At 35.4% G+C, this 144,179-nt stretch overlaps 5 protein-coding genes across 14 annotated transcripts in view; 4 read left to right on the top strand and 1 right to left on the bottom strand.

Moving 5' to 3' along the window:
• Positions 1–13,594: 13,594 nt before the first annotated feature.
• On the bottom strand, positions 13,595–24,161 carry myb (v-myb avian myeloblastosis viral oncogene homolog). Of its 3 annotated transcripts, none has more exons than XM_051097164.1 (16): positions 23,995–24,161; positions 22,061–22,178; positions 21,594–21,665; positions 20,848–20,940; positions 20,198–20,418; positions 19,888–20,113; positions 19,708–19,776; positions 18,688–18,792; positions 18,204–18,395; positions 17,936–18,103; positions 17,059–17,183; positions 16,800–16,911; positions 15,536–15,658; positions 15,215–15,298; positions 15,026–15,130; positions 13,595–14,689 (listed from the first exon to the last, which is right to left on the bottom strand). In XM_051097164.1, exons 1-16 carry the CDS (start codon positions 24,015–24,017, stop codon positions 14,579–14,581), a joined length of 1,947 nt encoding a protein of 648 aa, XP_050953121.1. In that variant the 5' UTR covers positions 24,018–24,161; the 3' UTR covers positions 13,595–14,578. The 3 variants fall into 3 exon arrangements, with proteins under 3 accessions (XP_050953121.1, XP_050953120.1, XP_050953122.1); XM_051097163.1 differs by having other exon boundaries at positions 13,595–14,692; XM_051097165.1 differs by lacking the exon at positions 17,936–18,103 and having other exon boundaries at positions 13,595–14,692; positions 23,995–24,159.
• Positions 24,162–30,877: 6,716 nt separating this feature from the next.
• Positions 30,878–61,733, top strand: hbs1l (HBS1-like translational GTPase). 2 transcript variants are annotated; one of them, XM_051095909.1, is made up of 18 exons: positions 30,878–31,040; positions 31,577–31,642; positions 32,398–32,538; positions 33,855–34,064; positions 48,569–48,677; positions 51,104–51,330; positions 51,680–51,845; positions 51,931–52,048; positions 54,187–54,333; positions 54,478–54,552; positions 56,219–56,336; positions 57,515–57,583; positions 57,780–57,884; positions 59,757–59,847; positions 59,998–60,106; positions 60,692–60,792; positions 61,403–61,547; positions 61,676–61,733. In XM_051095909.1, exons 1-18 carry the CDS (start codon positions 30,998–31,000, stop codon positions 61,685–61,687), a joined length of 2,052 nt encoding a protein of 683 aa, XP_050951866.1. In that variant the 5' UTR covers positions 30,878–30,997; the 3' UTR covers positions 61,688–61,733. The 2 variants fall into 2 exon arrangements, with proteins under 2 accessions (XP_050951866.1, XP_050951867.1); XM_051095910.1 differs by lacking the exons at positions 48,569–48,677; positions 51,104–51,330; positions 51,680–51,845; ... (9 more) ...; positions 61,403–61,547; positions 61,676–61,733 and adding an exon at positions 35,110–37,390.
• A 5,585-nt stretch (positions 61,734–67,318) lies between these two features.
• On the top strand, positions 67,319–74,761 carry aldh8a1 (aldehyde dehydrogenase 8 family, member A1). Its single transcript, XM_051095911.1, has 7 exons — positions 67,319–67,575; positions 68,192–68,339; positions 69,468–69,623; positions 69,718–69,867; positions 70,415–70,671; positions 73,224–73,385; positions 73,539–74,761. The coding sequence occupies exons 1-7, from the start codon at positions 67,438–67,440 to the stop codon at positions 73,989–73,991; spliced, it is 1,464 nt and encodes a 487-aa protein (XP_050951868.1). The 5' UTR covers positions 67,319–67,437; the 3' UTR covers positions 73,992–74,761.
• A 32,084-nt stretch (positions 74,762–106,845) lies between these two features.
• On the top strand, positions 106,846–139,225 carry sgk1 (serum/glucocorticoid regulated kinase 1). Of its 5 annotated transcripts, XM_051096089.1 has the most exons (14): positions 106,846–107,115; positions 107,251–107,372; positions 113,699–113,938; positions 126,611–126,808; positions 127,593–127,653; positions 134,613–134,688; positions 135,004–135,079; positions 135,195–135,383; positions 135,486–135,617; positions 136,048–136,284; positions 136,362–136,457; positions 136,577–136,732; positions 137,836–137,925; positions 138,034–139,225. In XM_051096089.1, the coding sequence occupies exons 2-14, from the start codon at positions 107,295–107,297 to the stop codon at positions 138,199–138,201; spliced, it is 1,797 nt and encodes a 598-aa protein (XP_050952046.1). In that variant the 5' UTR covers positions 106,846–107,115; positions 107,251–107,294; the 3' UTR covers positions 138,202–139,225. The 5 variants fall into 5 exon arrangements, with proteins under 5 accessions (XP_050952046.1, XP_050952049.1, XP_050952051.1 ...); XM_051096092.1 differs by lacking the exons at positions 106,846–107,115; positions 107,251–107,372; positions 113,699–113,938; positions 126,611–126,808; positions 127,593–127,653 and adding an exon at positions 131,989–132,145; XM_051096094.1 differs by lacking the exons at positions 106,846–107,115; positions 107,251–107,372; positions 113,699–113,938; positions 126,611–126,808; positions 127,593–127,653 and adding an exon at positions 132,233–132,441.
• Positions 139,226–143,994: 4,769 nt separating this feature from the next.
• slc2a12 (solute carrier family 2 member 12) overlaps positions 143,995–144,179 on the top strand; it is a 15,817-nt gene continuing 15,632 nt past the window's right edge. Inside the window, exon 1 of one of the 3 annotated variants that reach the window (XM_051097097.1) lies at positions 143,995–144,058. The gene's annotated coding sequence lies outside the window, so the exon portion shown is untranslated. The other 2 variants (XM_051097098.1, XM_051097093.1) reach the window with 2 other exon arrangements.

The raw sequence follows: 144,179 nt of genomic DNA on the forward strand, positions 1-144,179 counted from the left end.
TGTTCCTTTAAGACATCAACCTCAGTATTGCAGTTATTACTTTCCAAGTAGAAAAACTATGCATGCATTTTTCAAACTCTTAATTTGAAGAAACTGAAAACTGAATTTTACAAAAGCATATAATTTTATATGTGACATCACATAAAAACTACCAAGATGGCAGTGTTGATGTCTGATGTCAGTGTTACCTGCGGCTCTTTAAAATAAATAAATAAATTAGAAGAATAGTTGACGGGAATTAATGTAAAAGTGAATTGATTTGCTGTTTAGTAAGGTAATTTGTAAGATTTTGAAATATTCTATAATATAAATTAATTTTGAGCTAAGTTTTAGCTCAAAATACCCCACAGATCATTTATTATATCATTTAAAAAAAATGCCTGTTTTGAGTGGAAGCAGAAACATGCAATTTTCATGCATGTCTCTTTAAATGCAAATGAGCTGCTGCTCCCCTCCCCCTTTTCCAGAATAGGACTGTGCCTTTACCTGCACCTCAGATACTCTGCTAAAAACACTGTGTGATTTTATCATGTCAATCGAAATTGTGCCTTTTAAGCAATATTAGTTTGTACTTCTGATACATTGTTCTTTTCTGAGCACGCACATTTGAAGCACACACACAGAAAGCGGCTGTTACACGGCATGTGAGTGCTAAACTAAGTTCTCTTATTGTCTTATTGCACTTAAACGGTCAAATACACACAAGTTTATGTTAAAAACACACAGGAGTTACAAAAGCAGTCAGTTGTGTCTGTGAAGCTGTGTAAACAGCTGGGAAAGAAATCGCATGTTTGTATTAGCGTAATATACAGTAAATAAATCATTAAATCCACTGCTCTCTCGTCTCCGCTGAGGCTGGGACTCTATATAGTGTTCTGTGCTCGTCTGTGCAGCCAAAGACAGAACGGTTAACATGCTTTGTGCTGTCGCTTGCGAAAACTAAATGACGGTGTCATAGGTGGAAACGTACAGATTAAGGGACAGTAGTTATTTCACATGCTTGCAGAAAAAGGCTTACCAAAACAAAGTTACTGGGTTGTCCTTTTTCACGTTTTCTGGGTTGGTAGATGCACTAGGGACCTGATTATAGCACTGAAACATAGAAAAAGTCAGATTTTCATGACATGTCACGTTTTAAATTACTTTACGTACATAATTATGTCTTTAGAAAGTAACAGGATTGACACTTACCTTTTATTTGCACATTATAAGCCTTGTGCTTGAGAACGACGTTTAAAGATTACCCTTTAAAAGATGCTGATTATGGAATAGTAAAATGAAAAAATATATATTATGTAATATATATACCATAAAACAAAGATACAGGATTTCTGTTGATGTGTGTAGAAAAATGTCTGTATTATCACATAGTAAAATTTGGCATCTGTCGGCTGTTGATTATTTAATTTAAACATATCTGGGGGACACAATGCCACCTGTTTTGTAGAATGACCTGAATAATTTATGAGTTACGTATTTAAACTGTTGGTCTCAAATTACAGTACTTCTGACATGACCACATTGGTTTCCAAACTGTGACAATATTGAACTATACTTTTAGGCCTAGAATGTTCTAATTCACTAATTCACACAATGACTGTTTGACTGCAAGAAGCATCATTTTAGCCACTTCCAGTGATTTTATTAAAAAATGTCTTTCATTATCTTTGTTTCCTTGTTGTTCTTGCATCACTTTTGCCCTGTGTTGTAGCTTTTCTCTTTGACCTACTTCTCATCTACGCTGCACTGTTTTTTTGTGTGTGTGTGTACAGTTAATATTGTTTTTTGGTGATTATCAGTCACTGGCACGCTGCTCTATATAGGTTTCTGCACTCTCACAAACGAACGGTCAAACGAACGCGCGCCAACACGGGGCCAAATCTGAGGACAGAGACAGTTTCTTCAGCTAATCACCCTCAGTGCAGCACTCCCTCGCTCGGCCCTCCTCCCTTTCTCCTCTTTCTTTTGCTTTTTTGTCTCTCGCCTCTTTATCTGATCAATCTGTGTATGTTTCTCTGAGTTTGAGAGTGTGTGTGTCTAAATTCACGTGTTTGCTTGCCAGCGGATCGTTTTGGGCAGGGGTCTGGTCCTGCGTTCTCTCCTCTATCGCTAATAAACCATCTGTCACCCTCAGTGTGTTTGTGTGTGTTTGACTTGGTTTTGGTTTGCACTTGTTTACACTCATCAGCACATGCTTTCTCTTTATCTCACAGTGTTGCCTCATCATTTCAACCTTTACCTTAACAGACAGACATTCACAGCATTTCCTTCATCTTCCATCTTCCTCACATTTCCGCTGTTCTCGTTATTCTGTCAAAGAGATCAAATGTGTCTTTAAAATTTCATTAAAGCGTTTAAATGTTTGAGTCTGTGTACATTGTTTTGAGCTGCACTGATGTGCACTGATGTGTATATAAAAGAATATACACTGTTGAAAAGTTTTTAAGTTCAAAAGGTTTTATTTTGAAAGAAATGAATGAATTAATACCTCAATAAAGCAAAGATGCATTAAATTGATCAAAAGTGACAGTAAAGACATTTATGATGTTACAAAAGATTTCAGTTGTCTAAAATATCACATAAATGTCATTCTTTAGAACTTTCACTTCAACAATTAATCTTGAAAAAAAAAGTGTCACGGTTTCCACAAAAATATTAAGCAGCACAGCCGTGATAATAGCAATGTCTCTTGAGCTGCTAATCAGCATATTAGAATGACTTCTGAATAATCATGTGACACTGAAGACGTGATGATGCTGAAAATTCAGCTTTACATTTTAAAACATTTTCAAATAGAATACAGTTACTTTAAATATTATTATCAAGAGCCTGGATTATAATGTGCATTTGATTTGTGTGTTATACTTGTAATTAAGGCTGATTTCTGTCTTATTTAAGACAGAAAATTGGTAAGGCTGATTTGCATGCTAAACATACTTTGGATACTAATTTGTATCGTATTATTCATTCAAATGAATGTACTTTGAAAAGCGCCAACTATGATTATTACTAAAAGGATAGTCCACCTAAAAATGAAAATTCTGTGATCATTTGCTCATTCCCATGTTGTTTCTAACCTGTATGACCTTGTTTCTTCTTTACAACAAAAAAAATTTGCATACAGTGTTGGTCCCTGTTTTCCATACAAATATGAATGTGAACCGGAGCATTTAAGCTTCAGAAGTACCTTAAAAGTATAGTTGTTCCTAAAGTTTGTGTATTATGTTATGTGTCTTCTGAAGCTATATGTTAGATTTGTGTTAGAAACAGACATTAGATGTAAGTTTTATTCATGCTTTCATCAAGGAAGTTTATTATTTGTGACCCTGGACCACAAAACTAGTCATTTTTGGAAATTATTTAGATTTATACATATGAAAACAGAATAAATAAGCTTTTCATTGAAGGTTTGTCCAATATTTGTCTGAGATACAACTATTTGAAAATCAGGAATCTGAGGGTGCAAAAAACCAAACAAAATATTGAGAAAATTACCTTTAAAGTTGTCCAAATTAAGTTGTTAGCAATGCATATTACTAATCAAAAATTAGGTTTTGATTTATTTACTGTAGGAAATTTACAAAATATTTTCATGGAACATGATCTTTACTTAATATCCTTATGATTTTTGGCATAAAACAAAAATCTATCATTTTGACCCATACAGTGTATTTTTGGCTAATGCTACAAATATACCTGTGCTATGACTAGTTTTGTGGTCCAGGGTCACATTTGAGAAATGCTGCCAGCAGATCTGTGATTCAGTGTGTTTGAAATTGAGAACCAGATGAACAAATTATTCAGATGTTTTTTGTGAACTGGATTAACAAATTAATTGAAAGGGTCTGATACAAAATAATGTTTTGTTCATGTTTGATTGCTTCTTTCATGAACTTAATGTAAGGTGGATGTCAAGATTTTCAGTAACTGCTCCAATATGTTCATTGCACAAAGAAATTTACACTTTTGAATAAACTGCTCTTTAATGTTGCCCTTTAAAAGCTATTTAATGCTTTTGTTAATCTTAAAGGGATAGTTCGTCAAAAAATTTAAATTCTGTCATTAATTCCTCACCTTCATGTTGTTCCAAACCCGTAAGACCTTTGTTCATCTTCAGAACACAAATTAAGATATTTTTAATGAAATCCAAGTGCTTTTTGCCCCTCCATAGACAGAAATTAAACTGACATGTTCAAGGCCCAGAAAGGTAGTAAAGACATCGTTAAAATAGTCCATGTGACATAAGTGATTCAACCATAATTTATGAAGCTACAAGAACTTTTTTACAACTTTTTGTGTGCAAAGTGAACAAAAATAATGACTTTATTTAACAGTTTCTTCTTTTCCGTGTCAGTCTTCGACGCAAGTTCACAAGAGAACCAAAACGTATGCAACATAGAACCTGGATGCGCTGCGCCTTGTTTAGTAGCAGAACAAGCACACTGTACATAAAACATTTTTATGTCTTCATTTTTTGCCCAGCCTTACTTATTCGAACCAGAATATACAGACGATGAACTAAGAGAGATGGATGTTCTACTCATGCGTTCTGGTATTGTCATGAACACGCAGCGAAAGAGACGAAATTGTTAAATAAAGTCTTTATTTTAGTTTTCTTTGGGCACAAAGTATTCTTGGAGCTTCATAAAATTAAGGTCACATGGACTATTTTAACAATGTCCTTGCAACCTTTTTAGGCCTTGAACATGGTAGTTGTGTTGCTGTCTATGCAGAGTCAGAAAGCTCTCAGATTTCATCAAAAATATCTTAATTTGTGTTCTGAAGATGAGTGAAGGTCTTACAGGTTTGGAATAACGTGAGAGTGAGTAATTAATGACAGAATTTTCATTTAATAGAACATTAATTTAGCATGTACGTATAAATATAAACAAATGTGTTGTTTATTAATATAGTTAGAAACTCTTGATGGTATGTTTGGAAATATAGTAAATTAAGTTATGGTTATGAAGTGAGCTAAATCTATATGACAATAAATGGCCTATAATTGATTTTTTGAATATGTAATCATAAAAACGTATTTGAAAATGTAAAAAAAAAAAAAACCTTGAGGAAGGTTCTGCACGAATGATACTTTTTCGTGGGTTTTAAATGCACTGACTGCTTTATTTTTTGCACATTAAATAATAATATCATGAGTGTAATCCATATTGGATACGCACTAAATTAATTTCAAGTTTTACACTCATTGGAAGAATTTATTTATGACTGAAAAGTGTGCATATATATATATATATGTGTGTGTGTGTGTGTGTGTGTGTGGGTGGGTGTGTGCGTGTGTTTTTACACACAGACACAACTTCAAAGATATTCAAATATTCTCATATTTAACAGTCAGTAATTGTTGAGATTATCTCCGTGATCTATTATAAGAATGTTTTTGCCTTTTCCCCACATAAAACTGCCGTTTGTACATCAAATGCGGTGCTTGTACATGAGAATTGTGGTTTGGAAGATGTTATTGGAAAATTTAAATAACAGACAAACATGTTTTATCTGCGCCTCCCCCTGTTTTTTTTTTTGTTTTTTTTTTCCTGGATAATCTTTTTTCATAACTGCAGCATCATAAATGGACAGTAATGTGGAATTTTTTTCATGCTTTTAATTAATGTTCGGGGTTGCAAATTTTGTGATAGTCTACTAGGTCTTTCACACAAACACATGCACACACACACACATACATAGACTTATCATGGTGTCTCAGAGACATTGTACCTGCCAGTGGAACGGGGAGTGGCTACTAGGCCTGACCACAGAGGAAATCAGCCTATTGTAATCTTCCCAGTGGGTACATGTGCATGTGTGTGTGTGTGTGCTCGTGTGTATGGGTGGGTAAAGTGAGCCAGAGAATGAGAGAGAGAGCGAGAGTGAAAAAATAAGGAAAATGGTGCTGCTGCAACATCCGGCTAATAATTTATTGTGACAGGTCGAACGAACTGAATTTATGTGCCAATCTACTTGCGACACAGAGATGCCTTGTTGAACACAGAGAGGAAAAGGAGCTCTGACTCAACCCAAGAGATATGAAAAAATGCCAGAGTTATTCTTGCCATTTCATGTCAGCTCATACCCTATAGACTCACATACAAATTGATTCAAATTGGAGACATAAAAGAATGCAAGTTTCTAATTGCTTTGCGCAAAGTCTGTGGTTTTGTATGTGAGTCGCACTGAAGGTGGAGTTTGCATTGAGGGGCCTGCGCATGTTTGTGTCTGCTTTGATTGTGTCATCATGTAAACTAACCATTGACAGGTAAATTGGTCAGAGCTGACTTTAACCGCAGTGACCATGCTAAAATATAAACTCACAAACCGCCTTGATGACACTACGGCTTTTACCCTGGTTAAAATCAACACTGGGGTCATTAGCAGTGATAATTGAGTAATATCTGTGATGGAGCTGTTATGGATTTTCTTAAAGATACAATTGTGGTATAATATCAGTTCTGATGTATTCAGTGATTTTAAGGTGGTCAACATTTTAATGTAATTTTTGTAGGATATATTGAGGTTCAATCACACAAGTTCTTAGCATAGCTAGGAAGAAGTCAACTCTTGTTTTAACGAAAAACTACATTTTTTGTCATATAATGTGTAAATATATTTAAAGGGTTAGTTCACCCCCAAAACAAATTCTGTCATTGATTACTCACCTTCATGTGGTTCCAAACCCGTAAGACGGGTTTACACAAATTAAGATATTTTTGACGAAATTCAAGATGAATTCAAATTCTGACCCTCCATAGACAGCAAGGATACTACACGTTAAAGGCCCAGAAAGTTAACAAGAATATCGACACAATCAGTGGTTCAATCGTAATTTTATAAAGCTATGAGAGTGCTTTTTGTGCACAAAGAAAAAAAATAACACCATTTTGGAGAGTATCATGATGTATGCGCACACTTTCCTTGCATGTAAACAACACATGCCGCTGTCGTAAAACGTTTCGAGAAAGGCACGCATGCGTCGTGATACTCTGCAAACTGATGGAGAGGAGAAGAATTGTTGAATAAAGTCATTATTTTAGTTTTTTTCTTGGTACCTTTCTGGGTCTTGAACATAGTTGTACCCTTGCTGTCTATGGAGAGTCAGAAAGCTCTTGGATTTCATCAAAAATATCTTAGTTTCCGAAGATGAACGGAGGTCTTACAGGTTTGGAACAACATGAGGGAGAGGAATTAATGACAGAATTAAAATTTTTGGGTGAATTAACCCTGTAAATGATCACTATTGTACAGTTTATGTCAATGCTATGGTTTCATCCTCAGGATAACATGCAGTTTGTTGTTGTTATTATCAGTGTTGGGGGTAACGCATTACAAGTAACATGAGTTACGTAATATTATAAATTTTTCCAAGTAACTAGTAAAGTAACACATTACTTTTTAATTGACAAGAAAATATATAATATACTTTTTTCAAATAAGTAACACCAGTTACTTTTCCCCAATTTATTGATTAAAAGCTCTCCTGTCCCCATGCTGAGAGAAATCGGGAGTAAGATATTAGTTCTGGAATAAATGTGAACATGCATTAGTTCATCTCACTCATAAAAAACAGATTCAGTATTCCTCAAAATGAATAAAAACTGAAATTCAACTCAGAATATGATGCAAACCTGCAATAATTAAATATGTTTAATAATACAAATATCCTTTATGCATTTAATTCCATTTATTAACCAATGTCTTTGCTGCCAACCTTTGATGATCTAATTCAACCATACTAATAAGCAAAAATTACTCAAGGTAATCTAATATTTGTTTTCCTTTTTTTATTGCTGAAGAGATGACATTTTTTTCTTCTGCGGTCTACTGTACAGACATGAATTTACTTTTGTCAAAGCCTGAGGCTTTTGGTGTGAAAAGGCTTTTACATTTGCCAAAAATATAACTTTTTATATTAAAAACAAACAAGCAAGCCTTGCCCAGATGTAAAAAGTAAAGCAAAAGTAAAGTAACGCATTACTTTCCATAATAAGTAACAAAGTAACGTAATTAGTTACTTTTTTAGGGAGTAACTCAATATTGTAATGCATTACTTTTAAAAGTAACTTTCCCCAACACTGGCAATCGTTAAGTTTTGTTACCATTTGTTTGGTGTCAGTAGAAAATACACTTTAATTATATATTTATTCTTTTAGAATCAGGTTTAAATAGTTTTTAAAAGCTTGTGGTTGGTAATATTTGTAATGTTTTTTAAAATAGGCTCTTATGTCACCAAAGCTGTATTTATTTTATAAAAAATACAGTATAACTTTTTTTTCTTTTTTTATTGTATTTTTCTGGATAGGACAGTAGAGATATGACAGGAAGCGAGTGGGACAGAGAGAGATGGGGGTGGGATCGGGAAAGGTCCACGAGGGTGGATTTGAACTCGGGACATCCGAAATTTTAAATGTAATTTATTCCCGTGATGGAAAGCAGAATTTTTTTGTGTCACATGATCCTTCAGGAATTATTCTAATATGCTGATTATGCTCATGTAACATTTCTTATTATTGTCAATGTTGAAAACATTTGTGCTATTTAATATTTGTTCGGAAACCATGACACATTTTTTCAGGATTCTTTGATAATTAGGAGTAGGAAGTTTAAAAAAAAATCTTTAAAACAGAAATCTTTCGTCGGCGCCAATAGCCTCGCGGTTTGTGCGCTGACATACAGTGCAGTTGCGATCACGGCGACCCGAGTTCAAATCCCGGCTTGTGGTCCTTTGCCAATCCCACTCCCCTCCCTCTTCACCCAATGCTTTCCTGTCTTATCTACACTGTCCTGTCCAAATAATAAAGGCATAAAAAAGCCCAAGAATAAATCTTTAAAAAAAAAAAAAACAGAAATCTTTCATGCGTTTTTGAATAAATGTCTTTACTTCACTTTTGATTAATTTAAAGGGACAGTTCACCCAGAAATGAAAATTCTGTCATTAATTACTCACCCTTATGTCATTCCAAATTAAGACTTTAGTTTATATTTAGAGCACAAATTAAGATATTTTTGAAATCTGAGAGCTTTCTGACCCTCTTGTGAATGCACATTGAAGACTGACATGGAAGAGAATAAATAGTGTAATGAAGTTGTTATTTTTGTTTTCTTTTAAAAAAAAAGTATTCTCGTAGCTTTACAAAATTAAGGTTGAACTGATGTCACATGGACTATTTTATCAGTGTCCTTACTAGGGATGCAACAATACATTTAGTCCACGGTTCAATACGTACCTCGGTTTTTAACCACGGTTTTCGGTTCGGTTCGGTTCTGATAACTTGCCACATCAGTGGGGTTTTTTTTGCAAAAAATTAACAACAAAATACTGTAAACATCTGTACACTGAAAAAAGCATAGATTATTATATGTCTGCTTAAATTTTTTTTTGAGAGAGGTATTAGTTTTTCGATTTTTACGCAAAAGGATGGGTTTCATTCATACTGGACGCCAGAGGGCGCCCTCGTGCAGAAAATACTGGACGCCAGAGGGCGCCCTCGTGCAGAAAATCCACATATGCCTCAAAGAAGTAGCACTGATTACGGTCCGTTCCAGCCAACCAATCTCTAACAAAGGCATCGCTATCGCTGTAACTGAATAAAAACAAGATATAACGTTAAACGTTTTGAATGATGAAATGTAAGGACAATAAACACTCGTCTGCAATAATATATGGTTTATCTGTGTTCTTCAAGCCATCTTGTGTATTTTCATACTGATTAAGTATATCTTTAAGCCAATGCTAATCAACGTACATAGAATATGAGTATAGAATATATTGTCTGCCTCATTCTGTGACACAAAGTCACACAGATCACATAAGGAAGTTATTTTAAACACTCGACTGATGTTTTGAATTTAAAAATAGGTTATAATGTTTTTTATACTTTTTTATATTTTTATAACTCTTTTGTTGAACAACAGGTTTAGAAAGGCTTATCATTGCATGTCATTAGAATGGAAGATGCTCTGCGTGTTTTGCTTTTTCAAATATAAGACCCTGGACCACAAAACCAGTCATAAGCGTAAATTTCTCAAAATTGAGATTTATACATCATCTGAAAGCTGAGTAAATAAGCTTTCCGTTGATGTGTGTTTTGTTAGGAAAGACAATATTTGACCGAGATACAAATATTTGAAAATCTGGAATCTGATAGTTCAAAAAAATCTAAATACTGAGAAAATTGTCCAAATGAAGTTCTTCGCAATGCATGTTACTAATCAAAAATTAAGTTTTGATATATTATGGTGAGAAATTTACAAAATATCTTCATGGAATGATTTTTGGCATAAAAGAAAAATCGATAAATTTGACCCATTCAATGTATTTTTGGCTATTGCTACAAATATACCCATGCAACATAAGACTGGTTTTGTGGTCCAGGGTCACATATAAGTGGCGAGGCATTTCCTCATCTCAGCACTTGAAATGACAAGGCACACAGCAAATTCCGAGAGAAATAAAACAACAAAATTATTTAAATGCAAAACCAAAAAAATGCAATTCACAAGCGCATATTGAACTGTGGATGTCATACTGAATGGTTCAATATTGTTTTGAGAACTGTGACATCCCTAGTTCTTACTATCTTTCTGGGCCTTGAACGTGCATTGCTGTCTATGCAAAGTCAGATAGCTCTCAGATTTCATCAAAAATATCTTAATTTGTGTTCTGAGGATAAACGAAGGTCCTACAGGTTTGAAATGACATGAGGGTGAGGAAAAAATGACAGAATTGTCTTTTTGGCTGAACTATCCCTTTTATGCATCCCTGCTCATTTAAAGAATTAGTTTTACCTTCGAACAGCATATATAAAATATTTCAAAATTTCATATAATTGAAAAATGATATGATACTTTTGTGGTTATACTAAGTTATAAAATGCTGTTGAAACACTTCATGCACAATATAAACAAAACTCCTCACACGAATATATACTTTTTACATTAAAACCCCAAACAACATCAAAAAAATGTTAGTTATAGGGGTCAGATCCACCCTTCCATCCCCCCTGTAATTCACACCCTTAGCTCTGATTGGACGGCTACAGAGACATACGTGATGTCATTATTGAGCTCGGAAACGTTCCACACGCCGTGTTTCCAACACAAAGGTCACGCTCATAGGGTGTGTGTGTGTGTGTGTGTATGAGTGGAAGGAACTCTTTGCACCTGTGTTTTTGTTTTTTTGGTGTCACTTTGGGGTGGTGATACTCCCCCCACCAGCACCACCACAGCATCATCATCTTTCTTTCTTTCTTTTTCTTTCTTTCTTTTCTTTCTTTTTCTCTCTCTCGCTCTCTCTCTCTCAGACAGAGAGCAGGTGTGTGGGGTTTTGGGGGGCTGTGCTCCTGTTCTGAAAGTCTGCTCATGTCTCTTCATTGACAGGCCTTTCCGTTCCTGTAACCCACAGCACTCGCACACACACAAACACACACATTTAGTGAACAGATGCTTGCACAAAGAACATCAGCTGACACTGAACTCTTTTTAGACAATAATTTTCTGTTTCTCCTCCCTTTCGGGCATCCTCTTTAGCTAAAGAACTAGGTGCTGTGTAATTCATATTTGATCACCGTCGTCCCTTTTCTGCTTTCTATTTTGAACACACATATCTTCCTTACAGTACATTAACGTTATGTGTGGTTGTGAAAGTTGTGATATTATTCTAGTGTACTGAACCATGAATAGCTCCCCAGCTCTTCTCTAGCGCTGTATCAGTGTATATTTGGCACCTCTGGTGTGTTTTTGGGTTACACGTGGGTGTGGGGAGGCCAGCGAGCAGGTGGTCAGGATGATGTGAGAGCTGGGCAGCTGTAAATTTAGGCCCTGGCCTGATCCGGGCCTCCGCTTTCAACAGCCACACAGGAAAAGCAATATCCTCAAGAGACTCGAGCAGAGTTTCTACACCACAAACATGCACATATACTTGTTCAAATGCTAGTATGCTACCCAAAATGTTCATTTTTTTACTTTATTTTCTCACCCGCACCAACACACACACACACACACAGTGGGGGAGCATCTGTTAGGGCTTGAGTTGGAAAGTGTTTCCATCAGTGTGAAGCCCTGGGGGACTGACAGCTCTCTACAAAACACCTCGCTTAAAGATCTCAAATGTACCCTCAAAAACAGTCAACACACCCATATGAACAAATAGAATGTGTATCTAATGTGTGTGTGATGGTGTGTGTTGGCATTCAGGGAAAGCATTCCTAAGATAGCCTGAGAGAATACAGTTGGTGGCATTTGCATATTCGCCTACTACAGACCATGATAAAGAGTTAATGGGTCATTGCAGATTCTCTCCATTCATATTCAGGCTTTTATCATTTCTTTCCTATGCGACGAGTCACACAGCCATTTGAATACTATAAAATTGTAGTTATCTCACGGCAGCAAGTGTTTGAGTAAATACTGAGTACCGCACTTGGCGAGATGGTTCAGTGGTCTATGGAAAATGGCTGCCTTTATTTATGTGGTGTGTGGTGTTTGGTTCTTCACAAGAGAATTGAGGTCAAAATTATCCGCTATATTTACAGTGGCCTCAAAAAGTAATTAGATACGCGCTGGCTTAAGTAGGCCACACTTAAAAATGTATGTATATATATATATATATATATATATATATATATATGTGCGTGCGTGTGTGTGTGTGTGTATATACATAATAAAAGTATAATTATAATAATAATAATTTTTATTTTTACATAAAAGTATTAATTTTTTAGATAAATGCTGTTCTTCTGAACATTCTATTCATTAAAGAAACCTGAAGAAATTCTACTCAGCTGTTTTCAACATAATAATAATAATAATAATAAATGTTTTTTTGAGCAGCAAATCAGAATATTAGAATGATTTCTGAAGGATCATGTGACTGGAGTAATGATGCTAAAACGTCAGATTTGAAATCAGAAATAAATTACATTTTATAATATATTCAAATAGAAAAGTTATTTTAAATAGTAAAAATATTTCAAAATGTTACCGTTTTTACTGATCAAATAAATGCAGGCTTGGTCAGCATATGGGACTTCTTTTAAAAAACATTTAAAAATCTTACTGTTCAAAAACTTTTGACTGGTTGTGTATGCTTGTAATTTGTATTTATTTTATTATTTTTTTGCAGACTTCCTCCACTAAAAAGTCTTCAAATACATTTCAGAGCCACTGTATACCATTTTATCAAAATAAATTGCTTAAATAATAAAATCAATTGCTATTCTAGGGTTATATGATATGGCATCAAATGCAGACAGTAGTCATCTGTGCATCTTTTCAAACACAATGGTTTTAGCAAAGTTTTCAAAGTGGAAAAGAAACCATTAAACCAGAGATATTTTTTCCAAAACACACTTTATTTACAAGGCAGTTATAAAAGTTGTATAAAAAACGTATGAAAAGTTCATAATCAGTGTAAAAAAAAGTGTTTGTACTTGAAGCTAATACAAAAAGGCAGCAAATAACAAAAACGTTATTGCTAAATGCTTTTGATTGGACACTGCAATCTTAGTATCAGAGGCTGATTGTAATATCAAAAACAAGCCGACTAGGTATAAAAGCAACAATCATTTCAGTGTTTCAAAAACTAGAAATACCAATGTAAATCTGATTACAAATTGACATACAAAAGTGTTTATGAAAACATGATCAAGAAATGTTTCGTCGTCTCAAAGGCAAATCTGTGAGCATTTAAACCCTTGATTTGAAAACGCTTGGTAAACCTTGTTTAGCGAATACAAAAACTGGAAAACAACAAACACTTTTTTGTTCTGTTGAAATCTCTGCATAGTTGATCTAGAACCTGAAATAGTGCTAATACAGCGAAAGACTGACGTTTGTGGTTTCGATCTCGAACGCTTTTGAAATGGCAACACTACTAGACCTTTGTACACTAGATATATCACACATGAATTTTCAAACTTGGCAAAGTCGTTTTTAGGCATCGGGCATGGTTTGTTATGGCCAGAAATACATAGCAGTGGCATTAGGCATTTGGTTGAAATACAGACGAGTTCTGCAAGGGCAGTTCTGACGCAGTTCGGACACCCACCGATACGGAGTACAAATCTTGTCTAGTTTCGGATGTATGATTCTGATAATGCTAGGAGGACACACACTCCTTACAATTAACACACATTTAGCGATTAAGAAGTGAGCAATACTGGGGTCAAACACTGGCAAAGGCGCCCACCGTAGTTAATTATTATTCTTAATACAAAATAATAATAAATTACTGCAAATTGTTCCTTATATTAAAATCCATAAAATTAAAACCCACATAGAGAATTCATTTCCCATATATAATACAAAATATATAATACAATATTATTAAATCGAAATTAAAAAAGGTAGAAAAGCTCAACGTGAAAAAATGTCTTTGGTTGCTTGAATCAAACGACGGCACAGCTTAAACATTGGCGACTAACATCGACTGTGCAGTCTACAAAATGGCTTTTAGCCTCTCCCAAATAATGTACCACAAGTGTAGGAGTGTTCCTCTTTTACTTCTTTTCAGAATGATTGTCTTCTTTCACTCTTCTTCCCTTTCTATATTTGTCTCGCTCTCATTCAACTACATAACCAGTGCTCGCGAAGAATAATTGCTGAGGTATTTGTGCGCAGCTTCGGAGGGCATCGTCTGCTCTTCCGTCTTCCCACAAAGCACCTGTTCCCATGTGCTCAACTGCTGAGAGAGAGAGAAAAGAAGAGAGGAAGTAAAGATGGAGAGAAGAAGTAGAAAACGTCAAAGATGAAGGTGATTGGTCAGGTTTTGCATAGCCTGCACTTCTGTGTCCAATAAATCATAACTTCACAACTTTATGGTACAATTCAGCACCTGGAGTCATAAAGTCGATATGTGCTACTACAAAATAAGCTATAAAGTTTCACCAACCAGCAACCACACATAATATATACATAGTTAGCCAAAACATTTAATTCATTATCATCAAACATTTACATTTGGATGCTTTGTGTTGGTCAAAAGTTACATATAAGGGCATCATGATAGATATGCTACCTGCAGAGGGCTTCCGACGGGTCTGCGGGGCAGCTGGGCGGCTTTGTGTCCATCCTCAGTTTTCTCTGCGTTCGGAAGCATCAGCACAGAGCTAGTCAACAGATCCTGTAGATCCCAAAGAAAACAGTCGTCAAATATAAACATACTGAGAAACGACATTTACCGTTTATGTATACAAACAATACTCACAGGCATGTCGTGGGCGGAGCCACTGGAAGGAAACAACTGGGTGTGGAGATCTTGCCCCTCCCACTGCAGACAAGCTGACTCCACCTATAGATCCGAATCCATAATAATTATTATTAACTACTTCTAAATACTCCATGTGTGAATATAATATCTAATGTATGATTCACACGCACGCTCCTACACAGACGAGTTTGACTGCGTACTGATATTACTAACAAATTCAAATAGCAACGTACAGACAAGGAGCTTTTACATTTCAGTGATTTGAATATCACGTTGAGACGTATTCAAATGAAGGGGCCCGCGCTAGCCCGAACTGACCTCCTGTTTGATCTTCTTTAGGGGGGGCTGGTCCAGGTGCACGCCCCCAACGCTGATCTCACACTCCTGAGGCTCCTGTTTGATAGTACCAACCACTCCAGAGTCCAGGGGAGGACTGTGGGCCTGAAACCAGAATAGAGTGTTGAATAAAATATTACAAACTAGCATTGCACAATATGCAGTAATTGTATCGGTTACTGGACGACATATTAAAAAATAAAAAGTTTTATTTAACTTATTGGATAATATTGGATATAAATTATATATGTGACCCTGGACCACAAAATCAGTCTTAGGTCGCACGGGTGTATTTGTAGCAATAGCCAGAAATACTATTGGTCAAAATGATCGATTTTTCTTTTATGCCAAAAATCATGTTCCATGAAAATATTTTGTAAATTTCCTACCATAAATATATCAAGATTTAATTTTTAATTAGTCATCTGGACAACTTTAAAGGCGATTTTCTCAATATTTTTTTTTTTTGCACCCTCAGATTACAGATTTTCAAATAGTTGTATCTGCTAAATATTATCCTATCCTAACAAATCATACACCAATGTAAAGCGTATTTATTCAGGTTTCAGATTATGTAAATCTAAAAAATTATCCCTTATGACTGGTTTTGTGGTCCAGGTCACATATATCATAAAATGTACTTAATATAAATAAGAAAATAAATAAATTTTAGCAAATCTAAAAAATAAACATTTTTGTGCTGTACAATAATGTTGTGATGTTGAAACTGATATATAAAATTTAAAATGGTTAATTTTAGTTTTTAGTATTTTATTTTTAATTTTACATTAAATAGTATGGAATACTATTATTATACTAGTATTTTAAATCAGCCATAGCATTAAATATAATAAAAATATAATAAATATATATATATAATAATACAAATATATAGATAAATATATAAATAATATAAAAATACACTATATTTTATTTTATTATATTTTATTAAATACATAATTTATGAGTTTGCCTAATATATGTGTGTGTACTGTGTGTAATTATTATGTATATATAAATACAAACACATTAATGTATATATTTAAGAAATATTTACAAGTATATGTATTTATTATAATTTTTAATATATTTTATATTATATATAAATGAAAATGAATTTGCATTAAATTGTGTGTATTTATATATACATAATAATTACACCCACATTTATTAGGCAAACTCAGACTTTTATTTTGTATGCGATTAATCACGACAGCCCTATTATTTATGTAATTTAGTTACTTACCCTCTTTAATGGTCCGTATTTGGTGTCTTGCATTGTCAGTGTGGATTTGAATGGAGTGGGTGTGCGAGGAGAGCACTCCATGATGGAACGCCTCAGGTTTGGGGTCCTGAACCTGAAACGAACGCATACATGTACGTGAGTATCTCATTAGGATCACATTAATTTCATTAAGTCTTAATCATTTAATATAACTTGTGATTTTGTTTCATATGTGTATGGGAAACAGACAGATGCAGAGAATACTGGATTGGACACTTACAGCTCATTTTCCTTCTGAGGCCGAAGAGCAAGGTCCTGCTGCAGTGCTTTCTGGGAGCAGACAGGCGAGGGCGTGACAGGTAAGTTTTGACTGTCTGAATCTGGGCTCACTGATGCATTAAAGAACTGCAACAGAGGAAAACAAGACAATCAGATTTTGAACTGAAAACCACATACTCAATATTCAGAGGTGTAGGAGGACATCTAAATGGGGTCAAAATCAGCATAAATTTAATTTCAAAAACAGTTTCACATGTGAGTAACAATGCTGTCTCTAGGTGAAAAGCATTAAGATAGCATGATGTTATGACACTGTATGATCAGAGCAACACTGCAAATATTTGCTAAGCATAAAACTATGAAGTGCAACATAAATGTCAGAGGAAATTAAAAAGTGATTGCATGCATAAAAATGCACATCAGTAACAGTGTTCATTAAAAATTTCTTTCAATTTCCTCCTGGGTAGTGAAGAAAACAACAACATTCGTGCATATCATGCACAATCTTAAACTGAAACCAAACAATTATGAAGTGTTTGGCATCATTCTGAAACTAATTTACTAATAGCAACCAATCATAAGACAAACAAAATCAATGGTGCCACTGATTAAATACTCATTATGAAGAGATAAAATGAGTTAGGGCGTCATAAAAGTGTAGCACTAAGAGCTCATCTAATATCTTTTCCTCAGCATACACTTTATGACCTTAAAAACACTCACAGGCCCTATAAATGTTTGTTATGTTTGGTGATGTGACATTTAGATGAATCCTACGCACTAATGCAGACTGATTTGTATTAGTGTGAGATTGATTTATGTTCCTCAGAGTTATTGGGTGAATGATTAATTATGGGAATCGAGCGGTTTCAGGCTACCTGTGAGGGAGAAAAAGGCAGATGTCTGCTGGCTGAATGTTTGGGTGTAGAGCAAAGAAATGTAAGGCCACTGCTGTCATCGCTGTGGGTGGCCAAACCCTGATTGGATTGAGCCTCCATTTTACGAAACCTCCTATCGGAGTGTATGTTAGCCCAGATAGACGGGGCCTGAGGAGACGAGATCACGTGAGGACAGCGAGGTTGACAGGTAGCTAAACGCTGGCTATCAGCTAACCATTCCTTTTAGGATACTTTCACGGTCTCTTACCGAATCAATAGCTTCCATGAACTCTGGTAAAGCGGAGCTGGCGTCATTGTTTGGGCTGTTTGTGTTGCCATGGGCGCTTTCTTCTGGAAGGCATCCCTGTTCTAGGGATGGAGCCGGGACGGAAACCACCACACCGACCGAGCTGTCCGTCAAAGAGCCTCGGTTCCATCCACCGTAGCCGCTCATGGAGATCTGTGAAAAAGATTCAAAGGAGCTCTGTGGGTACAGGACAGAAATGAAGCAAAATAAAGAGAGGGATGCATGCAGGAAGAACTGTCAGAAAGAAAGGGAACTTGTCGAGTTGAATGATGTGAAGTGTTGGGAGGGGGTTCGGAGTTGCACAAGGAGTTAAACAGAGCTTGTGGTGTGATAAGGCACAATTGCATCATTTAGCCAAGCAGTTAGAATGTGAAATAGACCCCCAGATGCTTCCTCCAATTAATCACACACACACACAAACTCATACACACACACACACACTTACTGGTAGTGCCTGCTGTCCCTTCAGCTCATTTTCTGTTGACATCAAGAGCATCTCAATTTCCTTCACCCTCTTTTCTTTCTCGGGGTCCTCTTCGCTGTAGTGTCTCTATATCACAAATGATGGTACAAAGTGAGCAAAACTATAATAAAATCTATAATAAAATCTATACCTCGATTTTATTTTGCCATAGTTGTGATATTGAACTGAATGCGATCAGATCAAAAAATAATATAAAAACAATATGTCGTATTGTTCACCGGATTCACAGAAAAACAATTATACTGCACCAGTGTGGTTAGATTTACAAAGAAATTAGATGATTCTTTTTATGATTTAGTCAAAAAACCCTCTCTCTCTATATATATAAATATATAATAGTGCTGTCAAACGATAAATCGCAATTAATCGCATCCAGAATAAAAGTTCTTGTTTATATAATATATGTGTGTGTACTGTGTATATTTATTATGTATATATAAACACACACGCATGTATATATTTAACAAAAATGCTATATTTGTTTTTTTTTTATTTATTTATATTTATTTTGGATTCGATTAATCACGATTAATCGTTTGACAGGACTACTATAGATATATAATTACTGCTGTCAAACGATTAATCGGGATTAATCACATCCAGAATAAAGGTTTTTGTTTTCATAATATATATGCGTGTACTGTGTATATTTATTATGTATATGTAAACACACATGCATGTATATATTTAACAAAAATGCTGTATATATATATGTTTTTTTTTTAATATTTATTTTATTTTGGACGTGATTAATCGTGATTAATAGTTTGGCAGGACTAAATATATATATGGCTGCTGAAAAAAAAAACGAAACAAAACAAAACCAAAAAGAAAAATATATATATATATATAGATTTTTTTTTTTTTTTTATTATTATTATTATTTTTTCCCAGCAGCCATTAGGGCTTCTTTGATACATTTTTGGGGGATTTTTTGATGAATATAAGGGTTGTCATTTGTGTCATTTGCTTTTCCGTTACCTGGATAGCAGCAGTGCCATGTTGAGGAATGTTCATGATGTTCAACTGAACAGCAAGTGGAAATGGCACCTGTACACAAGAAAAAAAAGGGTATCGAAACACTGTTTTATAACTTTAACTCTATGGCTAGCAATACCATTATTTCAATAGTAAACATTTGTGCGATAAGGTTACTCGTACCCGTTGTGAGTCAGACAGTAGTGAGTAGTACGGATACTGATTGCTCATAGAAGAGGCAGGCATGGATGTATTGGTCGGTGTCTGATTGTAGTTCAGAAGGTGAGATTTAGCGAAGTTGTTGTTTAGCGGAGTGGGGCTGACTTTAGCGGCATGCTGCAGGTAGCCTTCCTGCTCAACTTTCCGCCGCATAGTGGAGTTCCAGTGGTTCTTTATGGCATTGTCGGTTCTGATGAATTTAAGAATGTAATATTAGATTGACGTTATCACATATGAATACATATAGTGTAGCCTCCAAGTAATGTTTCTTTACCTTCCCGGAAGTAGCTTGGCAATCTCAGCCCATCGGTTTCCAAGTTTCTCATGCGCCTGGTAGATGATCTGATCTTCCTCCTCAGTCCAGGAGGTCTTCTTCACCTCAGGGTTCAAGTGATTGTGCCAGCGCTCTCTACATTGCTTCCCAATTCGCCCTTTCAAGTGCTTCGCAATGACAGACCAACGTTTGGGGCCGTATTTCTGAACCAACTCGATCACCTGAAACATAGAGATAAAGAGTTAGAGGTCAGAAGTGCGGGAAAAGAAAAAGGAGGTTAGAATTGAAAGAGGGGTGTTAAACAGCCCAGCACAAACCCAGAGAGAAAGGGAACTAACATTGCATAAGTGTTTTAGGATTGCACACAGATACAGATAGTGGTATTATTCTGAATATCTGCAGAATACACCTGCTAATGACTTCTGCTGGGTCATAAAAACGACGATAAATAGAGAAACACCTGGTCCTGCCAGTTAATCATTACAACACAACACTCACTTAATGGATCTTTATTTTCCCCCTTAACTTTCTCCTGGTTGTATGCGGATTAGTTGGTTTTGTAACTGCAATCCTGTGGCTGTGTTTTGGTTATCTGAGGTAACATATTGGTTGTGGTATGAATATTGTGTGTCAAACTGTAGATGTCTTACCCGTTGGTCTTCTTCTTTAGTCCATGGTCCCTTGATAAGTTCAGGGTTGAGGACTTTCTGCCAGCGATGCTGGCATTGAACATCTGTGCGATTCTGTGACACACACACACACACAATTACAGTTAGCTAACAGAGAATGGAAACTAATTTTGGGTTGTCAATGCGGTGTGGATTTTGAATTAAAGTAAATTGTTGTGTTTAATACAATTTTAGTGTTATGCACGTGAGATCCCAGGTGTTTCGGAAACCCCACAGAGTGAATCAGAAATGAAACAACTTTAGTTTCTAATTCTTGTTCATGTTTTAAGATTGACGCTAAGAAATCTATATCTAAAAGTAGTGTCTGTGTGCATGTGTACTGTGTGTTTTTGTGCCTGAGAATTTGTATGTGAACATATGTTTCTACCTGAGTGCACATTTGTGTGTGTGTGTGTGTGTGTGTGTGTGTTTGTACATCCGTGTGTGCATGCAGGTGCACAGTGGATTCTGAAACCCTGCCATATCTCCCCCCCACTTGACTCTGTTCCAAACTAGGCCAACCAATGAGGAATACCCAATTATGCAAAATTCTCCAAAACGTGCACACACTTCGACAGTACCTGATCCTTTGGCTATTCACATGCAAATGCACATATATAAAACACCACACCTAACATAACCTAACTTAACCCCCTAAAGCCTAAATACACAAGCCACATATGTGGATGCACACTTAAACAATCATAGACACAAACACACACACTCACAGGCAGAAAGCTGGCAATGACTTTCCAGTCTTCAGAGCCATGATGCTCTACCAGCCTCTTCAACTTCTCATCCTGAAAAAAAACAATGCCGTAGCGTTGAATACATAATAAAATGCATTGGTAAACAATACATGACAAATAAGGGGTTATCGTCTAAAATAAATGCAAATACAGTAGGTAAATTTGTTAATACACAGGATACAACATCAAAGAAAAGTAACTAAAACATTATTACAAAAATGTCAAGAAAGTCCAAGAATTAGGCAAAAATTTAAAACTTGGTAGGTGCAAGACCCACCTTATATAATAGTTGTGCTAAAAATAGATATATAATATAATGTTTTAAGATATTTTTTATTTTGTTTTCTTTTAATGCATGTTTAATATATATAATTAATTTGTGAGTATTCATTTGTAACAATAATATTTTTTTAAGTATGACCAGAGGGTTAAATTTAAACAAATACCTCCTCACGGGTCCAGCGTGTCTTGCCGAGGTGGCGTTTTCCTGTCTTGGCATGAGGACCATCGTAGTCATGATCGTAAATCTCCACATCATCATCATCCTCGTCGCTACTGTAAACACTGGAGGGGAGAAAATTATAGATTGTGAGATAAAGAGAGCAGAGTAGTAAGGGGGTGGGGATAAATAGTGAAACAGCAAAAGCAAACACAAAGGATGAGGAAAAAAGCAATAAGGGAGTGGGGGACAGTAGCAGATCCTCATGAACATGTTAGATACATGTTGCTGACATATGTGAAAAAAACAACAAAAAAAAAAAAACACCCTTTCACCCCCATACGTCTATCACGCGTTATAGAAAAATTAAGCGATAACACAGTCAACACAAAACTAGAGTTGATGAACCAGTACAGCCGGCAGGTTAGGGTGCAGGGGGGACACGCTCAGAGAAACCTGTTCTGATGTTTTTGGTTTCCACAGAAACAAGCGAGCGTGTGCGTGGACTGGCACTGTTTCGTGATAGAAATCGTGTTCAGACCTGCACAGGTTCTGTCAAAACCATCTCACCTGGCCGGCTCTCGACCAATCAGGATGGAGCACAGGCAGACATGGAGAACAATGTTCTCCTGGCTTTTGTGCCACAGGTGTATGCGTGTTTATGTACTTTTAAACCTCACGTTTATTCTTAAAGGCAGCGCTTAAAACTAAAGATTAAGGTTATTGCTCACCGCCTCGACTATAAGTATTTAACTGGAAATGTAAAAGTCAAAACGCACCTAGTTCACTGAAATAAAACAAACATGTAGTCAAATAGATACAGTTTCATTTTAGCGAGCACTGAGGGTTGACTAACTGTAACGTTACGTGTGAATTTAAATATTTGTCAAAATAGTCCAACTGTGGCTTAGAGGATTTTTTTAACATCAGTATGAGTTTGTCATGATCTAACGCCTCATTTTGTAACCTACTGTCTGTGTTTATTATAAAAGCACATGCTTATGAAGTGCATGATAGCTCTACAGTATGAAACACAAACTTAAAGAGAGTGTGCATGCAAAAAATGAGCATTTCTTAAAATAGAAATATTACGCAGGATGACAGCCGTTGTCACCATTCACTTTCATTGTATGAAAAAAGGATGCAGTAAAAGTAAAGAGTGACCGAGCTGTCAGATTTTCCCTAAATCTTCTTTTTTCGTCCGACGCTAAAACGAAAGTCCTTTCAGTTTGAAACAACATGAGGCTGACTAAATGATGACATGTCTGTTAATTTTTGTGTGAACTATCCCTTTAAGACTATAATACTTGTTATTCCAAATCCGACAACTGTAAGGCGGATTTAGAAAACTCAGTCAATATAATCCATCCGGCTTACTTATAATCTTAAAAATTAATCCACACGTTATAACGCTGAACTACTTCCATGAAAAAACTCGTGAACAGTTAAAAAAAACTAACACGCGAACATGCCGAGATGTTTCTGCAGTCGCCCGCTATTTTTTTCAAGCACACTAAGTTACGTCGCCGCTTACATTGTAACTCCCGTCCATTGTTTCTGAATCATAACGAGTGTGTATTTTATGGGGAAGTACCGAATCTCACAGTAACCTGTCCAGCACGGTGAGTGACTGAAAATTTAAATGAACGCGAGTGCGAGACCACCGCGCTGGAGAGAGCGGGGAGCGCACATGCCATCCACCTGTTCACAGCTCCGCGGCTCAACTATTGCGCGGAGAGATGGGTGCGTTTGTCAAAATGCAACTAAATACAAGCGCTGCACTTCTAAGCATGCATTTAGTATATGTAATGAAGCCAGCACGAGATGTCTAGTCCTGTGTCTAAATGCCCGCATGTGGCTGTGGAGCGCAGACTCGTAATAAAAAGGAAATACATGCGCTCATCAAAGTTCTCATCAAAATGCGTAACTCTTAAAACTCACCTGTGTCTGTGCCGCCTCGCCATCCCGCTGTTCAAGAGTGATTCAAGTGATGATGAGTGCGCTTGGCTCAAGTGTTCTGAAGTGGAGTGCTGTCAGCTCCTCTTCGAGGAGGAAGTGCCGATATTAAGCTCTCTACGGAGTGTGCGATATTGTAAACAGATCCATCAGACAAAGCTAGGGCTGTCTCTCCCTCCCGCTAAATTTGGCGCCTCGGGTTGTGCGCATGCGCACATCCGCTCTACTATTCAGATATCAGAGCGCCTTTTGAGGGAGAGGTCCGCGCTAATCGTTCACTGTTGTTCTTTTGGAACAATTATATTGTGTTTTTCGAGGTAAAAACACGGGGAGGGGTGGCAGCGGGCTTCTTCGAGGACAATGTGGACTCGGAGTGGGAGTGAAAGTTTGGCAAACAGGGGGAAACAGAGCGTGAGGGGTCCGGGCATCCTCTGCGGTACTGAGGCTGTGCTGTAGCGAGTGATGGAATCGCAAAGAAATTTCGCGATTCCTTTGGTTCGCGAATCCTGTTTGATTTTCTTGAATATGAAACACTGTGGAAAATCATGTTGATTAAAAATAAATTTCTTATTTTATTTGACGAATGATAAGATCGTTTGCGAGTGTATCATACATACATTTAACACAATTCTTTCAAAACGTGTTCCATGCAAACCTAAATATTTACCAGACATTTTAGAAACACCGTGAATGCAAATCTGTCAATGATGGTAACTGTATTTCAAATAAAAATACTGAAAAACCTGATCACATTTTATTAAAACAACAACCAGCCATTAACTTTGATTAATTTGATTTAATTGACTGATGAAACTGATTGACTTAAGTCTCAGGAGCCTTTACGATGCTTTATATTTCTAGAGGGATACGAGGATAACTGATTCAGCGTTTTTGAATCACTAAAAAGATTCGACTCTTAAGAGTCATTTATTTAAGAATTCGACTGCAGAAAACATTCAGAGAACATTTAAGTAATGACAGAGTAGTACATGTTTTAGAACCATCACAACGTGTTTAGTAATGTATTTTTTAGTAATGTACTTAGTAATGACTGTTTTATTAATGTATTTTATGACAGAGTAATTTAGCATTCTAGTAAAGATGAATGAATAAATGTTTCAGAACCATCACATCATTCGATTGCGGTACTTTTTAAAGTTGCCAATCTTAAGATGCAGGTGTTCAGTTATGGAAAGCCAATTACTCCATTACCCAGAAACGAACTTAATAGGGGCTCCGTATGTTTTTGATTCACTAAAACGAACCGAGTCATAAAAGTCATAAATGTTTCGAAATGTGAATTCTGCAGTAATATCAGTGCAGTAAACACTGAGAGAATAATGACAGAGTATTTTAGTAAAGATGACCGAATAGGCTACATGTTTAGGAACCATCACATCATTTGATTGAGGTACTTTTTTAAAGTTCCCAATCCTAAAATGCAGGTGTTCAGTAATGGAAAGTCAATTACCTAGTTACCCAGAAACGAACTTCATAGCGGCGCGGTATGATTTTGATTCACTAAAACGAACCGAGTCATACGAGTCGGTTCACAATTGGACCGAACCGTCTCCGAATGTTGCAGAAAACACTGAGAGAATGTTTAAGAAATATATTGTAGTAACAGAGTAGTTTAGATGAACGAATAGCTTATATGTTTTAAAACCATCACATCATTTGATTGCGGTACTTTTAAAAGTTCCCAAATTCGAAATGTGGATTCTGCAGTAATATAAGTGCAGAAAACTCTGAGAGAATATTTTAGTAATGAAAGAGTATTTTAGAAAAATGAACGAATACATGTTTTGGAACCATCACATCATTCGATTTAAGTACTTTTTAAAGTTCCAGATCCTAAAATGCAGGTGTTCAGTTATGGAAAACCAATTACCCAATTACCCAGAAACGAACTTCATAGGGCGCCTTATGTTTTTGATTCACTAAAACGAACCGACTCATAAGATTCGGTTCAGAATGGGACCGTCTCCGTATGTTTCGAAATGTGGATTCAGTAATATTAGTGAGAAAACACTGAGAGAATATTTTGGTAATGTATTTTAGTAATGACAGAGTATTTTAGTATGAATAGTTTCAGAACCATCACATCATTCGATTGCGGTACTTTTTAAAGTATCCTATGATGCAGGTGTTCTGGAAAGCCAGTTACTCAGAAAACATAATGATGTTTTATTCGTTCGAAATGCGATGTTCTGTTGTTTCCTTTGAATGAAACAGATTTTTTCCACTTCTCTCGCCTTCCTCGGCTTAGAACAGTTTCGCTTTTCCTTTTCCAGAAATGTACCACCTCTGGGTTGTAAATAATTTCATTTGTGTCAGGTTACACAATACATATGGCACATTTTGTTACTGAAAGTCACGGTCAGGTTATTTGTCTGGATGGAAAAGTAGCGCAGCTTGTTTAAGTTCTCCGACATGTCCAACCTGTTGCCATGTGATAGTCTGCGTAATTGCATAATCATCGAGGAGGTAACCAGCAAACTCACTCTGTCACACACTCTTGAGGGCTGTGGTCTGTATATTTTGTTTTACAGGTCGTCTGTTCATTGCGCTCACTTGGTTGACATATTGTGACCGTCGCTTATCATATCGGTCAGCGCGAACCATTGTTTCTGACCACTGACGCTCACGTGCTCAGCAGAGCTCGTAGCTCGTGAACGCGCCCCTGTTGTGTCTGCGCGCCTGCCGAGTGCGCTCATCCATCCATTCCATTGCAGAACAAGGAGGGGTTATTGCGGGGGTGCTTTATTAAAAGAGAAAACACTTACACAGGCGCCATTTTATTTTAATAGTCTACTTCCCTATGAGGTAACAGGCGATTTATGACAAGATTACACAACGTATCCCAAACTAAAATGTGTCACTATTTGATGTGGTGGCATACAGTAATAGCCACACATAAAATGTATGGATTGCATTCCTTAGATAACCTAATATCAAGTTCAGAGAATCTAAAACTACATTCAATTTTCAGAAAACTAAATTCCAAAAACTGAGTATTATTAAGAGTTCAAGCCAGCGATTTCCACGTAAAACTGATCGTGCAGACCGGAGGAAACTTGGAGGGATGGTAGTAAAGTTACTCACACCGCCTACAACGTGACCTAGGCTCGCCCGGCTACAATCGGCCTGACGGGGGCGCTACAGCGATCAAAATGCGTTCACACTAGCAGCGACTTCTGTCCTGGCGACAAGGTTGCTAGTGGGCGTTCTTACTGCTGGTTGCCTTGACAGCAAATCAGGTTTCTTGCCGCTAAATTCAAACATTCTGGACACGCCCATCAGGCGTAAAGCCCCGTTCAAGCCCGTTCACACTACAAGCGACAGGCAGCGACAAAGCGACACGATCCCATTCATTTCAGTGGAGAGCTACAGCTACAGCGACGTTGGCGACCGAATGGGGCGTGTCCAGCGATGCGACAAAGTTCGAAATCCCTCAACTTTATGCAAATGATGAGCGACTTTCGGGAGCGACAGCCAATAGGAAAGAAGACGGTAGAGCTCACATGATCGTTCTCCTCTCAGCCATAGATAAACATACGCAATGGAAAAATATAGGCTATGCTTCTCATTCGTTTTTGTTTGTATGTACAGATTTAATTTATATTTATATTATATTTAGTGTTTTGCCTCCAAAATGTTTGTATTTAGCAGAAAGAAACCTGATTCGCTGTCAAAGCAACCAGTAGTGAGAACGCCCACTAGCAACCTCGTCGCAAGCCACTGAAGTTGCTGCTAGTGTGAACGCAGCATCAGCTTGAGTTCTTACATAAGTGTGCCAAGTTTGGCAAAGATATTTCATTGTGTTAAGAAGTTACAGGGATTTTCTAAAAGTGGCCTGCCCCCTTCGAACGTTTTGCCGTCCCTTTGTTACGGGGAGTCAAAAGTTAAACTTTTTAAAAATATTTGATATTCACTCTCCAGAGAATATTTCTGCACTGGTTTGGTTCTGATCGGACAAAAAATCTAGGACTAGTTCGCAAAAGTAGGTTTTGCAAAATGCGAAATACCCGGAAATCGAACCGGTGTGCGTTTTGTCCGGAATGAACCAAGGATTCCATCAACATAAGACATTCGAGCCTACGACTAATGCTGCGTTCACACTAGCTTTGTTGGTGCCTGTCGCTTGTAGTGTGAACGGGGCTTTCGGCGCAGGCTCAAATGTCTTATGTTGTTGGAATCCTTGGCTCATGCCGGACAAAACGCACACCGATTCGATCGTGAGCAAAATTTTCGGGTATTTCGCATTTTGCAAAACCTACTTTTGCGAACTAGTCCTAGATTTTTCGTCTGATCAGAACCAAACCAGTGCAGAAACATTCTCTAGAGAGTGAATATCAATAATTATCCAACTTAACTTTTGACTCCCCGTGACAAAGGGACGGCAAAACGTTTGAAGGGGGCAGGCCACTTTTAGTAAAATCCCTGTAACTTCTTAACACAATGAAATATCTTTGCCAAACTTGGCACACTTATGTAAGAACTCAAGCTGAGGTCAAAGGAAAAAAATCACATAGATTGGCCACTTCTATAAGAGGGAAAAAAATCATAAAATGGCTATAACTAGGCAACCATTTGGCCTATCAACATAAAAGGTGTCACAAGTGTCTATGGGGACATTTGCATATCTCAAAAAATTGTCAGAAGGGGCCTGTCCACATATACCTAAAAGCCATGAAAACTCAAAATTTCACAAAACCCACTGAGCACATGCGACAGGTGATTCTAAACAAGGATGCAAAGTTTCAGGGAGATCGGACCACAGCTGGCACTATAACAGTCATAAATGTTACAAAAACATCATATTTCACCTAGATTTGACAAAAATGCTTTTTTAATAATTGATTTAGGTGGTTATAGGTTTGCTAAATAATATATAATGTTTTTTTCCTTATGTGCTTAAATTTCTAAAGCACTTAAGCCCCGGTAATCGCTGCTTGCTCATTTGTAAGGTCCTATGACATCATGAGGTTTCTGAGTTAATTGCAACAACTAACTGGATGATTCATCACTCTCTCTAACCCTTTTGCCCCCCACTCAAATGCATGTCTGAGGTATGTCTAGAAACATCAAATGCACAAGGAGAATCACTTAATGTAAGTGCATCTGCATGATGATGCTAAAGTGCACAGTTTTCCATTGCAGCATGTTTGTGACCTCAGAATAAATGTGAGTCAATCTGGAAACAGACACCACATACAGACTACAGACTTAATGATGTGTGAGACTGACCTGCGTTTAAGGCCTAAATAAAAAGATAAATGTTATTTCTGTCCCCCTACTTTCCTCCACCATGGCACCCAGCCACCGACACAACCTGTGGGTAACACTTTTTAGGAGGATGCAGTGAATGAAACATCCCCCACTACACACACACCACACCGGAGGTGAATCATGGGTCAATCAAATGTTTATGTCCTGTTTTGTTTTCTACTAGTTGCTAGTTTATTCAGTCAACAATAGCAGGAAAACACAAAGTAACTATGCATATATGTCATGCATTGAATCTTTTTTTACAATGCACCCAAATGACAATTGACAACTAGTTAATGTTTTTGCAAACTGGTGGCTGATTCATATGAATTTGTGCACATTCATATTTTCCTTTCAATTTGTTTATGCTCCACTGATGGTCAAGTTTAGGGGTGGTTCATGTTTATTTTTTATTTTTATACAACTCTCATGGCAGTTCGTATCTAGTTTACATTTTCCCGAATTTATAGCTAATTTATATGACTTCACACATCTCATTCCTACATTTTCGTATAACGATTAGATTTAGGGGTGGACCTCCATGCTTACTTTTTTCCCATAAAAAATTACATTGTACAAATTAATATGAAATCACCACCCCACGAAAAAGTTGAGATTGGGCTGCTTTTTTTGCACATGGAAAGAACCCCTCCCACCCATCTCTACGCAACCCACTCTGTAGACTTGATATATCTGGGTCACTCTAAGAAAGCATGAAGCATCTGTATATCTGCAGTGCTGAGTTTGTTTTTAAGCTAAATTTAGACATGCACTCAAAGTTTTAAATGTCATGCAGATGTGAATGAAACCTGTTTAGGACAAACAGTATGAGATTAGTGACTGTGGTTAAATCTCTCTCATTATGTCTCTGTACCAGTACTTGCTGTACAGAACAACTAATTCATACATTATAAGTATTCCTGACTTGTAAGACATTCGATGTAATCAAATTAATTTACTGTTGGCCAGAACTAGACAATACATACAGGGAACTGAGCTGATTTTCCTCACCAGTTTTAGGGTCATTGTAAAGTACTAAAACTGAAAGATCAAGATCCTAAAAAATCTGATACAGCAGAGAGGAGGAGGAAGATTGAAGGTGATTTCCAGGAGTAGGTTTTGCAGCTGCTGAGTCTTGTGTTCTAAGGACAGATAAACCTTACAGGGGATTTTTCTCCTCTTGGGCAGCTGTATGGAGGTCAAAAGATCAATTAAGCACATGACAATATGACAATAAGTGAAACATATACACATTGTACCTACCTATATTTGGAAAACCCATTGTAAGTGGTTCCCCAACTGTCAAAATTCATCTCATCATAAATTTATTTTGACAGGCTACACAATGTCACACGTGTCAGTGTTTTAATTCATGCTTGACTTATAAAGGCTAAATAATTCACACTGTAGAACAAAAAGTTAACTTTGTCTCTATATTTTCTGATACACAAAATTAAAATGTACAAAATTTACCATGTTAACTATAATATCCGCTTAAATCCTAGTTTTTAATCTCGAATCTCCTTTTAGAAGCTTTCACATTTCTATTTACTTTTACAGACCGCGTATTTTCTCACTGCGCATGCGCGTCTGTCCTGTTTCTGATGGCCGTAAACATGGCGGCGGTGGAGTGAGTCGCATGCCTAAACTTTACACTGACAATTGATTTCTTGCCTCGCGTACTTTGTTTACGTGAAAGAACGCCGTCGAACTAAAAATGTCCCGTCACAGGAATGTCCGAGGTTATAACTACGACGAAGGTATATTGAGGAAATATGATATTTAACCGCTTGTATGTAAAGAGGCCTGTATGATTGCTAGTTAGCTGGTTTATTTATGCAGTGTTCACTGCTGCAGATTATGACAGACTGCTGTCGTGTCACTATTTCAGATGGTAACAGCTGTACTGGGAACCTGACAACAAGTTCTGTGATTTTAAACTTAAATAGTATTATCTAGTAGTAGTAAACACAGCCAACACTTACATTACATCTTGCTTTTGTATCGTTTTATATTTTGGTGAGCACAAATCAGTTTTTTAGCTTATATAAGTCAAACTAACATGTGGCTTATTTTTCTTGTCAGTATTCATACGTTTACTCTATTTTAACCCTGTATTTGTGCCTTTTGACAGTCTGTTTTGTTTATAACTCTTGTTGCATTGCTTCAGGTGGAGAGGCTGACTAAGCAAAGCTTTTTTGGCCCCATCAATGCTTTTCCGTTTGTTGATGCAGCAGGGTTGCTTTAACTAACTAGGAATATAACAGAATTGTCTCTCGTTCTTTCTTGTTCATAGACTTTGAGGATGATGACATGTACGGGCAGTCGGTGGAAGATGACTACTGCATATCTCCTGCCACTGGTTTGTGTTTAGTATTAAATAAATGTATAAATCCGGTGTTATGAGGATGTCAGTCATTTAGATCAGTCATAAACCCCAATTTTAAAACATTCCTAATGTAATATATATTTTTGGATTGAAGATTGTTTATTTAATTATCACCTGCATGACCCTGTACCACAGAACCAGTTGTAAGTAGCACGGGTATATTTGTAGCAATAGCCAACAATACATTCTATGGGTCAAAATGATCCTTTATGCTAAAAATCTTTTGGGTATTAAGTAAAGATTATGTTCCATGAAAATATTTGTACATTTTTTACTGTAGCTATATCTTAATTTTTGATGAGTAATATGCATTAAGAACTTTTTTTTTTTTGCAACTTCAGATTCTAGATTTTCAAATAGTTGTATCTCGGCCAAGTATTGTCCTAACAAACAATACATCAATGGAAAGCTTATTTATTTAGCTTTCAGATGATGTATAAATCTTAATGTCAAAAAACTGACCCTTATGACTGGTTTTGTGGTCCACGGTCACTTCATTTTGGCCATATTTGCTTGATTACATTGATAAAAAGATTTGGTTTGAACCCAGTAACCTATGAATTTCACTGGCTTGTATGACACATTGCAGTGCCTTTTATCAAAAAATTTGTCTAAAAAACCCCCCAAAAATCCCATATTCATTTACATATTGAATAAATAACTGTGTATAGTAATGATGTTAAGTTTTGTCTGTTAAGGAGATGTTTGTGGATTCATGTTTTTCGTAGCCGCACAGTTTATCTACTCGCGTCAAGACTCAAGGCAAGCTCGACATGTAGAGACCCTGGAAGAGGCAGAATATGAGGAGGAGGAAGAAGAGATGCCAACCTCTCCCACCATCACAAGTACACTAGACCCACTACAGCAAGGTACACTCTGACTTTATGGGTTAAGATGGTCACTTAGTTGGCTAGCTGGCTAGTAAGTCTGTGTAGGGTTTTTTTTTTTTTTTTAGCTTTAATACTTTTAATAGTAAATCCTTAAAGGGCTTAAATATACAGATGTAACTTCTCAAAGAGGATTTTAGAGGGCAGCCTAGAAGTCTGTGGCTACTGTAGACTTTCAGAATGATGTTTATGTAAAGTTTATAGCCATCAAGATAATATTTTGTACAGTGTACTGTGTTCCTGTTATTTTATTTAATTTGTTAATCTCTTTTTTGTTGCTGTAAGATTTATGTTCTTCTTTTATGCCCTGTTTTATTTTGTTTTTGGTGGAAAAAAGGCAAAATAGTTATCAGTTTCCCTGTTAAACTCAATGGATTGGTAAGACTAAATCAACTTAACCAGCTTCCATAAGACAGGTTAATCAACTAGTTGTTCAGACAACCCTAAAACTAACAGATTTTTTTAAGCATATGTACACTGCCATCCATGGTTGGTACAATTTTAAAAATATTTTTGAAAGAAGGCTTTTAATGCTCACAAAGGCTGCATTTATTTTAATAAAAAGTACAGTAAAACAGTAAAATAGTTAAATATTGTTACAATTTAATTTCTGTGATGGCAAAACTTAATTTTCAGCAGACATGACTCCAGTCTTCAATGTCACATAATCCTCAAAAATCATTCTAATATGCTGATTTGGTGCTCAAGAAACATTCCTTATTATCAATGTTATTAAAAACCGTTGTGGTACATTTTTGAAATTTTTTTGATGAATAAAAAGTTTAAAAGAACAGCGTCTTATCTTACTGACCCCAAAAACCTTTGAATGGTAGTGTAGTTTTTATAAAGTAAACTGTGACATACTATACCCAAAAAATTCTTCATACAATGGACTACCAGTAAAATTGGTAAAAATGTGGGACCAAAAATTATGAAGACACTTTGACCTGACCATGTTTTGCTGAAGTGTTTTTCCTTTAGTTGCAAATTCCACCTTTTTACACCACAGACTGAACAAAATTAAGCATCGTTTGGACATGACCTAAATTGGTATTATCTAATTGTTTACTTAAATTTAACAGCTGACAGCTATTCAACCTAATTCATTATATACCTTTCTATCAAAGTTATCTGACATTATCAAGATGAATTTGTTCTGACACAGACTCTGAGTTCTTATCATATTTTATTACCATTTTCTAAACTATAGCAAATAAACCGTGATAATCTATTGGGAATATTTTGTGTATGTTTTTATCAGTTCTTATTTTCCTGTTTGTTCGTTTGTTTGTGAACAGGTCGCTTGTATTCCTGTTTGGATCAGATGAGAGCTGTGCTTGGAGATTCAATTCCAGACTCCACACTGACTCAGGCAGCTCTGAAATATGACTGTGACCCTCACAGAGCTCTTGATTTTATCCTAACTGAGGAGAACACCAATACACACACCCCTCCAGCCAGAACTAACCCACATCCCGAGCCTATCACCACAGCTGCACCACAGAAAGGTACACACACACACACACGCCCTTCCACCCAAAACCAATACACATCACCAAAAAAAAAACCCTACACACCCTTATAGCCATTAGTTACCCAGAATACATCAATGTTACTTCCACTTAAAAATGTGTCCTATTAAGTATTTCAATCTAAAATGAAAATGAAAACCACTCCAACAAGACCACAGATGGAAATAAAAAAACACCCAACAAAGTGGGCATGAGGTCTCAGGGGAAAGTGCTAAATTCCAGGGTTTTTCCAAAACTGGGGAGAACCTAAAATCTTGGAGGCTATAAATAAATAATAATGCATTAATTTTGTATTTTTTTTTTTTACATAATCAATCCTTTTTACTAGTAACTATTAAAGTAATGCATTACTTTTCAATTTACAATGAAATACCTGAGTTACTTTTTCAAATATATTCAAATAAAATTTTGTGTTTTTACATAAGGGCCTTTACAGTTGCCAAAAATATAACTTTGGGTTTTCTGTTAATAAAAATAAATAAGCAGGCCCTGCTCAGGTGACAAAAAGTAATCCAAAAGTAATGTAATGCATTACTTTCCACTAAAATTAACTAAGTAATACAGTATCGTTTTAATGAAGTAACGCAATATTGTAATGCATTGCTTTTAAAAATAACTTTCCCCAACACTGTCTGTAACTAAAGTTCAGTGTTGGTTATGATATGATATTTATATGTTTATAAATACTATTATACTGTTTTATATATATATATATATATATATATACACACATAAATACTAATAAAAAGATCACTAAGAAGACTAATACAAATATTTATTTATAGAGTACTTTCTTCTTTAACTTATAATTATAAAAAATAAAAATGTAACACAAATTTTTCTCTGTGCTTCAACTGATGTTTTTTTTAGCTTTTAATCGTTGATGTGCTTAATTTTACATTGTATAATGTATTGCCTTTTTCTTGCTTTCTCTGTGGTCTCGGCTAACCAATGAAATTTGATCGCCTTCCTCATCCTCTCGGTTGCACTCTCTGACTTCAATTGGCCCTCGTAAGGTAAGGAGCCTTATTTCCTCGCTCACACAATAGTACTAAGACTCTATCAAGTGCACGTTCGTGCAAACAAGACCAATCTTACAACCTCAGTGATCTGTTAGCCATCCCTGACTCAACCAAATCCATACCTGCTGCTCTGAATCCTCCCCCTGGCTTGGGAAATGACCATTTAAAAGTGGTTTCGAGTCAGAATTTAGGTGGCGATGGTGGGCAGTCCACTTTAGGACAAAGTTCACTGGCCCAACTAATAGCTGAGCATGAACAGAAGTGTACAAATGTTCCACCTCTAATTCCCTCCACTGCTTTCTCATTGGATAACACGGTTCCCCTCTCTACCAGTCCTTTTGGTTCTTTTCTTGGTCCTGCTGCCCCACTTTCTACAGTGCTCTCTCAGGGTCCTAGTGTTCCACCTATTTCCGGTTTGTCCGTTGGCTCTGGTGCGAGACTCTCCTCTGGTCTCTCTTTGGGCACGTCGGTCCCAGCTGGTCTGGGTGTGACATCCTCTTCTCTTTTAACCTGCTCTCTCAGTAGACTAGCACTGCAGGATTCCAAGCCATCCGCCCCTCTTCCTGTCTCATTGGGAAGTTTGAGCTCTGTCCTACAAAGTAGTGCACCTTTGGGAGTACCAGGACAAGCAAAAAGCTCTGGAAGCCTTTCATTGGCTGAGCTTATCCAAGAGCATCAGGACAACAGTCCTAAACTCTGTGAAAGTTTGCCTGGACTCCAAAATGCACATAATTCACATACAGCATGTCCTCAAAAGCCTATCCATGCATCTGCTGCAAATGCTCCTCCTGGCTTTTCAGAGGCACCATCCCTGTCCGACCTCTTGTCCCAACACCAAACGTCACTTGGGTTGCAACTTCCAACATGCAAGAGTGAAAATAAGTCTAATCAGCAAGCATCAAACAAATCAGCAGCCGCTGTGCCTAAGCCCCGCCCACTAAGCTTAAATCAGAGTGTTGATCTTAGTGCACTCATGTCCCAAACGTCTCCCGACGGTCGCTCACCAACCCTGTCGGGTTTTACCCACATCTCTGATAGTCAGAAAAAAGGTGTGCGTGTTAAACCATCGAATTTTGCGGTGGCGATGTGCGTGCCTGTGAGATACGAGAAGAGTCGGCGCAATAGAGCGATTCATAGCGCTTTCTTATACAGCAGACAAATGGAGAGAGTGAAAGAACGAGTGCAGTGTCTGCCTCTTCATCACATCACCCCGTTTTCTTTCAACACACCCTCTCCAGATGATATAGTCAAAGCGAATCAGAGGAAAGCTTTTACTCGAGACTGACTTTTTTTTAAAAAACACCTTTTAAACATCTACCAAACTGAAATTTGAACCCTCTAGGTGTTTTGCAACTCAGGTTCATTTAATTTTATACATTTAAAAAACGCCACAGCCACAATTTTGGCCATATTTCAAAGCCTAAATCGAGACATTGTCTGACTGAATGGTTAATAGTATATATAGAATGAACTGAATAGATTAGTGTTCATAGTTTTAGCAAAATGTGAACTTTAAGACGTCAACACTCAGATGGTTTGTACGTTTGAGCCCTGAAATTATTTAAAGCACTGAGACAGCTATTTTATCTTGTTCCCCATATAATACTTTATACTTTTGTATTTTTTCTATTTTTTTTATTTATTTACAGCTAACCATTACACTGGAAAGTTAAAAAAGGTCTGTAATTAGTAGTCTAAAAGGACTAATTTTTTTTGTCTGAAACATCACAACTTCAGTAATTTAGTATTACTTTTGAAGTATATTTTTAATTTTTCATTTGGATTTTCAGACTTTTTAAAATGATTCATTAAGCTAAATGTATATTTTTGTACTTGATTATGTAGTTTTACAAACATTTTGACAAATTATGCTTACATTCTAGAGTCGCTTTACATAGCAAAAAAAACACAGTAGGAACAAATACAGTGCAAAAATAAAGGATGAAAAAACAACAGATTCTCTCTACAGCTGTTTTGCTGCCTTTTGAAATGAGGCGCAGTGCTGGTTTACCACAAACACAGAAAGAGGGAAGACATTTGGGTTTGGGGGACACCTGGAGTTTTTCCTATTATGTGTTTTGACACTGAGCACTGTAAAAGTGCATTTTAGTTATTATAATGAACATTCAGTACACACTTTCATCTTTTTTTCTAATTGAATTTTGATTATTTCCTTTTTAATTTGTTTTAAAGCACTGATGTACATATGTGGTTGCTGTGGCAATGGGCCTGGCATTTTGTATATATTCTGAAATAAAGATTTTCCCGTTTCATTTCTGAGATTGATGTTGACGTGCGTGTGAATATGTGGGGGTGGAGGGGAACTTGAAGTGTGTGTTGAGGCTGAGCTTGTTTTTTGCTCACCTTAAAGGGCGTGTTAGCTTGTGGTGTTTATCACTTACGTGTGTCTGCTTGACTGCGTGTGTGCGCGCGTATGTACATATAAAACAGAGAGTCTTTGTGGCCACATAAAGGTGTTAACACGCCCAGAGTATATTGGAAGAGATTTGACAAAGGCTTTGCTTTCATTGTGGTAGACCATCCACCATGGGAGATGATACACACATGCACAGATCTGAAGATGGTCTAAAAAAAAACACACATACACACACACACCCCGTGCATGATTAGAGACTTTATTTCCTCATTGCACACTGACCTGATCTCTAAAACCAGTTTAATCCTGATAATCACTTGAAAAGAGGGTGTTCATTGGAATAGTTGGTGAATTACACTTACTTAAGCCTAAATAAACTAAAAGAATCAATTAAAAGACAACAAGTTTGGAACATTTAATCACTGACCGTTCTAGTTGGGTTTAAATGTTCATGGAACTTAAATGCACACACAGTACACTATTAGTCAAAAGTTTTTGGACAGTAAGATTTTTAAGTTTCATCTGCTCACCAAGCCTGCATTCATTTGATCCAAAATACAGCAAAAGCAGTAATATTGTTCTGTGTATTTTCTGCTCAACCAGCCTGCATTTATTTGGTCCAAAGTACAGCAGAAACTCTACAATTTTGATTTTTTTTTTTTTTACTTTTTAAAATAACTGTTTTCTATTTGAGTATATTTTAAAATGTATTTTACTCCTGTGATTTCAAAGCTAAATTTTTAGCATCATTACTGCAGTCTTCTGTGTCACATGATCCTTCAGAAATCATTCTAATATGCTGATTTGCTGTTTAAGAAATTATAGAAATGAATACTTTTATTTAGCAAGAATGCTTAAATTGTTCAAAAGTGATGAAGACATTTGAAAAGATTTTCAAAAGATATTTCAGATGGATGCTGTTCTTCTGAACTTTTTGTTCATCAAAGAAACCTGAAAAAAATCTACTAACCTGATAATAATAAATGTTTTTGAGCGGCGAATCAGAATATTAGAATGATTTCTGAAAGATCATGTGACTGAATCAATGATGCTAAAAATTCAGCTTCGAAATCGCAAGAGTTAATTACATTTTGAAGTATATTCAAATAGAAAACAGTTACGTTAAATAGTAAAATATTTTAAAATTGTACTGTTTTTGCTGTACTTTGGATCAAACAAATGCAGGCTGATTGAGCAGAAGAGACTTCTTTAAGAGACATTATTAATCTTTTGACTGGTAGTGTAAAATTACTAGTGCTGCTGTATTTAAAGATTTAAACTCCTAATCTTAAAGATTCTAAAAATTCTGAAATTCTGCCATTTACTTCCATTCCACTGCAGAACACAAAATAAGCCATTTTGAAGAACTGTTTTTGTTTTTGTCCATACAATGATTTCATTTAATGGACAAAAGATTATCTTATTTTGTGTCATAAATGTTTGGAACAACATGAGGGTGAGTGAATGATGAAAATCATGTGGTGTGTAACATGTCCTGCACACATGAATGTACCTCAGATCTTGCAGTTTGATGAAAGGTGTGTTTTTACATTTCCAAGAAATCAGACGTAGGACTTTGCATTTGGTGGACAATTAAACTGGCAAAAATCCCCTAGACTTAAGTTGAAGGAGGGACCTGTGCCATACCTAGAGACCAGAATAACTTGTTGATGGGCTTTTTTGACTTGGAACAGTAAGCAGGAATCTTACAACCTCTTTGAATATTCGTAGCAACTTCCTGGCAAACATCTGGAAAACTCTAGCATTACAGTGGCACTGGAGTTTTGCATGGACAAGTGTCCTTTGTTTTCAGAAAATGTAAAAATCCTGCTGCACTGTTAGGATGCTTTGAGTGCACACAGTTTTTCAGCTGTGTTTCTCACGTGTTCTTTTTAACTCTCTGTTTGCCGAGCCAAGCGTGGGTGAAGGCCTGCGTTTGAAAAGCATGGTGCATCTCACCTTTCGCACTTGCTGTCTTTCACTCCGTTTTGTAAATTCTATCTCTCTGCCATCTGACCACCTCAAGTCATCTATCCCTTTTTTTCCCCCCTCTGTTTTCTCTGCCTTTTTTACCACCCACACAGGAAAGAGTGACTGGTTTACAGCTGGCCCTGTTACTGCTCTTTGACGTTTTCTCCCTTTTGCACTTTGTGGCTTTTGCAGAAATGGTGATATGTCATTGTGCCTGTGCTGCTAGATGTGCAGCACTACATAGATTGGTCAGAGAGCAAAAACGCGAGAGGTTATTGACCCTATTTGAGACTGTCATTAAAGATCATTTGTAGCTAGTTTTCTCTTTCTCTGTCAGACTGTTTCTTGTTTTCTCATACTTTGCTTTCCCCTTTATCTTGTCAGTAGAACTAAAGATGATTTTACCCAGTTAGACTGTGAAGACTTGCAGAGGCTTAATTTACAGTGAACTATATAACTATTTAATTTAGCTAAAAGTAATTATTAGTGGTGTTTGCCAAGTTAAAAATCATTATTGGACTTAAGGATTTGAACAAACCCTAAACACTAGAAATTAAAGTTTGTCATGCAGTTAGTTCTGAACATTTTGTTCTACTAAGATGAATGATACTGCAAATCTTGTGGCTTGTTCCTCATATTTCTGAATAGTCAGTGTGATGTGTTTTTATTTATTATTTTATATCATATTTTATATCATTTATATCCCATAGATGTAAGTAGTACGGACCAAAGTTATATTGAAGAGCCCTGGGTATCATGGAGTCATGGCTGGTTTTTACTTGGTCAAGTAAGAAACTAATAGCTAGAATACACTGCATGATTTTTGCCCCGATTTTCCACTGATTTACAGTCTGAAGACGGTCATGCTAGTTGCTGAAAGTCTGCAGATTTGAGTTGACAGATTTTATAGAAAATTGCATAGTGTATAATGGTCACAGTCTTTTTATGGACTTTTTAAAGATTTTTTTGCTTCAGACTATGATTCCATCCAGTCAGATGAGATCAAACATGCTTGATGTGTTGAGCCAATTTTAGAACACATTGTTTTCATTTGTCATGCATCTCCTAGCAACATGTTGCATCTTTTTTGTGTGAGGTTGTTGTGATCGGAAAAACCTTAAAAGTCTTTTTAGTGTGTGAACCTCAGTTCGTTTAGTGTAGGGGTGCCAAAACTCATTCTTGAAGCTCCAGCTTGCGTCAATACACCTGCTTGGAAGTTTCTAGCATGCTTAGTAAATCCTTGATTAGCTGGATGGCCTTCCAGCACTGAGTTTGGGCACCCCTGGTTTAATGTATGATGGTTAGTTTTTCCTCTGTGACTATTACAGAGTTGGCAAGTATATGATGCCTAGTGTTTTAAAATCTGTTCCGATATTAAAAGTTGCATAGTGTTTTCCAGCCTTAAGTAGCAAACCGATTCAATTCCAAATGTTTCAGAAAGCCTTTGCAACCTCTTAGCGTTTTTGACTACATAGAATACCCATTCAGTGGTGTGTTTCCCAAAAGCATTGTTAGCAAATGATGGTCGCAAATTCTTTTTAACTCTGTTGGTAACAAAGACTTGTGGCCCTAGTTGCTTTTGGGAAATACAAGAAAAAAAATGATCTAAAATTTATTTAGAATATATTTAAAAATTATTTATAATACTAAATTATACATTTTGTATTATATTTGGCAGAGGGGAGTATTTTATTTATTTATTGGTAATTGGTAATTAATTTCAGTATTTTATCCTAAACTTTGCCATGTCAACATTTCTTCAAAAATGTCGTCTAATTTTTTACTTTATTTTAATTGATAAAAAAAGTTATTTGTAGTAGCTTTAGTTTAAAATAGCAACACTGAAGTACTCAGATTCAGAAACTTCTAGAAACCACCTGATTACTGTCAGTAGCTGCGTTTCCATTACCCTTCAAATTGCACAAATTGTAATTGCGTTAATTTTGCAAAAACTGCCATACATACATGTCCCATATAGAAGTTTTTTACGCTCACATGAGGGGTTTTTCAGGCAATTTGAAAAAGGAATATTTTGCAAAACTACAATGTAAACTTTTTTCCACATTTACAGTTTGCTTGGCATACATAAGTCACATGATCATTCTTTAATGTTCTGTAACCTCTAAGAAACATCTCATACGTAGCCGCTCACAAGTATAAGGGGCTTTCCTTGTCATTAATGCTTGAATAACCCCTTATTTACACTGCACACATCTGCAGTGCGTGGTTCTGACACAGCCACCAGAGCTGATCACTCCCACTCTAGTCAATGCTTGTGTTTTATACCATGTCTACGTCTCCTTCAAAATAAAATAAAAATAATGGCTGGCAGTGTTGGGCATGTTACTTTAAAAAAGTAATTATAGTTACTAGTTACTTCTCATAAATAGTAACGTCATTATAAGAGTTATAGAGTTACATCATCATAAAAATAACTAATTACCAGGGAATATTAAATATGTTGAATGAAATTTAAATGAAAAGAATAACATTTTTAATTTACTCACCAGATATATAAAGCTTAATGGCACAGTTTTTTAAATATCTGAATATACACAGCATCAGTCAGTCAAGCTTTATAATATGACATCATGATAATTTAGCATTACACTTTAGTAATTACAACTTTAGGATAACCATGTATAAATGCATATTTGTCATATTGACTGAACTTAGGACTGGTGGTGAGGCTTAAGATATTGTTTGTAATTTACTGTTTCTATAAAAAAGGGAAAAGGAACTAAAAATAATACTAAAGAGATAAATAAACTACTACAAATTCTACTACTAATAGCAATATAAAACGCCCTAAGGATTAATGAGCTGCTGGGTTCATGAATATCAATCTCGTTGTCTGCGTGCACTCGAACTGATTTGCTGAAATCAAAACAGGAGCGATAATAGGTGAGCGCCAGCCAATGAGATGGCCGTTTGCGCATTAGTTCCGCCTACTACCGGAGAAACTGGCAGTTCTTAAAGGGGTCATCAGATGCCCATTCTCCACAAGTTGATATGATTCTTTAGGGTCTTAATGAAAAGTCTATTAATATACTTTGGTTCAAAATTCTCAATAGTTGTGTAAAACAACACCCTTTTTACCTTGTCAAAATGAGCTCTGCAAAAATCATCTCATTCTGGTCGAGGCTGCTTTAAATGCAAATGAGCTCTGCTCGCCCCGCCCCTCTCTTCTCTCTGTGGAGAGACGCACCTGTTTACTTTAGCCGCGTTTAGCCGCTAAACTTACTAACTAGCACATTATTAGGAAAGGCAATCGCAAAGATTCATTAAAAATAAAAACCTTGTGCTCACTTCTGCTGTAAGTGAAGCTGGATCATGAATGCTTAGTGCGAACATAGACGGATATATGTAGATCGGGAGGTGCATTCCCTTCACAAACACACAATCTACTGCATCTTCAGTGGCTCAGATGTTGGGAGTAAATGACAACCACTACATTCATTATTAGATCCAGCAACACAACACCTTAATCGCTCAATCGGAGATATTCTTGTCTAACTTACATCCCTGCTCCGGCAATGAAACAAAGAGGGCAGACTGTTATAGCTGATCTGAGGTAAAACGCTCATGTCAATCAACTATCGTGGGAGCGGCCTCTGTCGGTGTGACGCAGGCATCTGAGAATGGCTCGGTTTGAAAAAGGGAATATAATTTTTACAGATTAATTAAAAACCTCTGCATGGATTTTTATCATTTATAGGGTAGATTTGTACATACACTGCCAACACACATTAATGTTCAAACAACATGCAAAAGTGAACTTAGCATTCGATGACCCCATTAAAAGCTGAAGAATTCAAAAAAAAAAAAAAATGTGAAGAATTCCAAAGGAACTCTTGTTATTTTGACAGGAAAATACAGCAAAGAGTATTGTTTACGTGTAGTGTGTCAATTCTGCATGGTATGTAAAACTGTCTCGCTCTGTATCTTTCTTTGCATGTGTGTGAGACAGAGCGGCGCCTACTCGTGTGCCTTCACGAATTACAGTTCATCAACTACAGGTACGCTGCGCGTTCATTCAGATGAACTGAAAAATAAAATTACTATAATATTATAGTAACGCCACTTTTTATTGTCAGTAATGCTAACGGGGGAAACAGTAATTCGTTTGATTACTCGTTACTGAAGAAAAAAATGCTGTTTATTTATAATGCCATGATTCCCATCACTGATGGCTAGTGCAATGGCTGCAATATACATAAACCCACCAGCATCGGTCGTCATAACTTATGACAGAAAAAATTTAATCATAAAATATTTTTTTTAATGGAAATGCCGTCATTTTGCAGTTGTTTTTTTGTTTTTTATCAACATTTATAAAATATCGCGAAATCAGTAATAGAAATGCACCTACTGGCTCTTTCAAGTAAAGTCTGTTCACTCTGCGGCCATATTTGCAACACCCCCGGGCAGCTATTTCAGACATCCAACACCAAGTCCTATCGCAATAATGGGGGAATCCTGAAATCTCAAAAACTGATTGTTGATCTTGCAATTAAATTATATATTTCAAAATCTAAAATGAACTGCCTCATAAATGTTGTTCCTTATACTCAAACACTGTTTTAAAAATCATATTTTTCAGTCTAGACCAGCCAATGTGCATATGTAGTCATAAGCACGAGTCTCTGACTTCTGTCCGCTTGTTAAGTTGTGACGTAAGATGCTGTTTCTGGGCCCAAGCCTCTACTCGTTTCACTTGAAAATACTACTCAACAGCTGTTTATGAGCACTGTTTATGCATATTACACATTTAAGATAAACATTTAAAAACCCTATGGTGTACACTATAGTCTTTGTGCTCACAGCGGCCAAGACACAAACATTTTAGCGATTTATCCACCTTTTTCTGAACATGGAAGTCGAAAACAGTCGTTTTAACATGGATTTTTATGGAAACAGAAGTTAGAATACTTCATGGCTCCGCTCATAGGTTACTCGGGGGGGTGGGGGGATAAAAGATGAATCATTGTCTGGCCATCGGGGATTTCGATATGGAGATAAAGGTTGGGATTATAATTTTTTGGTAGTATTATATCACATTGTGAGTGTATATTAGCACCGTTTGTTGCTTTCTTGTAGCATCTGATAGAGCGTTTGGACCTGGAGTGCTGATGCGTGACGTCACACTAAACAAGCAGAAGTGACGCAATGACTTTACCAATCAGTGATTGGCTCTTAGATTTAGAAGGCGGGACATATTATGCCATATTACTCATTATAGTTTCTCACATTCATAATAGATGTGAACCGTTTTTGTGTCTATAGTAGGGCTGTCAAATGATTAATCGCATACAAAATAAACGTTTGAGTTAATCGTGAATAATCGTTTGACAGCCCTAATCTAGTTTTTATTACTGTTCAGAATACCCTAGCCATCACATAGCAATGTGCTAAAATTTGCTCACAATGCCTAGCTTTACCCTAGCATCATTGTAGTGTTTTACGAGGCCACTCACATTTTTTTTAAAAACAAAAAAACGATATGACTAGTTTGCTGCTACAGGTGTTCTGAATCTTATTGATTGCTATGCAATTGTTCTAAAAGTTAAGGACAAAAATGTTGCTACATTGTTGCAAAGGTTTTCTTACAGGCTAGTTTCAAGTACTGTTTTAAAGATGGAGGTGTTGAAGAATGTCCTATTCATAGGCTTTTGTCAACCTTTGCCCTTCCCTGTTTATGAAAAAGATTAAGTAAGACCTGTGTGTGCTGCATCTGAGTGCCTCTGTCATGTTCGTGTATTGTTTTCAGCAGGTGTGTACCATATGGGCAAGGCTGTATGTGAGAAAATCTGTAATGGTGTGTGAGATGTCATTGTGAATCGAGGATATCTGAATGGCAGTAGTGAGGTGAGTGTACGGGGATTTCCCCATAGTTATGGGACAGCAGTGCTACTCTCAACCCAATAAACATAACTGATATGGAAAAGAAGGGGATGAAAGATAAGCTGGAGAGAAGATAATGTAGGTTGTAAGTGTTTTGGAAAGAAGACCGTTCCTTCTTGGGTTTTTGCACTGTTTTATTGTCCTGTTTCTTTCCAGGACTTGTAACACTAGCTCCCCCTACTGGAACAAAAACACACATATTTGACTTTCCAGATCTCTTTAGTTAGACCGCGTATTATGATTAAATACAGCTTGTATTTTTCCTTGCTTTTGTTACTGTGATTCTACCCCCATATTTGGTTCATAACGTCTTGCAAATGGAGGTGTGACGCTAACAGGTAGTTCACAGGTCTAGAAAGATGAAGAACAGCATGAGAGATGTGTGCAGTCACTGTCAGTGACTAAAAAGAGACGACAGATTATCAGGTAGGATCATGTCTCACTGGTGTTTGAATAGTCCTGGATCCGTTTTCTAGGAAGAGCACATTTACATATCCTGAAGGGTGTGTGTCTCTCTTTTTTTTTTGGTGCTACCTGTACAGTATTTTCTTCCCTTTTTTATTGTCGTCACAGATGAGTAATGCTCTTTTGAACAACATCCGACAGAGCCAGAGTCAACAATGCTTTATTGATAGCTAACGTATACAATATTTCCAAAGCATATTTAATAGTGCCAGTGTTGCCAAGAATTGGGCTACTTTAACGGTATTTTACCCCCTGGAATGCAAATTTTACGACTGGACCCCCTCCAAAACCTGATTGGGCTAGTTTTGAGTAAAAATTGAGCGGGTTTTGTTGCGAAAACCTGGCAACCCTGAATAGTACTGAAATGGACAATATAAATACTCACTAAGGTAAAAGTATATGTAAATGTATAAATAACATATATGGAGAAAATAGTATTTAAAAAAAAAAAAATTCATTAGGGGTGAATTATTGTTAGTACTTTCGCTGTTTTGTTTTTTTTTTGGATGCAAAAAAATATTTATTTATTTTTTTGGTTGACCATCAGAGTGGAAATGGCAAAAATGGTAGCCTTTTTTGCATTTTAAGGTTTTTTTTTTTTGTTTTTTTTTTTTTTTTGCTCTTCGAGTTGAATTTGGCAGCGCAGAGCGTTCTGGCGACTGTGTGTGTAGAGATATGTTGTGTGGGTGTGGTTTGTGTGTAAAGTGTTGCTGAGTGTGTGAATGTGTGTGTTCAGATGAGAGATATTTTGTGGGTGTGGCCGAGTGTGTGTGCGCGAGAGAGCAGGTGAATTGATATCTACATTCCCCAGCACTTCCTGTCCCTGTAACAGGTGTGTGTGTATATGTGTGTTTTGTGCATAAAGAGTCCTTGCGGTGTGGCCATTTCAACTCAGATGCATCTGGGGACTTGTATGGTGTTCATTTTTATAGTTTATATGACGGTGCAAATACATGTACTTTCTCACGTTACGATACCTTAAAAATGATTAAGATCAATGTTTTTTTCCCCAAGGTGAGTCAGACACCTTACAAATTCTCCCGAAGTTCAAGTGTTTTTTCCCTCTTGTGTTTTTCCCTTGAATTTATATATTGTTTTATATTATAAATATATAACATCTCCCTAACCTACTCGTCTTCTCATCTTCATTTTTTGTTCTCGGGGGTTAGAGGTTGCATTACTTCAGCACATTAACCCTTTGTGTGCTGGAAGTGCACAGTCAGTGTGGGAGTACATGTGACGTGCCGGAGTTAACCCTTTCCTGGCCAGAGCGTTCACTGCTCAGTGCGAGATGACTGGCTGTGGCCGTTGCTACTGAAACGGCTCTACTGCTATGACGAGACACAGAGCACTCGCTGCAGCCATTTACCTTACAGGGACAGAAAAAAATAACTCTCTCATCCTCGTTTTTGTTCATCCCTTCCCCCTCTCTGGCTCTGAGAGCCTGTTTTGGTGCGGCGTGGAGGAGTTGACTCATGAATTTCAGTAAGATAGTGAGAAAACAGGGCTCAGCGCATGTCGAGTGCACAGACACACACATCTGCTCATCTGAAAATGAGTAACCCTTTATACTGTACCAAACAGGAAACTTCATAAAATGTACACTGTCATACATTTAATGAAAGTAGTATTGTGCAAAAAGTTTTGCTTTGTGCTAAAAAAAAGTTTCTGAAGAAAAAAAGTAGAATAGCTTACCCAAATATGAAAGTCGGTTGAAAATGTTCTCACCCTTGGGCCATCCGAGATGTAGATGAGTTTATTTCTTCTTCAAAACAGATTTGGAGAAAATTGCATTCCATTCCATTATTTGCTCCTTAGTGGATCCTCCGTAGTGAATGGGTGCCGTCAGAATGAGAGGCCAAACAGCTGATTAAAAACATCAATTGACATGACTCCTATTTCTCAATTAACATATTGTGAAGTGTAAAGCTGTGTAGTTGTATGAAACAAATCTATTATTCAGGCATTTTATCTTTAAACTGTTACTTTTGGCCAAAATATAATCCATAAGAACACTTTGAAAAAGTGAAAAGTCCATCTCCTGTTGTTTTCTCACAGTCTATTATCTGTGCAAATTTCTCTCCTGATTCAGAAAAGACATTTATTTATTTATTTGCATATACAACATACAAAATAAAAGTTTGAGTTGGCCTAATATATGTGTGTGTACTGTGTGTAGTAATTATGTATATATTTAAGAAATATTTACAAGTATATGTATTTATTATTCATTTTATATAATTTATATTTTATATAAATAAAAATATTTTGTACATTTATATGTTTATCTTAAAAATATACATTAATTTGTGTGTATTTATATATACATAATAATTACACACACAAATATTAGGCAAGCTCAAACTTTTATTTCGTATGCAATTAATCATGATTAATCGTTTGACATCCCTAATTTATTTATTTTTAACAGGAGAAAGTGTTATTAGAGAGGACTTTACTTTTGCTGGGAAGAAACTATTTAAATTAAAACGTTTTGAATTTGTTTATTAAAAACACAGCTTTTTTTGCCTCACAACTTGCTAATTCATGGACTGGAGTTGTGTGAATTACTTGTGGATTATAACAAACTAATCTATATCTTGGATGGCTTGACAGTGAGTACACTTCTATTTGGGTGAACTATTTCTTTAACCTTTTTTTAAAAAAAAAGCTAAATATCAAATATAAATGTTATTTAAAAATCTAAATTTAGTGTATGCATGCTCTTTTCTATATTCTAGCTAAAGCACGGGAAGCTCCAGAGAGTCGTGTTGAAGCAGAGGTTGTCCCGAAGGTTGCCCGCATGACTGTGTCAGGCAAGAAGCAGACCATGGGCTTTGATGTGCGAAGGTAAGCCAATTGAGGTAACATGGAAGTGGTTTAAATATCTGCCCTTATAACCCAAACATAGTAGGTTCAAACCTTATAAGGGGTGCTCTGAACTATGTGATCTTTCACCATCATTCACTCTTGAACGAAGCATTTAACCACAGTTTACTCCACGGGGACTGTCCCTGTAACAAGCGCACTGTATCGCAGTGTCCTAATCAGGCAAGATATGTCACGTGTCAGTGATTTGTCAGTCTACAGTGAACAAAAGCGAAATACTTAAAACCACTCAAGGTATTTCATAGTCTGTGAAGTTATGTGGATGTAGCTCAATGTACAGTTACAATGTACAGGCTTGGAATTAGATTTTATGATTGGCACGGCAGTGTTGTTTCAGTTTTGTTTATATACTGTTATAATATTGATTAATATTTTGAATTAGCTTTTATTTTTATATTGTCAGATTTAATTTTAGTTTTAGTGTTTTTATATGGTTTTATATTTTGTCTAAGTTTCTCTTTTGGTATTTCTATTAATTCTATTTTAATACTTAAGCTAAAACTTATTTTATTTCAGCAAAATCTCTAATTTTCATATTATTTAGTGTTTATTTATGAAATTTCAGTTTTTTTATGTTTCAGCATGACACCACAGAAATAGAAAGTGTAGGTCGATTTGAATGAAAATGTTAGAATTTTGTGTCTTGGTGTCGTGGAACTCTGACATTTTTTTTAATTTACGGGGAAAATGACATTCTTCTTGGTCATCTGCTATTCAAAGAATACCAGATGGTACAGGGTTAATTCTCCAAACCAGGCCAAGTTTATCTACCTGCATTGCATTCTGGGATAGCAGAAAACCACAGAGAGATGGCTGGTGTCTGTAGATTAATCTCGCACACTCATAAACACAAACCCACAGCCTATCACTACCACTCCTTCAGCCACAGACCACACCCGTTGAGCTCAGTAAGAAGGGTGTAGGGGTGTCTGCAGGTGGAACAGCCAGTGTACTTTTATTAAAAAAGGTTAAGTTTGTTCAGAACAGTTTGTTTCAGTGGCTGTTGGAGGACTCGTGCTAAAGTTTCAACACAGTCTTTCCATTTCAGAAGAACTTTGTAGGTTTTTACTAACAATATGTTGGACTTTAATGTTTAAAAAGTTGAAAATATATACATTAACATTCAGGTTTGGGGTCAGTAAAATTTGGTTTGAAAGAAAATTAATACTTTTGATGCATTAAATGAATCAAAAGTGACAGTAAAGACATTTATAATGTTACATAATGCGTTTTTTTTTTTTTTTTATATGTTCTATTCATCAAAGAATCCTAAAAATGTATCAAGGTGTCCACAAAAATATTCATGATAAAATAATAGTAAAAAATGATTTTATGAGCACCGAATCAGCATAAAAGAATGATTTCTGAAGTATATATTCTAAAATAATGGCTACACTTTCAAATGTTTTGGAATAGAAAATAGTTATTTCAAAATTGTAATAATGTTTAACAATATTACTATGTTTTTATTAATTAATTGCAGCCATGGTGAGCTAAATTAAGTTACTAACCCCCAAAAATGCAAAAATGTGTTTTAAAAATTAGGCATAATGTTTTGTATGTTTATCACAGTCTTGTTTTTGTTAATGTCAGATTAGCTAAATGTGGGGTTTAGTTGACTTTAAAGGGTTAGGTAGGTAGGTAACTTTATTGTCATTCAGCTGTACATGTAGGATGTACAAAATTATGAATGAAATTTAATTTCACTGGCTCATAAAGACAAACTACACTAAATCTAAAACACACACTACTGTACAAAATCAGTATTAGAAATATAATTTAAAACCTAATGAAGAAAATACTCCAACATGCATTAAGAATATAACACAAAAAAATAACTAATATAAATAATTAATAAATACATAGTAATTGGCAGCGTCTATAACAAATTATTGCACTTAAGTGGCCACATATAAGTACAATAAGTTCATGAATAGATAGAATTATTGCAGTATCCCCATCTCGTCCCATTGAACAAATTCACTTTAAAATTAAAATTCTGTCATTAATTACTCACCTTCTTGTCTTTCCAAACCCGTAAGACCTTTGCTCATCTTTAGAACACAAATTAAGATATTTTTGATGAAATCCAAGAGCTTTCTGACCCTGTATAGACAGCAACTACCATGTTCAAGGGCCAGAAAGGTAGTAAGGACATCATTAAAATAGTCCATGTGACATCAGTAGTTCAACCGTAATGTTATGAAGCTATGAGAATACTTTTTGTGCACAAAGATGACAAAAAATAAGAACTTTAGATTTTCTTCTCTTAAGTGTCATTCTTCAATGACAATACCACGATGCATGCATGTAGTGTTGCTGATGCAGAAGCCGCTTTAAGGTGCTGTTTGATTAATTTATTTATGTTTTGTGTGTGTCCTTTATAGTGCGGAAGAAAACGGCGTTGTCACCCCATCAGTTCGCAGAGGGCCGAGTCCAGAGGTCACCGCTCCACCAACCACAGAAACTCCATCCAAATCGTCGACCGTGAATGAAGACTCAACTGTCCCAACCCCGAATCGACCAGCTGGAAAGAGCAAACAGCAGCTGAACATCCGTGCTGAACTAGAGAAGAGACAAGGAGGAAAACCATTACTCAACCTGGTGGTCATAGGCATGATATTCTCTCTTTCACTATCCATCCCACCACATTATATCTTGGTGAAGCATATGAATTTGCTTTATTCTTTTGATTACAAGTCCAAAAAGTTGTCCCCTAGACCAGTGGTTCTCAACTCCAGTCCTCAGGCCCCACTGCTCTGCACATTTTGTATGTCTCCCTCATTTAACACACCTGATTCAGATCATCAGCTCATTACAAAATGTGCAGAGCAGGGGGTTCCAGGGCCTGGTGTTTAGAACCACTGCCCTAAAGTATTCAGATGCCTAATGTCTATATGTTGGATAACAGAACCAGTATATATGCAATGAATGTGAAACTTGAACTGTTTTTGTATTTGTAGGTCATGTAGATGCTGGTAAGAGCACTCTCATGGGTCATCTCCTATATCTGCTGGGGAATGTTAATAAGAGAACCATGCATAAATATGAGCAGGAGGCCAAGAAAGCTGGCAAGGCCTCATTCGCCTATGCGTGGGTACTGGACGAGACAGGAGAGGAGAGAGACAGGTAAGTTTATTAAAAACACAATCAGGTGTCATTTCTGTTTGGTAGAACTCACCCAAACGAAGATTTATTTGTTTCTTTTTCATAGAGGAGTGACCATGGATGTGGGCATGACCAAGTTTGAGACTGACTCGAAAGTTATTACTCTGATGGACGCACCAGGACACAAAGACTTCATTCCGAACATGATCACAGGAGCTGCACAGGTACTTCGACTTAGAATGAACATGTTTTTTCAAGCATTTGTTTTGAGCAGCAACTTTCATTCTTCAAAAAAGATGCAGAAGCCTCATAGAAGTTGTACATAAAACTTGTGCGTTATATTCCCAATATTAAAAAGCCATTTAATAACTTTGTGTGAATTGGACAGACTAAAAAAGTGATTCACTGAAAATCTTGGCTTCTGCCCTACTGTAACTCATTGGTTTATGAATGAATCATTATGTTAAGTTGGATCTTTAATGAAGCAGTTGATATGGGTAAAAAATGATCTGAATGAATCATTGACAAATCAGACTGATTCAGCTTCAGCTTACTGACTCAGTGATTTGGCCGCAGTGGTTAACAGCTCACTACAGGGGAAAATTACCATTGAATGATGTAATTTTGGTCTGTTTCTCACACAAAGTTATTATGTGTTGTCTTAAGTCTGTTTGACTTGAGAGGACCTGGAAATTAGTGCACAAGTCATATGAACCACGTTTATCATGCCTTCACAGTGTGTTTTTTGAAATGTGAAACCTTGAGTCCGCATTTATTAGAATTTCATGGAAAACAGGGCACTTTATTCAGAATTTCTCCACATAAGATTTAGATTGACATTAAAGTGAGTAAATGACCTGATTTTTCATTTCTGGTTGAGCTAGTCTTTTAATAAGGGCCTGTTCTTCCTTTGTCTGCTCGCTTTTTGCGTGCTCATGAGTTGATGAGAGGACAACTGATGTCTCTGCATTTCTTGTGCACAGTAAAGTCTCAATGAAACTTGTTTTTTGTGGATTTGGGTGCCACCACCACTAGTACTCTGTGAATGAGTGTGTGTGTTTGGATTTAGCTGATACCTACAAATGCATTGAATGAAATTAGTCACATTGTGCAGGCCGGATTTACTCATTTCCTCTAGTCAGTCTGCTGAGAAAGGGTTTTTGGGGGCAAGTGGGTGTATGTGTATATTGAGGGTGGGTGTGTATTGGGTCTAGACTATGACTGAATGATGTCGGAAGTTGAAATTGACATGACAAAGCAATACTGATTTGAGAATCTGTAACATCTTTGAATATATAAATAAATGTATAAAAACATTATTAATTTATATATGAATTTTTATATAATAGTTTATACAATTTATATATTATTTATATACACGTTTATATATAATTTATATATAAGTTTATATAATAGTTTTTATATAATAATTTTTTATATATGAGTAATAATATAATAATCTATTTTATTTATTTATATATATATATATATATATATATATATATATATATATATATATATATATATATATATATATATATATATATATATGTGTATTTATATATCTATTTTTATATATGTGACCCTGGACCAGAATTTGGCTGAGAAATTACTCCCAAAAGATCATTTAAAGTCATTGTTGTGTAAAGCATCAAACAGACATTACAAAAAGTAGCTTCAGCAAGAAATAATTGGTTTAATACATTTATTTTATTTGATTCTAAATAGAATTTATTACACATAAACTGGAAAAGAAGATAATTTGAGAAAAATCTCTGTATTTTTTGTTCATACAATGTAAGTCATTGGTGACCAAAACAGCTTTGTTACCAACAGTCTTCAAAATACCTTTTATTTTCCACAAAAGAAAGGTTTTGAAACAACATGAGGGTGTGAAGTAAATGGAATAAAGTAAATGGCTCTCTGAATCATTTTGTGGTTCACACGGTTCGTTCAAAACGCGGATTCATTCAGAAACTAAACATCACTGTGTTGCTCGGATATTGCTCTTGCTGCCGGTGTGATATCCTGTAACATGTAATATATATAAATATGAGACAAAACACATATAGGGACATTTTTTTGCACTAATATCTAGAATTTTAAGACATAACTGCATTTGTAGAGTTGTTGGCCTGCATCATATTTGTCAAGTGAATTATATGAAATATAAGATGACGTACAGGTCTGGGGGCGGGGCCAGAGCGTTAACTGCGTCAAAATGTTTTAATTGCATTAATTTTTCATAACTAATTAATTAGGTTAACACGTTAAACCGACAGCCCAAATATATATATACAGGTGTCTTTTGTGGTGGATTCTGGACTCTGAGGATCTGAGTAGGTGTTTGTGTGTTTCGCAGGCAGATGTGGCTGTGTTAGTCGTAGATGCCAGCCGTGGAGAGTTTGAGGCCGGGTTCGAGGCAGGGGGGCAGACCCGCGAACACGGCCTGCTGGTTCGATCCCTCGGAGTCACACAGCTTGCCGTTGCTGTCAACAAGATGGACCAGGTGGGTAACCATGATGACCACAACATTGTACAGTAACCACGGCAGTGTCAGTCATGATTTTATTTATGTCTGAGAACTCAGCTTCAATGACTCTCCCACCATTCCTGCTCATCACATTCAGTGTCTGTATGTGTGTGTTTGCAGGTGAACTGGCAGCAGGAGAGGTTCCAGGAAATCATCTCGAAGCTCGGTCACTTCCTGAAGCAGGCTGGTTTTAAGGTAATGTAGGCTGTGTGCTTGGAGGATGTTTATGTATGTTTTGCCCTTGTAATTTTCCCCTAAATTTTTTGTTGCTTTCGTTTAAGTGCATGATTTTTCTTGTGTACTTGTGTCTGCAAACGTTTGTCTGTTAGTGCTTCTGGATAAAGTGAGACTTTATCTGATCAATGACACATCCAGAAACTGCATTTTAAAAATATGCTTCACATACATGTTTCTGATTGAATCTAACACAATATCAGCTTACAGGCTGATAATTGTCACTTATTTTTCTGCCTGGTTTTCTATTGCTGCTTGCTACAAATGCATATTAAAGAAACTGTTTACCCCTCTTTCTACAAAATGTTATTTGCATTTTGTAAAACACACAAGCACGTTTTGTAAAACATCCAGTGTGCTATTTTTATGAGCTTGTGATGTGGTATAGCAGTAACACTTTACAATAAGGTGCCATTTATTAAAGTTGAATGAACAATGAACAATACATTAATTACACTATTTGTTAATATTTGTTAAAGGGGTCATTGGATGCCCATTTTCAACAAGTTGATATGATTCTTTAGGGTCTGAATGAAAAGTCTATAATATACTTTGGTTAAAAATTCTCAGTGGTTATGTAAAACACCACCTTTTTTACCTTGCCAAAATCAGCTCTGCAAAAATCATCTCATTCTGATGGATTGTTTCTTTAAATGTTGTCGGGAGTAAATGACGACCACTATGTTCATTATTACATCCAGCAACACAACACCTCAGTCGCTCAATCGGAGATATTCTTGTCTAACTTACATCCCTGCTTCGGCATCGTAACAATGGTGCTCGGACTGTTACAGCTGATTTAGGCGGGTCTGAGGTAAGACGCTCATGTCAATCAACTATCGTGGGAGCGGCTTCTAATGTTAACTAATGAACCTTATTGTAAAGTGTTACGAATATTGCTTTATATGAGAAGTAGATTGAAATTTAAGTTATAAATCTTTAAATATTAACACAAAATAAATAAATAATGCTTGCAAAGTCTTAGTACTAAAGGGCAATTTGGATGTTCTGCAAAATGCAAAACATTTTTGTTTGAATGGCTTTGGAGCAGTATAAGGATGAGTCAAAATTGACAAAATTTGAAATTTTGTAAAAGCTACTCCTTCAAAGCTGTTCATATGACAAGAATAGAAGAAAATTCTACCTTTGTAATAATGAAATATGGGCTACGGAAGAGAAACCAACTGCAGGCCTCAGCTTTTTACTAGTTTCAGCTTTGCTCAACTTGTTTCTAGTATGTCTAGTTTCTAAAATATTATGAGTTGTAATGTGCTATTTCTTGCCAACATCAGAGATTCTTAACAATGGAGACTATTGTGCATATCTGTTTTGTTTTTTGGCAATTTTCTATTATTATAGTTTGACACATTTTATAGATCTCAGTTTGATGTTTTTGCAGTTAACTGTGTTGATGCGTGTTGTATACCTGTGATGTACCACAACGTGGTGTAATTGGATATATCCAGTGCTTCTGTTCTGTGGCCTGTAAAAATGTAGGTGGTAAATGGTTTGGGAATGTAAAGCAATTTTTATGGTTCCATTCAACCTGTTGATTTGATCCTTCAACAGCACATTCCACTATGGTAATGATCTGTGTCATGTGGTACAAACATGCTTGTCTTTGCAGGATTCAGATGTGTTTTACATCCCCACCAGCGGCCTGTCAGGAGAGAATCTGACCACCAGGAGTAAAGTTGCAGACCTTACAGCCTGGTACACTGGACCATGCCTACTGGAACAGATAGGTGTGTGTTTGTGTTTGTGTGCACACATTTGTGCATGTCCATTTTTATTGTGTATGTGTTTTGGACAACATTCAAAGAAAGATGTCATGCACATATGTGACCCTGGACCACAAAACCAATCATAAGGGTCATTTTTGTTTTTAATTGAGTTAAATTTTAAATTTTCAAATTGAATAAATAAGCTTTCCATTGATGTGTGGTTTGTTAGGATAGGATAATATTTGGGAGAGATGCAACTATTTGAAAGTGTGGAATCTGTGGGTGCAAAAAAGAAAAAAAATTGAGAAAATCGCCTTTAAAATGCAAATGAAGTTCTTAGCAGTGCATATTACTAATCAGAAAGTAAGTTTTGATTATATTTATGGTATTACATTTACAAAATATCTTCATGGAACATGATCTTTACTTAATATCCTACTGATTTTTGGCCTAAAAGAAAATATATAATCTATAAATCTATAATTTTTGATTGACCCATACAATTTATTGTTGGCTATTTCTACAAATATACCTGTGCTACTTCAGACTGATTTTGTGGTCCAGGGTCACATGTATATGTAAATATATAATATAATATAAAATAAAATAATATAAAAAAATAACAAAAAATACAATATGTTATATAATCATTATTATTATTATTATTATTATTATTATTATTAAAAACAAACAGGTGAAATTGGAAGGGTAGCCTTGACATTTTGATAATTTTGTTCTGTATTTGGGTGGGCAAATCGTTTCATGCAAAATACGGTTGAGTAGTTGATAATCAAATTATCTGTAGAAGGTGTGGCCGTGTCTAAATTGACCAAATTTAGACATGTGAAATAGTTATTTCTGCCCTAGTGTTTTCCCCCCTTCAATAATTATGCAAATTAATTATCAAAGCTTTTTTATTTTATTTTTTTTTTAGTTGCGTTAAAAAACAAACTTGGCTCAAAAAGCTGATGTGGCACATTGAAATGTTTGAATCTGTGTTCATGTATGGAAATGTATGTGTAAGATTGTAGAAGCCTATGCTGTGAAGATTTTCACAGAAGCTTCTGTGATCTGATTGCCGGCTTAGTTGTGTGAATCCTCAGCAGTTTTACTCTGACTCATCAAAACTTGATGAGGCAAACAGAAAACCTTTAGACTACTGCATCTTTCCTCATCTCTTTCTCTCTATCTGTCTGCAGATTCGTTCAAACCACCCCAGAGGTCAGTGGAGAAGCCGTTCAGGCTTTGCGTCTCAGATGTCTTTAAAGGTCAGCATGGAAGAAAAAAGTACACAAAATCTAAATGCACAAAACACAAGGTGGATTCTGTGCATGTACTACCTTGTTGTTTAAAACATGAAACCTGAAAATGAAACCAACACATATTTTTGCTCTTTCATTATGGGTAGTTAAGATTTTTTTTTTTGTACTTTATGATCACTTAAACCATGTCACTGTTTTTTAGATCAGGGTTCTGGGTTCTGTGTGACGGGGAAGATCGAGGCTGGCTTCATTCAGACAGGAGATAAAGTGCTGGCCATGCCTCCTAATGAGACCTGCACTGTGAAAGGTAAACACACAGCAGCTTTATCAACTTTTAGAGACATGCATTGCTTCAGGAGGATATGCAACAGCACCCTCTTCTGGTGTTGTCATGAAAGGGAATTCACTACTGATCTTTGAATAGTTTTAATTCTGCAATTAGGAAATGGATGCTGAATGTAGTAGGCATGCACAGTATTGTCTCTAGTCAGAATAGATGTATATAGGTTTAATGCAGTAAATGCAGAAAACATCTAGTTATAAAGAATGTTTCTGCACTGATTTTACCAACTGAAAACAATGAAGAATTATATATTATGTATTTTATCCGTGTTCCTGTATGTTTGGGGCATCCCGTGTTCGAATCCCAACTTAAGGACCTTTCCCTCTCTCACCCCCCTCTCTCTCCCACTTCACTTCCTGTCAATTATGATCTGTCCTTTTGTAATAAAGGCAAAAAAACCCCCAAAAAAATAGATCTTAAAAAAATTATAAACCTCAATATAGCAATACTTGGTAATAAACAAATCAATTAATGCAGTAATTTAATAAAATAAAACATTAATATTTAATAATATGCAATAAAAACTAAAACACTAATATATAAAACAGTTTTGAGAAAATTGTTGCATAAGTTACTGTTTCACAATAATGATTCAAACTATTAGCTCTCTTTTGTTAGTAACTTTTATATCTGTCCTACTGAGGCAAGAAAAGATTGCAAACCAAGTGTATTGACATCAAAAAAGTTTTAGTATTATTACAGTAGTTATGATATTGCACTTTTTTTTGCTAGAAAAATCATTTAATATATATCATGAATATTATGAAAATATACACTATTGTTCCAAAGTTTGGGGTTAGTAAGTTTAAAGGAGAAGTTCACTTCCAGAACAAACAAATTTACAATTTGCTCACCCCCTTGTCATCCAAGATGTTCATGTCTTTCTTTCTTTAGTAGTAAATTGTTTTTTCTCTCCATATAGTAGACTTCTATGGTGCTTGTGAGTTTGAACTTCCAAAATGCAGTTTAAATGCAGCTTCAAAAGACTCTGAATGATCCCAACCAAGGAAGAAGGGTCTTATCTAGCGAAACAATCTGTCATTTTTTGAAAGAAAATTACAATTTGTATACTTGTAAACCTCAAATGCTTGTCTAGCTCTGTGTGAACTGTGTATTCCGGTTTAAGACAGTTAAGGTAAGTCGAAAAACTCCCATCTCATTTTCTTCTCCACTTCAAAATCATCCTACGTCGCTGTTTTACCTTTTTTTTGTAAAGGTCGTTTAATGTTCTTTGCATGTTCACTTTGTGAACACTGGGTCAGTACTTCTGCGGCGATGCAGGACAATTTTGAAGTTGTAAGAGACAATGAGATGGGAGTATTTTGACCTACCCTAACTGTATTGAACCGGACTACACAGAGTTTACGCAGAGCTAGAAAAGACAAGCATTTGAGGTTAAAAAGTATAGAAATTGTCAGTTTGTTTAGAAAATAACAGATCATTTCACTAAATAAAACCCTTCTTCCTCGGCTGGGACCCTTTGAAGCTGTAAATTAAACTGAATTTACATTTTGGAAGTTCAAACTCACAGGCACCATAAAAGCCCACAATATAGAAAGAAATTCTGAAATGTTTTCCTCAAAAAACATAATTTGCTTATGACTGAAGAAAGAAAGACAATTTTAAAAATAGAAAACAGTGATTTTAAATTGTTATAATACTTCACAATATTACTATTTTTACCATTTTAATCCAGTAAACACAGCCTGGGTGAGTATAAAAAAGCTTCTTTCAAGGATTTTACTAACCTCAAACTATTGAATGGTAGTGTATCGCCTAACCCTATTTGGCATATCAGGTTGATGTATCCCTAAAATGCAGTCTGTGTCTCTCTAGGGATCACTCTCCATGATGAAGCCTTAGACTGGGCAGCTGCTGGTGATCATGTCAGTCTGACTGTAACTGGCATGGACATCATCAAGATAAAGTGAGTGTGTGAAGAAACGCACGTTAAGAGCATTCCCTTTCATAGAGCATACTATAATATAGTTATATGCTTGATTAGAAGACTCTGGGCACTGCTGATTCTGTATGATCATGTATCATGTCTTCTCGTCGCTCTTTCTTCTCTTTATAGTGTTGGATGTATATTCTGTGATCCCAAAGAGCCCATCAAAGCCTGTACAAGATTCCGAGCAAGAATTCTCCTCTTTAATATAGAAGTTCCCGTCACGCAAGGCTTCCCCGTGAGAAATGCTCTTTCTCTGTTCAGACGTATACTATATATATGTATAAATTTATACACTACTAGTCAGAAGTTTTTGAACTGTAAGATTTTAAATGTTTTTAAAGAAGTCGATTAGACATTTATAATGTTGCAAAAGATTTCTATTTCAGATAAATTCTGTTCTTCTGAAAGAAACTTAAAAAATTCTACTCAGCTGTTTTCAACACAATAATACTAATAAATGTTTTTTGAGCAGCAAATCAGAATATTAGAATGATTTCTGAAGGATCATGTGACTGGAGTAATAATGCAAAAATTTCAGCTTCGAAATCACAGGAATATATTACATTTTAAAGTATATTCAAATAGAAAGCAGTTATTTTAAATAGTAAAATATTTCAGAATTTTACAGTTTTTGCTACACTTTGGATTAAATAAATGCAGGCTTGGTGATCAGAAAAGAAAGCATTAAAAATCATACTTAATGCTTTAAGAAAGCATTGAAAATCATACTGTTCAAAAACTTTTCACTGGTAGAATGTGTGTGTGTGTGTGTGTGTGTGCATCTGTTAACACTTCCTTGTATTTTGTGTTTGATTATCAGATACTGTTACATTATCAGACCGTAAGCGAACCAGCCACAATTAGGAAGTTAGTCAGTGTATTACATAAGAGCAGTGGAGAAATTCTCAAGAAGAAACCAAAGTAAGTGGATGATTCATATGGAATCATATTTGTGCACATGATAATTTATCATCATTTTATTCAACCTCATGTTATTCCAAACCTATATGACTTTCTTTAGGAAAACGGTGAACTATAAAAAGTAAACGGCGACTGTCATATTCTTAAAAAAAACAAAGTTCTGAACAACCCCATATGACAGATTTTTTTGATGATATACATTTACTCTTGTTGTATAATGAATATAAATGAGAATATTTCTTGAGTCTCTTCTCCTTTGCAGCAGCTCTCACATCTCATTAGTGTTAACTAAAAATAAAACTATTAAAAATACATTTTGGTATTACAAATAAAGCTGAAGTAAAATAAAACAACTTACTAAAATGACTAACTAAAGCTGAAATAAAAATTAATTGAAGCTAAATAGAAATGTTTAAAAATTGCTAAAACTAAAATGAAAAAAGCGAATTTGAAAATTAATACTAAAATAGTGTTTGTTAAAATTTTAGTACAAGTAAAGAAAACTAAAATAAATCTCTGGTGCTTTCTGATTATTAAATAAATAATAGATGATGGTGTTTTTGCTGAAGAGTCGTTGTCAGCTTGTTGATGGTGTGTAACTGTTGTGCAGGTGTTTGAGTAAAGGACAGAACGCTGTGGTGGAGATTCAAACACAGAGGCCTGTGGCTCTGGAGCTCTATAAGGACTATAAAGAGCTGGGGCGGTTCATGCTGAGATACGTGGGCTCCACCATTGCTGCTGGAGTTGTCACAGAGGTAAAAGGCAGTACACGTCCACTTTTTCTCACTAAACACATTCCCTTTTTGTATTCATCAGCATTTTTTGATATTGCATCATGAGAATGTGATGCTTGTTAATACTGCTAATATTTATACTGTTCTAGATCAAAGAGTAAGAACCAGTTCCTCCAGAAAAAAACTTGGCGAAACCCCTGGACAGAAGTGCAATTCCCCCTCAGAGCTACAGTAACGCAGACACAAAGTGAATACACACAGACCCCTACTGGGCAACATCTAGCATTGTAATCGGTCTGTGTAATAATTCATCCAAAATTTCAACTCAAACCCTCTTAGTACTAACTCTGGTTTGCTTCCATTCATTGATTGCATTGCAACAGACTGAACTCATTTTGTTTTATTATTTGATATTTTATTTAGATTATTGTAAAGTGCGTCATTTGTGACTATAAGATGGCAGCACATAATGGACATTTAGTTTTGGCTCAGATGGAAGGTTTTTAAGGTTAATTAATCAGGTTAGTTAAGTATTTGTACATTTGTAAAAGGGAAATAGATTAAGCAACACAGCTGGCTGCTCTCATCTCCTCCATTAGTTTCTCATGTGAGCAGGACAGTGTGAATGAAACCTGCCCTTCCATTGCTGCTACTCAGTCTTTTCCTGATCATTAAGGAGAAAACGGAAGGATTGAGAACCATCAGGCAAATGGATATGCTATGGATGTGGAAGAAACTCATCTGCATGTCTGTAATCTAAAAATAATCACTTTGAGGACTTAACGGACATGACTCTTAATCACCTGTTTTTGACTTGACTATTAAGGGGTTTTAATTTAAAGAACATTTCGTTTGGGTGTATCGAAGCTGAAGTTGTTGTAATCGGGGGAAAGCTTCTTCATCAGAAAAATAAAAAATACTCATCACTGTGGACAACATGAGTCTGTGTATTGTTGGACCAGTAGATATCTACATCGTATTCTTACATTTATTTTGCCATTGTGGAGTGTTTGTTGGTTTTATCATGGTAGCCTGAATCGTGCAGTTCTGCCTTTTTTTTTTTTTTTTTTTTTTTTTTTTTTTTTTAAGCATTGCGGGAAAGTCCCAACTGTGAAATATTAATTCCAAATTGTAAGAGAACAGAAGACAGAATTGTGAGATTTAAGCATGTCTGAATTGCGAGGTTTAAAATTCCAAATCTAAAGAAAGTCACAATTATGAGATGATAAATAGAATTGAAAAAAAAAAGCATTTATATAAACATTTTGAGTGTATATTTTGGAATTTAGATTTTTTTAGTAGAATTGCTGGAAACAGAGTTCAAATTGTGAGATATAAATTCTGAATTGTAAGAAAAGAAGTCAGAATTATGAAATTTAAACATCTAAAAAGTCACTTGCAAAAAAAAAAAAAGCTGTTCATATCACAATTTTGATTGTATATCTTTAATTTGTTTTTGTTTTTTTTTTAAATCGCAGGAAACAAAATTCATATTGTGAGATATGAACTCCGAATTGTGATAAAAGAAGTCAGAATTGCGAGATTTAAATTTCCAAATCTAAAGGAAAAAGTTGCAGTGCAGTGCGAGATGATAAATGGTATTACAAAAAAGGCATTAATATCACAATTTTGAGTGTACATCTTGCATTTCTGACATTCTTTTAATAAAAATTGATGGAAATAAAGTCCAAATTGTGAGATATAAACTCTACATTTTGAGAAAAGAAGTCAGAATTGCTAGATTTAAACTTCCATATGTAAAGAAAAAAGTCAGAATTGCGAGATGATAAATAGAATTGCAAAAAAAGGCATTTATATCACAATTTTGAGTGTATATCTTGCAATGCTGACATTCTTTTCTTAAAAAGTGATGGAAATAAAGTTGAAATTGTAAGATATAAACTCCGAATTGTGATAAAAGACATCAGTATTGGGACATTTAAACTTCAAAATCTAAGGGGAAAAAGTCAGAATTGCGAGATGATAAAGATGATTTTTTTTTTAAGAGTTGCGAGAAACAAAGTTCAAATTGTGAGACATAAACTCCGAATTGTAGGAAAATAAGTCAGAATTGTGAGATTTAAACTTCAAAATCTGAGGACAAAGTCAGAATTGTGAGATAATATATGGAATTGCAAAAAAGACATTTGTTTCACAATTTTATGTGTATTTTTTGCAATTCTGACTTTTTTTGTGAGAATTTAAACTTCAGTTGTGAGAAAAGATGTTGGAATTGCAAGATTTAAACTTTCAAATTTGAAGGAAAAGTAAGAATGTCGAGATGATAAATGGAATTGCTAAAAGGCAGTTTATATTTCACAATTTTGAGTGTATATCTTCCTGGGAGTGAATTAAAAAGTTGCAATTACCATTTGTATTTTTTATTCTGTGGACATGGGCTTCGTACTTCATGGCCCTGCTCAACATTAACAAAATCATCATAAATTCTCTGGACAGGAATAATGTATGTTTTTCCTACATGTAAGCTGTTATTTTCATCCCTACAGTTTTCATTATTTCTCGATTTGGCTTTTAGCACCTTCTTCTGGCCTGAGGCTGAATGACACGATGTTTTGTGAACACACTACTATTGCAGTGTAATCTGAGTTATGCAAATCAAGTAATTTTCCACTTATTCTAAAAAGTGCTCACTCCCACAGCTGCTCATTATATGTGCTCAAACACAAACAGATGTAGCTAATAACTTGTTTGCTTGTGTGAGAGTGTGCTGCTGTAATTTTCCACTTCACGCTCTGGTAATCAAAAGACTTCATGAATGCAGCTTGTTCAGAATAGATAAAGACTCGAAGATGATGACACATTGATTCAGTGAAGCTTGGTTTAATCAATTCGTCTCTGCCTCTTGGTTGCAGAGAAATATGCTGAAAAATTAATAGTACGTTTCCAGCAGTGTAGACAAAGCAAATATACTGAAATTGATAATAAATGCGCTACTTAGACCTCATCCACTACACAGGATTGTAGTTAATAAGACATTACCATCAAAAGTGAAAAATTTAGGAACTGACCTTTTAGTTTTATACCACTGGGGTTGCTCAAATGGCTCCATCAGGGTAACAAATGAGCTTTGGGATAATAAGTGTATGTGCTGTGTGCTGCAGAGTTAGACCAATTGCAAGTGCAGTAATCACAGTCTCGAGATTTTGTAATTAGCTCTGCTTTAAAAGCATCAAAGAGTTTTCTGAGTTACCCACAAAGAACATTTTTGACAATAGCATTTTTTAATGCTGTCTTTCTCTAATTTCAGCTCATTGTTCTCTTTGATCCTCTTTATAAATCATCCAAAATAGTTGTGTAATGATCTTTTCCTTCCTTTAATTTTCTGCATCATGGCATACAATGGCATTTTGACAGTAAGAGTTGTCTTTTCTCCTTGCTTGATGATTCTCCTTATAGATGTTATTTTTCTGTGGTGGTTTGTATCTTTTTCTTGAGGAGTGAAAATTCAACATCCACCCACTTTTTCTCTGAGGCCGGTTTTTTGATTTGGAATGAGCAAAGTCTCTCACTCTGCTGTTCTCCATAAAATTTTCATGATTTGTTCTAATGCTGCTTCATGAAACTTTAAAGAGATATAAAATTATAAAATCACTTTCTAATTAAGCTTCTCGGTGACATATAAAGCAGGGATGTGTAAACAGCAAAAAAAAAATCTAATTCTTGCCATTTCATTCTTTTCTTTCACTCCCCTGTTGTTATATTCCAGAAACTTTTTTCTAAGTTCCCTGTTTTGAATTGGTATAATATCTCACTCTAAACTTAAAATTGACAAATATGCCTCAAGAGACTCTTTCATTGGTCTCTCAGCGAAGAAGTTATCTCAAGAAATTGAAATTGAGACCTAGTGTTGCATTGAGAACCTGAGGCAGATAAAGTGAGTGTGAAATTAAGTGTGATTGGATTTTTGCCAGCAGTACCATCTTCTGCAAAGTAAGGAGATGGCAGACTTCCACCAGCCATCTTGGTTTAAGTGCGGCCTGTCTCACTTCGATGTGTTTTAGGATCTCTTAAAATGTTTCTCACAAGTCCACATTAGCTGTTGGAGATATTGTTACTATGAAATGTTTTCATGGTATGTCATCAATTGTCCATATTGGCCACACTGAATGTAAACAATGTCACTGAACCGAATGAAACTTGCATATTTAGCTGATTATCGCTGCTGAAAATGGTCAATTATTGTCATGTTTTTGGGCTGTACTAATCGGTCGGACGAGGAAAAACATTTGGAGTACTATAGACTGGTGAAGATGATAACAAATCGAGGAGATTAATGCAAAAAAAAAAAAAAAAACTGTCTGAGGAACAAAAGGCATTTGTGGTTGGCCAAACTGAACCAGGATTTCCAGGGCAAGAATCTTAACAACATTCATGTTTGTTCTTATTATTTCCAGTCAGGTAGGTGAAATATTAGGCCAATATCTTAATTAATATTGTCTTTACCAGCCTTTCCTGCTTACCAAGTCCAACTCTCTATGATTTTTCCATGGTTTACACAGCATAAATTAGCATGAAAATGTATTCAGTAGTACATTAACCGTGCAATCTATGCTGTTGTTTACATCCGAGTATAGGCAATATGGCCGTGCATCCGGATAACTGACCAAATCGTGGCATAAGTTCAAACCCTGTATTAGCCTAAAATAAGTCACTGAATTCTCATAGAACCTCAAACTATTTACTCGTAATTTAAGTCATTTTATTTCTGTAGCTAAATGTTTTGTTATTGCTATCCTTTTAATTGTATAACTTTATCAGAGCTGTATTTTTCTTCCCAAAGAAAAAGTTTAAATTAATTAGGTGACGATTATCAAAACAACTTTTTAATAAATCATAATTTGTAAGCCTAAATCGACAACATATCACCATTTAACGGAATATTTCTTTATAAAGACATGAAATTACGCACAGTGACTTTTGTAAAGGGGTTGAATCTTGTTTTTTTTTTTTTTTTAATCAGTTCACTTAACAAACCAATTCACCCAAATCTCGAGTCCAGCGTTTGATTGTTTCCTCAGATTTTAGAAACTCCGAAGTTGTTTTGTCGTGCTACTCCATTACCTTATGGAAAAAGTAGCTCCGTGGCGTACCGTGGCCATCCGTTTATATCGATATTTTAAGGAACCAAAGGTAAAACATTCCTAGCACGTTATCTGTGGATTTGTGATGGTATTATGTATGATAATTTTGTGTTGTTGTGTAGTAGGTAAACGTATATTCGCCGCTTTCTTTTTGACTAATGCCTTTGCCTCATCCTCCGCATCCTGGGTTATTTCAGGCCTGAAGTGCTGCACTCAGAAGCACAGTAATATAAACACTCTTAATACTGTGACACATCAATCAACCTCCCCCACACACCTGTACATATTTTGGTTTTCATTTCTTTCCAGAAAGTGCTTACACAAAACGTGTAACGTGTTCCCTATTTCTGTGCACACTACAAGATAAAAACACCCACTCCAGTTGCCCAAAATGAACATTTCAGTATATCATAAACACGTTTGTATCTAAATAAGTACTTTAAATGTGTTGAGGTTTAGTATTATACAGTTTTCTACTGACTTGTAAATGTGTGCAATGGTCAGTCATCAACATCAGTGTTAAATACTTAACTCAAGGCAACAATTCCCTTTTCACAGAAATGTGAATAATATCTCAAAATCTCTAACACGTTAAGGTTTTTTTAATGCCTAACTCATGCTCTAATTAATGAGTGTCATATCTGCTGGAGGAGCCATTTAGTTTACTATACAACCTCTCAGTTACTTGAGTAAACATATTGCAAAAGAGTCCAGGGAAAGCTCATATGTAACAGTGTGCTGACTGGTGCGCAAACATTTGAGTTTTTCCTTTTGTCTGCAAAACTGATTTTCAATCTGATTTTTCTAAAATGTCAAAAGATATTAAATATCTAGTGCTGGAAAACTATATAGGTGGGAAGTTTGTACCATGCTCCAAGCTAATAGACTCATTCAACCCATCGACTGGAACGGTTTATTGCAAAATTCCAGATAGTGGACCTGAAGAGGTGAGATTTTTTTTTTTTTTTTTTTTTATATATATATCTTCCTCTCATTATTCTCAATTTCTGTTAGTAATTGGTGATGTCAGTTGTGCACGATCAAATGCATTCTGTGTCACTATTGATATACTGTCTTATACGTTTGTCTGAATGCATATTTCACTAGTTGAGCATTTTTATTTGTTTATAGTGTAAAAACATTGCAGTTACCTTTAAAAATATGTAACTAGTCACAAGATTTTTTGGCTGAAGACACAAATTCCACTGAGTCACGGTGATGCACCTTTATTCTCATATAGTTCTCGCGGTAAACACTTTGGTCATAATCAGCTGGCTGCTCAAAGTCCGGTGTTTAATTATTAACTATTATGGCTCACACCAGAAGAACTTGTCTGGGTCAGTGATATCATATAAAACAGTGCTATGTTATATTAAATTATAAATTAATTTATTGTTTTTTAACATTTTACATTTTTATCAGTAGAGTGCATTTTAATGCATTTAATAAAGAGTTTTTATACTGAAATGACGTTACATAACTGTCAAATCCTAAAATAGGCCAATACCTGTACAAAGCAAGATATCCAATTTACACAGATAACCCTTTTCTCACTGCTTATAGGTTGATGCTGCAGTGAGGGCGGCCAAAGAGGCCTTTCCTGATTGGTCAGCTAAGAGTCCAGAAGCGAGGTCCAAAGTGCTGAATAAACTGGCAGACCTGATAGAGGCTCGACTGGAGGAGTTTGCCCAGGCTGAGTCTAAAGACCAAGGTAAAACACTAGAAACTGCCCTGTAATACAGTACCATAGTACATTAAGGGAACACTAAACGAGTTAACAAGTTCAAAGGACTTACCAGTGCACAACAGACCAAAGGTAGACAGAATTTGAAAGTGTGTCAGCAATGTACTGCTGCTCAACAGATATGTTTTTTTTTGTCAGTGGCATTTATAATATTTAGAGAGCTGAACAGTTGAAGTCAAAAGTTTACATACACCTTGGAGAATCTGCAAAATGTTCATTATTTTACCAAAATAAGAGGGATCATACAAAATGCATGTTATTTTTTTATTTGGTACTGACCTGAATAAGATATTTCACATGAAAGACGTTTACATATTGTCCACAAGAGAAAATAACAGTTGAATTTATAAAAATGACCCCGTTCAGAAGTTTACATACACTTGATTCTTAGTACTGTGTTGTTACCTGAATGATCCACAGCTGTGTTATTTCTTTAGCGATAGTTGTTGATGAGTCCCTTGTTTGTCTTGAACAGTTAAACTGCCTGCTGGTCTTTATAAAAATCCTTTAGGTTCCACAAATTCTGTTTTTTTTTTTTTTTTTTTTTTTTGCATTTTTGTGCAAAAAAATCATACAGTTATTGTTGGAAAGGGTTCAAAAACACAAAAATGCTGAAAAACCAAAGAATTTGTGGGACCTGAAGGATTTAAACAGCAGGCAGTTTAATTGTTCAGGACGAACAAGGGACTCAAGAACAACTATCACAGAACAGAAAAAACAGCTGTTGATCATTCAGGTAACAACACAGTATGAAGAATCAAGTATATGTAAACTTTTGAATGGAGTAATTTTTTTTTTAAATTGAACTATTATTTTTCTTGTGCACTATATGTAAATGTCTTTTATGTGAAATGTCTTATTCAGGTCAGTACTAAATAAAAAAATAACATGCATTTTGTATGATCACTCTTATTTTGGATAAATAATTAACATTTTGCAGATTCTGCAATATGTACGTAAACTTTTTACCTCAACTGTACATGTATTTTTACTTTTTTTTTTTTTTAAGCTTAATTTTAACTTTTTTGTGTGTGTGTGTGTATGTGTATTCCACTTCTCTCACTTCTCACTTCTTTTTTTTCTTTTTTTGTCCAGGGAAGGCCATAACATTTGCCCGAAATGTGGACATTCCACGAGCAGCACACAACTTCCGCTTTTTTGCTTCATCTGTCCTGCATCACACTAGTGACTGCAGTCAAATGGATCACATGGGCTGTCTCAACTACACAATACGTTGTCCTGTAGGAGTAGGTATGTGGTGGTCTATACACACTGTACTTCTCAATAGTACATCACTCTTTTAGATGGTTTATGTATGTTAAATTTACATTTTCCCTGTCTACAGCTGGTCTTATAAGCCCATGGAATCTGCCACTGTACCTGCTGACCTGGAAGATTGCCCCGGCTGTTGCTGCAGGCAACACTGTAGTGGCGAAACCCAGTGAAATGACCTCAGTCACTGCCTGGATGATGTGTCAGCTTTTGGAGGAAGCTGGTGAGAGATTTGTGTTTGTCCATCTCCGATTTGAAATAGTTAACCCAAATTTAAAAATTACTCAGGCCGTCCAAGATGTAGATGAGTTTGTTTCTTCATCAGAACAGATTTGGAGAAATTTAGCATCACATCACTTGCTCACCAGTGGATCCTTTGCAGTGAATGGGTGCCGTCAGAATGAGAGTCCAAACAGCTGATTAAAAACAGTCCACACAATGGATTTGTTTATTACAAACATGCAGCTTTTTGCTTCACAAGACATAAATTGATGGACTGGAGTCATGTGGATTACTTGTGGATTGTGATGTTTTTATCAGCTGTTTGGACTCTTATTCTGACGGCACCCATTCACTGCAGTGGCTCCATTTGTGAGCAAGTGATGTAATGCTAAATTTCTCCAAATCTGTTCTCATCAAGAAACAACTAATCTACATCTTGGATGGCCTTAGGCTTTAGTAGCTTTGTTTTCTTTTTATACAGACATGCATTTTATATGATATCTAAATTTAATGACTATTTCTATACAATACCTGCATGCTTTTTCTAGGCTTTCCACCTGGAGTGGTCAACATTGTCTTTGGCACGGGCCCAAGAGCCGGGGATGCATTGGTGTCCCACCCTGATGTGCCGTTGATCTCATTCACGGGTGGCACAGCTACAGCAAGGCTGATAACAGAGCGCAGTGCACCGTACTGTAAGAAGCTTTCGCTGGAGCTTGGTGGGAAAAACCCGGCTATTATATTTGCTGATGCTGACATGGAGCAGTGCATCAGCACTACTGTACGATCCAGCTTCTCCAATCAGGTTAGCTGATAGAAAATTTACCAATCAGGTTGCACTGAAAAAATTTTTTTTATCTTACTTAGTATTTTTATCTTGTTTTTTTTTTTTTTTTTTTTTTTTTTTGAATATTTTATTTATAGCTTTTCACATTTTACAAAACAATCCCCCAGCCCATTTTATCTTGTTTTTAGTCAAAATATCTGAAAATTCTTAAATCAAGATGCATTTACTAGAAGAGCAAAATGACTTGTCTTGTTTCCTTGGGAAAAAAATCTGAATTAAGTGCATTTTGCTTAAAATAAGTAAAATGATCTGTCAGTGGGGTAAGAAAAATAAAAAGTGTATTTTACTTGTTTTAAGCAAACTTAACTCATTTAGATTTTTTCCCCTAGGAAACAAGACTAAATATCTTACATCTTTTTGCTTACTTTGTGAGATCGTGATGAACTAAGATGAGTGACAGCGTTTAATGATTTTAAGGGAGTTTGTAAATGAGACATTAATTTAATACAACTTACATTGTCTGATTATAACACTATTGCCTGATTTTGCTCTATTTCGTCATAAAAATAGTCTGAAACAAGTCACAACTGAGCCGCTGCACATCTCCATTCAAACAAAACGTTTAGTTTATGAATGAACGTGTTTTTAAACTAATCTAGTGAGTCAATGATTCAATTTCTCATTCATAAAGACTTTAGTCGCTTTATTCCTGAATGAATCAGCTGTCGGAACGAATCAAATGAATGAATGATTCAGTAATTAAATCAGTGACTTGCTGCCACCTACTGGCAGTTTTAGTTTCATTTTTAAGTATCTTTTCAGTTATTTAAATCATTTAATATTTCTGTATTCAAAATTTTATATTTAAAACATTAATCTCAACATGAATTTATAAATTTGATTGCCACTTCAATGTGAAAATACACCTACAAGCCACTTTTTGTTCTTCTATGCCACCTCTGTAATACAAATTATTTTGGTAATACTGATTTCATTTGATTGGTAACTTATTTTTATTTTACTCATTCTTATTCTTCTTGTTTTAATTATAAATTTTAAAACGCTTAAAAAATATAATTTCAAAAAATTACCTAAAAGATGACATACTTTTAATAAAGTTAGAAAAATGCCATTACAAAGATAAAAACTAAAATTCCCCTGTAAATCACTTTAAGGAGTCAAAATTAACCTTGTATGGGAAGGCTAATTATTGATCAGATTTTATGATTATTGATTAGAAGGTTTATTGATTATTAATGAATCTAAAAATAATATCCCCTTTTTCAAATCGAGCCATTCTCAGATGCCTGTCGGTGTGGCGTCACACCGTCAGAAGCCACTCCCACGATAGTTGATTGACATGATCATCTTACCTCAGACCCGCCTTAAATCAGCTGTAACAGTCCGACCTCCATTGTTTCGATGCCGGAGCAGGGATGTAAGTTAGGCAAGAATATCTTCGATTGACCAATTGAGGTGTTATGTTGCTGGATGTAATAATGAACATAGTGGTCGTCATTTGCTCCCGACATCTGAACCACTGAAGATGCAGTGAATTACATTTGTTTGTGAAGGGAATGCGCCTCCCGATCTACATAAATGCGTCTGTTTGTGCGAATCATTTGTGATCCAGCTTCACCTACAGCAGAAGTGAGTATAAGGTTTTTTATTTAATGAATCTCTGTAATCACCTTTCCTAATAACGTGCTAGTTAGCAAGTTTAGCGGCTAAACGTGGCTAAATGCGGCTAAAGTAAACAGGCTCGTCACTCCAGAGAGAAGAGAGGGGCGGGGCGTGCAGAGCTCATTTGCATTTAAAGGAACAATCCCTCAGAATGGGTTGATTTTTGCAGAGCTCATTTTGACAAGGTAAAAACGGTGTTGTTTTACACTACACTAGAGCCCTGATACATCTAAAATGTGACTTATGTGTAAAATATAATATATGATGACTGATGTTATTGTAGTATCAGTTACATGCTATTACAGTATTTTTAAAATTAGCTTTCATTTTTGATTTTAGTAATTTTATGTGCTTTTGCCATTTTTATTTGTTTTTTTTTTTTAAATAATTCTGTTTAGCATTAATTTCTTAAGTTTTAGTAATTTAAGTAATTCACTTTGAACATTTTATTTCAGTTAGGTGCTAAGGCAACATTTCTAATTTTCTTTCTTTTTTTAGGTTTAAGTTTATCATTTAATATTTGTCTTTTTTTCTTTAGGGATTTTTATTACTTTTAACTTTAGTTAAATTGGCAGAATTAAACAACATATTGAGACTGTTTATTATACTCTGTCAAACCTTTCTTTTAATGAAACAACACCATGTAGTTCAGTTTTCTGCCACACTGAGGTGCTCAAAACGCATAAATTGTTAATACAGCATTGTACATTGTGTTCTGTCACACTCTTTCCCTCTCTTTCTCTTTTTCTCTCGCTTAGGCCTTTACATCACACACAAACACATAATCTTTGAGCTAATATTTAAAATGTTTGTATATAATTAGTTTACACAGCCCAGTGATAATTATGAGATTTACTTGTTTGCATCTTTTTCCTCTTTTCTCTCAGGGAGAGATCTGTCTGTGTACCAGCCGAATCTTTGTTGAGCGGAGCATTTACCCAGAATTCCTCACTCGTTTCGTGGAGGCGGCTCGCCGGTGGAAAACCGGAGCGCCCACTGACCCCTCCAATGACAATGGAGCGCTCATCAGCAAAGAGCATCTACAGAAGGTCTGATTATAATCACATATGTATATATATATATATATATATTTGCTGCATTTTCAATGTGAAATGTGGGATTCGAAAACAGATATGAAGAATACACTAAGTTTACAAACAGACATTTTTAAAACATTTAAAATGCCTGCTTAACTCCTACAGGTTAAAGGTTATGTTGCGTTGGCGCTGAAAGAGGGTGCCCAGGTGCATTGTGGGGAGGGTGTGGACAAACTTACCCTTCCGGAACAAAATGCAGGTGGCTATTTCATGTTGCCCACCATCATCTCTGGGGTGAAAGACTCCTCCGCACTGATGCAGGAAGAGATTTTCGGTCCCGTAACCTGCGTGACACCCTTCGATGAGGAGGAGGAAGTGATATCACGGGCCAACGGCGTCCGCTACGGCTTATCTGCCACGGTGTGGTCCCGAGATGTGGGGCGCGTGCACAGGGTTGCTAGGAAACTGGAGGCTGGGTTGGTGTGGACCAACTGCTGGCTGGTCAGAGATTTGAATCTTCCGTTCGGTGGCATGAAAAGCTCGGGCATTGGTCGAGAGGGGGGAGTAGACTCGTACCACTTCTTCACTGAGGTTAAATCCATCACCATTAAACACTGAAACAGGATGAAGCAATATGCGCATGGACAGTGAGTCACTGCGTGATTCATGTGTCATTTCAAATCTGTTTACAAATTATAGAGGAAGCAGTCAGACTCAATTTGATTGGGAATAAAGTTTATGAGAAAATCTAAGTGCTTCATGGTGTTTATGGTGATTGAATGTGGGTGAATCATTTCGGTGGTCTTAAATTATCATGTTCTCTAACATATCTTAAATTTTAGTGCTTGGAAGTTGCTGTTTCATAGCTCAGACATAGAATGGAATTCTCAGTTCTGCTTTATTGTAAACTTTGTTTTTCTTGGAATTTCTTAAAAGCAATGTGAAACGCACAAATTAGTTACTTTTTGATAGAAAAATATAGCTGTTTAGAAAACGTTTTGAATATGAATCTCTCTGAATAAATATGAACATGAAAATGTTCTGTCTTTGTGTAAATGAATGGCGCAGATCCGCAGTTTCATTAACTAAAAATTACATATACTGAAGCGCACATGACATAAACACACATTCTCTGGAACTGCTCTGAGATTCACTTCATGAGCATTTTATAGTTTGTTTTGAGAAAAACTATTATTATAAACTTAAAGGTTGTAGAAAGAAGTTTGGTTTAACTTGAAGAAAATGTGCCAGAAAAATATTACCTAGTGTAGCCCAATGATAGCTTTATTATTAAAACATTAATTGTAAAGGAATATTTACCAGAAAAATTATTTACCAGAAAAATTTAAATACACAACAAAAAAAAAAAGAAAGAAAATAATAATAAATACATTTTTATAAAATCGGTTAATCAGAGAAATTTTAAAGAAACCATTAAAATGGAATCTAGAAAAGTAATGAAAAACAGCATTTGGTAAAAAAAAAAAAAAAAAAAAAAGTATATTTTTTGCTGAACAAATAACTACATTTTTGTTAAACTTTTAATAAATTGCTGGTAAATTGTGTAAATGTAATGATTTCAATTAATCAGACATGCTTTCTGAATCATTTTTTAAATTTAACCATAAAATAGAAAAAAAAGGGATCCAGAAAAATTAAAAAGAAAAAAAAAAGAATTTGAAAAAAAAAAATATAAAATAAACTGAATTTGGAAAAAACAAAACAGATTTTATAGGGCCCGAACATAGCTTAGATCATTTGGTCGTGGAAGAATTAGATGTTCTGAAAAAATTCTTATGAAATGTGATATTTGTTTGCAGATTTTGGTATTATGGAATGCCACTTAAAAATACTGTAAATTAATGTATTCATAAAAGTATTTAAAAAAATCACTTGTCAAAATGACAGATAAACAGATATGTTTAAAACTATAGTTAATTTATGTTTAAAAATCCTATTTAAATGCATTCATACAAATTTAAATGTATTCATACAAACGCATAAAGAAAAGTATTTGTCAAAAGGCTTAACAGAAGCAGTTTGCCAATGCTTTTTAAATGGGTAAAAACTTTAAAATAATACATTTTATAGTAAAAGCATTTAAAATAATTTATTTATGCATAATTTTATTGTTATTCATCTAACATTTTATATACAGAATAAATACCCATAGTTGTCTACTTCAAATGTTGACTACTATATATATATATATATATATATATATATATATACAAATTGATAATTCATTTTATTTTTAAGTGGTACTTAGTGGAAAAAAAAAACTGTCTGTGGCAATATTAAAAACTTTTTAAAACTCTGGAGAAGAACTGTGAAAAAAACTTATTTACCTCAGGAATAAAATCTGAGCAGGAGACTGAAGCACATGGCTTGCTCTCCATAAAATCTCATTGCTTTCTAGGTGAAACATTAGAGATTTTTTTAGAGGTTTTTTTTAAATCTTATTGGAACAACATATGTTTGCAAATATTGAGGTTAGGTCGGCAGACTCTCGTGTGTTACCTTCCCACAGCTGGGCGCATGTATTCATGTGCTGTTTCCAAGAATTATCAGAGTGTAAGTTTTATCAGAGTGTGGGAAGTGACATCTGACACATACTGTAGCACATCACACACATACACATAAAATTTCTGCAAAACCCCACAACTGTTCTGTGCTACATAATGTATCATATGAATCAGAACACCAGCTGATGTTTTTCATCTCTCTTTAGGCCTCAGGTCTTTAGGGCAAGTCTCTCTATCGCAACATCTTTCAGACCTTATGAAATAGACATTAACAAACAGAATGCTTCCCACAATTATTAAAAATATTAGGGAATTTAAAAAATGCCAGAATGAATAATAAAATCAAATAAAATTGGCCTAAAAAAACTAAGAATAGTGTACGTGTCTGCATGGTGCCGGAAAGCAGTGATATCTTGCATCTGTATTGAAAGGTTTTTTCAGTTAATGAGGGGTGTGTGCACGTTTGTGTAAGAAAACTAAAGGAAACTTGTGAATGTGTTCAGTCACGTCTCTGCGTGCTCATGCACCATCCGTGCTCAAAGGGCAGAGCCCTCACTGCCAGCTTTTATTTTGACTTGACCACAGGCAATGCCCTGTACCGCCCTGTATGTGCACACACGTACACACATACAAACCTTGAGGATGCTACCCATAATAACCATGGATCTGGGGTCTGAATTTTGATAATGCTAGGAACCTGTGTTTTACCGGTTAACTAAATGGTTGTGTAAATATAAGGTCTTTAAAAATATAGTCAAATCCAGGGGTGCCATAAAGGAAGGGGAAGAACAACAATTTACAAATAATTTACTCACCCCATTGTTATCCAAGATGTTCATGTCTTTCTGTCTAGAGTCGAAAATAAATTATTTTGCACTTACAAAATGTAGCTTGAATGACGGATCGTTTCACTAGATAAGACCCTTCTTCCTCGGCTGGGATCGTTTAGAGCCTTTTGAAGCTGCATTTAAACTACATTTTGGAAGTTCAAAATTGGGGGCACAATTGAAGTCCATTCTATGAAATGTTTTCTTCAAAAACCATAATTTCTTTACGACTGAAGACAAAAAGACATTAACATCTTGGATGACAAGGGGGTGAGTAAATTATTTGTAACTGTTGTTTTAGAAGTGGACTTCTCCTTTAAACAATTCTAGGGCCTGAAGTCTGACCAAAAACGGAACTAAATACAAAACAAAAGCTAAATTTGGGGAAAAATGTACATAATAAGTTTTTATAGCAGTGGTATGTTGGTGTATTTCAAAGAAAGAAAAAAACTGCAGACATCTGTGTGTGATGACCGTGTGTGTGTGCGTGTATAAATGCTCTGTGAACAGAACAGCAGGTCATATCAGGGCAATTTTCCGTTGAGGCCCTCAGTGGGTGGAGGACATCTAATGCTGTGATGAATATTGCTGACTTGTGAGAAAAATATCAAGTGTAATCAGGTTAAATAAACTCTGGGAAACACAAGGAAAAAGCCCTCGCTTTCTCTTTCTGTCGCTCCCCATTCATTAGGTTGTCTCTGGTGTGCGTGACCCAGGAAGAAAATGGCGGAAGATCACGTAGCTTGTAAAACTTCCTGCAAATGGAAAAAAAAAAAGAAAGTATGGAGTATGTTTGTGTCTGTACCACCCACCCAATCCACCCTTCTTGCCAACAGAGGAGTGGAGAGAAAGAGACTGGAGAGAAATTGCTAATGACCTCTGGAAGGAACAGGTGTAGATGTTTTAGAGATGGTGTAGGACAGAAAAAACAGTACTTTACTCTCATCACACTTCAATAAACTAAAGCCTTTGTATCTCACGTTAACTTTATATGTTACAAACTCAAAATTTGGGGTTTAGTGTCTCACAACTGCAATTTTAAATCTCAAAACTGTGACTTTAAATCTCACGTGGCCTTATATCTTAAAATTGCTACTTTCCTATATTTTTTACTTTATTTCACATATATGTGGCTTTATTTTGTACATCTGCGACTATATCAGTGTGACTGTTTTAAATATACCATGTCAGTATATTTCAAATACATAAAATTTCAAAATTTAATTAAAAAAAAATGTCTGATAATGACTTTTTTCTTGTTATGTGTCTTTATTTCTCACAGTTGTGACTATTTCTCTTCTGCTCATCAAGCCTGCATTTATTTAATCCAAAATACAGCAAAAGCAGTAATATTGTGTATTAATATTGCAACTAATATTGTGAAATAGTTTTACTATTTAAAATAACTCCTTTCTATTTGAATAGATTTTAAAATTACATTTATTTCTGTGATCAAACCTAAATTTTCAGCATCATTACTCCAGTCTTCAGTGTCACATGATCCTATAGAAATCATTCTAATAGGCTGATTTGCTGTTCAAGAAACATTTATTATTATCAAAAATAGTTGACTGTATTTTTTCAGGATTCTTTGATGAATAATAGAAAGATCTAAAGATCAGCATTTATCTAAAATAAAAAGCTTTTATATCATTATACAGTATACCATTCAAAGCTTGGAGTCAGTATAATTTTATTTTTATATTTTGGAAAGAAGTGATAGAAATTAATACGTTTATTTAGCAAGGATGCCTTAAATTGAACAAATGTAATTGTAAAGATATTTCTATTACAAATATTTCTATTTCAGATAAATGCTGTTTTTTAAACTTTCTATTCATCATACAAACTTGAAAATTGTTTTTCAATATATTAATAATTTGTAAATGAGCAGCAAATCGGAATAGTAGAATGATTTCTAAATGATCAGGTGACTGGAGTAATTATGCTAAAATTTCAGCTTTGAAATCACAGGAATAAATTACATTTTAAAATATATATAAATAGAAAACAGTTATTTTAAATAGTAAAAATATTTCAAAATTGTACTGTTTTTGCTCTACTTTGGATCAAATAAATGTAGGCTCGGTGAGCAGAAGAGACTTGAAAAAAACATGAGAACTCTTTGACTGGTAGCGTATTTCTTCATGTATCAACTTCATATGTCAAAATTGTAACTTTACTGTGTATCTCAAAATTGTATCTTCATAGTGTGTCTTTATATCTGAAAATTTGCTATTTCCCATAATTTTGGCTTTTATATGTCACTTTATTTTAAAATGATCTTACAAGTATTTTTACTCTGAGACAGAAACAGGCTTCCATGCAGTATAAATGATTATAGTAGTCACTAAATATTCATGTTTTTACCTCAAAAGCTCTCTTGAATTTGTTTTAGATCATCAGACATGACTTTCTAGTCCACTGAAAGCTTGTCTGATGCGAGTTTCCATAGAAGATCATTTTTAAACACAAAACACTGGCTGTTTAGTCATTGACGGATATAAACACTTACTGTCCAGCTTTTTGGAAGCAGTTGGACTCGCTGTTATAAAACTCATGACTAGGCCTGTATGGAATCTGTGCCCACAGCATTCCACCAAAAGCTCTGCAGATTTCCATTCATAAAACTTAAAATAAGTCCCTCACCAGTCTGTTTTTCATGTTTGATCATGTTGATGATAACCAGCTATGACTTGCAGATTAATCTAACACATTTTATTATATCTAAATCCCTTCCAACAATATTTCCTACCACAGCTAGCACAGAAGTTGTGAATAAAGTATGCTGATTTCATGTAGGCCTTCATGTGACTGGGGACTTACATAAATTGTATATCTGCTGACTAAAGTTTAAGCTCTGACACAAATGAAATGCCAAAAAGTAGTAAGATTTGGGTCAAACAAGTCAAACATTAATGATTGTGTATCTGAATGTTTGTGAATGTATGTGGATTTAGTCTAGGCAAACATGGGCTTTTAAAATAAGGTTTTCCATAATGCTGTGTCAGGACGCATTGAACTCTCTCCGTGTTTATATAAGACCGAGGCTGACCTCCCAATTCGGATGTCCATTTGTCAGTCATGTGGGAGCCGTAGTTCCCAGTCCTCCTCGACATGACCACGGATCTTGCAACATGTACTGTGGTGTCGATGCGGCAAACGAATCCAAGTGTTGGATCACTTTCTGCTGACTAGTGTTTCACCATTTAACCAGATGGTCTCGCTCCATGGAAACAACACACACTACACACACAGCAACACAAATGACAATGACACACGAGACATGCTTTTGCAGGATGAAATCATGCTTGGTGTACTTCTGTTTGAATCTGATATTATTTTGCAAGATAAGAGATGTACAGAATGTGAGACACAAGTCTTTTAGTGAGAAGTGAGATATGGACGGGAAGGAAGCTCACTGAAGTGTTTTATTTAGTCTCATAACAGTCCGGAAGAAATTTTTATAATTTAGAGGTTAAAGTTCTCAGTTACAGTTGAGGTCACAAGTTTACATACACCTTGCAGAATCTGCAAAATGTTAATTATTGTACCAAAATAAAAGGGATCATGCAAAATGCATGTTATTTTTTTTATTTAGTACTGACCTGAATAAGATATTTCACATAAAAGACGTTTAGATTTAGTCCACAAGAGAAAATAATGGCTGAATTTATAAAAAATGACCCTTTTCAAAAGTTTACATACACTTGATTCTTAATACTGTGTTGTTACCTGAATGATGTATTTGAACACTTTCCAACGATGACTGTATGATTTTGATATTCATCTTTTCACACTGAGGGACTCATATGCAACTATTACAGAAGGTTCAAACACTCACTGATGCTCCGGAAGGAAAAACGATGCATCAATAGCCAGGGGGTTAAAACTTTTTGAATTTGAAGATCATGGTAACTTATTTTGTCTTCTGGGAAACATGTAAGTATTTTCTGTAGCTTCTGTAGGGCAGTACTAAATGAAAAAAATATGATATTTAGGGAAAATAAGAAAAATGTACACATCTTCATTCTGTTCAAAAGTTTTCACCCCCCAGCTCTTAATGCATTGTTTTTTCCTTCTGAAGCATCAGTGAGCATTTGAACTTTGTGTAATAGTTGCATATGAGTCCCTCAGTGAGAAAAGATGGATCTTAAAGCCATACAGTCATTGTTGGAAAGGGTTCAAATATACAAAAATGCTGGAAAACCAAAGAATTTGTGGGACCTGATTTTTTCTGAAGAAAAGCAGGCAGTTTAACTGTTCAGGACAAACAAGGAACTCATGAACAACTATCACTAAACAAAAAAAAAAATCAAGTTTATAAATAGTTATAGTAATAATTTATAAATTCAACTATTATTTTCTCTTGTGGACTATATGAAAAACATCTTTTACTGTATGTGAAATATCTTATTCAGGTCAGTACTAAATAAAGAATAACACACATTTTGTATGATCCCTCTTATTTTGGTAAATCTGTGTTTTGATCATAATTTGATTTCCATTTAATCTCATTCTTTTCTAAGAAAACAGATTTTCAGCATTGTGGTTTCATTAAACCACTTTAAGCTTGTATTTTTAGAATAATGTTTTCAATAGGCATTTTATTACTTTTCCTTTGACCCAAACTAGATGTTTTATCTTAAGTGGCTTGTAAAAGATGAACCAAAGCAATTCATCAATTGGCCAACAATGCCAGGTTTTTTAAACGACTAGATTTTTTCTTAAATTCTTAAGTATATAAATAAAAGTGAGAATCAAATGAGTAATTGCTGACACTATAAACGGAATGTTCAGCATATAGATCAGACCATTTGGCCTTGGAATAGATGACTTTTTTTTTAATAATAAGATCTTTAATTCTCTTTATTATTCCATTTTATTTATTTCTCAAAGCCTTTCTTACTCATTACTAGTAAGCTGCACTAATTTTACTCATTTGTTTGTGACTGAACTGAAGTTTCTGCTCTTTCTTGAACTGAAATCTTTGCTTATTTATTTTTTATGTTTTCAGATGAGAGTTTACTGACCTCCATCTGACCCAAACCATGATGACATGATTCACAGATGGTCAATTGTGTCATTTAGATTATAGTTTGATTGCCGTCAGCAAATGTATAAGCCAGAAGCGTCGCACGCAATTTAACATCACCAGTTTCAGACAAACATCAAGTCATGTGACAACAACACATAAAGGCATTCACACTTTTATCACATGCAGTTACATTTAAATCCATCTATCACAGTCCTGCGTCATAGTTAATCAGCCGCACTCTGAAGAGCGCAAGAGAGACGGTTAGTCGTCATCCTGAATGCACTCGACTAATTCCAAACTCAGTTATTGGACAACTTACATACTTGTGATGAATGGATACTTGTCCTGGATGTGTAAACAATACAGGTGATTATGATGAAATGATAATGCCTTGTGCGTAATTCCCATTGTTGATGGGGGAAGTCATGGTGGCGATTTAGGGAATTTGTGACCCTTCAATGAATACTCGCAGAATGGATTAAACACAAATGCAAATAAATGTTTGTGAAGAAATACAAGTAGACAGCTAGACCTCTCTCCAAATTGGTGGACAGTGACACACCTCCCTTAACATTCCCCTCACACACACAGACACACACCCACCCACTGCAAACACAAAGGTGACTGGCTGACCTTGTCCTAGATACCGAATGCGTCATTGCTTTTATTTACATTCTTATCAGGGCCGAATCCACCATTGACTTGAAGGGGAACACATCAACCTATTAAAAAAAAAAAGTTAATCAATATGGGTTTTCCAGTGGTGCATTCTTAAGTTGTTACATTCAAACCTGCCGATTTTAAATGCTTGGATGTGTTCTCATTGACTTTCTGATTCTTCAGTGTATTATAACACTATCAGTTACATAATATCCATTAGTTTACTTTAAAGGATTAGTTCATTCCTGAATTAAAAGTTTTAATGGTAATTTACTCACCCCCATGTCATCCAAGATGTTCATGTCTTTCTTTCTTCAGGTGAAAAGAAATTAAGGTTTTGACAAAAACATTCCAGGATTTTTCTCCATATAGTCAACTTCAGTGGGGATCAGTGGGCTGAAGGTTCAAACTGCAGCTTCTAAGGGCACAGAATGGCCACAGAACTGAAATGGCATTTATTAAAGAAAAAAAAGGCTTGAAAGCATTGTACTTGCTTTGGCAGCACATGAACCAATATTTAATCTGCACAGAGAAGATTAGTACAAACAGGATGACATGCAAATCCATGGAGATATCAGATGTTCTGCAACTAGATGTGTTGTGATTTAGGCTGCAAACACAAAGGTTGAAAGTTCAATCTCCAGGATGTTTGATGTACGGATTTCGCTTCATAAAACACAAATTTTGCACTCTGTTTGATTGATTGTCAAGTTAGTTTTGTCAGATAAAGGACCCTAAAAGAGACAGACGTCCTGACTCCACTGCTGGAAGGGAGTATTTAGGTGTGCCGTCCATAAGACACAAGGGAGACGTTTTGACGCGGAAGACTGCAACTGTGTTTCCTCTGTGCGTGTGTTTAGATACTTTGAGTTACCGTCTCTTTCAGTCTATTATACTCCTTCCGCCTCAGACAGGCGTCTCTGTCAGCCATTCAGGGAGTGTGTCAAGAGTGTGTGTCCATATGTCTGTGTATCTGTATTATTACTGTATTCAACGAGCATGCAGCAGCTGATTTCCTGACTTGAACAAAGTGTGTAGAGAAAGCAGCATTTCCTTGGATTCTTCTCGGACCACATTGTCCCTTCAACATACACACACACAATGTGAGAGCAGGTAAATGAATATGACGCAGATGCCCTGCAGTCACTGAATACACTGAAGATTTCAAAAGCGTACTCAAACGCCACAGACAAGAAGAGAGAGACATTTTTTTTAGTCACTTTGTTAAATCATCATAGTCGTATAATATCATGGAAAAAAAGCAGAAGAATTTACACCTCACTCACTCCAAAAAAGAAACAACAAAAGAAGAGCTACTAGCTAAATGCTAAACTATCTGATTTTAATTTTGAAACAAATGTTAACCTAATGTGAGATAATCTAGTTTTAATCAAGTTATGTTACACTGTAAACTATAAAATTCTCATCATTTGTATCCTTTTAAGTAAATGTATTGCGATTAATTGTTTTTTTCGTATATAGAAAATGACCATAATCCCTGATAGATATCACTGAAATGTGACCCTGGACCACAAAACCAGTCGTACATAGCAAGGATATTTTATTTTTGTAGAAATAGCCAACAATACAATGGGACAAAATGGTCAATTTTTCTTTTATGCCAAAATCATTAGTATATTATGTAGAGATCATGTTCCATGAAGATATTTTGTAAATTTCCTATCATAAATATATCAAAACTTAATTTTTGATTAGTAATATGCTTGCTAAGAACTTCATTTGGACAAATTTAAAGACGATTTTCTCAGTATTTACATTTTTTTTGCACCCTCAGATTCCAGATTTTCAAATAACGTTAGTTGTACCTCGGCCAATATTGTCCTATCCTAACAAATCATACATCAATGAAAAGCTTATTTTTAATCATTTTTTAACATTGTGGGGACCACAGGCCGGTCCCCACAATGTCAAAAATTTCAGGTTTTACTATCCTTGTGGGGACATTTGCACAATTATAATTTAATCATTATTGTGAGTTATGGTCACCTGCTGTAAATGTCTAGGTACTTTGAGATGATCATTAGGTGAACCTGTATTCAGTCAAATACTTTAATTGAGATTCCTTATAAGTATGTTTACTTTTTTAAGGAAGTCATTTTGCATTCTTTCAGGTAAGGCCAACCAATTAAATTGTACAGTAAAGACAAAGAATGAAAGATTGCCTCCTGAGCTCTTTCTCAGGAAACTGCTGAGGGTACAGAGCGTACCCATCATCAACACACTGGTCATAGCCAAAATGTGTGTGTATGCAATAGAAAAAAAAAGAGTTTTGCTTTTGTTTTTAGTTTTTTCTGTAAACGGAGGTGGTTCTAGTGAACAAAAGGCACCAGTGAACAAGAGACACTCTGTTCCATCCTAGTCAGCTGACTAATGGGCATCTCAGAGGGCCTCCTACAGGCAAACGTCAGTTTAGACTGGCACAAGCTCCCTAAAGCTCTCAAATGCCGCCTAATGATACCCATCTGATAATTGCTTTGAAAGGCTGTGATGGCCTTATTCTTTATATTTGTGGTCTATCATCAGGCCATCAGCATGACACAGTGATTTTTACTGTTGTTGTGAAGCCAACCTTCTCCTTCTGTATCTGTTAGCCCCCAAAATTCTTCATTGATCCTTCACTAATCATTAATTCTCTCTTTACGTTTGTGTTGGTTTTCAGTGTTTGGGAGTATTGTGAATGCTGTGCGTCACAGGAGCACACCGACACATCGTCTCCATCCAGACGTTGTTTTGATGTCTGTGCTTTGATGGGTATATGGTTACACTATCACGTCAGCAGATGCACATACTTACCCCTACTACACATATTTTGTAGGTATGCTTGAAAAGCACATGTTTGTGAAGTGTTTCAAGGGTTATAAATATAGGTAACCAATCACATATTTGGGCAGGGACAGAAAGAGATGTGTGATTGGTTAGAAGAAAACAAGATTTCTGCGGGTTGCTTTATTTGCTAATACGGTCATTAACCGAATGGAAAAACAAATTTGTCCCCAACATCAAAAGAAGAATGTGAAATATTGTTATGTATGCAGAAAACAATGCCTATTTTAAGATGTTTTTTGCATTGGGACACTATTTTCACCACCTTACTGGACATTAAATAAATTATTTTCATTATGCAGCTAATCAATAACTAGACAATATTAATAAAACAAAGACTTTAATTAAATTGTAGATAATTTAAACATCATGTTAGTATTGAGCTATTTTAATTAAAAAATAATATAGATTGCATAGATTGGATGGTTTTCTATGCTGTATTATGTTTTTCCACTTTAAAGTAGTGAGAATTTTAGGTCTAAATTGTCTTGTCAGTCATGTCAAAATGCAAAAAGCTCAAAATAGATTTCATTGTCTTCATGTAAAATATGTATTTTTTGATATTAGGCTCATGACCTTTCAGGACATTTCTTTGTAAGATTCACCCCACCGCTAAATGACCCATGATGGTTTTTGACTCATCATGCACAGAAGCCTGACCTTGTAGACATATGGGGTCATCAGAGCTCTCATAAATCTGCCAACAGACATTCAGATGTCAGAGCCTGCTTTCCGGGATAATTCCCAGCATATTCCCTACAAAAAAGATACCAGGATTGCACTGTCAACCCCTCCCTTTGTCCAACAATAAAGGGGCACTAAAAATAACAACAATCTGCAAGTGAAAGAGACAGGAAAGTGAGATGACACTCAATTTGTGAGAGGCTTGTGGGAGTTTGTTTTATGCTTACTGCTGTGATACGGTCATGATATTATGATATTAATATGATACACTGAAGTCAGTGTTTAGGCTGTTGTGTTTGCCATTTACACTACCAGTCAAAAGATTTTTAATGTTTTTTAAAGAAGTCTCTTCTGCTCATCAAGCCTGCATTTATTTGATTCAAAGTACAGCAAAACAGTAACATTTTAAAATATGTGTACTATTTAAAATAACTTGTTTTTTTCTTTCTATGCTTGTTTTTTCTATTCTTTTGTCTATTCTATATATGTTAAAATGTAATTTATTCCTGTGATTTCAAAGCTGAATTTTTCGCATCATTACTCCAGTTATGTGATCCTTCAGAAATCATTCTAATATTCTAATTTGCTGGTCAAAAAACATGTATTATTATTATGCTGAAAACAGCTGAGTAGAATTTTTTCAGGTTTCTTTGATGAATAGAAAGTTCAGAAGAACAGCATTTATCCGAAACAGCATAGTCTTTTGTAACATTATAAATGTCTTTATCATCACTTTTTTTTTAATAATAAATAAATAAATAAAAAATTATACTGAAAAAAATTATACTGAAAAATTAATACTGACACTGAAGAGTGGAGTATTGATGCTGAAAATTTAGCTTTGATCACAGGAATAAAATCGAAATAAATTCAAATAGAAAGCAGCAAAATTGTACTGTTTTTGCTTTACTTTGGATCGAATTAATGCAGGCTTGGTGAGCAAAAGAGACTTTAAGTAACATTAAAAATCTTACTTTTCTTACTTACTAATTGTGTGTTTGCCATTGTGTATGTATGTGTGTGCGTAAGTGGGGTCAAAAATTGTGGGATTGAAAATCTTATTAAGATCTTAAAATAACAGAAAAAATTTAGGATAAAAAAAAATGTAACCAAAAAAAGTTATGATGTTCAACAGGTGCTTTCACTAGTAACAATTATTCTGCTGATTATATAATTTCTTAAAAAGTGCTAAATTAAAAAAAAAGGAGGATAGATGGATTTCCACTGATGGCTGCAGACTTTTAGACCCTGCTGTATGTCTCTTTCCTGCAGAGCTGTGCATTGTGAGTAGAGTTGTGTGTGACTCTTGACCCTGAGCTGTGCTGTGCAGACGGCCGTCTCCAGCTCTTCTCAGCTACTTCCTGTCCATACACACCCCTCTTCCTGTCCATAGAGTGGAGCTATTTTAAAGCCAATGAAGGCCTGGAATGGCATAAAAGAAGCCAAGAGCGGAGACATACTGACTGCTCACTGAGTTTGTGTGTGTGTAAGAGAGGAAGGATTCCATGAGCTTTATGGCTGTGATGATTGAGGAAATCAGAAGAGAACGAGAACAATGACCTCACTGTTCTTCCTCAATCCTCCTCTAATAAGGAAACCAAAAGATTATTTTTGTAATTCGTTGATACGAGAGAGTTGATTACTAGGACAACGACCTATATGAACCAAATATAGAAGGACCTAGTTTTACCTTGCATTTGCCAATAATAATTTTTTTATCTTAGAGATGTAAATAAAAATGACTAATTATAAAATGATTATTCACTGTTTTTCTGTTTCAGAATATAAATAGGTGAAGAAAACTGCAATACCACAGAAAGGTCATACTGGGCACAATAAAACCACACAGACGTACTTTAAGGTAAGAGTCAGCTACATAATAAAGGTACGTTTTGACCAAAATAATAAACTGTGTATTCAGGAAAGGGATTTTTTGTTAAGTTAGGGTATGCTGTCAAATGATTTTACTGATTTAACTGATTACTTACAAACTTTTTATACTTTACTCTTCATATTGTTGCTATTTAATTAATTATTTTGTGCTCCATAATTTTTTTAACATTTACATTTTCTAAAAAGCCTGTAATAGGCTCTATAATGAAAGGTTGCAGTGTGACACCTTTGTGATAACATATGTCCCACTATTGTCACGAAAAGATTGGTTTGCGCTAAATTCTCTTTATCTTTTTTCATGGGCAATAATGGTAAACATTTAAGGTTATGTTACATGTTTAACATTTAACAAGACTTTAAAGTATGCTTCCAGTCAAAAGTTTTTGAACAGTAAGATTTTTAATGTTTTTTAAAGGGATTTATTTGATCCAAAGTACAGCAAAACAGTAAAATTCTGAAATATTTTTATTATTTAAAATAGCTGTTTTCTATTTGGATATATTTTAAAATATAATTTATTCCTGTGATCAAAGCTAAAATTTCAGCATCATTACTCCAGTCTTCAGTGTCACATGACCCTTCAGAAATCATTCTGATATCCTGATTTCCTGTTCAAGAAACATGTATTATTATTATTATTATCAAAAATACTTTAGTGCATTTTTTTCAGGATTCTTTGATGAATATAAAGATCCAAAGATCAGCATTTATATGAAATAAAAAGCTTTTGTATCATTATACACTACTCCATACAGCTTGGAGTCAGTATAATTTTTTTATTATTATTATAGAAATTAATACTTTTATTAGCAAGTACGTTTAAAAGTGATGATAAAGACATTTATAATGTTAAAAAAGATTTCTATTTCAGATAAATGCTGTTCTTCTGAACTTTTTATTAATCAAAGAAACCTGAAAAAAATTCTACTCAGCTGTTTTCAACATAATATGCAAATAAAAATATTAGAATGATTTCTGAAGAATCATGTGACTGGAGTAATGATGCTAAAAATTCAGCTTTGAAATCAAGAAATAAATTACATTTTAAAATATATTTAAATAGAAAACAGTTCAAATTAAATTAAATTAAATAGTTAAAATATTTCACATTTTTTGTTTGTGCTGTACTTTGGATCAAATGCAGGCCTGGTGAGCAGAAAAAATCTTACTGTTCAAAAACTTTTGACTGGTAGTGTAAGTGCTCATAGAGAAATTGACTTTGTTCTTTTCCTAGTAGTTTAGTGAAGTGAAGCGGGTTCATTTTTGTTTACAGAGGTTGTGTAGAAGGCCATGTGCTTCACATTAGCACCATCATGCTTTACGCATATACAGCACAAACATACTCATGCGTCACATGATCTTTTTGAAAAGATCAGTCAGGAAGGAATGTACAGAATGTAGAAATGATGAAGTGTGATAAACGACAGACAGCGTCACTGTGCAAACTGGTGATTTCCCAATGAAATGCAGTGTATTGTGTAGATATTTCTGAAAAGGAAGAGCATTTCAGAAGCTTTGTAACTTTCCTCTTAACATGGGAACTGTTGTTTGTCAGGGCTGATGGGTGTAAGGTTACTTCATGTTTGGCTATGAAGTGTTATATTCAACAGCATTATTCATTAGAAAATGTTCATGTTGGTACCCATATTACATTTGAAAGAATTATAAATCTTATATTTTGAATGAAATCATTACTCCCTTTAAAATATTTTGTATAGAGCGTTTCACAATACAAATGTCTGCAGTGCAGTTTACCAGAGAATATAATGGTGCACTACAGACCACATTGTGCCAGCCAAAAGACCACTTGTCTGCATCAAAAAAACTCCCTATAATTAAAACTGACTTTTTTGCAGAAAAATGAGCAGAAGCAAAGTAAAATATATATACATATAAGAACTGTAACCCAAAATCTAATGCACTTGGACAATAGACATTTCATCACGATGTTTGACGAGATGTTTCATCATGTCCAACACCCTCCACCTAAATGTTGACATGTGCAAATATTTTGACAAGAGAGGCAGTGAACTCGCTGTTGTGTAATATGGTTGTGCCGAGACGATTGCTTTAGTGGTCTCATTCTTGTACACACAGTCTAAGAGGCCGTTGACCGCTAGTGTGGACTAAACCGGCTATTGTAATCAAATACACCACAGGAATCTGCCCCGAACACGAAAAAGAAAAAACACAACAGAAATCATGGACACCACTAAAGCCCAAAAAGTGAAACCAGGCATTTCAAGGGTAAGTACAAGGAATAGTACAAAAACTAATTTCAAAAAGATTAATTACTGCTGAATCTCCAAGATAGAATTGAGATACTCGCACATGCCACATTCTACCAGCAGCAGATAAAGAAGATGCTGATTTTCAGTCTTACGTAAGCCAGGCCAAGCGAGAAAGAGAGAGAGAGAGTGGACAGCCTGTCTCCTCCTGCCTTTGGCCCTCAGGGTGGAGGGAAGCGGCTGACTTACCGTCTCTTCAGCCCCGTTAACAAGCACAGCGTCCCACCCCCCCAAATGCAGGTTAAACAAGGATCTTCACCCAAAGTGATTCACAGTGGTAATTTGTCTGTGTTTTTAGGATCAGCCTTAAGCCCTGAATGTCTGGTACTGGATGTGATATTAGAATTTAACTGTCTTACCATCATTTTTATTTATTTTACTAGCTCATTTTGTTTATACAGATGATATTCTGCAGATTAAAATATAAGAAGGCAGCCAGAGAAGAAAAACAGAGGAGGAAGGGAGAAATAAAAGACGGCCTAACAAATAGATCTCCTGCAATAGACAGTTATTCTTAACAGATAGCTGTTGGTGATGTTCTTTGCTGAAGTTTTCCTTACTCTCTGAAATGTTCTTTGAATTTGCATACGAAACACTGAAGATGGGAGATAATTAAATGATGCTGTCACTGGTAATGAATGCATCTGGAATAAGTGATAAACAAGCACAATTTTTATTTTATTACAGGAAATTGCCTCTAACTTTTTCAGATTTTTCTGCTCTTTTTGTGTCTTAAAGGTGCCATAGAATGCATTGATAAAATATTTTCAACTGTTATATACAAATAAGGTATGTGGCTTAGGTAAGGGCAAAAAAATCTCCAGAAACAGTTTTACATGTCCATTTACAACCCTAGGATTTGTCCCTAGAATGAAATGGTTTGTTATTACCTTATTTGGAAGAATCATTAATAATTAATAATAATAATGAGCTCTGCTCTGATTGGCTATTTCACAGTGTGGCTGATTTCAGTAGCTCACACAGCAGGAAGGAAACACAGGGAGGAAAATATGTATTTAATCAGGGACCTGCTATTAATATGTGGGGCACTGAAACTGCTTTTGAATGCAAGATCACTTTTTACTTTCACTTTCGAGATTTGCAATCGCATGTCCTCTGTGTATACTAGAGCAGCAGTGCTTACCACACATTTTACAAGATCAGATGCTTGTTAGTGGTGCTCAGGATCTGTAAATCATTCGCCATCGTCCTCAGTCATCTCTCCTTATTCTGTTTATGTGGTAAGTGAAATCTTATGTACTGTAATGTAACAGGCTACCGCTAACAAGCTGCTAACCATGTCCGTTTTGTGGCTCGTTATTTTATTAGAATGCGTTATTTGTTTTCCGTGTCTTTCTGAATACAGACACTAACCCATCCCTGCACATCACGTCCCCTTGTTTCTGGTATATGCAAATGTTGGGGGCGTAACTATTAATGATCCCGACTATAAAGTCACAGTCTGTGTTATGTTGGGATTCGCCTCTTTCTCAGTGGTCTTTTGCGTGGCCTTCAGTGGAAGGGGGAAACTGGTGTTTGAGGCTCACCGTATGTCATTTCCATGCACAGAACTGTTATTATTCAGCTATGCCAGGGTAAATACAGTTTTCCATTTTTATGGCACCTTTAAATTGCAATTTCAAATGTTTACGTGAATCATTTCTGCAACCTTGTTCAAATATATTCCAGTGATGTGGTGTTTCTCAGCAGATCAGATTTCTTTAACTACCAAGAACACACACATTTGTACAGTTGCTGCTGAAAATCAGGGCTTAGATTTGAGGAAGTTCATTGCTAAGGGCCATTTTTACTGGTAATATGCTTTTTGGTCTTAGTGCTGGCCACCAGAAGGTCATTTTATTCCATTAGGAGTCTTTATAAAATGTCAGTATTAAATATGTATTCTGAGTTTGTCACACCAGAGGAAAATGTGTTATTACCACACAGACAAACTTCAATGATTAAAAAAAATGTCCAAATGTTCCAAAATCTTGGAAAAAATAAATGGTATTCTCTGCACTTAAACTTTGGGGGCGTGTCTGTTGTCAGCGCTAAAACCACGCCTACTCACGGGAAAGCTGCCATCTCTCTTATGTAAAGTTAAATTAAATTTGTTTTGAGTGTCGCACCACAGAAAATTGTTATTAACCACCCAGCCAAATCTGAATGATTAAAAAATCCAAGTAAATATCTTGAAGAAATAAGCAGGTTTCTTTGCACTCAAACATAGGGGGCGTTTCCACTGTCGGTGCTGAAACCACACCTACTTATGGGAAAACGTTTGTCTCTCTTAAAGTCCGTGTAAAGCAAAATTAAGTATGTGCTCTGAGTTTGTTGCACCACAGAAAAAAATGTGTTAATAAGCCAGCCAAATCTGATTAATAAAAACACAAAGTATTAAAACAAGTTATCAAAATCTTGAAGAAATAAACAGTATTCTCTGCTCTAACACTGGGGGTGTGTCCGCTGTCTGCGCTGAAGCCACGCCCACTCACGGAAAAGCTGCCGTCTCTCTTAACCATCAAATACTACTACAACCTGAATGGCAACCAGGTAATATGCATTTGTGTGACAAAGGCATAGGTAGCTAGCAAACTATAGGCTGTAGTAATTATGAGATTGTGTGGATGAACTATTATTTACTCACCCTCATGCTGTTCCACATTATAAGTGGTCCATATAACTTGGTCCTTACATTCATAGCTTGGCACTATGAACATACGCAAAATTAATGCCTGTATTTTTGGATATCTTCAGCTCTCAGATCAAACATAGCTCTGATGAAATGCAGGTTTGACTAAATGATGAATCAGTGATGTTTGATGGCATTGATGTATTTGACAGCTCATGGTCGTTTTATTGAAAAACATCTTAGTGAAGATACTTTAAAAATTCTCTTTTATGTTTTCCACAGATTAAATACGGCTTTGCAGTGACGTGAGAGTGAGTAAATAATGACAGAATTTTCATTTTTTGGTTGAACTATCACTTTAATACATCAAAAACTCACTAGAATGTGAATGCTGAAACTTCTCCACAAAAGTTGCCTGTTTCACTCTGTCCCATGAGAGGCGGATGCTGTTGCTGGGATATTGTTGCCAGGATACCATTGTTTCCATGTGTGGCTTGTATCTTTTTGTGGTCAGATGAGACCCTTACAATTGTGTGACGTCAAGTTCCAGCCAATCAGCAGGCAGGATGAGCCGAGGGTTGCTTACGCAAGAGGTAAGAACACACAGTGCACATACAAATGATTTTAGTGCACACACAGTCTGAATGCTGATCAGCCGACACACACACACACAACAGTGCTGAATTAGAAACGTTTTCATCTGTATCAAAAGAATGAAATTAACTAATTAGTTTTCATTCATACAAACCTTGACTTTTAATTATGTGTGTGGGGTTGAGAGAGAGAGAAATACACTCACATCTTCATTAGCACATGAATAACCATTCAAGGCTCTAACTCACTTCAGTCACTCATCAAAAACAAACAACTCACAAGCTCAAAGCACTGCCGTCTTGAAAGCCGTACAATACACTTCCCATGCTGCAAACTCCTGAAAAAACTTGGCCGACAATACTCCAGACATCAGTTCCGGGTCTGTTAAACTAACTGCTTTCATATTAGCTATTATAGTGAGCCAAGAAAGAGCTCCAAATGTTTTTTTGTATGGTAATATCTGTTTGGGTTATCTGATCACAAGTTGCTTACATTTAATATGGATGCAAATAGGGTCTAATGTGTCTTTTGATTAATGACTCAAACCACATTTGAGAGGATGTTTGATCATGATTGTTTTCTCTTACAGATTAAGCCTTGTAAGTCCATGCAGCCTGAAGCTGAAACTCCGGATGGGATCGAGGAAGTCAAGACAACCGGATCTTCACTAATGCTTCAGGAAATTTGTGAGTCATCCTTTAGAGCCTCTACAGCAGCTGACATACCTGTCTGATGGACCGAGTGATAAAGCAAGATGATTTTCCTGAGGTGCGTAACCCACGCTTGGCACACGCTGTAAATTATTTAACAAATAAGTGTGCTTCTGAGCATTTAAAAGTTCCACACGACATCATCAGCAGTTAATACTTTTATTCAGCAAGGATACAGAACAACTGTGTCAGCATTGATAATGATAATAAATGTTTCTTGAGCACCAATCAGCATGTTAGAATGTTTTCTGAAGGATCATGTGACACGAAGAATTATGAAGTAATGAATGTAAAGCTGCTGGAAATTAAGCTTTGCCCTCACATATAAAATTACATTTTGAAATATATTAAAATAGAAAACAGCCATTTTAAATGGTAGTAATGTTTCACAATATTACTGTTTTACTGTATTTCTGATCAAATGAATGCAGCCTTAATGAGTAATAAGAAACATATTTTTTAAAAAAATGTAAAAAATCTTTCCAACCTGGAACTTTTTAACTGTGGTGTTACATGAGATTGAAATATATTTAATATTTAAATAAATATAGTGCTTTCAAAATTAGCACGTTAATGCAGGTGATTAATTTTTCCAGTTTAACGGCCTTAAAAATATTTAACGCCGTTAACGCACAACTGCTGCTTGTCTCTTTTTTTCTTGACAAGAATTGCGTTCATTTAGATGCAGAACGTCTTTACAACCACATCAAACAGGAGACTTTTCAGACGCGCACTCCACTTTGCCTCTGTGCAAGGCGCTAATCAAAAGTTGTGATGTTTGTTAATCAAAGAACAAAAGGAAAAAAAGGTTTGATAACTTTATTCAATTTCTGTATATTTCCTACTTGCTGAAGGACACAGGTAAATAATGGGCTTGTGTGTAGATTGTTTTAAGTTCTCTTAAATTAGAAGTTGTTATTTTTTAAAGTCTAATAAATGTTAAAATTGATAGCTCTCAATTATACTGTAATGTAGAATGGCTATAGTCAATGGTTAAATATTAGGAAAAAAAGAACAACTTCCTAGAGACATCAGTAGTATTGCTATCAGTGATACTGATCTTCAGTTATAAAAGAAGTTGGCATTAAACAAATGTGACCCTGGACCACAAAACCAGTCATAAGTAGCACAGGTATATTTGTAGCAATAGCCAAAAATACACTGTATGGATCAAAATGATAGATTTTTCTTTTATGCCAAAAATCAGTAGGATAATAAGGAAAGATCATGTTCCATGAAGATATTTTGTCCATTTCCTACCGTAAATATATCAAAACTTATTCTTTGATTAGTAATATGCATTGCTAAGAGCTTCATTTGGACAACTTTATAGGTGATTTTTGCAATATTTAGAATATCAGATTCTAGATTTTCAAATAGTTGTATCTCGACCAAATATTGTCCTATCCTAACAAACCATACATCAATGGAAAGCTTATTTATTCAGATTCCAGATGATGTATAAATCTCAATTTCAGAAAACTTGACCCTTATGACTGGTTTGTGGTCCAGGGTCACAGATAAAAAAATATATGCTGTCTATGTTGTTTCTACATTAATCTGAAGATTGAGTGTGAAATTATTGCAATATAAAAGTATATTTTAAAAATGAATGTTAGGTGGGATAATTGATTAACAGCACTAATGATAAGAAATTACTTGTTTGCAGTGTGGTGCAGCAAGATTTTCAGTTTTTTTAATTGAAACATGATGCTGGCACACTGTTCCTGCCAACAAAATATTAATAAATATTTATTCTTTTCACCACTTTGCTGAATTTTGAGCCAAAATCTGAAAAAGAACATGTGGCTTGAAACATCGGTTTGATGATATAATATTTTTGAAAACATCATGTTTTGATTTAGCTTTATATGTTTTTTGTTGTGTACCTGTATTATTCATGTTTACTCAGTTATGCACATACAAATCAAATGTAACAATGCATAGTGTGTAAAAACACATGTACACATTGTCACATTCACACATATCCATTTAAACACACATTCAGTTCATATTCAAGCAACCTAATAGCTTTGTACTTTAAAGAAGGATGTTAGATCGGAAAAGAGTGCAAGTTTGAGTTTGTGTGTTGAAGGTCATTTTGAAGGGCAGTGGAATGTTATCAGCACTGGTTCTAATGCCAGGAAGACTTTTTTGAGTTACGTAATGCTGTACAATGGCATTCCACACACTGGACAATAAATGACCACTAAGCCGTCAGGAAACAATGTAGGGTGGGTGTGTGTGTGTGTGTGCAGAGTGTGTAAGCATGTGTGATATCCTCTGCATTTTTAACCTTATGCCACAAAACTGCAGCAGCGAGGTGAAACTAGGTTAAGATCCCACTTCAGGCTGTCTGTAAAATCTACAGATCTGACAGGTTTCAAGGAACTGTGAGAACGGCTTGCCTGCATATGCCTGTGTGAGGAAGCGAGAGAGTTGTTGAGATGATGCTCACTTCCATCATTCCTTGTGTCATTAAAATCTTAACTCTTCTCATTATTGAACGGTTTAGCATTTTGGACAAAGCTGATATGAATTGGGGGTGACTTTGGACTAATCAGCTGTGAGAGTGAGGTGTGTTTCTCTTTTTTTTTTTTCCTTTCAACAGTGAGAATCCAGGCCAAGTCCTTTGGGATCTCTCTGCTCATATCCAATTCACTTTAACACAAGCCGTCCTTTCTGCTCTGTCTCAAATTTATTGTTTTCATCTCTCTGACTCATCTCTCTCTCTCTATCTTTCTCTTTTTCTTTCTATCTTGGTTAAATATTCTCTTTGTATGGTCTTGTCTGGGTTGTGAGTGACTCCTTGTCATTAGTTTTAAGTCAGTGGAGGCATTTCCACAAATGAGTGATGAAACGCTGTCCAGCTGCAATCCACTTACAGTCAGCTGCTGTTATCTAGTTTACAAGAGTTGCACATTGACTGCAAACAGGAAGAGTACACTTAATATCATACTGCAGTGTTTTCCAGCAAAAGTGTAGCAAGATAAATGTATGTGAGAAGCAACCCGAATGAGACATTGAAGCAAAAATGTACAAACTGCTTTTTCTCCATGCACTAAAAGAAGATAGGAACCAGGGAACAATTCACTCCTGTTCTTTTTATTTATTTTAAGCATGAATCTCCTTAAACATAGTTAACAGTATTAATGTTTTCATCATATATTAGGTTTATAGCATCCATTTTCATCCATTTTTGTGGATTAAGAGTATTTTAGCATGAAATGGAATTGTCCATTTTATTATCCATTTTATAATTAAATAATAAATTAAATAGTTTAAGAAATAGAAAAAATTATTAATTTCTTCTATAATTATTATAATTAACAATATATATATATATATATATATATATATATATATATAGTTATATAAGCCTGTGTATAAATGAAGTTTGCTTAGATGACTATTGAGAACAAGTAAACAAAACAGTTGTGTAACTATGGAAAATCCTCAATGCAGTTTTGTATTTACTTAAAGACATTAGAGCTAAACTGTGACAAGAGCTTAATATAGACCACCAAAAATAATGGGATTCTCCTCACCCTATCCCTGATGCTTAAAGTCATTCCTAGTTTCTTTTTATCTCTTTCTTTTTGTTTTATCTCAACCATCTTGTGCTTTGACCTTTTCAGAAATGCTGAGCAGTTTAGATAGTTAAAGGAAGTACACACGTGTCTTGAGTGATGTGTGTGTGTGTGTGTGTGTGTACTTGTTTTTGCTACATTGTGGGGACCAAATGTCCCCACAAGGATAGTAAAACCGGCCTGCGGTCCCCACAATGTTAAAAAATGATTAAAAATAGTAAATGATTTTTATCTGAAAGTGTAACGATGCAAACATGTTTTCTGTGAGGGCTAGGTTTAGGGTTAGGGTTGGGTTAGGGGATAGACAATATCGTTTGGTCAGTATAAAATCTATAGAAGTCTATGGAAAGTCCCCACAATTCACAAAAACAAATGTGTGTGTGCGAGAGAGAGAGAGAAAGAGAGGTAGAAAGGGTCTGTGCAGCAGCATATGTCTATGGTTTAACCTCATGTCACATCTGACACGGTCACTTTCACGGTCTTAAGCATGAAATGCACTCAACATATCCCATGCATCCAGTCTGTTGTTGTGTCAGACAGGGCATAATCAGTCTGTCCCTCAATCATTTTCTCTTTGTGCAGAGAATGTGAAAGACCGTCAGATATACAATCCTCGTGATGTTCACTAAGATAAAACGGCTGTTGCACACATATGCTGTTATTTAAGCCAATCCAGCAGTGTACATTCAGTTCAAAATGGCATTTAGTGAATGTAATTGGAAGTTAAGGAAGTTGTAAAGGAGCATCTAATCTAGCATATAATACAAATATACAGTTCCCCAATAAGTGTTTGGACGTGCTTACATTTAATATTTTGAAGCAACTTTATTTTTTATTTTAATTGTGTTTTAATTAATGTTTAATTAATAATTTTATTATTAGTAATTTCAGTAATGTTATGTCTTTTGTCATTTATGTATTAGACATTTTCTATTATCTATAATCATTTTGGTAACACTTTTGTTAGTTAATGTATTAACTATCATGAGCAAACAATGAACAATGCATTTATTAGTGTTTATTAATCTTATTAATCTGATTCATTCTAATAAACTGGTTCGTTCGGATGGTCCTCTCATGACCATTATAAAATCTGATTCATTGTAGTGAATCAGTTTGTTCTGAAAGTCCTCTCATTTACTGTTAGAAATCTGATTCATTGTAGTGAATCGGTTCGTTCTGTGAGTCCTCTCATGTACAGTTAGAAAATCTGTTTCATTGTAGTGAATCAGTTTGTTCTGACAGTCCTCTCATGTACGGTTAGAAAATTTGATTCATTGTAGTGAATCAGTTTGTTTTGACCATCCTCTCATGTACAGTTAGAAAATCTGATTCATTGTAGTGAATAGGTTTGTTCTGACAGTCCTCTCATGTACGGTTAGAAAATTTGATTCATTGTAGTGAATCGGTTCGTTCTGTGAGTCCTCTCATGTACAGTTAGAAAATCTGATTCATTGTAGTGAATCGGTTTGTTCTGACAGTCCTCTCATGTACCTTTAGAAGATTAACTGTTTCATTCAGTCCTCTCTTATGCAGTGCTGGAAAGTCTAATTCCTTTTAGTGAATCAGTTTGTTCCAACAGTCTTCGCATGTACTGTTAAAAAATCTAATTCATTGTATTGAATCAGTTCATTCTGACATGTACTGTTAGAAAATCTTTGTAAAAACAGTTTGCTCTCCTAAATAACTTCATTGTAGTTAACTTTTTTGTTTGTAGCTCGTAGGGTAGCTTGACTGTAGGTTTGATATTTTGTTATCCAAAGCAATTAAATGTAAACATTGTAACTGCTTTTTAAAATTAATTTACTAGCCACTGTAAATGGTCAAACTGGGAAATTTAGAGGTCAAGTCAGGATGTGGGTCTTTTGAACAGCAAGTCAAACCTTTTCATTTTTACCACCCTTAAAGATTATATGAGCATAAAATACACATGTGTGTATGTGTACTTGTTTTTGCTACATTGTGGGGACCAAATGTCCCCACAAGGATAGTAAAACCTGAAATTTTTGACAGGCCGGTCCCCACAATGTTAAAAAATGATTAAAAATAGTAAATGATGTTTATCTGAAAGTGTAACGATGCAAACATGTTTTCTGTGAGGGCTAGGTTTAGGGTTAGAGTTGGGTTAGGGGATAGACAATATTGTTTGGTCAGTATAAAATCTATAGAAGTCTATGGAAAGTCCCCACAATTCACAAAAACAAACATGTGTGTACGTATGTGTGTGTGAGAGAGTCAACGCTCAGACACGACACAAACAAACACACTCCTTTCACGAATGCCCCTGCCGAAGCATCACTATATGTCTCTGCTCTTTTCACTCCCACACTCGTCTCGTTCTCGCCGCAGTAGTCTGAAAAACACCAAATCCTGGGAGATTCAGAATCGTAATGACTCATCATGTTTGAAAATCTGACACGCTGACACACACTGGCTGTTCAGCTAAAGATGTCGGCAACATCGGTTTTATGTCGCTAGCTGCTCTAGACCACATTCTGCAATTGTCTTCTTTGAGAAGTGCCAGTGCTTGCTTCTATATGAACAAACATGTGCATATTGTGGTGTAGAGATTACATTTCTAATTTACACTCCTGTCAACGGCCTTGAATGTCATGCATTGGAGTCATTTTTATCCTACATTCACACACACACTTAGTACCAAGATGAGCCAATGCATCAGTCACAGCTACTCCTCCCACTCCACCTGTCAACCTTCCATCCTTGCCATCTCTCCATCTCTCTCTATTTATTTCAGTCTGAGTGCTATATTAGCATATGCACCATTACCTTATAAACTTTTTGAATGGGAAACTGGAGCAAAATCTTTCCCTTTTTGCATTCATAATTGTGTCAATCTATGTATCTGATTCAGTATTCCCATCTGTCTGGCCTGATTTCATGTTATCTCAGGTTTTTTAAAGTGAGATTTCACACTCTCACGTGTAACTTATTCTGTTTGGTTCTGAAGCCTCATCAGCACGTGAGGGGAAAGAAGCTATTCTGAGAATGGGAAGAGAGAAAAAGAAAGAAAAGAGAGAGAGAGACTGTGTCCCCAAAGATATCTTGCCTTCCCTGTAGCACAGAGAGAGATGTGCAGAGAATCATGTTTATTTTATAAGGCTCACGCACTCTCTTTTATGTGTGTGTGTGTGTGTGTGTGTGTGTTTGTGTGAGAGAGAGAGAGTAACTTTGAAAAGAAGTAAGCATTTGGATGGAGAGGAGAGAAGAGGGCAGATGATATTGTTGGTATCATGGTGCCTGTGGTTTTTTTGGACTGAGGTACCGAAGGCCAAAATGCTCCAACAATGATCTAATCTTTTCCACAAAACACAGCTCAAGTTACACACACACACACACACACACACAGATACAGCAAAGGATGACTCGGATGTGGAAGTGATGTGAGAAAGAGGGGGACATTTATCTCCGAAACACCTTATGAGAAACAACTATGACTAGTCATGATTTTGTCGTTTTCTTTTCCATTTGCCGGAGACAGATACTTTCCAGCAGAAAAGAAAGATCGCAGATGTGATCTTCTAAATATTTAAATTGCTTCAATGGGTTTAAGTAGAGAACAAACTGAAGCTTTTGCTTGATCCTTCTGTTGCTTGAATTTTTTCTTATAAGAAATAGACCTTAGGAGTAGGGGTGTAACGGTTCACAAAATTCACGGTTCAGTTCGATACAACATGCTTTGGTACGTTTTTGATACAACAAAAAGAAAGAAAAGCCAGAGAAATTTTCTTGATTTTTTTAAAAAATGTTTTAATTTATTAACACTAACATCATAAAGATTTTTTTTTTTTACTTTGAATAATGCAGTGTGCCGAACAACAGTTGCATCTCAGTTCAGCGGCAAGAGTCAGATTTCATTTATCACATAAGGCGAGTGAGTCAAGCTGACGATGATGTGAGAAAGGCAAGAAGTTTGCGAAAGATTTAGTTTTGAAACAAAATACAAAAGCAAGTGCTTTTATAATATTTTAGACTTTTTGAAGGCCTTTTGACTTGCCTTTTATCTAAGATGATTTTGGAAGGTTTTTTAACATTTGTTTCTTATTTAGTTGGTTCCACCATGTTTGCTGATGTTCAGTGTTTTATAAGTAAACTTTGTGTAAGTTATTTGTTGTTTTATGCTAGGCCTATAGCATGGTGAATTTGTGTTTGTTTTGTTAATAAATTAAACGTTTACTATATCGATGCCAATAGCCTCGTGGTTAGCGCACCGACATATAGTGGCGTTGCGCTATGGACGTCCCCAGTTAGAATCCTGGCTCGTGGACCTTTCCTGACCCCATCCCCCTTCTCTCGCTCCCACTTCGCTTCCTGTCAACCTACACTGTCCTATCTAATAAAGGCATAAAAACGTCATAGGCACTATTTTGTTGTTGTCAATTTAATCAGATGCCGAATTGCCACTAATTCGAAAGTGAAAGTAAAATGCGCACGGGCATTTACAAGCTAATTAAAAGTGAATAAGAAAGAAGGAAAGCTCTAATGAATTACCTCATCGTCCCAACCAAATGTAATATGATTAGTCCAACGAATCGAATGGGTTGGTTTGTAATGCGAACCGGTTTTGAACGGTTCAATATGAATACATGTATCGTTATACCCCTACTTAGGAGTCTCGTTTTAATAGCGATCTCAACCATATCTCAAACTGTTTTGCCTGGATCATCAATCAATCAAATGCTGAGGTCTATATGAACTCGAACATGCCTCATCAGATATTCAGAGACTAAATTATTTCTTTAACTGTATTAAAAATTTGAATAAAATGATTTTTGGAGTAACATCTGTTGATACCTACATTACAGTTTAATAGTTTGAGTCACTACGATTCCTTAACAAAAATTAATATTATTAATTATTAATATTATTATTGTTTTATTCATCAGTGATGCCTTAATTTGACCAAAAGGGACATTAAAGAAATGTGTAATATTACAAATGATTTCCATTTTTCTGTTTTTTGTTGCGCTGTTTAATGTTGAGTAACAGATCGCTGTAGCGTCTATAGTAGTTGCTCCGCTTTAACCAGGTACAGCATGAAGTAAACACCAATGAACATCCGAAGGTATGTTCAAAATCCGTATCCTGTCTCACGTAATTGCTCAAGAAGTGTTTTAACAGTGCAAAGATGTCAATATAACAGCTTGTAAACAATGTCATCTAACATCACATTTACCTCAGAGAGAGAAAAAAACATACCTAGTGATCATAAAATCGTTAATCAGCTAGAAAAATGAAAAATTCTAGAGAGGGGCATTTTGCTAAACATATGCACTATATAATATATTTATAAAAATTTTTACTGTCCTTCAATGTTTATTTTATGTTTCATGTCTTTTTTTTTATGACAGCCACTATTAAAATGTTTATATTTTAAAAAAAAGTAGAGTAGAAATTAGTTACTTTTTTTATTTGAGATTTATTTTTGGCCTTTTTTATGATAGGACAGATCATACAGGACAGGAAGCAAAGTGGAAGAAAGAGAAGGGGGTGGGATTGGGAAAGGTCCTCGAGCCAGGATTCGAACTCAGGACGCCCCTAGCACAGCGACGCTGCATGTCAGCGCACTGCCCACAAGGCTATCGGCGCTGACAAAATCAGTTATTTTAACCTTCACTATTATAGTAATGTATCACCAACTGACTCTCATGTATATTTTACAGAATACAGAAATGTTTTTTTCCTTCAGAAAATTGGGCATGTCCTGTAACTGATTTATATCCAAAATAATATATATTGCGTTGAAACGAATCGCAAGATTGTGAATCAGAATCGAATAGTGAAATTTGTGTCTAAACGCAGCCCTAATAATATGTTTCTAGAGCAACAAATTTACATATTAGGGTGATTTCTGGGGGAAGTACTGCTATTACTGTTATTTTAAATTGTATTTCACAATATTACTTTTTTGACAGATTTTTGATCAAATAAATGCAGCATAAGAGACTAAAATGTAAATGCAGTGTGTACAAAACATAACCAAAACTCCTTTTAGTCTCTTGAACAGTCATTGATCGAGCAAAAGTTTCCTCTAGATTAATTGCAGAATTGATTTCCATTTCTAGATACATTCACACTAGAGTTCCCCACATTTCCATTTTTCTCTCTCCTGTTGCTCTGTGTAGTTTTGATCTTAGGATTTGTATCTCAGAATAACAACTTGAGACTACTGAGAAACCGGCTTCAAAGAGCTAAGAAGGCACGAGAGAGAGAACTAGAGGTTCTGTCTGGTCCATGTGTCAATTTATGTCAAAATGATGAGTTTTAATGTCTTATCTTGCATACATACAAGCAGAAAAACATTTCTTTAGCTGGAGTTGTTTGGGTTGTGCATGCTGTGTGCCTGACAGACTCAATTCATTGGACAGTGCGGCCAACGTGCCGATGAATAAACTACTCTATAAATAATAGATGGCCTCTGCTACACTGTGCTTTGACTACTAAATATATGTATACAGAAATTGATTGATTAAGGGTACAATCCAATGGGAACTTCAAAAAAAAAAAATGTGCTCCCGCTCTCAAATCTGCACCCAGATTGTGTGTGCAATCATGTTATTCATATTTCCTACAAGTTTTAACTAAATGACTGTCTTTAAAAAAATAATAACCAGAATAATCCAGCCTTGGTGGTTGGTGTCCAGTAACATGCTATGGTCTAAGGGTCATTCTTATACAATGCAAAGTAGCTGTTTCTCAAAATAACACAGCAGGAAATTATGCATATTTATGTGACTTATGGATATCTGAAATCACTCACTTTTCATACATTTCATATTGCACAGAGTGACTGATTATATCAGACAGATTATGTGAGACGCCTTTCACTGCTCAAACTGATGCAACACCAGTTTTTTTTTTATGAAAAATGAAGAGCGTGAGCCATGAAACACATATAATAATCATATTTTCCAACAGCGGTTTATTCTTTGGTGGCTTCTTGCTCTTTGCAGGGTATTTTGGGTTTGATTGGGCAGAGCAGACAGCAAGATCAGTGATATGCATAAAATGAATACCTCTTTTGTCCAGGATGAAAGGCGTTTTTCTTTCTTTCTCAGGTTGGCTCTTGTATAAAAGGATCTAGTCTGTTATAGTGAATCAGACAGCTCTCACAGTCAAGATGGGAAATGCATTTTCTCCTTATCTGTAATTTGTGAAATTGCCTTTGTATGGCATTTTATCTTTCTGTCATCTCCAAAAAGAAGAAAATATTTTTCTTTTTTTATGTGTATGAGTGGGATTCGGATTTCTTTGATGTAGGTTTAGAGCTATGAGTCATATAGGCTACGCAAGCTTTGTCATCTACACAAATCAAGTAAATGACCACTGAGATTTCACTAAATTATTTTGCCAGCTGTGTTTGCATGATGAATAAAAATTAGTCACTACACACAGTTGCAGGCTACTTGAAACTGTCAATTCATAAACAACACTCAAATAATTCAGTTTATAACATGATAGTTTAAACCTATTTTTGCTTGGTTGTTTATTAACTCTGTTATAGTCTTTTTGTTAAATCAAATATTATTTATATTGCATTTATATAATACATTTATGCATTTGATACATTTGATCAGTTCATGCATTACCTAGGAATTAAAGCATGTGTAGATACCATAACATTTTATTTTAATGTATTTATATATTTTTACAGAACAGTTTAGAAAATATAATTATTAATTGTATTTTGCAATTTAATGAATAATAGTTTATACAGTGCCATTCAAAAAGTTTGGGATCAGTAAGATTTTTAAATGTTTTTTAAAGAAGTTTCTTATGCTTATCAAGGCTGCATTTATTTGAAGAGAAATACAGAAAAAAATAGTGAAATATTATTGCAATTTATAATAACAGTTTTCTGTTTTAATATACTTTAAAATGTAATTTATTCCTGTGATTTAAAGCTGAATTTTTTTAGCATCATTACTCCAGTTTTCAGTGTCACATGATCCTTCAGAAATCATTCTAATATGCTGATTTATGTTTGTGATGCTTGTTAGAAAAGTTTTCTATTTTGAATAAATTATGTTATTTTCAACTTTTTATTCATCAAAGAATCCTGAAAAAAGAATCACAGGTTCCAAAAAAACATTAAGCAACTATTTTCAACATTGATAATAAATCAGCATATTAAAGTGATTTCTGAAGGATTGTGTAACACTGAAGACTGGAGTAATGGCTGATGAAAATTCAGCGAAATATAAAATAAATTATATTTTAAAGTATGTAAACATAGAAAACCAGTATTAGAAATTGCAAAAATATTTCACAATATTACTGTTTTTTCTGTATTTTTGATCAAATAAATACAGCCTTGATAATCCATTTAAAAACGTTAAAAATCTTCCTGGTGCCAAACTTTTGAACGACAGTGTAGATTATCATTATTATTATTTTACTCACTGTATTACATTATAGTAATAATATAACAAATAAATATATCATATTTTATTATCAGGTAGGGTGGTTTGGAAAATGTTTTTGTTACAGTGTATGTATATATATATATATATATATACATATATATATTACATTTTATATATTTTTTTTGGGGGGGGGGGGATCCTAAAGGTCCATTCTGATTGGTTTATTTTGTAAAAGCAAATTAACATATTTACAAAAAAATATATAAGATACCCAAAATTGAATCTTTTTTGTGAATGTTGTCAACATCCTGATATACTTACCACTGACGCAGAAGATTAAGGAGTTGATTGATCTCTGTCATTATTTCTTTAACTCAGTGTATCGATTCTCCCCTCATTATCTTCTGTTCCCTACCCCTGCAGATGTGTGACATCCGATGACAAACCTGTTGACTCATTCACCCCCACTCATTCATGAATGATTCCAGAAAAGCAGACAGGTAGGAGAGAAAAGGAGCCTGAGAGATGCTCAGTGTGTGAGTCAGAAGAGGGTTGCAGCACTGCAGCGGTTCCTGTAACGGCAGTGGTCAGGCTAAGCACACCCATCCAATCCATCAGCCTTCATTCATCCTTCGCCCATCCTTCCATTCACACAATCAAAGCAGCGGGGAGGGAGGGATGGAGAGAGAGATGCTGCGATAGAGCGAGCATCCGCTTCTGCAGAAAACGAGGGGGAAGGGGCAGAGGAGGAGGAGAGAGAGTGTATCGGTGCCATTGGAGAAGAACGGAGAGCTACAGAGAGAGAGAGAGGGCAGGGAGGAAGGTGCGCTTCTCTCCGATCGCAACACTCTTTCTCTGTCACACTGACAAGGTGTCTGTTCAGCTTCATCTCATTCTGTCTGTCTCTCTCACACACACACACACACACTCACACAGCGGTGCTGCTGCAGAGACATGCTGTGAAATCCAGCAGCATCATCATCGGGACGGACTCGTGGCATCAGCGCAGCGCTGATATCATCGGTCAGCAGTGACAGTCATAACAACCTGGACCGGGGAGGACAACAACACAGGTACGACCACAGGCATGTGCACACACACACATATGCTTGTCAGGCAACAGATATCACAGTTTCTGCTGTCGTAATTGCTTCGGACAACACTGGAGACCTTCTAATCGTGTTTTCACCCTTTCGTCTCTCTCAAAGGCTTCACGCTGGGGTCCGCAGAGTGCGCGGGCCGGCCAGAGGCCATGAGGCTGGTCCATAATGCAGAGAAACAATCTTTCTCCTTTAAGAAGTGCTCTGCCTTCCAGTTTGTCAAGAGGAAGGTGAGTGTGTGAGGATGCTGGGTGCAGAACTTCTGGGGCTGGTGGAGACTTGAAGTGCTGTTTGGTTAAAGACGTGGCCTGGTGGTTAGTGCACATGCTCTGACATGTTGCACGGTGATGCTTATGTGGACGAGTTTAGTTTGAATCAGGTCCTGTCTTCTTTTTGTTTCATCACCTCTCCACTGTGCGTTGATTAAAAACTGCAAAAAGCTTAGTGTTTTTAGGAAGTAAAAGTATTTTTTCCTATGAAGGAAGTATATATGTTTGTATGCATTTAAAGATATTAAATATATCCATCTATGTCTGTATGTGGTTTTGCAGTGACAGTGATTATGTTTATGGTTTTTAGATAGGGATGCAACAACATTAAAATTCAGTCAATAGTCAGTAATAATAGGTTCCTGTTATGATAATAATATAATAAAAATCTATAGTATTTTGTCTAAATAAATTAACTTTTGTTATAAATTAAACTGCAAATGACAATCATTTTAAATGCTATGAATGAATTTAGGCATCACAATATTATAATGTATAGTGTGAAACATGCATATTTAAAAATTGACCAAATATTACATTTATCAGTGTTAAATTGTAAGGTTAATGATTAACTTTAAGAGAGCATTAGGCCAATAATAAATGTATATAGTGTTTTTTCTAAGTAAATACAAAATAAGATTTAAAGATTAACTTTAAGTGAGCGATATTAAAATTCTATAGTATTTTGTCTAAATAAATTATAAATAAATATAACGATTTAAAAATAAATATAAATATTAAAATAAAATGAAAAAATGTATATAAATAAATAAAAACAAATGCAAAAAATGACAAAATATGTGAAAAAAAAAAGAAAGAAAGAACTGCAAATGACAATCAATCATTTTAAATGCTACAAATGAATTTAGGCATCACAACATTATAATGTACAGTATGAAACATGCATATTCATTTTAAAATTTGCCAAATATTACATTTAACAGTGTTAGATTAATTAGTTAAATTGTAAAGTTAAAGATTAACTTTAAGTGAATGTTAGGCCGATACTAAAATGTTATAATATTTTGTCTAAATAAAAAATATTAAAATAAATATAAATATTAAAATAAAATAAAGATTTTAAAATAATTATAAATATTTTGTATAAATGCATAATAAAATAAATTGTTAAAATGATGAAACGTAAAAAATATATATATATGGGAAAACTGCAAATGACAGTCAGTCATTTTAAATGCTACAAATGAATCACAACATTATAATGCACAGCATGAAACATGCATATTAATTTTTAAATATGCCAAATATTACATTTAACAGTGTTAGATTGTTAAATTGTGAAGTTAATGATCAAATTTTAATGAGCGTTAGGCCGATATTAAAATTAAATAGTGTTTTATCTAAATAAATTATAAATAATGTTTTAAAATAAAAATATGAGTGTTAGATGACAACAGAGATAATCTATGTAATATACAATAAGGGAAATGAGCATAAACAATTATGCAGTTAAACAATATGGATATCAATGAAAACAATACATATGGTACCAATATTTTGTGTATATACATAACGCATTGTTATTGACACCCAGTTGTGATTTTGCACATGAGTTTGCAATATCATTTGACTTTAGTATTGACAGTATTTATGGATTTCTTTTGTTTGCAATTTAACAAGAACGAAATTGCTATTCCAGTTTGATTTGTGCCTGCCGCAATGGCCAATCTGAACATGTTCTGAATTATTTATTTAAATATAATGTATTTGTTTTGGTTATAGGCGAGAAAGTGTGTGTGGTTTGGGAGTGAGTCCAGACTCCTACATACACACACAGCAGATGGAGTGTCAGAGAGTGACTCAGTGAGACGGTTTTGTTGGATTATTATGTATTTATGTGTACGCCGAGAACGAGAGAGAAAGAATCTTCTGGAGTGCCAAGGTTGATGTTTGTCTTTTGTAGGTCATCTTGCAGTGTTGTCTCGTACGTGTGTAGCATTAACACAACCGGATTGTGCCGTGTGTTTTGAGTCTTGCGGGTTTGTTAGCTCTCTCTGTGTTTTTGCACCAGGCAACACACACACATACTGATGTTTTTCTCTAGTGACTAAAGTTTGGTGTTGCTGAGTCATCAGTAGAGCCTGTGTTTAGAGTGCTTTATTGAGTTGCCATTGCTTCAGTGTTTGATTCCTGTAAAGAATGATTCATGTGCCTGATAATCCAGATCATAACAATAACACACTTACATGACAACTTCAGAAAACGCAGCATGTTAAATAAAATGAGATTAAATAAGATTAATATATACGCCACCAGTCAAAAGTTTTTGAACAGTAAGATTTTTAATGTTTTTAGTCTCTTCTGCTCACTAAGCTGCATTTATGTAATCCAAAGTACAGCAAAAACAGTGCAATTTTGAAAAATTTTTACTATTTAAAATAACTGCTTTTTATTTGAATATATTTCTAAAATGTAATTTATTCCTGTGATCAAAGAATAAAAATTCATATTTTTTAAAAAAAAGAGTAGCGTAAGAGACTCCGAGTGCTAGAGTACCGTCACAGTGACAACATACGATGACATAACTTTGAAAATCCGATCAAAGAAGAGAGTGAGGAAGACTGGAGAGATAGAGAGCAGTGAATTGTTGGGATCTGTGACTATATGCTGTAACTGTTTATGTGTGTGGGACATTTCGAGGCATTGTTTTTATTAATTTCAGGGGTTTTTTCTCCATTGTTTCTCCGTTCTAAAAAAAAAAACAAAGGTTTGATCATATAGAGCTTTGAAATTGTTTTTTCATCTGGCTGTTTGGCAGCTGTATGAAATGAAGTGAGAAGTGGAAATCTCTCAGCCTGTGCTCGCCGTGAGTTCCAGGATTTCCTGGGGCCTAGAAAATTGCTTTTCACTCAAGGGATTGAAGTCATTAAATACATTGTAAACTACAAAGAAGACATACGACCCTGTGCCCTGCCTCTTTTAGTCAGTCACTGCTGGTGATTTGGAGGACGCCTTTCAGATTTCATTGTTTAGCTTGTAAAGACATACACGACGGGTACGGCCCTGAGACGCCTTGTTCTGTTTAATCTGCCTGTACAGAAGCAAATCTACCAATCAAAGATTGCCTTAAACAACTCAAGATGTTTTCACATGACGAAATATTATGATTGTCTAGTTAGATACTTTGAAAACATCGTTTGGGTTTCACAAGAGCCTAAAATGCATAATGCATAATTCCATGAAATCTGTGCTTTTTCCACTTGGAAAAATGTAAAAATAAAATGTTTAATCAATATTTTTTTAAATATCCATGAAATTAAGACACCTTAAAATGACAGAAACATTGTATTGTGCCATCTCAAGCTATGTAATTTTATTATTTTATGACTATTTTTCTACCTCATGTTTTGGTATTTTTGTCAACCCTGTTACCAACACAAGCGTTACTGGATACTATATGCCACTGAATGATATAGGCATTAGCTCAATAATACACCTTTAAAATCTTTGAATTGCACACAGACAATCTTTAAAACCAGGGTCAAACCTCGATGTCATCCGTGTTACCCACGTCAAAACCTGTAACTTTGAAAAGTAAAAGGATGACAGTAACAAGTTTGACATTTCAAACAAATGTGCTAATTGCTAGCTAATAGTCAAGTTCACAAAAGCACATATTGCACACTTTAAAAGGTTTTACTTGTAGATATTGCTTATATTAAATGTAAGAAATAATTGTTTCAGTTTATTATAAAAATGGCAACAGGATTGACATTGCATGATGGCCCCCCCTCAGTCAAGCCTCATAAGTTATCAAAAATAGAACTTTATAGAGGAGTAAGAGAGATATGCTTATGTTTTAAGTGTTGGAATCCTGGTTGAGAAATGATGTAACCTCCTAGAAATTATGTCACTTGAATGTACATTATTTTACAAGGGTTTTTTGATGAGGGTAACAGGGCTGACATAAAATCAGATGACACCAATAAAATGATTTACATTTTATAGAAAAAATGCATGCTTGTGCCAAAAACATTGCTTGACAATGAGACTATATTTAGAAAAATATGCAAATGTGATTTTTATATCATTTTGCAAATTAAAAGAAAAATTATAGTGAGGGACAGGCCAAAAACCTTACCCTTACTAGCATAAATGCTATTTCAGTTATTTAAAATCATATTTAATTCACCTTTTTATGTGATATTGATGAACGTATACATAGAATTGCTATGTTTTAAAATTGCACACTTATTTGTTGTTATATTAAATCTATGTTTAATTTTTTTATTTGGGACACAAAAGGCACCAGTTTCGTGGAATGACCCATAAAATGCTCAATCCCACATAAAAGAAAATCACAAATGAGATCTGTTAATATCTCAGATATTTCTTGTATGAGAATAAATGGGGCGTAGATCAAAACTTTCACTTATGCACTGACATGTTTCCTGTACAATATCAGAAGAGATGTCGACGTCACAAAACTGCTCAAATTTATCAGAATTGAACCATCAAAAAGAGTTAAACTAGACATACATTTTATTTCATTACTTCATATGTTTTTATACTTAACATTATTTGAACTTACTCTTATGTTATATTTTTATATATAATATATATATATATATATATATATATATATATTATAGTTTCACATTATTTTATTTGTATTTTACATTATTTTTAAAGTCCGTATTCTTGTGCATTGTTGTAGATTTGTATTATTAAATAATTTAACAAATTTAACAAATTAACATATTTTTGGTTTGTTTTTTAAATGATTGTGTTTTAACTCAATACTCCTAAATGTAAATGTCAACTATCTCATTTGTTAGGTATCCTACACTGAAAAAAACAAATGTGTTGTTAGATCAAAGTAAAAAAAATAATAAAAAATACTTCAACTTGTTTTTCAACTGAAAAAAAAGTTCCACCAAATCAAATTTCTATAGTCAACTGAAACTAAATATTTATATATTTATTTCAAACAAAAAATAAACAAACTATATATATATATATATATATATAATATTATATATTATTATATATTTATTTATATATTTATTTATTAAATATATTTATTTATTTAGTACCGTGAGGATTTACTAAAGATGCACAGTGAAGAATTAGCACTGAAAGGCTTGGACTTATGCATTTGTAGGAGTTTACCTCTCAGACGCAAAATTTATGGGAGGAGAGTATTAAAATCACGCAGCATGGTTTACTAACATTTGCGTCAAATTACTGGTATTTGTGCCATTATTTAACGCCCAAAAAAGCATGTCTTAAAGCAAGCGGCAATTTGGTAGATTGTGCTGGTCATTATGTAAACTATCTGGCTGCATCTGTATTCTTTATTGTGTGCATTGTCAGTAAATTACACACCGTTTTTTCCCCTACCATTGGCACTTTTACGTAATTGCGCTCTAATGCTGATTTGCCCTGTTTAGTAAATCTGGCCCCAAATATCAAGATAAATACAAATCTAAATTGTACATATTAAGCACACTGAAAAAAGTGACCCAAGTAAGTAGCCTCAAAGTAATGTATGTGGCTCTCCAACATGATTAATTTAGTTGCATACATTTTTGTCCTATAACTGAATTACAGAACTATACTAAGTACCTAGTTATCTAGAACGGTTCTAATAATCCCAACATAATTGAACATTAAAGACTATTAAACACTATCGATTGTCCTGCTTTTCTCATCTTGCTCTCAAACACATAAAATAAAACTTAGTTTCATAATTTTTTGCTCTCCTTATTAAATCTTAGGTGGACATCAGTGGTCATATGGTTTTCACAGAATGCAAAATTAAAGAGCAAATATTTTAAGTTACTCCAACAAAACTTGGTTTTACTTCCAGTTAACTAAATATTTTACTTTAGCTCAATGACAAGACATAAAAGGGAATTATAAATTGTTCTTTAGAGTAATAACAAGGCAGATGCACTATTTTCAAGTTTTAGGAGAAATATCAGACACAAAGCTGAATCTTAAGTGAAACTTTTCTGAGAATCCCATTAAATATACTGAGCTATAAATGAGTGTAACACTTTCATCTGGGATTTCATATCCACACCCAACATACTTGTCCTAGATGTTGTCGACACAACCCATGGTTTCATAAGCACTTCATGGAAATTTAGTACAATCTCCACATGACCACTGGAATTTGTTTCCTGGACTTCGTTTGTTAGGTTTCTACTCCAGGTCAAGTTAACCTTACTGGTTACCAACCCTTGAGCCTTGAATCACCATGCACCACCATTCATTATATAATTTATAGATTATAAAACTCTTTCATGTTTTGCCTTCAGGTGCGCAGGTGGATGAGGAATCCCAAGGTGAATGTGGAGAAGGTCCAGGCTAAGGGCTTCCTGTCTCCATGTCCCAAATGTCAGGAAGGCCAGGACCTATGGTACACACATTTCCCAGCACCTTACGGCTGCTGCCACTACAGTCCCGGAGGATACTACCTCCCTCATCCTCCCAGCCCTCTCTGTCAGCCCTGTGCCCCGTGCACACCCTGCCAGCCAGACAAGAACAAGACATGCAAGGTCAGAAAACTGTCTGTCTGTTTATTAACTTTTCGGTCATCTGTTAATTATTTATTCATGCATATATTCATGCTTAGGAGTGATTCTGAGCATTCAATCTTGAGCATTTCTTAACAGTTTTTTAAAAGTAAATTTAAATGGCAATTTTTGTCAAGTAGGCAGTGTTGTATAGGCTGCATTTTAATTTGTATGATGTCAAACTGCTCAGGCCATGCCCACAATTGCTGATGGACTATCTCATATTAGCATATTTTCGCCCTCAGCCAGTTAGATTAAGTTAGCTTTTGATGGTAACGTGCTACTGGATACACAGAAAACGGAAATGAGCAGTAGCTCATTATCATTTAAAGAGACATGCACCGAAACAGGTCACTGTGAACAGAGCTGTTTTTGACAAGGTAAAAAGGTGTTGTTTTAGACTGCATTTTATTTGTATGACGTCATTCTGCTCAGGCCCCACCCATGACCACTGATAGACTGTCTTGTATTAGCATATCTCCGCCCTAAGCTGGTTGAACACTGTCCAACATTTACTCTCCGCTTGAGCAGCTGTAACAACAACGTCTCGTAAGCAATGCAGGTGTTTTGTATTTGAATGTAAAAGTAAACAAAAAAGTCTTAAGTTTCTTCCAACATCAAAGCCACTGAGATGCAGTGGATTAGTTTAGTTTTTGATGGTAACATGCCACCAAATACACAGAAAACAGAAGAGGGGGCGAGGTGAGCAGTAGCTCATTATCATTTAAAGAGACATGCACCAAAACAGGTCGCTGTGAACAGAGCTGTTTTTGACAAGGTAAAAAGGTGTTGTTTTACACAACTCAAAACAAGTTGCAGACATTTCATGACTGATTCAGACTGAAATAACCTCAGATTGCATACTGCAGTTTACAGCAGACGTGATGAGAATCACAATCATCATAGAGTCTAGTAACGGCTACGCCATCCATATTTCAGGACCTCCTGAAAAAACACTTTTAATGTCATTTTTCCCCCATTTCACTTGTTTATTCTGATCCCTTGCGGTGGAAGCTTTTAATCTTAGCGTGCCGTAGGGATGCATAAGAGGCTGAGCATGTTGTCTTTCTATTTAGCAATGCTAAACAGCTTCTTAGGGTTGGACTAGGTTAGCTGAGTTGAGCATTCTCTCAATTTCTCCCTCAGTTGCTCCCCTGACTGTTTGATTGGCTCTCGGAGATTGTGAGTATTAGAGAGATGACACAGAGCTCAGAAGGAGTCTGTATCTCAGTCATCCCTGCAGAGAGAGAGACAGCACATGACAGCATCTCTGCTCGCTATATGTGGCCACAGTTTATGTAACAGATGGGCAGTTTGAAATATATTGTATTGTATATGTTGTTATTTAGGAGAGCTTTTGTATATATAGCAAAGATTCAGAAATATTCTGTGGTCAAACTTTAGCACTTTAACTGCAGAAGCATATAATTTGATTAATTACACAATGGCGTGAAAATTAATAGGTTGGAAGCTAACAGAATGGGAATTAAGAGCTAAAGTTAGGCATTGCTCAGTAAGGAACAATGTTGGCTTGCATAAGGTGTCAACTTATAACATTTTGATAATGTCATACTGATTTCTGTGATTTTATCAGACATGATTAAATGTTTTACAGTGACACATACCAACTAACATTGCAAAGCATTACAGAATTCATCGTATCCATTGCTAATACTTAATAGGAAGTAACTGGCTTTTGTTTGGACGTTGCAAAAAACTAACAGAATGTAATGTGATGTGGGGACTTAAATCTATAAATTGCATTCCAACTTGGCAACTAAAACAGTATTATCCAGAAAAAATGTGTGAAACATTTTGAACAAAGAAAGAAACCTGAAGAAACAACTGAAATATTCTTTAATAAATTGCCAGTTTTTAATTTTACCTGGGTGCGTAGCAAAATCCTATGGAAGCCTGTTTCCACCACAAAAAAAGGTTATTAAGACTTTTTATCTCGCAAGTTTCTATCTTGCAATTGTGACTTTTTTACGTCAAAATGCACGTTTATATCACAATTCTGAGAAAAAAAGTCAGAATTGCGAGATGTAAAACGCAATTGTGAGGAAAAAGTCGGAATTGTGAGATAAAAAGTTGGAATTACCTTTTTCAATTGACTTTTCGCAGAATTGCAAGTTTGTAAGAGATACAAACACGCAATTCGGAGGAAAAAAATGTTAGTATTGTTCATTTATATCTCACAATTCTGACTTTATTTCTCGCAATCACGAGTTAAATCTCACAATTCTGACTTTATAACTCACAATTGTTAGTTTATATTTCAGAATTCTGAAAAAAAGTCAGAATTGCCAGATATAAACTCAAAATTGCAAGAAAAAAAGTCTGAATTGTCAAATAAATTAACTTTTTTATTTTTTTATTCAGTGGCGGAAACAGGCTTGCATTAAATCCCTATTTGCACTGAAAATATTTGTGAAAATATTTAAAAATTTAAAGTTTCTTAATTTGATATTGTGATAAAGTACTTCAGGGGTTGCCAGTGGGGTTTAAGGGTGTTTGTTGAAAATTTAAGAGAAAATAAAAGGATTTTAGGAAACATTTTATGTATCACACAAGCAAAATAAAAAAAAAGTGAAAAATGCTATACAAATTATTTTGTATTTAACAAAAAATGTTTCTGTGACACAATAGATATAGAACACAAACATAACATAAAAAAGAATATTATACAAATTTTAAAAAATACAAATTTATTTATTTTTTTACAAATGTATTGAATCTAATACAAAGTTAGTATTGACTATTTTTTTAACAATTTATTTTACTTTTATTTTTATAATATGACATTTACTACTTTTCTCACAGAGGATAAATAAGTCTATATTCATAAGAATGTATAGCTTTATATTAGGAACGGGGTCCCTCACAAGTGAACCATTATATTTGGCTGTTATAAAAAGTTACAAAAAAACCTTTGTTCTTAATGTTTTATGCAACATATTAATCTAGCTCTATTATATCTTACTTTGTCTTATATGTCTTATATATTTGCAGCACTATATAGATAGACAGACAGACAGACAGACAGTGTCGATTACATAACAATAGCTAAACTTGTATCCGTCTGAGGTTGGTTGCATTTTGTGTTTGATTGATTTGATAACCTCTTGCCTACTTCTCCTGTGCTTTGCCACAAACACTTCTCAAATAACCAGAGAACTAATGCCTGAGCTGTTTTACTCATGAATTTTGTGTAGGAGCTACAATGGGCGGCTTGTATATCAAGATTAGGTTGGGTTAAAAATATATGTGTCCTGACAGGGAGAATGGGAGAGGAGAAGAGGAAATATTATGGGAGAGAGCAAAAGCGAGAGAGATGACACATCATTTTGTGTCCAGTCGGTCTCGAGGCTGCAGTTATGTAACGTACATCAGGGTGCGAATGACGGAATCGCAGCAACATCAGCATCTATGAATGACTGAATTCATTCAGCAACCTGAGAGTAATATCTAACTCTGTTCATCCTCATAACCTGCCTTCATCATCACTGTCAGCTCAGATCGATCACTAATCAGTCATCATTTTAATTATTAGGCTAAAGCAACAGCTGAGGTTTTTGTAGTTAAAGTCAGTCCAAACTCTAACCTAGGGCTTGTGATGGATCTGTATTGTATGGTATTTATTTTGTTTTATCGACTCTTTAGGAGGAACATGATCGTGTTTTACAGTAGATGTTGCCTGGAAGGATTTTTATTTCACGCCCTGTGAAAATATGGAGAGCAGTGGGGCTCCTTCTCGCTCGGCATGTGGATTTGTGTGCTTGTTTGTGTTTGTGTGAATTAATGTGGCAGAAAGATGCGAGGAGCGGGGGGTTGCGCCGATGACTCATCGCTCATGAGGTCTGCGGATCACACAAACGCACACACGCAGGGCCAGTTTTTATAGCGCCAGGTTGCGCCGAGTTGAAATGAGCATAAACTTTGATTGACCACATTGCGCTGGCCTTCAGATGAAGGGAGCTGCAGCTGTACTGTGAGCCTGTGATGAGATCGTATGTGATTTATTTGGAGAATCTGCTAAATGATTATTGTATGAAGCAGATTGTTCCCGTCGTGATGATTATATTAAGTGTCTGATTGGTTATGACTGATTAAACTCTTCAGTGTCTAGGGCCTCCTCATGCTTGTTTATTAACTTTTCAGTCATCTGTCAAATGTTTATTCATGCATCTATTCATCCTTCAGGAGTGATTCTAAGATTTCAAGACAAATTTAAATAAAACATTTTAGGGAAAATTACAGATTTTTTTAAAACAATTGAACAAAATAAGCAACAAATAAAGAAAGTGAAAAGCCCTGTACGGATCAATTTTAATTAAACTAAAATTGTTTCTGTAATATATGAAACAATTTTACCAAAATAATATTTAATACAAAGGTTTTATACAAATGCAATATTTTTATATTGAAATGCAAAACAAAGTAATGAAGCAGATTGTTTTTGTCACATTGATTATATTAAGCGTCTGATTGCTTATGACTGATTAAACTCTTCAGTGTAGAGGGTTTAAAGTGAAGCCAACTGACAAAATTAGACATTTCTCATTTACATAATTTTAATATCTCAGTAACATAATCAAAGACTAGTTTAAAGGAACAGTTCAACCAAATTAAATTCTGGCATCACTTACTGACCCTCATCATGTTGTTCTAATCTATGAATTTCTTTCTTCTGCAAAAATAAATAAATAAAAATTGAATAAAATTTAATTAAATTATAAAATAAAATAAAATAAATTGACCCCACTGACATTCACTGTATGGACAAAAAAAGACCACTAAGACATTTCTCTAAATATCTTTTCTTGCAAAAAAACACAATTTGTTGAGTCAGCTTAAAATAATTTGTTACCCTGTTGCCTTAAAATTTTAAGTTCAGTCAACTAAAATAAGTTTATTCAGATTGAAATGTTAAGTTGTACTAAGTAACAACTTAGATATTTGTTTGCTAAACATAACAGATGTGTAAGTAACCCAGCTGCCTTAAAATTTTAAGTTGATTCAACTCAAATATCTAAGCTGTCACTTAGTATAATTTAACATTTCAAGTTGAATAAACATTTTTTGAGTTGACTGAACTTAAAATTTTAAGGCAGCCAGGTTACAAATTATTTTAAGTTGACTCAACAAATTGTTTTTTTACACTGTAGAGGGAAAATGACACATGTGATCCTGTTAATTTCCCATGTTCTTCACTCCTCAATGGAACACAAACAAAAACTTGCTCAAGTCTCCTTTTTAGATTTATTTCCTGAGAAAAAGACATGTGTCTCCTCTAAAGGTCAGGTTTCATCTGAAGTCAAAATGAACTCAAACAGTTCTCATTATAATTCTCCCAGAACCAATTGACCTGACATATGCTAATAAGCTAATTTTGTTGCTATATGTGACCCTGGACCACAAAACCAGTCATAAGTAGCATGAGTATATTTGTAGCAATAGCCAACAATACAATGCATGGGTCAAAATGATCGATTTTTCTTTTATGCCAAAAATCATTAGGATATTAAGTAAAGATCATGTTTCATGAAGATACTGTGTAAATTTCCTACTGTAAATATATCAAAACTTAAGTTTTGATTAGTAACGTGCATTGCTAAGAACTTCATTTGAAGGTGATTTCTCAATATTTAGTTTTAGTTTTTTTTGCACCCCCAGATTCCAGATTTTCAAATAGTTGTATCTCAGCCAAATATTGTCCTATCCTAACAAACCATACAAAATGGAAAGCTTATTTATATAATGTATAAATCTCAATTTCAAAAAATTGACCCTTATGACTGGTTTTGTTGTCCAGGGTCACATATACACTTCTTTTTCTATTTTAGCTAAGGAAAAACATTTGAGATGATGATAATACCTAAACAAAAGACGCCTCATCCATGAAAGGGCAATTTCTTGGCTATGAAATGTTCCTCTGGGCAAACACAGCCACAAAAACACACACTTCTGCCATCGTCTGTCCACAATCCAGGGCATGTGTCATTAGTTCCCGTAAATTCAAAGCTGTTTTGATGTCAGCAACTGAAATTCCAGAGCTTTGACTCGTCTAGTAAACAAACGGATCAAGCAACTGTTTACCTCACCCTGCTGAGATGCCGTGGACTTTGTTGCCAGTGTGATTTTAGAATCACTGGGATACTTTTGTAGTTTTTTTTTAAATATAGTTTAATGAAAACTAGATTTTTATTTAAATATGTCTGTATAGTTTTTATTATTTTTAGTATGTCAAGTTAAAGGTGAAGTTTTTTTGCATGTTTAAATGCTATAATTGAGTCCCCAGTGTATCTACCAACTCAAAAAACATGAAAAAAGACAACCCAGTAACTTTGTTTTGGTAATCCTTTTTCTGCAAGCATGTGAAAAAACAAGCCGCTCAGATTTCACTGTGACGTAGGAAGTGGATCTTACCGTATTACCGTCCTTTAAAGTACTGTACATTACGCTGCTGCCACAAAGATCTAATATAAACATGCAATTTCTTTCCCAGCTGTTTACCTTCATGGACATAACTGATTTTTTTGTAACTCGTGTGTTTTTAACATAAACTTGTGTGTATTTGACAGTTTAAGCACAATAAGACATGAAAGAGAACTTCGTTTTGTACTCACATGCTGTGTGACAGCCGTTTTCTGTGCGCTCAGAAAACCCTATATCAGACATTTAAACTGATATGGCTTTAAAACGCATGATTCAAGCACGATAGAAATGATAATCAAATCCAAACAGTTGTTTTTTAGCAGAGTATCTGAGCTGTAAAGGCACAGCCCTATTCTGGAAAAGGGGGCGGGGAGCAGAAGCTCATTTGCATTTAAACAGACATGCATGAAAACAGCGTATGTCAGCTTCTGCTTAAAATAGGCATTTTCAAAATGATATAATAAATGATCTGTGGGATATTCGGGCTGAAACTTCACAGACACATTCTGCGGTCACCTGAGACATTTATGTTGTAAAAAGGGGCATAATGGATCTTTAAACTAAAATGAGAATGCTGCTTTGGCAACTAGCTGAAATATGTTTTACACTTTTTATATTTTAATTTTTTTATGGTTTTTAGTTAACTACTGGTTAGTCATTATTACAACAGCTCTGACTTTTATCGGTACAAAGCGTTTATGTTGTATAAGTCTGCAGGATTATACAATAATGCCTTCTGGACTACTGTCAGCCATTTAACAAAGTACTATTTTTATCTGTTTGTTCACGCGTCTCATCTCTGGTTCTATAACCCTTTGTCCCCTATGAATCTCCAGTTGGGGTTAATGAGGCTAATGGTTACTAGGTTTCAGGGAAAAACACGCGGCACAGAAGTGCTGTCACCAGAGCCCTTAAAGTGGCAACACCAGCGTCAGTTCCAGTCAGACCTCTTGCTCTGGTTCAGGTGGTTCTTTATCTCTGTTTTGGGTCCCTTGTCTTTTGCCCGGCCCTTAACTATGCTGTTGCATGCTAACTCTCTGGTGCTGTGCCAGTCAAGGGTGGCTCCGAGCCAAGTTCCCTCTCACCTTCCAAGTGTGGGCCAGCGGTGTCAGCTGGGTAGAAGTTCTTCTAAGGAAGTTCGTGACCTTCACCTACTTTATATATTTTCCGCTATCGTGTTGAAGGAGTGATTATATTTAGAGAGCTTTGTACTGGTGCAGAAAAGGCCTGAATCATTCTGTAATCTTTCCTGAATCTTTCTGCAATCCTCCTACAAAGAAGCACAGCGGGCTAATAGATTTTAGGGGGGAAGTAATGCTTATTCTGTGGGAATGGAATACTTTCCTGGTTCAGAGCGGGTTTAATTATGCTTACAGGATTTAGTGTAAGGCTTTACTTCACTATACTCCAGAGACAAAAATGACCACAGTATTGAGCTAAACCTCTCAAAGGTAAAAAATGATTCATGGTTCAAGTGTTTTTTCATTTAATTGCAGGGTTTTGTCCGCATTCATTAAAATAGCTTTACATGAAAAAAGCGTAGCTTTATGGTATGTCATGATTTAGATAGCTTGGGCTGGACAGACAAGACTCGCATGCCAAAGCGCTCATAAAATATTTTTAGTCTTTATAGAAGCTGATAAATGGTAGTTGACACATGACATGCTCATGATTTTTTTTCTTTAAATCATCATCGCAATGTTATGTTAAATTTCATATGAATAAGAGAACGTCTATCTTAGGAATCTTAGGTGCTGGGATTGGTCACCATTTCTCTATGTTTTCTCTATGTTATGAGTTCATTTTAAATGGTCCTGTGGTGTGGCAAATTAATTTTTTTAAAAGTGGAATCCTATTGGCATGAAAAATGCATGCTAAAAATGTTGTGTGGAGTAGATTTAGTTTGATGTGTACACTCAAATATGATGTATTTTAATGTAATATATTGTATAGTGTTATATGTACAGGTATATTTTCTTTAAAAAATTAATACTTTTGCAAGGATGCATTAAATTGATCAAATTTGTTATATATTGTTACAAAAAATAAATAAAATAAAATAAAATAAAATAAAATAAATGCTGTTCTTCTTTATTTTTTAAAGAATCCTGAAGAGAAATGTATCCATAGAAATATTAAGCAAAACCACTGTTTTCAATATTATTAATAATAAAAAACATGCAAGACCAAAACTGGCATAATGGCTGCTGAAAGTTCAGTTTTGCCATCACAGGAATATATTTTAAAATATATTAAAAACATGAAACATTATATTAAATTAGTTTAAAAAAGATTAGAGGATATTTTAATTATATTTAATTATATTTAATTAAGTGTCATCTTTAAATTGTGTGAATTTAGAGTAAATATTTGTAAATATTTTAGTAAAATACACTACCAGTCAAAAGTTTTTGAACAGTAAGATTTGTAATGTTTTTTAAAGAAGAATCTTCTGCTCACCAAGCCTGCATTTATTTGATCCAAAATGCAGCAAAAGCAGGACAATTTTGAAATATTTTTACTATTTCAAATAACTGTTTAAATATATTTTAAAATGTAATTTATTCCTGTGATTTCAAAGCTGAATATTTAGCATCATTACTCCAGTCACATGATCCTTCAGAAATCATTCTAATATTCTGATTTGCTACTTAAAAAACATTTATTATTATAATTATTATTATGTTGAAAACAGCTGAGTGTGTTTTTTTTTTCAGGTTTCGTTGATGAATAGAAAGTTCAGAAGAACAGCATTTATATGAAACAGACATCCTTTGTAACATAATAAATTTCTTTATCCTCACTTTTGATCAATTTATAATCATAATTTCCCAACCCCAACACTTTTGATATACACAATATTATACACAATATTATACACAATACTCGTATGATATTGTGTATAATGTTACAAAAGCATTTTATTTCAGATAAATGCTGACTGTTGGATCTTTCTGTTCGTCAAAGAATCCCGAAAAAAATGTATTCAACTGTTTTAAATATTGATAATAATAATGATAATAAAAATGTTTCTTGAACAGCAAATCAACATATTAGAATGATTTCTGAAGGATCATGTGACACTGAAGACTGCGTAATGATGCTGAAAATGTAACTTTGATCACAGGAATAAATTACATCTTAAAATATATTCAAATAGAAAGCCGTTATTTTAAAAAGTAAAAAATATTTCACAATATTACTGCTTTTGCTGTACTTTGGATCAAATAAATGCAGGCTTGGTGAGCAGAAGAGACTTCTTTAAAACACATTAAAAATCTTACTGTTCAAAAACTTTTGACTGGCAGTTTATTTTTTGGTAAAATAAATATTAGTCAATTAATTTTGGTAAAATATAAAGTATTTTAGTCAAATTAATTAAAAGTATGAATCATGAAGTATTAAAAAAATGAAAACAAAATAGTTCAACAATTTGGTATAAGGCAAAGCAGCTACATTTACTTTGGCATTACTTGAACAAATTTTATGCTTAGTACAGATATACATGTTTATTTTTTATAATTAAATAAATACTTTTATAATTTTGCCAGGAACATTTTACATGCCACGGGACATCTGCAAAGTACTTAATGTCAAAAGGGTGAAGGAAATGGGACTTTCAGTAGCATTTGTTCCCAGCTGGGTTTCGTGATGGGATGCCGAGGGAGGAATACTTTAGGGAATTCCACATAGGCCGATCCCATACAAGAGTTTTGGGTCTAATCTTATCAAACAGAGTTACAGTGTGCGATTTAACCTCCCTGGCTACACACATAAACAGACACAAACACACCCCGGGGCTTCGAAAATATAATCACTTTGTATTGACTAGAAAACCTCTGCCTGGTAAATACTGTCAGAGAGATTTTAGATTACAATAGCAGTGCAAAGCTAAAGAAATGAAAAGAAAATGAAATGCCAACTCACACACTGTTTGGAGAACTGGGGAGGGAAGAGTTGCTGATTAACCGTTTTTTTTTTATCTTAACATTTTCCTGTAAGTGCACTTACATAACCGGCAACCTTTGATGTTGAAATATTTGGGCCAGGCTGAGTGTGTCCACAAGACCAGGCCCTCAAGAAAGGCCAGTTACAGTTCCAAGATCACCTTTCCCTGGAATCTGTGCTTCATTCTTGGCACCAAAGACTAAAGAACAAAATGTGTGTGTGTCTTTCTGATTTTTGTGGATTATAGAATAAGCTCGAGTCGCTGCAGTGACGTCTTTCACTGACCGTTGAGCTTTTATCAGCACAATTACACACACTCACACACACTTCATTTTCAGCTGTGTCTTTGAGTCAAATTTAGATCTAGTCCAATGACCTTTAGAGGAAAATTTGCTAAACAGACACTTTTGAATAGGTATTTTTAATCTGAAAATAGGTATTTTCTCCTGTGAATCAGGTGCTAAACCAACACAGTCAGCTCATGCAAATAAACAGCTCTGTTAGCAATTAGCATAAGATATTCTTAGTGAATTTCGACTCTAAAACTTTCATCTCTGAGATAATTAATGTCTTAGTTGATTATTTATATACTCAGAAAAGCACATGACAAAAGATACAGGATTCATGACAAAGTGCTTCTAATTATACTTAACTGTGTCTCTTATTGTGCTGTTTCTGCACATCATGCTTACTCATGGGGTATTGTGACGTAGTGGTTAAAGTCTGAGTTGGTAACTACACTTTTTTTTGAACCCTGCAATAGTGAATCCATGGACTGTTATCATTATGGCCTCGAAAAAGACTTTAGATTGCTTCAAAGAGATTGTTCCTGTGCTAAATGTACTGTGAGTGTGTGTGTGTGTGTGTGTGTGTGTGTGTGTGTATATACATATATATATATATATATATATATAATGCCAAAAATCATTAGGATATTAAGTAAAGATCCTGTTCCATGAAGATATTTTGTAAATTTCCTAACGTAAATATATCAAAACTTAATTTTTGATTAGTAATATGCATTGCTGACAACTTTAATTTTCATACTTTAATAGTGTTTTTTGCACCCTCAGATTCCAAATTTTCAAATAGTTGTTTCTTGGCCAAATATTGTCCTATCCTAACAAACCATATATTAATGACCATATATTCAGCTTTCAAATCTCAATTTTAAAAAATGTACCCTTATCACTGGTTTTGTGGTCCAGGGTCACATATACATGCCTGAAACGTCTCGTATGCTCACCAAGGCTACATTTATTTGATCAAAAATACAAAAAAAGAGTAATATTGTGAAATATTATTACAAATTAAAACAACAGTTTTCTATTTTAATATAGTGTAATTTGTTCATGTGATGCAAAGATAGATTTTCAGGATCATTACTCCAGTCTTCAGTGTCACATGATCCTTCAGAAATAATTTTAATATGCTGATTTGCTGCTCAAGAAACATTTATTATTATTATTATCAGTGTTGAAACCTGTTGTGCAGCTCAGTATTTTTGTGAGGAAACCAAAAATGATTTAAGTTGAAGTTCACAATGAAGTTTTTTAATTAATGTAACAATGTTTTTAAAGTCACTTTTGATTTAATACATATTTTCTGAATAAAAACTATTTATTTTCTTTAATATTTCCAAAAAATCTTACTGACCCTAAACGTGAGCAGACTTGAATAGTAATATATAATCATTACTTTTGGCTTTAGTACTTTACTTTAACACCATGGCGAAAGTTCAAGCAAAGCATGCTTCACAGACATAACCGACTGTTTTTGTAACGCATGTGTGTTTTTAACTTAGAATTGTGTGTATTTGACAGTTTAAGTACAATAAGACATGAAAGAGAGCTTAGTTTAGTACTCACATGTTGTGTAACAGCTTATATCAGTAGTTTAAACTAATATGGCATAAAACACATGATTTCGGTGCAATAGACATGACATACAAAACCAAACAGATGTTTTTTAGCAGAGTATCTGAGGTCCAAGCTGTAAAGGCACAGTCCTACTCTGGAAAAGGGGGCGGTGACCAGCAGCTCATTTGCATTTACAGAGACATGCATGAAAACAGTGTGTTTCTGCTTCCACTCAAAATAGGCATTTTCAAAGTTATATAATAAATGATCTGTGGCTATTTTGAGCTGAAGCTTCACAGACACAACCTGGGGACACCTGAGACTTGTATTAAATACTGTAAAAAGGGGCATAATAGGTCTCCTAGGCCATGTCAGTACAGTAGCTTAACTCATTTGTGTTTTTCAACAGGTGAGAAAATGGAAGATGCTCAGTCGACATCACAATGATAGTAAGGTGAAGGAGGCAGAGTCAGAGGGGCATGTGATCTGCCCCTGGACGATGTCACCCCTGCTGGGAAGCCCCGTATTGCTGGAATGTTGCATCTGCAACGGACCCTTCATCACTTACGGGCATGAGGAGGCATGGCAACCACGTCAGCGCACACAGGTCAGCACAAAAACAAATGTCTTATGCAAAGTTTCATTGCATTAGATAACAAGCAAAAGGCACTTTTCAAGCAAAATATTTCATAAAAACGTCGTTATATCATAAAACAGCATTTATTTTGGATGCTTTCTGGTTGTCAAACATAATGAAACATTTCTAAAAGCATTATTTTGTGCTCATTTTTCATTCTTTGTTGTCTGAACTTAATTTTAGCCACTTAGCCACTTGTTTACACAAGATAGAAGAGCAGTGAGACACATGGGCTGGGAAAGCTTAGCGTAGGTGCACGTGCAAAGATCTTAATACTATCCCTCACATATTTCACTGTTCTGTTAGCCTGCTCTCCTGGGAAGTTATTAAAGAAGTGGATTTGGGTAATTGCTCTTTCTGTCGTTCTCTCTCTCTCTCATGCTCTCTCACTCACTTCACATAGAAAGCTTGCTGCTTTTTTGTAAAACTGTAAGCCAGATGTCACATGATTTCATTTTTTGCAAGCTGTAGATTAAGGCTGATGTGACAGTCCATCTGAAAGTCATAATTTCACTGCGATGAGAGTGTATGCGTGATACAAAATCTGCCCTGTGACTCAGTAAATCTAAAGCACATTATTAATAAAGCAAAGTCCTGATATTCAGCCATGTCACTTTCAAGGCCAAAGGCCTCATTCTGTCATTTAACTTGACCTGTATAGGTCAAACAGGACATGCAGTGCTAAGACAACAAAAGAGTGTTTTCATTAAAGACACACTGCACTGACCTACATTACTTTTTTTTCTTTTCCCAGGCAATGGACCTCTACTACCATGGAGAACCTGAGTCTGATTATTGCTGTCCATCTGACACCAGTAAGTTTTTTTTTTCTCCACTAGTATTTCTTTCATTCATTACCTTATTTTCATACTTTCTTCCTCTCTTTTGTATATCTTTTCTCATTCACTCAACTTTATAACTCTCTCTGCAATTGGTCATTGCACTTCCTTCTCTTTTTTTTTTTGTTGTTTTGTTTCTTTTCCTGTTTTTCTCTCTTGCTGGTATAAGCATAACCCATAATCACCTTGATCCATGTAGGCTTAGAGTTGAACCTTTAATAACTATTTTTAGGCAAGTGCTCAAAACAGCACTTCTGTGGATAAAACACTCCTACACTATTCAATTACAAACACTCAATGCCACCCGATAATGGTAGAAACACACATTTATCAAGTGCTTAACATGCACTGTATTTCCTAAAATGATTTTATGTATATTGGTGATCTTAAGAAACTTCTTTTCCGAAGGGTAATTTTAAAGAAAACAAAATAGTTTTAAAGGATATAATATAATTTACTAGCCATCATTTCTCTATTTTGGGCTTTTTGCATGTTTCAGTGTTACGCAAACCTTTTTTTTTTTTTGGCCTTTTATAAGCAAGGGGGGAACTAAGTTGATTAAAAGCATCAGTACAGACATTTATATTTATAACAGACATTACATTATGTTATAAATGATCTCCATTTCAATCTATTTAGCAAGAATACATCACAGGAATAAATTACATTTTAAAATATATTAAAATAGAAAACAGCTATTTTAAATTGTAATAATATTGCAGTTTTACTCTATTTTATATCAATTAATGCAACCTTGAAAAAAAAAAAAAAATTCAGTCATAGTGTACATTTGCCCAAAAAAGTTTCTGTTTGGTGGTGATGTAGATTAGAAGTGATAAGGGAGCTGTTTTTTTAATTTTTCATGAGCTCAAGTAGACCAAACAACCCATAATTAATGACTCACTCATAAATGGTCTGTTGCTGACGCTGTGGATAGAAGATTTTGAAAAATTCCCTCCCAATGACATGGCTGTATATTACTAGTCATTTAAAGGTTAGGGTGATAAGCTTATCTAAAAAGAGCAAATGGAAAAATACTTTTATCTTTTCTTGTGGAAAGTTGTTTTTTTGTTTTTTTTCCTTTTTTGTCCTATATCATAACACTGAATCCAGGACAGTTACATAGAGGACAGTGTCCTGAGGAGTCAGAGTGTCTTGGGATGGGTCTGTTGGATAATATTAATTTTATTTAATTTCATTTCACCCTGGAGTTAAGGGAATTTGCAATCACTGACATTTAGCAGTCTCATAATTGAGTAATGTAGTACAATCCCTATGAAGGCACACAAATCTGTAACAACAGTAGCAACATCATTAATATATTTGTTTGTGTTCATATTAGATTACTCATAGTCTAAATGTATCTAAATTATCTCATAAGCACTAGAGTTTCTCTTGGTGGAGTCACTGCAGGTGTGTTTGTGTATGCACATATTTGTATGGGTTCATGTGAATGTGTGTGTGTGCGTAGGAAATTGCATAATGCTCTTGAAACCAGTGTATGATCCAAGATCACATTAGTATTCATAATGTTTGGGTCCTCTATTGAGTGCTTAGCTGCATTTAAACAAGATTTTTACGTAATCCCCATCTTCCAACATATAAACAAACAAAAGGTTTGGACACTTAGGACTGAAGCCCTGTTGATCTCTGTGTACTGTCTGTGTCTCTCTATCCTCTCCCAGACCTCTATTCACTTCCTATTTACACAAAGAATGAGAGACTGAAAAGAAGGGAATCTGGATGAGATGAGCTCAAGGAGACAGAAGGGCAAGAGAGTCAAAATTGGGAGTATTTGGGAGTATTGAACTGAAAGCTGAAAGCTGAGAGCTCAAAACAACTATTATAATAATTTCCAACTATTAATAATAGCTTCCATTATGACTTACCTTATAAAGGGTTTGCATTTACATCATGATTTGGTTAGTTACCCAGATGCACGGCCATATTGGAGATACTCGGATGTAAACAACAGCATGGATTGCACGGTTAATTTACTACTGAATATGTTGTTCTGCTAATTTATGCTGTCTAAACCATAGAAACGTGTGAAAGCTACTAAACTGTATAGAGAAGGTCAGGAAAGGGTGCGATATTTTAACAAATTAAAGTTAATAGATGGTAAAGATACGATACGTACAAGCAGTATTAGGGTTCGTACAAGTTGCTTAAAGTTCTTGAAGTACTTTTTGAAATGTAAGGCCTGAAAAACCCTTGAAAATAGCAATATTCCTGAGGAGGAACTAGACAGGTGGTTGAATTATTGAAAGACAATGTATGTATAAAATAAGTGTTTAATTTTTTTTTAAATGCAATTTTAAAAAGATCATACTTTTTTTTTTTTTTTTTGCCCATTTCAGTTAATGTCGTAAAACTTTTGAGCTAAACCAGTAGTAGTACTGACAGTGTCGTGTAAACATGGCTGAAGATGCAAAATGAGGAACAGATGAACCAAATCAATTGAGTGAGTCATTTAAGCTGGAGCCCCTCCAATTGATTCAAACTTGTGACTTCTTTTCATTTCAAGCGATTCACTAGCAAAAACCAGATCAAATTAAAAGAGCCACTCATTTTCGAATTTTGACATCGCTTGTATGATTTTAAAAACATAAAAACCATTGTGTTGCAACATGATTCACTGTTTCGAAGCGCTCCAATCGGATTGTGTATCGTAAATCATTTGATTCAGATCAGGCCTTTAAATTGCATATCGCAAATGATCTGATGTAGATCAGGACTTTGGAGTGGGTTCGCAAATCATTTGACTTAGATTGCGAACTTTGCGTATGACGAATCAATAGATTTAGATCGGAACCTCAAGTCAGGTATGACGAATCAATTGATTTAGATCGGAACTTTGCATATAGCGAATCAATTGATTTAGAATGGAACCTCATGTTGCGTATCACAAAATATTTGATTTCAATCGGAACTTTGCATATCACGAATCATTTGATTCAGTTTGGGACTTCAGAGCGGGTTTTTGAATCATCCGCTCTCCGATCTCTCCTGATCTGAAATTATGATTTGCTAATTATTATTTAGATAAGGAAGTGGTAGCATGGATTGTGAATCATTTGATTCAGATCAGAACTTTGCGTATAGCGTATCAATTGATTTAGATCAGAACCTCAAGTCGTGTATCGCAAATCATTTGATATGGTCGGATGTTCAAGTATCGTAAATCATTTGATTCACTTCGGGACTTCAGAGCGGGTCCTTGAATCATTTCACGAACTGAATAATTTCCGATTTGCCCTCCGAGTCCTGATATGAAATGATGGTTCATGAATTATTATTCAGACTAGGACTTCAAAGCATGGATTACAAATCATTTGATTCAGATTGGGATTTCAGAGCGGGTTCTTGAATCATTCTGCGAATTGATTCATTCACGTTTTGCGCTCCAAGTCCTCATCTGAAATGATGGTTCACGAATCATTATTGAGATCGGGACTTTGGAACAAGGATTCCGAATCATTTTATTCAGATTGGGACTTCGGAGCGATTTTGGAAAATCTTGTTTTTCAGATTTTTTTCCTTAAACAGTAGAAAACATCAAATCATAAGTGAGATCTCTGATTGAAGTCCTTGAAAATCAAAAAGGTAGTGCTTAAAAAAAAGGCCTGGAATTTTATTTTACACTATCTGTACAAAACCTGTTAAGATATTTGCCTAATTTCACCTACATGACTGGAAATAAGAACAAACACGAATGTTCTAAAGATTCTTGCCCTTGAAATCCTGGTTCAGTTTGGCCAACCACGAACGCCTTTTGTTCCTCAGTTTTTTTGCACTCTTCTCCTGGATTTGTTATAACTTTTGGCAGTCTATAGTACTCCAAATGTTTTTCCCAGTCTGACCGATTAGTACAGCCCAAAACATGACACTAATTGAGCATTTTCAGCAGCGATAATCAGCAAAATATGCGAGTTTCGTTCGGTTCAGTGGCATTGTTTACTTTTGGAATTGATGACGCGTTGTGAAAACGTTCTATTTTGCGTGTGATCATTCTCATGATTTGCTAAACTGTAATTAGTGTTGGGGAGGTGTGGATAATTGCGGGAGGTGTTTGCTTTATGTAATTCTCTTAATTGGTATAGAAAGAATACAAAACATTTTTGCAAAAAAAGTTCCAGTACTTCATATCCGCATTAGACGTCTCTTCATTGGTCTCAATTGAGTTGCACTCGCCAGTGATGCCCAAAAACTGTTCATCAGCTAGACAACTGGGTTTTGACCGACAGCCTCTATGTTCACTTAGCCTTAGCTTCTCATGAAAATAGTGCAGCACATTGTTGGAGGGCTGGAGAGACTCCGCCCCACAGATATCCGGTGTCAGATCAGCTCTGATGGAATGCGGCGGATTGAGAAAAATCTTTCACCTCCAAACTTCCTCATCAAGCGTGTCTGCGGCACTTGACGCTCTTTCCTGACCCTATGAAAGACAAAACTTCACCGCTGACATGTAAGTTTAATCTCGTCGAATTAATCGCGGAAAGCATGTATTATAACTGTTTTTATTTGAATGACGGTCCACTGGAGGTGTCCGTTAATAATTAGGGTGCACTGGAGACATCTGTAGGTGTGTTACCGTAGGGGCAGTGACCCGGTTTTAACACCTTACTCGTATCTGTATTGATTTAGTCTGATAAGGACACTTGACTCTGCCTTTGCTAAACATAAGGAACGCTACTCAGTCTCAGCTCTCATTAGAGACTTGTCAGGATTACAGCACAATGAGAACTAAAGCGGAACTGAAAGGTTTGTACTTTTTCAAGAACGCATTAATCATAAAAAAACAGTGATATGTATAAATAATACAATGGGTATATATAGTTTATGTGGCGGTTTATTCAAACATCTGGAAGGTGCGTTCAGACTTTATCCAAGGTTAGGTTAAAATGGTTATTTAACACTATTGCTTAATTACATGTTTACGCAACATGTAATCAGAACTAAAAAAATATATATATGTATTAAGTGCATGTTGTTTATTGTAGCCTTCATGTGTATTACTTAATGCTTTCCATGCAGTTTTACAAACAATGTGAAAAAAGTAAACATTTTGGGATGTATTTCCTTAAACAACATTTCATGATATATATATATTTACTCAGTACTCGGTTGCTAGTACTAGTAATTTGGTCTACTAATACTAGCATGATAATAACAAGTGTATTTTGCTGTGAAGCTTTAGGACAGTGCTAGGTTCAGTGCAGCAGATCTACCATATAAAAAAGCTCTGTTACGAAACGAGATACAGTATAATTATCTTAAACGAAGTGGTTAAAGTCAAAATGGTTTTTGCCACAACCCGTTTATGAGTTTAAATCTTTTTGATGCTTTGGTTCTGAGCCTTTATTTTAACTTAATGAGTTGTATGAGTGACTTAAAATGGCGTTAATTAATAGTCTTCTGGGGTAAAGCATTGCATAACTGTGGAAAACTAGGGCATTTCATGATCTTTTGTAAATTTCCTGATAGGCTCTAAATGACAGAAGGAAAGAATGCGGAACAATGCTTGAACTTTCCTAGAAGCAATTAATTATGTGAACTTTGACTTGTTCCCGCGAATCGGTTCTGTCGAACAGTTCGTTTCGAACACTCATTCAAAAACATATATCTCTTATTTTACGTCATGATGTTATTACGCTCTGAAACATGTTACTTCAAACGTTTTATATGTAACATTAGCCACATATTTAACCATTAGTACGTTTTAATTTTATAAGAATGTATATTGTAATTTCAAGTGTCCCAGTTAGTTTTCACCCCGAATACTCTTACTATCGCTCATCAGGTTCCGTTTTACAACCTTTCAGATTTATGACATTGATCGTTATTCGTTTAGTGAGTGGACTCGATAACGGCTAGGGCTGACTCGTTCGAACAAGTTCGATTCATTAAAAGATCCGACACAAAAGAACGGTTCATTCACCGTTAATCCAGTCAGTATTTTTCCAGTGAGTGTTGAAGTTTGGCTCGATTCCCGAGTCTTTTGTCTCATTCATGCGTCATCCGTCACAATAGTTAAAATGAGGCTTTGAAAAAAAAAAAAAAAAACATGAGGTAAAGAGTGAAAGAGCTGCAGTAGGACTCACTGACTGGTGTGCACTCATGGATAGCATTGGAGGTCTCTGCACAGGTATGATGAATCAACCGAATCTTTTCTTTATCTTTACACTTGTTGTACTGAACACATTGTTTACTCTTGAGATGACTAAGGAAGCTATGAGGATGTGTAGCAAGACTAGGACTGTTTGTAATATGACTGTATTCGAAGTCGAACAGGTTTGTTTATGAAAGAAAGATACAGTGACTCAATTTTAAACCCTTTTGACGTTCCTCTCAGCTGAACATGTAGTCCTACTCGGCTTGCTAGATCCGGGAAGATCTTGCTTGCAACTGTAACATAACATAACATCAGATTTTAGGGCCGTTACGTTCTCGCGAACCCTTCACCAACAGCTGGGCCCTCATAGACGTCACAGCTGACTCCGTTAGAACCTAAAGTACAGACGCCAGGACACGCCCCCGCACACAGAGACTTGCGTCAGGACACGCCTCCTCTCTAAGAACGCAGTCCAAGTCACGCCTCTTAGCGGAACGCGATCTCAAACCTCCTCCCCCCGGTCTTTTAAATAGTTGGAACAGTAGTGTAGGAGTTCAGTAGCGCTTTGTGTCGTTTTGGTTACGGGCCCGGAGTGGAAAATTACAGCCATGACTATCCAAACGGAGACGGGCGTCCCAGCTCCAGACTTGACCTACTCTAAAACAAGAGGACTAGTAGCTAATCTCAGTGGTAGGCTTTGTTTTTCAGATGAATGGAATCTCCTGAGCCAACTTTAGTACAGATTGGGAAGAATATTAAGTGATTTCGCTTTTTAATGGACCCTTTTTTTCTCTCTCTGTGCCTTTTCTTTCATGTGCAGCCTTTATGAAACAGAGGAAGATGGGACTGAATGACTTCATCCAGAAACTTTCCACAAACTCTTATGCATGCAAGCAGTAAGTTTATTATATGCAAATCTGTAAAGAAAGTGTGCATGTTTACATATTTATTTATACAATGAAAATGTATATATTTACATAAAATGTTGTTATATAAGATGTTTTTTTTTCTACTTTTTTGCATTTTATGACATTTTATATATATATATATATAACCTATGCATTTTTAATATTTTCATTATGTTAAAAATATTTTTAAATAATTTTTAAAAATTAAAATTGTTTATATTTGGATATTTCTCTTTGTTTTCTAAATTATCCTTGTTAAAACCATGCATCTGATCATCATTCTCTGGTATTTTTTTCCTGCAGTCCTGAGGTCCAGTCCATCTTGAACTTAACGCCTCCACAAGATGCTGAGCTGATGAACAGCAACCCTTCCCCACCGGTAAGTCTGCATTTCTTTGTGTCATTAAAACCATGTGTTTGTACATGCATCATGCATCTTTCTGCAAAACAACATATGAATCGTATTTGCCTAATCACCTTTCTCTCCTCTCCAGCCAAGTCCTTCTCAGCAGATAAATCTCGGCCCTTCTTCCAACCCCACCGCCAAACCATCAGACTTTGATTTCCTTAAGGTCATCGGAAAAGGCAGCTTTGGAAAGGTTCTTCTGGCCCGCCACCGAAGCGATGAGAAGTTCTACGCAGTTAAAGTGCTGCAAAAGAAAGCCATCTTGAAGAAAAAAGAGGTATGGAATCATACAAAGCTGTTCTAATTCATTCCTAGTGGCTTATGGAGAATGCATTGGCATAACAAACCTCTTATCATGACCTCTGACCTCTGACCTCAGGAGAAACACATCATGTCTGAGCGCAACGTGTTACTGAAGAATGTCAAGCATCCTTTCTTGGTGGGCCTGCATTACTCCTTTCAGACTGCAGATAAACTCTACTTTGTCCTGGACTACATCAATGGCGGAGAGGTGCGTTACTTCCATTTTCCATTTCCATTTTTGTTTAAGTTACACACAGTCGGGAGTAAAACAATATTTACAAGAGAGAAAATAAAATAGTCAAAGATGTTGGAGACAGTGAGGTAGATGCAGACAGAAAAAGGATATCCTGTCATGAGAAGCAAAGAGGAGCGGCTGGGCTCTGAATAGGAAACTCTCCTTCAGGAAATGGCTGGGAGGGGAAAGTGTGTGAGGTAGAGGGAGCCAGATTTAGCAGCTATGGTGGTTTAGACTTGGTCTAACTCAACAGACGTCTCTGAGGGACTGCTGAGGGGGGTATGCTCTCATTTCCTGCCATTGTTCGGGATTGTGGAGTCTAGAAAGCCTTGATTAAGTACGCCATTCAGGATATGAAATTCACAGGCTAATCTGTCTCATCTCTTTTTTTGTCTTTTGATAGCTGTTCTATCATTTGCAACGGGAGCGATGCTTTCTGGAGCCGCGTGCGCGGTTCTATGCAGCTGAGATCGCGAGCGCCTTAGGGTACCTGCATTCGCTGAACATCGTGTACCGAGACTTGAAGCCTGAGAACATTCTCTTGGATTCTCAAGGACACATCATCCTGACCGACTTCGGCCTGTGCAAAGAGAACATAGAACCTAATGGAACGACATCAACGTTCTGTGGAACGCCAGAGGTAAATAACATTCACTTTGATTGGTAGATAAATTGCATGTGCAGTCAGTAAGTTAACTTTCTCTTTTTGTCTTGCAGTATTTGGCACCGGAGGTGTTACATAAGCAGCCGTACGATCGGACGGTGGACTGGTGGTGTTTGGGTGCAGTGCTGTATGAAATGTTATATGGCCTGGTGAGTTATTCCAGCAAAATAAATTGATGTGTTTAACTTATTAGCTTAATTGAATTGGATTTGACTTGAATACTCAGCTTTTTACATGATTGCTGACTGCTTTTATGCCTTCTCCACAGCCTCCGTTCTACAGCCGTAACACGGCAGAAATGTACGATAACATTCTGAACAAGCCACTGCAGCTCAAACCCAACATATCCAACGCTGCAAGAAACCTGCTGGAAGGCCTGCTGCAAAAAGACAGAACCAAGAGACTGGGCTTCACTGATGACTTTGTAAGTGTTTATATATAAAGTTAAAGTCAAAAGTTTACATACACCTTGCAGAATTTGCAAAATGCTAATTATTTTACCAAAATAAGAGGGATCATATAAAATGGATGTTTTTTTTTTATTTAGTACTGACCTGAATAAGATATTTCACATAAAATACATTTACATATAGTCCAAAATAATAGTTGAATTTATAAAATTACCCCGTTCAAAAATTTACATACACTTTATTCTTAATACTGTGTTGCTGCTCTTTAGAAAAATCCTTCAGGTCCCACAAATTTTGTTTTTTTAGCATTTTTGTGTATTTGAACCCTTTCCAACAATGACTGTATGATTTCGGATCCATCTTTTCACACTGATGACAAGTGAGGGACTCATATCCAACTATTATAGAAGATTCAAATGCTCACTGATGCTTCAGAAGGACAAAACTATGCATTAAGAGTTGGGGGTGAAAACTTTTGAACAGAATGAAGATGTGTACATTTTTCTTATTTTATGTTGTCTTTTTTTTCATTTAGTACTGCCCTTCAGAAGCTACTACATACTTTCTAAAAACATTCAAAAAGTTTTCACCCCCTAGCTCTTAATGCATTGTGTTTCCTTCTGCAGCATCAGTGAGTGTTTGAATCTTCTGTAATAGTTGCATATGAGTCCCTCAGTTGTCCTCAGTGTGAAAAAGTGGATCTCAAAATCATGCAGTCACTGTTAAAAAGGGTTAAAATACACAAAAATACTGAAAAACCAAAGAAATTGTGGGACCTGAAGGATTTAACTGTTCAGGACACCCAGGGGACTCATGAACAACTATTACTAAACAAAAAAACACAGCTGTGGATCATTCAGGTAACAACACAGTATTAAGAATCAAGCCATCAAGCAATTTTCTCTTGAGGACTACTATATATGTAAACGTGCTTTATGTGAAATATCTTATTCAGGTCAGTACTAAATAAAAAATACCACGGATTTTGTATGATCCCTCTTATTTTGGTAAAATAATTAACATTTTGCAGATTCTTGACTGCAGCTGTATTTATATCATATGAAATAGTAGTTTTGTTGCTGTTATATCTAATGTATCTTTTATTTCTCTTTTGTAGACTGAGATCAAGAACCACATGTTCTTCTCTCCGATAAACTGGGATGATTTAAATGCCAAGAAGCTGACGCCACCCTTCAACCCCAACGTGGTACGTTCCACTGCTCTTTTGCATTGACTTAAGGTTATAAGAGAATGCAAATATTGCAGCTTCTGCTAAATTTATTCAAATCTTGTAATTTTGATGTTTTTCTTTCAGACGGGGCCTAACGACTTGCGGCACTTTGACCCCGAGTTCACCGACGAGCCGGTGCCGAATTCAATCGGCTGCTCCCCGGACAGCGCTTTAGTCACAGCCAGCATCACCGAGGCGGCCGAGGCTTTCCTAGGCTTCTCTTACGCCCCTGCCATGGATTCCTTCCTGTAGCCCATCGACGCATCAACGCCATCCCATAGACTCTTACCTGTAGCTCATTACCATGGAAACGCTGTCCCATGGAATCACACCTGTAGTGCATCACTATGAGAAAAGCAAACCCCGACTCATTTCCCTGCCTCCAGATAGGGGGCATTTGCACATGGCGTAACGGCAGCTCAAAAGGCCTTTGTTAAAAGGCCTGAGTTTTACACATTCAAAAAAAGACTTGTCATCTTCATCGACTGCATCCAAATGCACGATTTCTCCTCCGCTTTCACCCCGGCTTGTGTCAGATGGGGAAAAAAGACAGAGAGAGAAGATTGATGCTGATGGACGATCGTAATGTACTTTTCCGTTCTTGAGATTAATTTCCAGCTCCTTTACTTTTATAGGATTGTTGATGCTAGACTTCATTGTTTTGGATGGATCGGATGTGTGCGTGTGTGTATGTGCCTTCGTTTTAACACCCCTTCACACGTTTGTTTAATCTAAATCATGCGATCTGGCACGTCAGTCCGTGTCAGATATAAATACAGTCGGTCAGTGTGACGCTAAAACCACTAAAATATATCAGCATCTGATGTTTTTGTGATCTTTCAGTTACGCATCTGGGATCGAGTTGCACATTTATCATCCTAATTTAAAGAGCACTTCCTTTTGTGTGTTTTTCTCGTTCTTTTGAATCAAGCGGAAGGTGCTAGAGGGATGTGCTGCTAACGTGTGTAAATACGCACTTGGACCAAGGAATCAGACGTCTGTTTTACCTTAGTCTTCCAGCCTCCTAGGATGTACAGTAATTGTAAAGCTCAGAAATGAGCTAGTTTGTCTGAACACCACATTCCATGGAAAAAGACTGTATGGTTATTTAAGTTTGTTTGTACATTTTACGGTCTATGTATTAGTTTTAATGTATATGGAACAAAACTTAAGGTATGCTTATATGTAACTATAAATGTACTGTAAAATTGTAAAATGTTTGAATCATGTGACCTTGTTTGGTTCGCAATAAAACTTTATGGTTATTTTTCCCCAACATTTGCATCTGTCTTTTTCTGTAGATGAAACTAAATCACTGGGTCGTATAATTTAACAAACACACGAATTTAGCAAACACCACACGCAATGAGACGTCATCAGTCTCCTCAGGCGGTCAAAGGTTGCTTTTAGTACAGTGCTGTGCGTCATTTTACTCCCAGCTGAGTGCTCACGCCATCCCTGCACATTGAACCCCATCTTTAACCGGCCATAATTTAAATTTCTCCGGCAGCTGTCAATGTTTATGTATTAACTCCAGCTCCTAGAACCAGTGTAATGGTCTGAGCAAGTTCGCTAGAAACGCTGCACTTGAGGCCTTAAACTCGGTCACGCATTAGTGAAATGACTGGTAATTCGTTAAAAGTAAACCTGAGCGTTGCTTTTAAGAGATTTCAGAGACATGCCATGCAGGACACACAGGAAATGATCAGCTGTAAATATACTTTGACTCTCCACAGGCCAACATGGCTATGTGACTAAGGTTACTAAATATAACTCTTTATCAATAACCTGCAGATATGTACTTTTGTGTCATAAAAACTTATAATAGCAATACAGTTGTTTTATTTGGGACAACGCTGCACTGCAATAAAAAAATGAGAGCTGACAGAGGTACGTATAGATACATTCAGTGAGTTACAATCGTAGAGCTCTGATCCACTAGCGCCCCCCAATGTTGCTTTTGAAACACTTGGACACATTTTTCTCTTTTGAACATGATAAATACAATAAATTGTGACCCTGGATCACAAAACCAGCCGTAAGGGTCATTTTTTCAAAATTGAGATTTATACATCATATGAAAGCTGAATAAATAAGCTTTTCATTGATGTATAGTTTGTTAGGATATGACAATATTTGGTTATTCAAATAATGTTCTTAGCAATGTATATTACTAATCAAAAATTAAGTTTTCATTTACAGTAGGAATTTTACAAAATATCTTAATGGAACATGATCTTCACGTAATTTCCTAATGATTTTTGCCATAAAAGAAAAATAAATAATTTTGACCCATACAATGTATTTTTGGCTATTGCTACATATATACCCCAGCGACTTAAGACTGGTTTTGTGGTCCAGAGTTACAAATATGTTGCTATAGTAGATACATGAAGATTAGTGCTGTCAAACGATTAATCGCGATTAATCGCACCCAGAGTTGTTCTATGTATACTGTGCATATTTATTATGTATATATAAATACACATAGAGTATATATTTTGAAAATATTTACATGCATATATGTGACCCTGGACCACAAAACCAGTCATAAGGTTCAGGTTTTGAAATTAATGCATCATCTGAAATAAATAAGCTTTCCATTGATGTAGGTCTGTTAGGATAAGACAAAACTTGGCAGAGATTTGAAAATCTGGAATTGTCCAAATTAAGTTCTTAGCAATGCATATTACTAATCAAAAATGAAGCTTTGATATTTTGCAGTAATAAATTTACAAAATATCTTAATGGAACATGATATTTATCTTATATACTAATGATTTTTGGCATAAAAGAAAAAATCTTTTATGCCAATGTATTGGCAATTGCTACAAATATACCCATGCTACTTAAGACTGGTTTTGTGGTCCAGGGTCACATATTTATATTCATGTAATTGATATTATAAATAAATATTTTTAATATGTAAACAATTTTTTCTTAAATATATACATGCATGTGTGTGTATTTATGTGTACATAATAATTATACACAGCACATTCATACATAATGTAAACAAAAACTTTTATTTTGGATGTGATTAATCGTTGGACAGCACTAAGATATATATGAATATATATGTATGTAATGAAGTTATTATATGAACCAAAGTATGTATGTATTTAATTAGTTTACTTTGGTGTGACAAAATAATTTATAGTTCTTTTCTTGCCTTTTTTTTTTTTTTTAAAACTGATAGTATTTGTGGTGGGTTTGTGAATATTTCAACCTGCACATAAATCGTTTATTTATTTATTTATTTATTTTAAAAAAATTACATTTATTAAAAAAAAAAAAAAAAAAAAAAAAAAAAAACATCTTGTCAAACTTTTTATGCTTTGGAACTTTTCTTTCTTTCCTGTAATTACATTCTCTGGCCAGTAGATGGCACTATATTACAACTGAAAATGTTCTGGAAAACAACACTGGTCTTTTTTTAATCACAAATTGGAAAAAAAAGAGAGTTTTTTGCTTATTAGTATGGTTGAATTGGATCATCAAAGTTCGGCAGCAAAAAAATGGTTAATAAAATGGGATTAAATGCATAAAGCATATTTATATATTATAAAGGATAAACATATTTCATTATTGTAAGTCTGTGTCATATTATGAGTTGAATTTCACTGTTTTTATTCATTTTGAGGAATACTGAATCTGTTTTTTATGAGTGAGATGAACTAATGCATGTTCGCATTTATTCTACAACTAACATCTCCAGATTTCTCTCAACATGGGGACAGGAGAGCTTTTAATCAATAAATGGGGGAAAGTAACTGGCGTTACTTATTTGAAAAAGTAACTAGATATTTTCTTGTCAATTAAAAAGTAATGCGTTACTTTACTAGAATTACGTAACTCGCGTTACTTGTAGTGCGTTAGCCCCAACACTGTCTGCACATGCTCTATGTTTCCCTCTTTTAACGCACCTGATTCAGATCATCAGCTCGTTAGTAGAAAGATCCATGAGCTGAACTTAGTGTGTCAGATTTAGAAACATACAAAATGTGCAGAGCAGTGGGCCCAGAGGACTGGAGTTGAGAACCATTGCACTAGAGTATGTGTTTTGCAGCCAACTAAATGATGATGAAGGATAATTTGTTATCAAAGTGTTTTATGTTCCGTTATATAACTCTGATGTAACACGCTTGACAGTACAAAATGGGTAACAATGAAAATAAAGGAAAAATCTACAAGATGAAAAGCGTAAAACTACTCTGAGGCGCACTGTAAATTCTCGCAGTAGGTTGTTAATTCTACGCTCTTGAGCAGCTGTGAAACCACAACGGAAGTGTTTGTATACCGGCCATTTGTGTCCCCTGAACAAATTAAGATGCAGTTAACATGCATGTTCTGTTGTCGACACTTGTGAGTGAGGTAGCCCATTTTGAAGTAATAAAATCAGTTGCGTAATCCAGCGAGTCACGCACCAGTCAATCCGAGTCATTTCCTTGAATCTTTTGAACGGCTCGTTTCAAAGAAGTGATTCAAAAAACAATGCGCCGATTCTTTTACTCACTCAAACGGTTCATGACAGCTGTTTTGCATTCGTGTTGATTCAGCCAAGTATACCCGGCTGCAGCCTGCAGAACGGGGCGGGGCTGCACGTGGGGCGGGGCTACATGCATCGCCCCGCCCACAAATGCTTTCATTGGCTAATGACATGTAATGACGTAGTCAACTCCGTAAACAGGAAATGCGGTTACGAGCATAGTTCAAGCTACGATTCATTCGTGATATTAAATGTTACATATAAAATATTAAACAATATATTATAAATTCGTTAATTATCTACATGTGATATTAATAAATGGTTCAGTTGGCTAATAACATGTAATGACGTAGACACCTCTGTAAACAGGAAATGCGGTTAAGAGCACAGCTGAAGCTATATATATAGAGAGAGAGAGAGAGAGAGAAAGCGAGAGAGAGAGAGAGCGAGAGAATATCATTCGTGATATTAACTTACATACAAAAATAAACAATATATTATGAATTCGTTAATTATCTACACGTAATATTAATCTATACCAAACATAATACATTATGTTTTCATTCATTGTGCATTAAGAACTGTATATCGCAATGATTAATGTTTATTTGCAAATTTAAATTATTTATGGGTTTTTATTTTTATTTACGGATTTACTTGCATTTAATGTATTTTTTTTGTCACCAACTCAACACTTAAAGTTTCTTTGAAAATGTTGTCTTAGAATTATGAATTGATAAAGTGCCATTTTTATAAGAACTACATGACAGCTATTGCTTTGTTCTGATAACAAAACCTTTCACAATAAATTATGTGTACATGTAGAGCTAAAATATAGAGATTACCTCATGTTAAAGAAAGTTGGAAGTCCAAAAGCGATGGACTAAACAATATATGAAGAGGAATAAACTTAAAGAACATGAAGATAATGCAGTTTGAGTATTTCATTTTATTGGTCATACAAAACAGCAGTTTAACATCAACAACAAGTTCCCTCCAGGATAAAAAACAAGACCAACACACACAAACCTTTTGGGTTAACATTGATTCTCCCTTCTACTACGTTCCACAGGCAGTCTAGCACTGGCACATAAAACAGGAGTCCATATCCTCTATACTGTCATAGAATCCTCTCAACCAGCCACGCCTTCCATTACCATAAAACCCAGAGTAGGATTTGAACAACATTTTGCATTTGTTGCACTCTCTGATGTCAAAGGGCACCCGCAACTCGGCCTTGGATGATGCATTCCACTTCTCCCAGTTCACAACACCTGTAGCCAAACACACACACACGAGGGCAGTCTTATTTTAACTACTTCACATCTCCTTATACAATCGCTCATTAGTGGCATGGTGAACGCAATGTTGTAATCAAACATTACAACTAATCAAATAAGACAAAACTCGTAGCTCAACTACTTACCAACGCTGCAACGCAGCGACAAACGAGTGGAAATAAAATCCTGCTGAGGGCGTCGGCGTCATTAACCAATGATATAATTTGTGGGCGGGGCGACACATGTAGCCCTGCCCCACATGCAGCTCCACTCCGTTCTGCAGGCTGCAGCCAGGACCTTCTCGATTCAGCTGGCCAACATACAAGTCGACATACTTACAGTATGTTTTATTTACAACATTTCTGTTCTGCCAAAACATAGCTTGAGTTGATCTGGCCTGGTGGGAATAAATCAATACTCAAGAGGGCGATAGTATAGGAACATTCAGATGTTTCTGAAAT

This window comes from Labeo rohita, chromosome 23 (assembly GCF_022985175.1).
Source record: "Labeo rohita strain BAU-BD-2019 chromosome 23, IGBB_LRoh.1.0, whole genome shotgun sequence".
NCBI classification, from domain to species: domain Eukaryota; kingdom Metazoa; phylum Chordata; class Actinopteri; order Cypriniformes; family Cyprinidae; genus Labeo; species Labeo rohita.

Bases quoted from the DNA above. Each gene is read 5' to 3' on its own strand.
- myb (XM_051097163.1), bottom strand. From the start codon at position 24,017: ATGGCGAGGCGGCACAGACACAG. The intron at 18,793-19,707 runs GTAACGGAAAAG...TTTGTGATATAG, and splicing joins ATGGCACTGCTGCTATCCAG to AGACACTACAGCGAAGAGGA. The intron at 15,299-15,535 runs GTCAGTTCGGGC...TCGGATCTATAG, and splicing joins TAAAGAAGATCAAACAGGAG to GTGGAGTCAGCTTGTCTGCA.
- hbs1l (XM_051095909.1), top strand. From the start codon at position 30,998: ATGTCCCGTCACAGGAATGTCCGAGGTTATAACTACGACGAAG. The intron at 56,337-57,514 runs GTGTGTGTTTGT...ATCTGTCTGCAG, and splicing joins ATGCCTACTGGAACAGATAG to ATTCGTTCAAACCACCCCAG. The intron at 60,107-60,691 runs GTGAGAAATGCT...TTTGATTATCAG, and splicing joins CCGTCACGCAAGGCTTCCCC to ATACTGTTACATTATCAGAC.
- aldh8a1 (XM_051095911.1), top strand. From the start codon at position 67,438: ATGTCAAAAGATATTAAATATCTAGTGCTGGAAAACTATATAGGTGGG. The intron at 68,340-69,467 runs GTAAAACACTAG...TTTTTTGTCCAG, and splicing joins GGCTGAGTCTAAAGACCAAG to GGAAGGCCATAACATTTGCC. The intron at 69,868-70,414 runs GTGAGAGATTTG...TGCTTTTTCTAG, and splicing joins TCAGCTTTTGGAGGAAGCTG to GCTTTCCACCTGGAGTGGTC.
- sgk1 (XM_051096089.1), top strand. From the start codon at position 107,295: ATGAGGCTGGTCCATAATGCAGAGAAACAATCTTTCTCCTTTAAGAAG. The intron at 135,080-135,194 runs GTAAGTCTGCAT...TCTCCTCTCCAG, and splicing joins ACAGCAACCCTTCCCCACCG to CCAAGTCCTTCTCAGCAGAT. The intron at 136,458-136,576 runs GTGAGTTATTCC...CCTTCTCCACAG, and splicing joins ATGAAATGTTATATGGCCTG to CCTCCGTTCTACAGCCGTAA.